At 39.4% G+C, this 112,691-nt stretch overlaps 4 protein-coding genes and 1 pseudogene across 6 annotated transcripts; 3 read left to right on the top strand and 2 right to left on the bottom strand.

Annotated features, from left to right (window-relative positions):
* Positions 1-7,366: 7,366 nt before the first annotated feature.
* On the bottom strand, positions 7,367-16,686 carry arfrp1 (ARF related protein 1). The gene is made up of 7 exons (XM_042502662.2): positions 16,288-16,686; positions 15,032-15,119; positions 13,195-13,277; positions 11,864-11,945; positions 11,609-11,679; positions 11,185-11,285; positions 7,367-10,088 (listed from the first exon to the last, which is right to left on the bottom strand). The coding sequence occupies exons 1-7, from the start codon at positions 16,378-16,380 to the stop codon at positions 10,001-10,003; spliced, it is 606 nt and encodes a 201-aa protein (XP_042358596.1). The 5' UTR covers positions 16,381-16,686; the 3' UTR covers positions 7,367-10,000.
* Positions 16,687-20,028: 3,342 nt separating this feature from the next.
* On the top strand, positions 20,029-43,643 carry LOC121950489 (stathmin-3). Of its 2 annotated transcripts, none has more exons than XM_088083042.1 (5): positions 20,029-20,184; positions 34,353-34,448; positions 35,957-36,135; positions 40,538-40,733; positions 43,342-43,643. In XM_088083042.1, the coding sequence occupies exons 1-5, from the start codon at positions 20,091-20,093 to the stop codon at positions 43,395-43,397; spliced, it is 621 nt and encodes a 206-aa protein (XP_087939168.1). In that variant the 5' UTR covers positions 20,029-20,090; the 3' UTR covers positions 43,398-43,643. The 2 variants fall into 2 exon arrangements, with proteins under 2 accessions (XP_087939168.1, XP_042352443.1); XM_042496509.2 differs by having other exon boundaries at positions 20,030-20,184; positions 40,538-40,729; positions 43,338-43,643.
* A 1,704-nt stretch (positions 43,644-45,347) lies between these two features.
* Positions 45,348-78,418, top strand: LOC121952028 (3'-5' exoribonuclease HELZ2-like). Its single transcript, XM_042498543.2, has 20 exons — positions 45,348-45,506; positions 47,975-49,539; positions 50,805-50,988; positions 52,397-52,504; positions 54,667-55,181; positions 55,283-55,921; positions 57,634-58,432; positions 58,561-58,636; positions 58,765-62,164; positions 62,287-62,372; positions 62,548-62,673; positions 62,759-62,914; positions 62,997-63,141; positions 63,227-63,358; positions 70,970-71,162; positions 73,705-73,851; positions 74,777-74,986; positions 75,143-75,299; positions 75,838-76,005; positions 77,504-78,418. The coding sequence occupies exons 2-20, from the start codon at positions 48,191-48,193 to the stop codon at positions 77,614-77,616; spliced, it is 8,703 nt and encodes a 2,900-aa protein (XP_042354477.2). The 5' UTR covers positions 45,348-45,506; positions 47,975-48,190; the 3' UTR covers positions 77,617-78,418.
* Positions 78,419-81,621: 3,203 nt separating this feature from the next.
* LOC121961082 (serine/threonine-protein kinase 35-like) lies at positions 81,622-110,630 on the top strand. 2 transcript variants are annotated; one of them, XM_088083031.1, is made up of 4 exons: positions 81,622-81,640; positions 83,431-83,990; positions 86,534-87,276; positions 106,683-110,630. In XM_088083031.1, the coding sequence occupies exons 2-3, from the start codon at positions 83,498-83,500 to the stop codon at positions 87,241-87,243; spliced, it is 1,203 nt and encodes a 400-aa protein (XP_087939157.1). In that variant the 5' UTR covers positions 81,622-81,640; positions 83,431-83,497; the 3' UTR covers positions 87,244-87,276; positions 106,683-110,630. The 2 variants fall into 2 exon arrangements, with proteins under 2 accessions (XP_087939157.1, XP_042366869.1); XM_042510935.2 differs by lacking the exon at positions 81,622-81,640 and having other exon boundaries at positions 83,351-83,990.
* Positions 98,086-99,065, bottom strand: LOC148190122 (E3 SUMO-protein ligase ZBED1-like; annotated as a pseudogene).
* Positions 110,631-112,691: the final 2,061 nt, after the last annotated feature.

Raw genomic sequence — 112,691 nt, 5'->3', positions numbered from 1 at the left:
CAAGCACATTTTAAAATGTTTTATGCAATGTTCAGTATGTTTTACAAAGGGTGAGCACTATAACAAAAACAGCTGGCATTGCACTGCAAAGAAATACAATAATGCTTCAACACAGAAAATATACTAAGATGTCGATTTTTGAGTGACATGCTATACAATGACGTTTTTGATTACTTTGTAGGGGCAGGCCATACTATGAAGATTTTGGTGATTTTTGAGCGACATTCTTTACTATGAAGATTTTGGTGATTTTTGAGCAACATACTACACTATGATGATTTTGCTGATTTTTTAGCAACATACTACACTACGATGTTTTTGATGCTTTGTGAATGACATGCTATGCTATGATGTTTTTGATGATTTTTTGAGCGACTTACTATACTATAATGACTTTTATGATTTTTGAGCAACATACTACAGTATGACGCTTCTGGTGATTTTTGAGCGACATACTATACTATAACATTTTGATGATTTTTTAGAGGCATACTATAGTATGATGTTTTTGAAGATTTTGAGCCACATAGTATACCTTGTTGTTTTTGATGATTTGGGGGCAACAAACTATACTGTCGTTTTGACGATTTTTGGGCGACACACTATACTACGTCATTTTGGACGCTTTTTGCATCAATTACCATACTATGTTAATTCTGATGATTTTTGGGTGACTCACTAGACTATGACCTTTCTGATTTTTTTGGGGCGACACACTACACTATGACCTTTCTGAACTAAATTAAGACTTTTTGGCCTTTTTTTTGATGATGCGTCTCTACAAGCTATGGTATGTCGTTTTCAGACATTTTTTTGACATGTCAGAATTGGACATTTTTCGACATACTATACTTTGGCGTTTTCTGACATTTTTTTGACATGCTAAATTATGACGTTTTCAGCTCTGAATGGTCAGGCTCCATCCTATCTCTCGCAGCTTATAGCTCCCAATCAACCCTAAAGAGCACTGTGCTCTGAAAACACAGGGTTACTTGTGGTTCCCAAAGTCTCCAAATGCAGGATAGGAGCCAGAGCCTTCAGTTACCATACTCTTCTTTTATGGAACCATCTTCCAGTTTCGGTCAGGGAGGCAGACACCGTCTCCACTTTTAAGGGTAGACTTAACACCTTCCTCTTTGATAAAGCTTATAATTGCCTGGTTGCTCAGGTTGCCTGGACCAGCCCCCCGTTAGGCTGACATAGGTTTAGTCTGCTAGGGGACTTTCTATAATACACTGAGCTCCTTTTCCCTTCTCTTGCTCTCTCCATCTGAAATGCTCCTGTCTTTTTACTGCATTACACTAACTCGGTTCCCTCTCCAGAGCATTCGTGCTCCCTTGTTTTGTAGTTTTCACGGATCTTGGCTGCAATTTTGGCTGCGCCTGGATCGTGGTGATGACTGTGCTGATGCTGTGACCCTGCCTTTGGCTGTGCTCATGCTGTAGCTGCACCTCTGGCTCGCCTTAATCGTGGTCTTGGTTGTGCTGTTGCTGTGGTCCTGTCTGAGGCTGCACCTGTGCCGTGGGTCTTGGTTGTGCAGATGGCTTGATCCTGCTCGACACGATTAATATACACATGGGATTCTTATCAATACCTACAAATTTTTCACGTAGCATCACATGCTAACATAGAGTGCATTTAGTAGTTTTACATTTATCACTATTGTTATATGATATGCTGTTGTTACCATTATTGCTGTGCTTCTCTCCCCCTCTCTCTTTCTCTCTCTCTTTCTCTTTCCTCTTAGTCATTATTATAATTTAATTGTTATTTACGACATCTATTGCACGTCTGTCCGTCCTGAAAGAGGGAGCCCTCCTCAGTCGCTCTTCCTGAGGTTTCTACCATTTTTTTCCGCCGTTACAGTTTTTGTGCACGGAGTTTTTCCATAGATGATGTGAGGGTCTAAGGGCAGAGGGAGTCATATGCTGTAAAGTCCTCTGAGGCAAACTGTGTTATTGTGATAATGGGCTTTATTGAATTGAATTGAACTGAATTGAACTGAATCAATAATTGGGCCATGGCTTGAATCGTTGTCATGCAGCAAGACTCACAATGACTGAATCACTTTCACCCTTTTGTGTTCTGTTTGTCCAAAAAGATCCATTTTCCATCCCAAGATGTCCTGTCAGCCTCATGGCTAAAATGTGAGGTTGGATAATCACAAAAGCTGAAGAAAAATCAATAAATACAGATCAAGATGAAACACCTTTCACAAGCATTTTAATCTCTCTGACCTGAAAAATATACATCTTTTTCTTTTTTAATGTGACAAGAAAATGTCATTCTATATGTACATATGTCACTACTAGCTTATACTGCGTTTAAAATTTGTAAATTCTTTTCCAGTCTTTCAATTACATGTCTTCCTCATCTTTTTTTGTCTGATTGATTTTTGTTTTGTTTTGTTTTCTTCTTCTTTCTCTTGCTGAAGACCTTTAAACTGTATGCCCTGTTTCTTTGTTCTTTTGCTTTGCTGGTTTTAGGAAGCCTTGTGTAACGCCTCAGCCAAAGGACTACAGATGAAAAATAGCCTTGTGGCTAATTCTGGCATTTTTATACCTTGTGTATTTATTAATTTGCACTGTCCTAAACCTAAACCTGAAAACTTGAGATTATTAGATAGTATCAAAAAAAATGTCCAGAAAAAACATATTTGTAATTCTTGGAATTACATTTAAAATTATGCTACAAAAATAAAATTATCTTTGCACCTCTTGTCTGCACTTTTGCTATGTTTAATGGCTTTCATTTGACAAAAAATAGTAATTAATTCTACCTTTTATATTTTATCTCTTTACTCTTTTAATGTAAATCTACATCTTTTGTTATTTTTTTTATTTTATTGCTCTGTAAGCATTTTGAGTTGCCCTGTTGTGTGAAATGTGTTATACAAATAAAGCTGCCTTGCCTTGTCCAACTTTTTTTTTTAACCGTTCTCTCTCTTAAAGGTCAGTTTTAGATTGTATACCTTTATAGAGGTAATGTTTACATATTTACTTTTTTGCAAATGAACTCACAGACAGTTAGTTCACGCGTAGGAGTACAAATGAAAATGAAATGAAAAAAAATAAAATGAATAAAAGGCAGATGGTGATGGAGGGTGAGGATGTTGTTTTCCCTCCTGGTCAGAGGCTGAATCAGTTCCACCTGCTGTAAGAGACACAACATGAAAAAAGGGTTTTGAGAGTCACAGGTTCACAGAGTGTAACACCTCCGCCCTAAAAAGCTCACCCATGGGTGTCATAAAATGGTATGTAGAAAGAAATCAGCTACCATACTGTCTATTTAACCCTTTGAAACCTGAGCAAAATGAATTAATTTCTCTCATAAACACATGAAGAAAGAAATAAGCAACTAAAAAAGAAATGACCCAAAAATAGCAAAAATAAATAAAAAACTAAAAACTACAAGAAAATCACCTAAAATATTAGTCAAAAAAGAAAGGGAATAAAAGTGAAAACAAACCAAAAAAAGGAAAATGACCTGAAAAATGCTTAAAAAATAATCAAGCCAGTTCACTCAGGTTTTTGAGGTTGACGGCGCTCCCTTAACTGAAAATTGCTCCAGCAGGAGGCCAGCAGAAAGGCTTTAGTGACCTCTTGTGGTAAAAACATGACATGACATTCATCCAGCTCCATCAGTCTGCCTTTCAAGGGGCCTTCTGTGAATCTCAGCATGAATAGTGTAAGTGAGGATGTACGTCCTATGGAGAACACCATGAGGCAGGAAAAAGAAGAGTGTGCAGAAAGAGCGAACTAAGGTGACGTACCTGAGGAGCTGAATTTTGATGGTTCGTCTGAGGACTGCAGCAAACCTGGTGGGGAGGGGAGGCAGGACGGACACCTCGACAGCAGGAAGATTCTCAGAGGGAACCCACAGAGAGGAAAGTCACAAAATATGAATATCTCATTATTATTAATATCGCATTTTTTATGTTAAAGGGATAGTCCCGATTTTTTGAAATGGGGTTATATAAAGTACATATCCAGAGTCAGTGTATTATATACAGTAGATGTCACTGGGTACATCCCCAGTTTGGAGAAGCTGGATGGAGTCCAACATAGAAGCTGACCAATCTGTTGATGTGGATGGGGGCCAGCAACAAAATTAATTTTAGCCTCCTAAAATAAGTCCCACTTAGAAAAATCAGTTTAAGTGTTGAGAGTTTTTTCACTGCTTTACCTTAATGTCAGAAAGTGATTTTTAGCGGGAAAATTCTGTTATCCCACTATCTTCAGAGCCAGACTCCATTGAGAAAAAACGTGATTTAACATTGTTGAACACAGGAGCTGCTGCTCTACTGCTGCCTCAGTTGATTAGCTTGTATGTGTAATTGTGTGGCTTTGGTGTTTAAAAGGATTTGTTTGGATTCACCAAAGTCACAAAATAACACAAACTAGCAAACTGATCAAGGCAGCAGTAGACCAGCAGGTGCTCTGTTCACTGAGCTAAACTCACATCCCATTAACAGTGGGACGGGGAAGTACATGTTAACTGATTTAGTACAAGCTGGGAAGCTTAATTATGCAAATCAACTTAACAGAAAAGATACATTTTCATTTTAAAATAAAAGTTTGTGCATACCAGCTCCATTTTGACTTTCTTGCCGGGTGTCTCAGGCTGAGGAGTGCTGGGTCTCTTGGTGTTTGGTGAGCTCACACTCTGACCAAGTGAGACACCTGTAGAGGACTCAGAGCAAGAGCCTTTGGTTGAGTTAAATGAGGAGACAGATGCCATTTTCTTTTTTTACCATCACGCATCCATGCTGGAAACAGGACTACAGCTAGCCTGGTTTTGCCTGAAGATAATTTATACAAAATGTTTAACCCATTCAAAGAACACAAGTGTAAAAGTGTCTTGTTGGGGTTTGTTTGGAGTTTATGTGCTGGACCATAGACTGTATACAGATGGACAACTTAACAGTTCCCTAAAAGTGAAGCCAAAAGATTTTGATCGCCCTCTGGTGTCTGGCTGCAGTATGGGTCATAAACGCCCCCTCCAAGGTCCAAACGAAAAACTCTACGTACACGCCAAATATTTTTTTCCCAAAGATGGTTTCTGTCATTTAACTAATTATTACCCTGTTTTTTTAAAGTGAACGTTTTTCTGATAAGTTTGGTTTTAATGATTTATTTGATGCTATAAAAAGGGGATTTTACAATGTGATTGACAGCTGTGTCACTCAATCCTTGTGCTTGCATTGCAAGTGGCACGGCTCATGACTGGTCAGATGGGTGTATGGGCGGGAAACTTGATAACATGGAGATCGCTACTGCACAGACTCTTGCTCCAACCAAACCTCCAGGAAGTGCACCAGGCTCTGATGCAAACTTGGTGGCCAAAAGTGGAATTACACTGTACAGGTCCGTCACGTGATGCTGCGTGATGCTTTATATTTACTGTACTGTATGTGTTTACCTTCTTGTCTAACTCTGTGGAAGAATTCCTTTAACCCTTTGAAACATAAGCAAAATGGCTAAGAAATGACCCCCAAATTTAGCTTGTATGTGGCTGATAGGGTCATCCCCCTCTGATATACCTGACAGTTCTCCGCCAGAGTGTACACTGCAACAGCACGATACGCAAATATGATTTAGAATTTCACTCAGCATTGCTCCATATCTACTTTATTATTTTATTCTTGATTTCTACTTTATTAAGTAAAAATGGCATACTGGAATCAGTGAAGGAAAGGAGGTCAGAGGTCAGGTCTGCTTTAAGGTTTGTAGACCTGTCCATGTTAAAGACAACTCCAATCAAGCAAGGTTGTGCATACATACAGGACAATGAGCTGACAAGGTCAACACGTCTAACTACCTCAAAAACAAGACAGATTTCATACTTTGTTCCTGGAAAATGGGAGAAAATATACAGTGTTAGAAATAAAACAGACTTTATTGAACTTAGAAAATAATAATTTCTTAAAGGGACAGTTGATCCACAAATTATAAATGTTTTTTTTTTGTGATGTAAGTTGCAGAGTGTTGGAGATATGGGATGTCAGCCCTCTCTCCAATATAATGATAAATAAAGAGTGGTGAAGTAATGAGTCCTAAAATGTGGAAGTCCGTCAGCATTTTTGCACTTCCGGTTCACTTGTCTTCACTTGAACCCCTGGGAGGGCCTTCAGATGTTTATTAAGTGCTATGACAACAAAATTATGTACTCTACCAATGTATTTCGCCCAACAGTTTGTTTGTTTATCCCCCTATCCTCCGTCATATTGAACATGGCTAAAATCATATCCAATTACGCCTACACTAAGTTATATCAAGAAACATCAGTTTGAAGGATAAAAATGTGACAGAGACTTGCAGGTATCTGTACTGGCACTAATATATTTTTGAAATAGCCTGGCAAGAAGAAAAATCAGGACGAAATTACCTACCGAGACATTGTAGAAACAACAACGCACTTGTTTGTCTCTATCAAGTTAGAAATACTGTCTTTACTCTCAGTAAAACACAGCAAAATTAGTGTAGGATTGACACTGTTCATGGCTGTTCATGTACACTGACGCAATTCTAGAAGGAACGCACACTGTGGCAACAAACTCTTAAACTGAATCGGAAACATAACAGGTGACCTCAAACTGTGTAAATTTAGTGATGCGTTCAATGTGTTTCTGTATTTTCTTAAAAGAAAATGCAGAAATGTTTTTTTAAAAATAAGTTAAATATAAATTATTTTGATTCTAATAATGCTTGTTGTAGGGGATCTTACTAAAAAAAACCTAGTCCATTAGATGTGTAGGCTTTATTTTATCATATATATATATACACACACACATATGTATAGTGTGTGTGTGTGTGTGTGTGTGTGTGTGTGTGTGTAAGTGTGTAATTTGTGTGTGTGTTAATATATGTCTCTATATTTCTAAATATATACATATACATATATATATATATATATATATATATATATATATATATATATCTCACACACACACAGACTTTTTTCCTCTCTCAAGGGTCTTAAAGGGACATGCACTAAAACAGTATCTGAGTGTCTCAGACAGTGTTCAAGCACAGACAGTTTAAAGAAAATATGGGGTTTTAGCATTAAAGCATGTAAACCCAAAACTAAAGCCAATCAGTATCACTGAAATTGGCAAAAAAAAATGTTCCTTTTTAAAAAAAAAAGTACAAATAGTCAAAGACTGAATAGTGCAAGAGGACACTAGAATATATTTGTGCCCAATATAATGACATTTTGCATTTGAACTCAACAAATTGCAGTTCAATTCCTGCAGTGATTAAAGAAGAAACTAGTCAATAATAATATAATTAGCTGCCATAGCCTGGTGAATACAGTTGAGATGGTCAGTGTGAGTACAATATATGTCAAATTGAAACATGACACATTTTGTTCCTTTAAAATCATATTTTTTTATTATCATCTACTATATATGTGACTGACAGAGGATATCACCTTCAGTTTTTCCCCAAACTTCATAAATCCAAGATGAAACTGCTGGTACAGAGTGATTCAGCAGAGGTCAGAAAGATTTCTCAGTGTGTTCAGTTAACTTGTGCATTTAGTTTTTTACAGATATCCTGTCCAGTTAATCAGCTGTAGTGTCTCTTCCAATTATAACCATGAACATTTCCAAAGTCAATCAAATAAAAACTGAAACTATGAATGTTAATGTCAACTTAATAACAACAGTTTGGTGGCCGCTGGATCATATGTGTACCATTTACAGTGTGTAGAGACTCTGGTGCTGTTTGGGTGCTGCACAGGTCTGTGTGGAGTTCCAATGAGTTTACAACACCATTAATAGACTAGTTAGTCTCCTTTTCCATTGAGAGTTAGACTCATTAAATGGTTTTAGCTCACATTATTTCGATCGTCGCCATTTCGGTGGCTCTTTGGAGCCAAAGGTGACTGTTTCGAGATGAGAGGGTGGAGCTGACTGTGAAGCCGAGGACCCTATCATCAGACAGCCTGTCACAGCCCGCCTTTAATTATGCACAACTTTAAGCCTTTATACAATGTAAACAGCTGAGTTATAGAAAAATACACCTTTGGTACAGTTGTCATGAGCAGGGATGGGGACCGAAACCCAGTTCTATTAAGGACTGTTCTGCTTTTTTCAAAACCCCCAAATCTATAACGTTTGAGCTTATCAATACCGTTGTTCAGTCTTGTGGATCTTATAACGTAACCTTACATCTTGAGTCGAGCCACATCATTTAAATCCAATCACTGGTTACACATCCAATTAAACCTAAATGCAGTACCTTCGACTTTCTTTGGGTTGAAATAACTCCGTCAGCTGCTGCTGCAAAGCTGGCACAAGTAGCAAGTCCCTTTAATTAAAAATAGTGATCTAATGTTGAAATTTGAGTTGGAATTAGCAGGATAAGAGCTAGTTAGCTACATATATGAGGTTCCATAACGTTTCATTATGATGTCTTCAATGTCCGCTCAGAAAAATGACTATTAGGCAAAGGTAAATAAAATGTTATCACGATGTGATCAAATATAACATAAAAAAACTTTGTTTTTGGTGAGAAACTTGAATAATACAGTTGTTTGGGTGGGGAATTTGTTTTTCCAGTAAAAGAAACAGTCACTTGTTCAGCAGTAAAAGCAAAACCAGTTCTGTTAAAACACATATATTTGCCTCGTCTTTCTACTAAATAATAGAAAAGTATCAATAGTGGTATCGATAAAGCCTGAATTGTTAAGGAGTCTCAATAATGGCATCAATATCAATAAATGTTAACGTTCCCCATCCTTAATTATGAATGTTGGATTAAGCTACAGAAACCAAAACAGTTTTTTGAACCAGGCTTTACTATCAAAACAGACAAAAAAAGAAAAAGTTCCATCTTGCCTGACATCAGATAGAATTGTCAGCTTGTAGCTCCTTTTGGTTTTCATTCCGACATTGCGCCCATTCTGACTGATTTGAGCGAGGAAGGGGGATTGTATTTTCCCTAACCAATCAGAATCCCCGGGGGGGAATTTTGATCAATCACTGCAGTCCATCCACCAGAATCTAGTGTTATTTAAAGTCCACACTAATGCGTAGCCATGCCAAAATATATCTGTTTTGCCAAGGTTGGAAGAGTGGAGCTGAGCAAAGAAACAGAAACTACACTGTCTGTTGATATTGAGAAGACGTGGATTTAAAACCGCCTCAATAGCAGCGTCTATCTTGTGTATAGCACTCCCTATTATTGTTATTATTCCTAACTGATTTGGCCGCACCACTTGACGATGCTTGACAACAGCTTGACAACGATGTTAGTCCCGTCCGTGGCACCAGTTGGTTAATGGTTAGTACCCCTGCAGTGCTAATTTGTTGGTTTTTATTCTAAACCAGAAACTGCTGTTTCATGTCTCAATGCCAAACGATTTCTTAAACTCAAACTCAGTGGAGAGGGCATATTCAAAAGGTCTAGACCCAGACAACATTCTAACCTCTTTCGAAAAATGTCAGTAAACTATAGCTGCAGTATCACTGATTAATATTCCTATTGACAAAAAAGGGGAGCATTCAAATTTCAGTTCAACTTCAAAAATGTGAGCTTAACATTGTTTCTTTTCTCCAATACTGTGAACAAACATGAGAGCCACCCGGTTATAGTTTAGTACTTTGAGAGAGGATGTGTCAACTTGATCACAGTGTGTGCTCTTATGATCAAAGTGCGGGCTGACAGTCAGTGGAGCTCCAAGCAGACACAGCCAGCAGCAGACACTGGCACTGCTGCTCACACACGAAGCAGAAGAAATTATAACGCGATCCAAAAGTGTAAATAAATGAAGCAGACAGGCGTCCATTCAAAGCACATCTGAAATGATGCTTGGTGATCAAAAATAGTGTCACACTCTGTCTGTAATGAACTCCTAAAAGCAGAAATCCAAACCATTCAAAGTCACAGCAAACACGAGGAGAGAGGAGAGCTACCGACTCCAGGGTTCACATGGAATGTCCTCAAGGAGAAACTCACAGTCCAAAATTAGTGTGGAGAGTTTGAACAACTTCTTACGTGATGTCCTTCTGTCTGGGCGGCCTGTGAATGTTTCTGACCACGCACTTCACCATCCACTCGATGCCTTCGTTCACTCCGTCCCTGCAGCAAAACAAATCAGTCATTTAGCGATCATACTTTCTCCTGACCAGGTAGGTAAATCAGCCCTTAGGTTAAGCTGGTAGAAATGTTTTAACATAGAGGCCTCAGTGGTGCGTGCAGGTGAAAAAGAAGAAGCTTTGGTGGTGTGTGCAAAGCTGGCAGCAGCAAACTGAAAAGGTGCAGCTGATAAAGAATAATGAGCTCTCTATGAGCCCCCTTACGCCTTGAACACACTGCCTGCGTGAGCAGCGTGTGAGCGTCATGGAACCAGTTGTTTTTTATTCCAATCCTCGTGAACAAGTCAGAGCAGCCACTGTGCCTGCGTGAGCAGGGCTCCACAGGGCGTCTCAGCTGACTGTCAGCCGCGGCACATCTAGAGAAATGGTGTCTCGCCAATATTTTATGAGTGCAATTGTCAGCAGAAGTAGACAGTAAAAATGGTGTTTTGATAAATTCATTGACTTTATGCAAACTTTTATTACAGTTTCAATGCCTTTATCTGTCACAGAGTTAAAGAAATACAAATATATCCGTTTGAAGGATATAATGGAAAATCGCTTCTTATAATCAGTCAATTCTTTTAACAAGTCTGCCCTTTCTGTCATGGAAAAATAAAAAAAAAAATACAACATAAATAATTATTGTTGCAAGTTCAAGTTCAAGATTCAAAATCATACTTAAGTGAAAGTACAAAAGTATTAGGTTCAAAATATAAGTACCAAAAAAATGTTTTTTATATATATATATATTTTACTGAACGGCAGGATTGTAATTAGTGATGCACTAAAGTGTTTCAATGTAGCAGCTGGAAAAAAGGGAGCTCAATTTAAATACACTGTATGGTGCTGAGGAGTTTGATCTACCATAATACATCTTAATTTATTCGTTCATTGTATTGTGAATCCAATTTTAGTATGGGCATGTGGCAGAGGAGCACCGACGCTATTAGTCTTTCACTGCAGTTAAGAGTGCATTTCACCCTGTGTGGGTGCTTTAAGAATGACAAAGTTTCTAATTTACAAAAAAGCTTTAAAAGCTTTACAGCTTTTTTGTAAATTATTTTGGAATTATTATAAATACTGTAACATGGTTTTACCCTGTCAGAGCGGTACAAGGCTGCACTAAACAATCCCTTTTGCCGATCTTCGGGGCAGAGTCACTGAAGGCTGTTTTAATGTCCGGCACTGACAAGCAATTCTGAGGACAGAGCAGAAACAACACATCACTGAGGGCCGCAACAGCAAAGACAGAGCTGTCAAAACCACAAGACTAAGCCAACTATTACCTTTAATATTTTTGTTATTGTTGTTCAAAACTTAAAAACCTAAGGATTGTAAATTTACAATGAAATAAAACAGCAAAAAGCGGCTTCCATTTGAGAAGCTGCAGTTAGAGAATGTTTTCCATTTCTTTTGATATATGACTCAAACAAGTTAACCATAAAACGCTGTCTCAAACCCAAGAGAACAATCTGCATTAACCTAAACAGGTCTCAGTAAGATTAAAAAATCATACAGTACCGGTACATCCTGCTTGTTGGCCAGCACGAGAAGAGGGACTCCTTCTAACACCTCACTGCTGATCATTTTCTCTGAAGGAGACATCAGTAGTTACATTATGGATTCATCAATTAGCAGACAACACACGTTGAGTGTGTTGATTTTAATACTGCACTGAATAACAGTTTTCTTGACTGTTAACCACACTGTCATTACTTCAGTGGAATACAGTCCCAGGCCATTTGCTTCAGAAAACGACAGATGAACGTTACTCACCGAAGGCCTCCTTTGACTCTGACAGACGCTCTTCATCAGTTGAATCGATCACATAGATGACTCCATGGGACTCGGCGTAGTACTAAATATGAACATGAAGCATACAAACGGGAGATCAGAGCAGGCTCTGAAATACACAACATGTAAGCAAAACATCAAATGTACCCTAGAAGTAATTTTGGGTGCGCCTGCAGGAAAATACAACTTAGTGCTGTTAGGGCCACAGTCAGGACATAGAGTCAAGATTTTGTCTATAATGTTAGTCACCTCAGAGGCCACTGATAGACAGCTGCTTCTGAGGAAAGAGACCGCCAAACGGAGGTCGGAGGTTGTGTGGATTGAATGGACAGGAGTTATTACGAATCGCTTACGCCTCACTTTCAAGGCCCACAGAGCTTTATTCTAATGCTGTGAACCCACACCCGGTGGCTCAGCAGTCTGGAGATAAACCAAGTCCTCACTATGCTCCACTAACTGCTTTAAAACACGTCCGCTACGGCTGGGCAATATGGCTTTAAAATAATATTGTGATATTTTAAGGCTATATCGCAATACATGATATATATCACAATATTTTTTTATGTAATTTAAACTAATGTTAACTACTAAAATAAAAAAATATTGAATAGACTGCAGTTACCAATAAAGTGAAATAAAGCACAAGAAAGTTTAATTAGCTACTGTCAAATAATAATTAATACACTAGTGTTATAATAACCTTTAATTAATATGGTTATAAGGAAGTAATTTTATAATTAATATACCAGGTTTATTTGATATATCGCCCACCCATAACAGCTGCTTACGTAATTCATATCTTGTAGCTGCCTTCATTTAATGTCCTGAAGTCTATGATGATGCAGTGTTGACTGTTGAAACTGAGAGAGACTGTGTTACATCCATCCCTTGTCCCCCCTTCTTTTTGTCCCTCAAAACAGCACAGCGGAGCAGAGCTCACTTGTGTCAGCCAGGAGCGGATCTGGATGACCCGTCTACGATGAAAGTTGGCATTTCCTGCTCCTCCTTGGCATATCTTCAGTAACATTTTTCAATGAGGCTGAAACGTTCACAAGCGCTCGCAAAGTTTTACTTTTGACAGAGATCGTGACAGTTGCCAAGCAACCAAGATGTACCAAGATAGGTAAAAATGATCACATTTTCTTTTCCTTTTATGCAATTTATATAAACATTTTTTTAATGAAAATACAGATGTTTTAAGGAAAAGTCAGGGACCAGCAGCACTGTAATTTTTTAATTAGTTATATGACATATAAATGTGAAAATGGCCAAAATAACTATCATGGCCGTTATAGTGTTAAATTAAAACTTACTTTGTCCCACAGGGACTGGAGCTCCTCCTGTCCTCCAAGATCCCAGAACATCAGACGAGCCTTGCCCACATCGATTGTACCAACTATGAAGGAAAGTCAGACATTTAGAGGAGATGTTAAACTGCTGTAAATAATAACGAATACAGTATCAGGTGATCACAGAGTGGGGTGGAGAGAAAAAGCTCTGGCTTGTATTTGTCTTTCAGAGCTGTTGTTTGCGGCCACAAAGCGTTTAATTTCTCCACGGATCAAACAACTGTTAAGTTCATTACACATTCACTCCGTTCAGCATTTTGCTGCTCCTTCAACCCAGAGTGCGCTCTGACAATCCCAGAGTGCACTGCTGTGGATAACCGAACAGTACATTCCAACAGTGCTTTGACAGATTCTCAAAATAAAACATTTAACTCTGCCACTGAATGAGTTAAAAACTGCTTTGTTATGATATTGCTTCAGCATACAGTTAGCATTACGTAGCAAGTACAACTCAAGCTGAGATGCACCCGTTGGTTATCAAAACTGTGAATGAAATTATAAATGATGGCACTGTAGGGTTAGCTAATGCTAGTGCCATATTAATAATCTATTCCCATTATTTAATTGCTTTCCTATTTGCCACATACTCACTGGTGACCATCTGTGTAATGTTGGTAAAAGCCAGGTAACACACACAAACACTGCACGCTGCACTTAAAACATTACATTAGTTGAAGACTTAACAAGATGACATTGCCTCGTCTTCGATTTTGTATAAACTGACACCTGACTTTTGATTGGCTTTACCCATATTACGTGATATGGATCAGGAAAGTTGGGTTGAGGCTAATGTCTGATTATTTTTTATGCTTTTTAACACGCCTTTAAGACCCTAAATTTTATATTAAGAAAGATTTTGGTGATATGGGCTCCCAGACGCTTTAAGATGGACTGTCACACTTTAAGGGTTGGATCGGACTTATGTATGTCCAGACTTCATCAATTTATCTAAATGGGTTGCTGTTGTAAGCTAGGGGTTATTGGGTGTGTTTCCATCTGATTGTTTGATTGTTTTTCATGCATATTTTCAATTTGTGCATAACAAAAACTCAGTGGCAACAACAAAACTTGAAAAATATTTTAAAATATCGTAAAAACAGCTTCTACATGTGGGGGAGGTGCAATAGTTGGTGTATCAATAAAAGGCAATACAGGACTGTTCACAGAACTCTTCCAACAACTCGTGTTCTGTGTTATAATACATACATGCACTAGGCTAATTTTTTATCAATATATACAAGCAGTGAGCCAGCTCTCCCACAATTCAATGTGACGTTGCTACCATACAGTGCTGATTGCTACCAGGAGGTTCTCTTGAACTGTAGAACTTTATTGTCCAGCTGCTGCCAGAAAATCAACAAGTAATGTTATGTGACTATAACAGATTATGTGCAGTCACTGCATTGACGCAGAATTTACCACATCTGCATTGCGATGTTCTGTTTCTGAAGAAGCATGAAACAAATATTACCGAGACCACTCTCTTTTTTTCGGACAATTTTTCACTTGTCTTCTCCATACTCTTACCAACTTGCAGAATCTAAAATGGCAACTGATGTTATCACAATCTGCTCTTAAGGTCAGGGAAAACCTGACATTTTTCTGTTCCAGCTAAGAAACAACTTTTCTGGTTTTGAACCAATTTATTTTTGGTCAAAATGTTCAGAGCGGTTCAAAATGAGCTGTGGGAACCAGAACAGAACCAGTTTCAGTTGGTGGAATAGGGGTATCAGCACTGTTTAGAGTAACACACCCGTTACATTTCATGTCAAATTGAAGACATTCAGGGACATCAACTTACTGTTCAGGCCAACCGTGGTTGTGATTTTTGATAAATTCATCCCCTTGTAGTTCTTACTGAACTTTGTTTTGGTTTGTTCCAGGAAGGTCTGCAAAGAGAGACAACAGAGAAATTAACAGACAATTAGACACAATGATATTCAATAATTCACATGACATGGCAAAGGTTAACAGGCATTTTTACATCCAGAGAAGGTGACTCTTCTAAACGCTTGTTAGTTTGCATTACAAATGTATAACCTGTTCGAAAACCAGTGACAAGTCTTTCCTGACTCTCGATGCTTCACTCAGAGGTGTGATATTTATTCAGTTCATATACAAAATGTTTTTTAAAGTATCAGTACTTTACCTGGATATTTCCATTTTTCAAGACTCTTCACTTTTCTTCCACTACATTTAAGAGGCTAATATTAGACTTTTAAGTCCACTACATTTATCTAAGGAAGGTAGTTAGTTACTTTGTAGATTATTATTCTTATTTTATTCTATTTTATTCCGTTCATAGAAGCAGACAGAATATCTTATTTTGCCAGCCCCTTTCTCAACGATAAATCAACATATTAAGAGAGATGGTCGGTCCATCAGTTACTTGGCAGTCAATCCTTATAAAAAAATGAGAGAGAGAAAAAGAACCAAGTGCCATACAAAGTAAGCCAATAAGAAAACATTACCTGTCAACTTCATATTGTCTAATTATTTTCTCCTTACACATATTTTTGAACTGGAAGATATTGGTACTACCCTTTAACTCATTCTCTAAAGAATTCCACAATTTGAAACCACATACTGAAATAAACATTTGTTTTAGAGCAGTTGTGCAAACTGATGTTTAAAATTAACTTTCCCCTATGACCCTCATCCACTTAACTAACTACAAACATTTTTTGTATATTTTTTGGTAATCCTCTGCATTTTGCCTCAAACATAACTAACAAAGTCTGCGGAAAGCCTGTGATGCAAATCATTAAATAAGCGAATACATAATGATGTATTGTTGAATGTGCACTTGGAAACTAAGACATTAGCACACTGCCTCTATGTTCCTCCATCAACAATGTCATGCCCTAGAAAAGGTACACACAAAGGAATAACACTCCCTGCGTCCTCGTAAATAACAAACGGCCCTGTAGAAAAAAATGGGACTGACAGACGACTAACCCACATAATTGAAAATAACACAACTAACATTACGGTCAGTATCACGAACGAGTTAACGCTAACTCTGCTGAAGTAAATTCAAATTATAAAATATCTTACCGTTTTTCCAGCATTGTCCAGTCCCAGGATCAAAATACAGTATTCGTCCTTTTGGAACATGTACTTATACAACCCAGATAATAAAGTATACATCTCGGAAAAATATGTAAACAAAACAAGTACTTGCTAACTAGTCTTACCAATGTTAGCTTGATAACACAGTTTAGCCCTCATATGAGGCAAAATTCTGAGACACGCTCCACTCCAGCTCCATTTTTACCAAAGCTAATAAACACGTCGGTACAAGCGAGTGACCGACAACCGTATTTGCAAAAAAGAAGTCAGTAAAAGTCGTCGTTTGTGGTATTTTTTCTCCTCTGGAGCTACAAAACAGCAGTGACGCTACGTGTAACCTGAACAGGAAGTACGGCTAAAGGAATTCTGGGAAATGAAGTAAATGGTGCTTCTCTACACCTTCCTTATGAGTGGTTGTACGTTCAAATGAAACGTCAATGCCCACAAGGCATCTCGGCGTTTCTGTGCCTTTCATGGAGCGTAACCCAAGCCCCAGAGCGTAACCACATTAAAGGAAAAGTCCACCCCAAATTAAAATGGACTTTCTCTCTTCATCATCATTATTTGTTTATAGGCCTACAGCTTGTAAATTTTGTAATTTTTTTATGTACAGCAATATGCTGTTAAGATTTTACTTTATGTACATTAAGTCCTTATGAATTTAGTGTATATTAATATTCACTGTAAAAAGGTTGACTAAGAGTATGGATAATGTTAATAAATAATATTTATGAAAACAAAAAATTGTAAATTGTACGTTTCTGATTTCGGTATCATTTTTTTGTTTTGTCTGTATGTGTCTAATAAAGTGTTATCGTGTCTTTTATGTTTTGTGTGGACCTCAAGAGGAGTAGCTGATGTTATGCATCAGCTAATGGGGGTACTAATAAAATCATAAATAACAGCTTGTACGTTCCATTGCTTTTCTTACTGATCATGCAGGTTTAGTAGGTAATGGCAAAGTAATATAGTCAGCCAAGTGGAACATTCCAAAAAAGCATCAAAAACCACCAAAAATAACAAATTTAACCCTTTGAAACTTGAGCAAATCGGCTTGATTTCTTTCAAAACATGAAATGTTGTGCGACAAAAGACAACAACAAGAAATTACCCCAAAATTAGTAAGAAATTTGAAAACAAAGAAAAAAGGAAACACAACAAAATGACCTGACAATTAATAAAAAAAAAAAGAAAAATTAAAATATGACCGGATGAGACTAGACTTCAAAGATGATATCTTTCACAAAATATGGGAACCCTTTCTAATGTACATTGGTTTGAATGTTTCCACTATCCTCACAAGATGCTTTGTATTGTACGGAGCCCCTCTGGTGACATTAGATGAAAAACAAATAATGCGTGGCCACGCGTTACTATCTCGTGGCCACGAGATAGTAATACGCATTATTTTTTTTGCATCCAATGTCACCAGAGGGGCTCCGTTGTATTGTAGATTTGAGAACTAACTTTTTTCTCCCTTCTATTATTATTATTATTATTATTATTGTTGTTTTTTGTTTTTATTAATATTTTATTTTTATCATTATTTTTTATATTAATTTTTTTCACTTATTTATTTATTTTTGCGTTGTCTACTTATCGTTTCCTTTTTTTCCTTCTCCACTTCCTTCTCCACAAATAAAAGACTCAATAAATGAATAATTGTAATAATGAAGAAGAAATTTAAAAATAAAAGTTTAAATTATCTAAAAAAATATGCAGGTATATATTGAAATTAAATATGCACAAAAATAGAAAAATAAATTAACAAAATGTATTTATTAATTTGACAAATTATTTTTTTCTGCATTAATTTATTTTTGTATTCAAATAATTCCAAATTAATTATTTTCTCTTGACATTTATTTCTAATTATATTCATTTCCCTATTTGTTTTTTTTTATTAATTATGTATTTCATTGAATGTATGTTAATAAGGGTGTGTGTCATAATGTGTCACTTAACAGCTATTGGTTAATCAAGATGAGAGTTCACAGATCAGTTGTACTTGTCTCGCCCCTCACTACGATCCATTGCACAGCCTTTTTTTTCTCATTCCTGAAAATCAATGAAAAAATGAACACAGGAATAATGTATTTGTCCATTTCTACATTTCTATTTATGTGCATTTGGTTTATTATTTAACATAAACCTACATGTGAATTCGATAACTGATTTATAACTGATTTATAACTTATATCTTTATATCTTATAACTTCGATAACTGAACTTTATTTCAAAATTTGTTCCTAATTATTTAGTGATTGAATCATTCTTTTTTTATTACGGCAGATTTGGTCCTACATACATTATCACCATGCTGCATTAAACCCCAAAAATATTGCACTGAGGAGTCTACAAATCTGATCTATTATGCTCTTCCTCTGTGGTTTGCTTTAAAGCCCACCCTGTATTATTCCAGCCAGCAGGAATCCATGGAATATTTGAATTGCTAATGTTTTTCAGTCACACACACACACGCATGCACCTGTCCTTGTTTACTCAGAGTGGTGTTAAATCAATGCACTGCCTGGTGCTGTGATGTATGATTAATTAACATTATAGCTTCCATAATTCATCCTGTATGATATGATCAACAAGAGAGGAAACAACTCTTACAAACTATACCGGATAGAATCACATGAATTTTTAAAGAGTGTTGTAAAAATTTCCACTCACCCTGTGGGAGTGGACTACATCACTGAAATACACTGGATCCATAAACCACAAAATGTAATCTTAGCCTGTCTTCAGAGTGATGGTGCATCATTCCAGTCTATAGCATTGATTCACTTACAAGAAGTGACCTATCCCTGAGTAATACTCCTCACGACCTCTGACCCCTGAGCCCCTCCCTGCAAACCCTCTTCACTGTCACCATCACTGTGAGAGCTTTCCTACACGACCCTCCTACAACTCCTCCATCTTGCCATCTCTCAAACCACGAAGCGCATCACCATCCTTTGGTTTTCTGTTCTGGCTGTATGATCTGCAGCTTTAGAGGCTCTGATAATATATTTATAGTAATGACAATTGCTAATACTCTGTATTTGTCTTACTGCCAACACATCCCATGTGCAGACTTAAACGAAGAAAGAATTATCACCCATCACGTCATCCACTGAGCATGTTTGGGATGCTCTGGATCGACATATACGATAGCATGTTCCAGTTCCTGCCAATATCCAGCAACTTCGCACTGCCATTGAAGAGGAGTGGACCAACATTTCACAGGCCACAATCAACAACCTGATCAACTCTACACGAAGGAGATGTGTTGCACTGCGTGAGGCAAATGGTGGTCATACCAGATACTGACTGGTTTTCTGACCCCCCCAGACCTCCACAATTAAACAAAACTGCACATTTCAGGGTGGCCTTTTATTGTGGCCAGCCTGAGGCACACCTGTGCAATATTCATGCTGTCTAATCAGCATCTTGATATGCCACACCTGTGAGTTGGGATGGATTATTTCGGCAAAGCAGAAGTGCTCACTAACACAGATTTATACAGATTTGTGAACAATATTTGCAAGAAATGTATGTTTTGTGTATATAGAAAATATTTTAGAGCTTTGAGTTCAGCTCATGAAAAATGGGAGCAAAACAAAAGTGTTGCGTTTATATTTTTGTTCAGTGTACATCCATCCATGTCAGGCACATAGACTTGTGTGCTGCACCATCATGGGTACAGACACTCAAGCCCAGCCCATGTTCTCTCTCTCTCTCTCTCTCTCTCTTCCTCCTCCTCCTCCTCCTCCTCCTCCTCCTGGATCCTGTCTCTCTGAATGCTTCACATTCTCTTCTCTCCTCCATCCAGCAGCATCCTCCAGCTCTCTCCTCTTCCTCCACTGTCAGCAACAATGACCAGCACACTATCAGGTAAGATGACACGTTCCACACCAGCTCGGTCCTTAATTGAAATGTTTTGGATATTTTGTGTGTGTGTGTGTGTGTGTGTGTGTGTGTGTGTGTGTGTGTGTGACGGGGGAGGGGAGGGCTGTATTGTTTTAAGTCAATATGATTATTCAGAGGGTGGGGTGTATCTGCCATTGTCATGGCAACTGGGGTTTTCTTCTCTGGTTGCACAGGGGCTCTGATGTAGAGAGGAGAACCTCCCGTAGTCCCATACAGACATGTACGCGCAGCTAGATTCTTCTAGAAACAGCAGGTGCTGATCTTTTATTTGCAGTGTCCACAGCTGACCAACAGCCAGCTCACTGATGCAGATCAAAAACACAAGAAGAAACTACGCACAGGTTAACACTGAAGCTGGAAATGCAGCATGCATCTAACATCAAAATCATTATGGTGACTTTATACTGCAAATAAGTGAAGACAAAATGAACACTGGGTTAATTCTCACAGTATTATCCCAACATTGATTGTGCTACAATATTTATTGAGGTTCTCTAGATCACATGGTAAAAAGTTCATCTTATGTTTAGGTCATTAGGTCAGATGTTTTAACCCCATGAAAGCTGAGCAACTTGGCTTTATTTCTGTCAAAAACATGAGCAACGAAAGAAGACATGACCCAGAAATTAGCGAGAAACTGGTAAAAAGATATGAGAAAAAAAGAAAATTACCTGAAAATTATATTTTAAAAAAAGCAAAAGAAAAAAAAAGACAAAAAATGCTTAAAATTGTAATAATTCTGTAACGTAATTTTAAATACGTAAATATGATCATTATAAATATAGTTTTTCCCTGTTTTTTTTTTCTTTTTCCTTAGATATTTTTCCTTCGCTGTTTAAAAATAATTTTCTATATCTACTAATTTCTTACCAAGTTGCTCACTGCCCCTTTTCCCTTGTTTTTTTTTTAAAAAATTACACACATTTGCACAGGGTTTAAAGGGGTCATGTTGTTGCCGAATTTAAGTATAATTATAATCGTCAGTGTAAAGTAAAGCATATAATCTTAAGTGACATCTTTTAGTCATTGTGTTAATCTTGTGCAAAGACATGACGCTCTGTCATATGGCATTTCACACAAAATGCCAAATTTAAGGGATAGTTTGGCGATTTTGAAATGGGTTTCTATGAGGTAGTTATCCATTGTCAGTGTGTTACCTACAGTAGATGGTAGTCGGCACACCCTCAGTCAGGGGCGTTGTTAGGCCTGGGCATCCAAGGCTTCAGCCCCGATTGTTTATATATATATGTATGTATAGATAGATAGATAGATAGATAGATAGATAGATAGATGTTTTAAAACTATGTTTAGGCTTAATAATACTTGAACTTGAATAAATTATGGTATAATGAGTCAGAGGATCACTGAAGTTATTAGGATACATAGGAAACCTGGATGTCAGTACATATTTTATATTACTGAAGTATTGAATCCTTAAAGCTGCAACAACTGATTTCACTTCATCAACAAAATGATCATTGACATATCTACTACTCACTGCTTTACCTTGAATTTATGAAGATGACTATTTTTCACGCATGCCTCCACAGTGAACACAGAATCCAAAACAGGCGATTATTTTTTCATGAATAGAAGTAAACAAGGACTGTGGTAACCAACAGCCAGAAAATATCAAAACATCCGTTAACAAACTCTCACACAACTCATGCAGCACGAATGTGCAGAAATCTCATTATTCCAGTCATATACTCAGTAATTCCCAAACATGTGCATTTTTGCTAAAATGTAATGGTTTAAATCATGCCATCACAAATGCTGCTCCTACAACAAAAATGCACAACTAGGCATGCTGGTGCATTTGAACTTTGCTTAAATAGAGCACTAACACATGCACTGATTGGTGTTTTATATGGTAACGCTTAAGCAGAAATGCATGTGTTTGTAAAGTACTGAGTCTTGATAAGTTAGACGTGGATTATGCTGTGTGTGTGTGTGTGTGTGTGTGTGTGTGTGTGTGTGTGTGTGTGTGTTTTATAAGAGTTTGTATATAGATGTTGTGATATTATTTTTCTGTTGTCTAATGCGGACCATGATTATAATGTAATTTATGTTTGCCTTAATTTGGATTCTTAGTTAACTGTGAAGGAATGAAAAACAAAGGTTTCTTCACAAACTCAAGTTAACACGCTGAGTGATTCATATACAAATGATTGTTTTACGGGTAAAGTATTCCTTTAACGTCCTCCTAAAAAGATGCTCAAATCGAACATCAATCTTACAATATACAATACAATAGTAATAATATGATACAATAATAAAGCACAATGCACTAAGGATACAGGATAGGAGGGCAAGAAGGTTCATGATGAGTATGTAAGGTTCACTGTAAGGCAGGGTAGTGCATCAACGTTTTTAACCTTAAGAGTTTAGTTTTTACATTGCATTACATTTTACATTTTTATTATCTATTTTTGTTATACTACCAATATAATGTACCATATACAACATTTAGGTATTTGCTAGATTGATTTAAATGTATATAAATGCAAGAAATAGCAGGTATATTTCAGTCTGGACCAAAGTGGTGGGTCTACTGACTGACACTCATTCTCATAGGACAGTATTTCTATCAATTCATCATGTCATCTATATGTGCTGTATCTCCAGGGTTTCCCACACATTCATTTATTCCACAACTAAAACATCTGTCTCCACAAAAAGATTTTCTAGCGTGACTGAAATGTACGTTCTGTGCTGTTATCCTTTGCACCACACTCGGGACGCAGAGCATACTGTTGTCATTGAAGGAGCTGTAGAACACCAGGTGCAGTAGAAGTGAAACTTAACGGTTGATTATGCTGCGTTTAAAAGTTTGCTTTCACTCACTCAGCACTCTGCTTCTCCTCTGACTGGATCAACTGATCTGTTATCCACACCATGACTCAAACTGCTGCTGAGTTAAAAATAATTCATGATAAGTTTCACCTGCAGTGCATTCATGGGCCTCACAAAAAAATCTGAGTTTAGAGACAGGTTACAGAATGATTTAAAGAAAAGGGGACATGCACACAGGATTAAAAAATAAAAACTGGAAGCTTGCTGGCAAACAGTGATCTATGTGCTCCACATGCTTCCTTGTTTTTGATGTGAGGTCCATGCGATGCTTGGGCCAGAGGATCCAGCTGAATACTATTTTCAATCACTTTTTTCACGCACCATCCTCCATCCTCCAAACTCACCCATCTTCCCTCTCCCACAGCTGCTCTCTTTCATCTTTTTTAGCCCTCTTATGATCTGAGTGAACTGACATTAGCCCAAAGAATTTTTTCTTTCTATTCCTTATATTCTCCATATATTGCCTGTCATATTGGAGTCATTTAGAAAATGTCTCTGCTGCACCAGGCATGATATTGTTTCTTTTGAATATTGAGTCTTTCCTTTTGCACCAAACTCATGAATAATGTATCAAACCCTGCACGCTGTCTGGCTGTGTAAGCCACTCTTCAACCTGTTCCTTGTCGCACGCATGTACTCCTATTGTGTACACACCTCTGTGATGCACACACACACACACACACACACACACACACACACACACACACAAAGCTCATTACCTACAATAACCTCCACAGTAGAGCACAGTGGGAAGCTATAGTGGCTTGAAAGCACACAGAGAAAACAAAGTCAGGAATTCACAGCTGATGTCATGTTCTGCAGGCAGCTCACAGCGAGGAGTCTGAACATGAATAATGAACACATTTCCCCCTTTTGAAATAAGATTTGATTACATCCATTATGCTACTGTGTGGTGCACAAGTCAGCCATTTTGAGGATTCGGAAGAGTAACAGAGCTGACTGTGCTGGTGGATCTCCAGTGGAGCTTAGCAAACACTTACCTTGCCCTAGTTTAAACTGATGAAGTGATGTGTAATGCTGCAAAGATCCAAACACTCCTCTGAGCTGTCTACTCACTGTGTGACTCACTATGCACTACACAGTGGAGGAGTGTGAACACACACCATTAGCCATATATTGTATAGCTGTCATTACTCCCTCAAGAAGAACATTGTGAAAAAATGGATTCATCATGTTTGTTTCCCAGGTGCTTTCAGGGCTGAGCAGGATTGAACCATGCCACCATTATTTTTACAACATTGTTGGTTCATCACTGTCGCTATTATTGTGTGATATTTTTTTACATGTTCAGAAGTTTGAATGACCACATTTATATGACTTCTTACAAAAAAATGAAATTTGCACAAGGGTCAAATTATTATTATTTTTTAATTAAAAATGTGCTCTACCAAACAGTCAATTTGGCTTTCTATGAGCAGAATGTTTTCATTTTCTTCATGAGATGAAGAAGGCAATGAGCAACTCAGCAAAAAATGGGGGAAAAAAATAGCGAAACATTTACAAAAAGGTATAAAAATTACCTTAAAATAGGCAACAATGCTAAATGCTAAAAAAAATAAAAAATAAAAGAAAAACGTTATATTATAAAACGTTTATATCAGAACAACGTTTTATTTTTGTAGAATAACTCCAGTGATTACATTTATAAATTTCCATTATAAATGTAATCATTGGAGTTATTCTGGGCATTTTCCCTAGTTTTTTTTAATAATTATATATATATATATATATATATATATATATATATATATATATATATATATATATATATATATATATATATATATATATATATATATTTCCAAGTTGCTCATTGCAGTTTTTCAAAAGTTTTTCAAAAATAATTCAAAGCAATTTTCTCAGGTTTCAGAGGTTTATACACTTGTGAAAGGTGTCTGAACGCACCACAACAAAACTGATGACAGTCCCGGTGTTAAAGGGCTAAAATTGACTAATTGCTAAAGCACAAAATTACCTTCTGATCATTCATTGTTATCAAATGGACACATTTAATGTTATCCATAATATATATTGTGAAATCTTTCTGGGATTATGTTTTTTTACTGTCTGAAGTCATGAGCAAGCAAAGAGTTGAATTGGCCTTTTTATGGCAAGAGTAGTGATGCTAATGTAATTAATCAAAAATATTTATAAAATTTAAAAAAAAAATAAAAATATTTACTGTTGTTGATACCATATATTTAATTTTCTTACATTATATATTTGATGAAAGAAATAATTTCAGTATGATTTTTCACCATTTCTGAGATGTTTTCAAATTACTGTAATATCTAGAATACATACTTGGAAATAATACTAGTAGAGCCCTTTTATATAAAAAGTAATTTGGTGTGTTAAAAAAAAAATACCTATGTGTGTGTGTGTGTGTGTTTTTATTTCCTAGTTACAGCTCCTAGGAAATAAAAAAATGCAAAGGGTAAAAATACCATTACTTTTTTCTTAGTGATGATTTTAAAGCGTTAAGGAGGAGATTCATACCCTGCTGACTTTATCACCCTTAAACATCTGTCCAGTCACTGCATGTGGTGGGTGAAGTATTTTTCTCAAGGTTAACTTTATTACCTTTGCAATATGCAGAACAACAATTCAAACAAATAATACCCCTCGAGATCATACACCCCTTTGGTTATAATAAAGCAGACTCATAAAATACAGTATGTTGATGTATAATATCTCTCAGCTGGGATCATATAGATCCTCTCACTCTTTCCTCTTGCTTGATCATCTTCTTTTAATTGGCTATAAAAATGTGAAGCCACTAAGAGCCTCTGGGTGCATGTGTGTGTGTTTGTTTGAGTGTATGACTTCAGTCGGATTTTAATGGTGCAGATGAGCATGACGATATGTGGCTTGTTAGTTTTTAGTGGTGTGGTGTGGCATTTTCACCCACACTCAGTGCAATAACTCTGTAGGCAGAAACCAACAGCCGCTGACGGCAGCAGATTTGGAGACTTAAGTTTTTTGTGAAGAGGAAGAAGAGTCTTCTTCTGCATGGCAGGGGCAGAGAGACAGCATGGCATGCTGAGTGGGTCTAATGCATCCGTCCTGATGAGCATCTCAATAATAAATGACCTCGTGGTGAATGCACAAATCCCACTCTTCCTCTTCCTGCCATTCAGTCACATCCTGGACATTGAAGTAACGTCCTGTTTTTCTCTCTTCACAACATCACACCATGACTTACTTCTGTACAGAAGGTTTTCTGAATTCAGTGGCGTCTCCAGACTTTTTTTTTCGGGAGTGGCCCAAGTGGGGCACTGACTCATGCAGGAGTGGCATGAAATATGGGTGCTGCTGTGGGCACGCCTGTCAGCATTTCCTCTACCCATACCTACTTTAATTACGAACATTGTAGTGTCTTACATTCCTGTTTATGGTTGAGTTCAAATGATAAATAGACCTACCAATCAGAATGACACCACACAAAAAAATAACACTTCCTTACTTTATTGCAGGAATTGTTCCTCCTAAAGTAAATAGTACAATAGCAAGTTTAAAGTGCCAACACAATTTAAGTACCAAAAAATTAAAATGAATAAGCCTGTGTAAACAAACTTTTCAACAGTTTGATCATTTTTTTTGCTGAACAGATAGCCAGTCATAATGGGGTGGCACCTGCGGTGGCCAATCAGATTTCAGGGGTGGCCTGTGCCACCCCAGGCCACTCCCTGGATATGCCCCTGTCTGAATTTGGCCTGCAGCTGGAAAACCTCAACAAAAACCTCAGTGAGAAAAACTTCAGTCACAGCTCATCACTTAGTCAGCCCTCAGGACTTGTTACTGAGGAACACTTAGCACTGTGAATCACACCAACTACACTGTGGAGGCTACTATGACACATATAGTGTTGTACTGTTAACATTAGCCTAATTGTTGTATCAGATCTACAACTTTTTAACAACAATGTATTAAAAGCTTAAAACATGCTATAATCCTAGAAATGTCCTAAAATCCTAAATATGTCATAAAATCCTAGAAAACGGTCCAAAAACTCCTAAAAACGTCCAAGAAAATGTTGTAAAATCCTTGTCCTGAAACCTGAAACCCCAAAAATGTGCTAAAAATCCAGAAATGTCCCAATGTCCCAAAACTGTCTTTAAATCTTAGAATCCCAAAATTCTAGAAACCTAAAAGTCTCATAGTGTCCTAAAGTCTCAGAAACATCTTAACCTCCTAGAAACATCCTAAAATCTAAGAAATGTCCTAAAATCCTGAAATCTCCTAAAATCCTAGAAACATCCTAAAATCCTAGAAACATCCTAAAATCTAAGAAACATCCTAAAATCCTGAAATTTCTTAAAATCCTATAACATCCTTAAATCTAAGAATTGTCCTAAAACCTGAGAAATGTCCTAAAATCCTAGAAATTTCCTCAAAACCTAGAAACATCCTAAAATCCGAGAAATGTCTTAATACCAGAGAAATGTCCCAAAACCCTGTTAATGTCCCAAACTTCTAGAAACATGTATGTGACTGCTGTGACCGGCCTGTGGCCGCCGGTCATTTTAAAGAAGTGGCCCCCAAGGAGAGCAAGTTAAGGATCCCTGAGCTAATGAAATCAGCTGTTTCAACAAACTGGTATCTGCATTTCTGAACAGCAGAGGGCGTGTTTCGGTGTCAGATGTGGTGCAAATAAAGTTATGGCCTGGATCTATGTTTATATGAATACACTCCTGCCAGTTTATCAGGGACACCTAGCTGAGACTAAGCCAGCAGTGATGCAATAAATCCTCAGAGAGGTGCTGATTCAGCTGCATGATCACTGTGGAGGCTGGAGTTTCTGTTGAACTGTACTGCAGTACACACAGAGGTCTATGGAAAGCTAATTGTCCAACCATCTTCACTCTGAAGATCTGTATGTGATGAAGATAATAACTGTCATATATTTCATTTTTGCCATTGTCATTTTGTTATCATTTCAATTTTATTGAATTAAAATGCAATTAAACTCTTTTATTGGAGACGTGTGGCATCCTCTCCATGACCTGCAGGGTTAGACCTGCACCATATATTGAGAAACACTATACTGCAGGTGTTTTGCTCATGGTTGGGAGGCTGCCTACTCGCTTACACTTCCATGATGTCACCTTGGCAGCACCCATTGGTACTGTGACTGGTTTAAACACACACACACACACACACACACACACACACACACACACACACACACACAGAGAGAGAGAGAGAGAGAGAGAGAGAGAGAGAGAGAGAGAGGAAGAAGCCTTCATGAGGGACTGGTTTGTTTTGCAGCTATGGTGTAGAGAGGGTCGAGGACAAATTACTTGCTGGGTTACTTGAGGACAAGCATCTGTGGGATGTATTTACTCCTTTTTTATCAAAAAATAGATTCATTTCCAACTAGGCCCACAACAGGAGGGGAATGTGAGCAGCATAAAAGGTGAATGCATTACTGAGCTCTGTTTTTGTGTGTAATCTGTGAGGAATAAGTAAAACCTATTTCACATTCGTTTTTAAAAAAATTTCGTTATTAGGAACACAACCAGATAAGGTAAAGATCTCATAAATCTGACCTAGGGGAGGATTTTTATCCCACACATCCCCTCTAACAGATCAGAATTTACACTTGCACTTTATGAAGTGTTTGTAATTTAGTCATTCATGTCTAAGGCCCTGAAAACCTATTTCTCAATTAGCCTCTTTGGAAGAGAGATGAGATCTTATATACATACATAATTATGTTACTGCTGGTATTGCAATACATAATCTAATACACTGACAATTAACAAATGTAATATATTCACTATATAAATTCAGTATATAATCTCATTCAGTATGCCAGGAATACTCAACTTGCTTTGCATTTTCTACAGTTTAAAGACATTCAAGGATCCTCCTTTTTTGATAAACACCCTTGAATGTGATGCTTTTTCTACACACTCTGCTTCTTTATTTACATTCAAAGTTGAAAAAATCCCATGAATCACTTTACTTTCATTGTGAATGAGAAAATGGACACAGGGCCACCCAGCACCCTAACAAAGGCCAGATTTGCCCCTCCATCCATCCAACTATTCATCCATTTTCATCAAAGTACTCCAGATGTCCCTCTTGTGAGCAATGCTTTCCAGCTCCTCCTGGGGGATCCCGTGGTGTTTCCAGGCCAGTGTGTTCTGGGTGTGCCCCGGGGCCTCCTACCAGTTGGACATGCCCGGAACACCTCCAACAGGGGGCATCCTCGATCTTACCCTACCTCTAAGCTGAGTCCAGCCACCCTCCAGGTGAAACTCATTTCAGCCGCTTGCATCATGGATCTGTTATAAATCTGAATGTAGCCGTGGGGGCGGGGCCTCATTCATTCCTATGAGAGCTGCTCAGTGGTGCATGAAGCAGAGAAAACTATTTTTCTGGGTTTGGAAAAGTGTAAAATGCCTGGATCTACTGGCCCATAGAGCATGCGTAGTAGTGATTAACGATAGCCAAACGCGGCAGAGTGCAGCCGAGTGTACCCGAGCACTGACTCCCACTCACTGGCTTGCTCACACAAATGACCCGAGTGTTCGAAGCAAACGGCGCTCGTTCACGAGCATTCCTCTCCTAGTAGCAACAGCCGCTAATCGATGGTATAACGACAGCAGTGCTGTCGGTTTTAATATTTACGTGATAATCAGATAATGGTATATCTATCTCTCTAAACACACAGATACACAAATATACATACAACTTATCCGGGAATCATATCATAATCACGACCGGAGAAATTAAATTAACAGAATCAAAATGTGTTGTGCCGACAAAAATATCATAAAAGGCGGTGCCTTGTAATATTGCCCCGTGTATTATTACACAGCTCAACTTTAAGTAAATACTACGTTCAGTACCGTTTAGTAACTGTCACTAGTGCTCCACGCTGCTCACTGATAACCGGTAGTTTGAATACAGACCGCAGACTGTATATATGGTCTCTGATACAGACACGGTGAGACGTCCATATTACAGGCTTTACAGCCAACAGTGTATGGATGTGTTGTAAAATGGTCAAAATGATGAATTATGATTCAAAAATATCCATTACTACGGCTGGCACGAAGCCTGTGTTGTGTAAGGGACTCCAAGAGTTAGATGCGTGTGCACGTGGTGGAGTCCCGCAGGTCCAATGCGCGTTCATTTTATGTCTGGAGAAATATCTCTGTATTCAGAAAATGGCGCATTTTATTACTTTAGGACTTAACGTTTTAAATAATGGCTATTTAAAAATGCGTTCTGAATGGTCAACATGTCTCAAAAAAATTATCCAGTGAATTAAGGATTTGGTTCCTGCAAGTTGACCATAGATACCTGAGATGGACCAGTGCCAGCAAATTTAGTAACACACACACATTCCTCACTTCTCAGAAGAACCTTAGTCCCTGATATGTTAGAATTTGATCCCAACCATCTACGTCATGATAACTGCATAAATACCCCAGTCTTTTCTCTGTTCGTCGTCGATCCACCACTTGCATGTTTCCCTCGTTCCTGTATCGACCCAAGTGCTCGTAATAAACGTTTCCTAATTGAAACTTCAACTGGTGTCTCTGCTCATCAATTGCACAACAGAATATCATCCTATCACCAATATTAAGCAAATGGGGAAAAGCCTTTCTGGGCCAGTGTGCATCACGTGACAATGTAATTCCAATGTCGGCCACTATGTAAGTTTTGCATCAGAGCATGGCACACTTCCTGGGGGCTTGACTTGCATACCTAATTTCATCCTATCGGTTATTACCCAAAGCTCATGACCATAGGTGAGGGTGCAATATAGATGGGCAAGTAGACCGAAAACTTTGCCTTCGGCTCAACTTTACCACTGCAATCTGGTGCAGCGCTTGCACCACTGCTGACACTGTACCAAACCACTTCTTGCTCGATTTTACCCTTGCTTGTGAACAAGACCCCGGGATACTTGTATTCCTTCACTTGATGCAGTAATTCTTTCCCTCTTTCCCTACTATCTACTGTTTAATGGCCCAGAACCATGGCCTCAGTCTACGAGACTCTCCACCCCAGTGCATGCTGAAGGTCATAATGTGATGAAGCCAACAAACCCACATCATCTGCATAGAGCAGAGATGCAATTCTTAGGTCCCCAAACCAGACCCCTTCCTCCCTTTGGCTGCACCTTGAGATCCTGCCCACGAATAGAAAATTGGTCACAAGGGCCAACCTTGCCAATTTTTATTTGCAGGCCATAAAATGACTTCTGTATACTCCCCTGCTCATTTCCTGAGTGACTTTTGTTCCTTTGAAGTTGTTTATTGGTTCAATAATGTGCCTGAGAAGTTTGTTGTTGTGCTTTCATACCAAACAGGATAATTCCCGTGTGAACTGTCTCTGAGGATATGAGTTTAATCCCACAGCTGATGGTTCGTGCTGTGTGCTTCCTTCTCGGTTACTAAGAATAAACAGGTTGGACCAGATGCCATGATTGTGGATGTTACCTCTAATGATACCTTCCTCCTTTTAAATGATGGTGAGATTGATGCCATGTGCCACAGCCCTGGAACACACATGAACTTGCTGCACTTTTAAATAATGAATGCACTGAGTTCCTCAGAGGGCATGCATTTGCTGAGCGGTATTATGTCAGGCGGCTGACATATGGCTGGCAAAGGTTTTACTTTAGAAGAACTTTAGTGTCTTGGAAGGTGAAGGTAGTGAACAAGTTTGGCGATAATTTTTTCTTGGATCACTATCATGACACGTTTGCCTTCATGAAATAGTTCATGGTGAAGATTAAGAACAGAACAAAACACTATCCTGCCCCAAGGTTTGCTATATGTCTGAATATTTGTGGTCATTTAAAACGAATTACAATGATTTATTTGGTTTTATTATTTTCTCATGATCCCAATTTGAATCCTGGTGCTTTAAAAAGTTGGCGACATGGAAGGGAAGCTTGGTGGGCACAATCACTCATCCAAATACAGCAGCAAGCACCGCAGTGTTATATTAGAGGGTTGTGGAGTCAGAGAGTGTTTTTGAAGTGTTTGTTAATAATTCAGAAACTTCCTAAAAATAACAACTTTTCCTGAAAGGCACTGTAGTGTGCCTCAGCTTCAGTCACGCAATGTAAGCTTTCAGACATCAAAAGTGATGGTTCAAGCGCTATTTTAATACCCAAAGTCATGTGAGATGATGTCACATTTATGACTTACAGTCTCACTCTCCACTTTGAACAGAACAAACTGTCTTTACTCAGACAGACGAATCAGTACATGTTTGATCAAGATTGGGATGTTGATTTTGGCTAATTTTGCTTTTGATAGGCTGACAGCCATTAACCTGAAATCAAGCCATTTTATCAGGTTTCAAAGGGTTAATGTACACACATATGTAGATATATACACACAATTTCTCGATGATGAACATAAGATGTGAGATTTTTGATATAACCATAACATCCAGGGTCCTGAATTAACTTGCTCAACAGCAGTTTTTGGTCTTTTTTTTTAAGAATAAAAAGATGAGAAATACAAGTTGCCTTTCCTTTTTAATCTGGACTGCATTTCAAAGAGCCATTCATTTCAAGGTAGATCAATTTTAATGTTTTGTGAGAATATGTCTTAGATTTTATTCTATTTCTGTTGGCCTTGCTGAAAGACAGTCAGCTAGCTGCATTAACATGTTCAAAGATGCAAATATATATATCATGGGCTCGACACGGTGTTGCTTTTCACCGGCAGATCATTCCATTTCCCTGCATACCTTTATCTTCTGCCCTTGAGTACTCCTCACTATGCTTGCAGATAAATTTCTCTTTTACCAGTTGTCTTACACACATATGCCTGTGCTTGTTTTCGCCGCAATACTGACATCAGCTTAAAAAACAAAGAAAAAAACAAGAAAAAAAACGCCACTGGTGTGTCACATACCAGTGCTAAAGGGTCCCTCTATGTGTCGTCCAGGGCCACGGACCAAGCGTAATTTTTTGACAAGTTGGAATGAGACAAGGTTGTTATAATGGAGAAACAAAGCCGTTGTCATTTCCAGGTCATCAAATACCAACACTTTGTCACACCCCTCAGCATCTGACAGTGATGCGCAGGCCACCTTTTAGGGTATCTATAGGTGTAGGTCCATTACATGGAACCCACTCTATTCTGCTCTTCTTGTCTTTGGTATCGGGTACTTTTCTGGGGGTCATTTTCTATTAGAAGATAGTACTGCCTCAGTGTAGCTAGTCTTCATAGCAACACCATGCAAAACTGCTGTGACATCATCTTCAACACGACACACACATACGCACATACTCACACTCGCTGGATACACTGATACACTGCCCAACAAAGTGAGGAACGTTTGCACCACCTTGAGCGACCACGGCATAATCTTTCTGGTTGTCATTTTGGGAAAGAAAAAAAATGATACAAAACTGCGGCCGCTACAGTAGCTTGGCTGTTTAAAATTGGCTGGCATGGCTGCGTATTGATAATGCAATGACACAGTGACGATTCATTCCGACCAATCAGTGGTCTGCAGTGTTTCACGTCACCTCTTAGTACCTCTTAGTCCCCAATTGGCTTTTTTTGGAACCCCAGGAGAGCAGGTACCAAAAACAGTGGTACCAGGTACCTGTGTCTGTTACGTAACGTAATGTGAGGTAAAAACGTTACCAGACGGTTATCAGTGACATCCGTACCTGAATTACCTAACATTATGTTAAAATTACTTTGGTAATGACTGGTTTCAAACACAATACTGCCATCTCCTGGATGAAAAACCCATACGCCTCCACTACTTGTAATATGTGGGCTTTTTTCTATGTCAGTTGCTCTCAGTGTCAAGTGTGGCTGTGGATGGGTTTACATTCGAAGGGTGTGAATGCTTTTTCATGTCGTTGGAGCCCCCTACAGAAGGCAATTTTCTGTCACTATGTGATAAAGTTGACAAAGTTTTTTTAAATCTTGATTCTTGAAGTAGTTGAAGCTGCAACTCATAAAAAAGCCAAAGGGTGCCTTCAGCACTGAAATAACAAACTGATGGGCATGACAAAGCGTTTGTATTTGACACCTGGGGAGAGAGAACAGACAGACCTGAGATTTGTTTTTATCTGACAAAAATAGTTTTTCGTGCCCTTTGAAGGCCTATTTCAATCATCCTGCTTTTTTGCTGTTGTATTACTTCCAAATTCCCTATAGAGGAAACTCAAGTTTAATTCAGCCCAAGAAATTAAAAGGGTTTTCAGGTTATGGTTTCAGATGTAACATTTGTTTTTTATCTCTCTGTAACAGCCTACACAGACAAGATCAAGGAGATGTCCATGCTGTCTCTGCTCTGCTCCTGCTTCTACACACAGCCACATCCCAACAGCCTCTATCAGTATGGAGGTCAGTCTGACTGTGTGTGTGTGTGTGTGTGTGTGTGTGCGCGCGCACACGTGTGTGCATGCCTGTCTGTCTGTCTACCTCACAAACAGTTGATTTATTGTCTCTTCTATCCATCCAGATGTCCTGATGTCTCTAAAAAATAATTTTATGAGCTTTCATTTGTCGTGCTGAAAATAGTCCACTCTCTCCACTCCTGTTTTTGCTTTTCTTTATGTTTCTATGGTGTGTGCTTTGATTTGGTCGGAAGTAACATGAAATTTAGCACAGAGGGACAGTTCAAACAGCGGAATCATTGCCAAGACAACAGCAGATAAGCCCTCCAGCATGAATTAGTCCCTGCCAAGGTCAGAAACAAATAACACTTTGTTCTTATCTGAAGGATAGTATTTTGAATCGGCCTGTAGTTGTTGGAAGTCGTTAATGCTACAACACAGTAAAAAAAAAAAAGACATGACTTGTTAACTAGGCCGTACAGAGTGCAGCAAAGAACACAGGGATATGATGATAATCTGTGGTGCTTTTAGGCCTTGAAGTCTGAGGCTTCAGCCCCAAACATTTTATGAATGCCTAAAATCTAAACTTGCTATATTCATTTTTTTAAATTAATTTTTAAAAATAAAACAGGCCAATATATATATTTTAAAAAGTCCAAGCTGTGTATTTTCGTTCATTTCATTTGTGTGGCCACGTGGCCTGAGTCTCTCAGTTATCCAAGACAAATTTCTCCTAAGGGAGACAATCAAGGCTAATCTTATGTTATCTTATCATGTATTGAAGCTTTGAAAAATATGATAGCATTGATCAAAAACACAGGTTTTGGGTCCTCAGTGTCACTCAAGCAGCACATTTTGTTAGATCTCATGCAAGAAAGAGTCCTTAAATGTGATAAATATACTGTAGGGTGGTTTCATCTACAATTATTCATCATCATTGAATTGTTGGTTGTATTATTAATCTAAGTTTTCAGAATAACTTTGCAGATAAATAAAAGTTATAGAGTAAAACCAACAATGTTTGTCAGAGAGATGTAGAGGAATAGAAATGTGACAGAAAATGGAAATACTCAAGTACTAGTACTTCAAAATTTTCTTAAGTGTAATGATTGCAGTCGCAATTCTGTTTCTATTTACTACTAATCACTGCTAATATTTTTGCTGTCAGAATTCATAATTAATCTGGGAAATAAATTTAAAAAAAAAAAAAAAAAAAGATGAAGATGCCATAGTACTTTTTTTGTTGTTTTTTTAAAAAAGCATCAAAATAGATCTTTTTCCTAAAAAAAAAAACTTCCTGGGGGGCAGGAACCCCCCTTCTCATGGTCACCGCCTTAACCCTTAAACCCTTAGGGCAGCCCTTAGTATTTTTAACAACAATGTCGAGACACAGTCAGATATTTCACCCACCTCCCTCCGCTGTATGAAAAATCAGGCAGAAAGAAAGAAATAAGTTCCACCTGATAGAGAGCTCATTAACTTGTGTTTCATCCACCTGGATCCTGGCTGTGTCAGACCTGGAGGTGAAGGGCTTGAACAAACGAGCATCGGGCCAATCGTTTGAGGTTATCCTGAAGGATCTCGATCATTCTGGAGACAAAAGCCAGCATCAGCCCCTACCCTCCCCCCCGAGGAGGGAGGTGTCCCTGGAGGAAGTCCAGAAGAGGCTGGAGGCTGCTGAGGAGAGGAGGAAGGTAAGCAGATCTGCCATCACATCATACTCCTTCTTAGTTAAGATTTTTTTTTTTTACATTTTTCACCCTAATGATTCTGTTAACATGTTTAATCCTTTCTTTGCAGTAACTTTGTGGTATTCTTTTTGGTTTTTTTACATTGTTTCTTTTGGTGTTGCATTTTTTGATTTGGTATTTTTTTTGTCCTATGTTGTCTTTTTGTAACTTATGTTGCTTCCTGTCTCTGCTAGGAAACTCTTGAAAAAGAGATTTTTAATCTCAAGAGTTTTTTTTCTGGTTATATTAAGGTTAAATGAAAATAAATAAATCAACTCTCTGAGCCCCTGATGGGGTGGTGGATGCTGCCCCAACCAAAAAGCGACTTCAAAAGATGGCCCGAAAACTAGCAGGAAATTAGTAAAATAATAATAATAAAAATAATAACAATAATAAATAATAAAGAATTATATGATAATACCTGGAAATAAGCACAAAATAGAAAAGGAAAAGGGAAAAGAAAAAAAAGTCCCAAGAAAGTGCTGAAATTAAAAATAATAAGAAAAGTCTGTGAGTTTATTGAAAATGATCATAAATATACTTTTCTTGTAATTTTCCCCTTTTTTAAGGTCATTTTCTTGTCACATACTACTATCTTTTGCAGTGTGTGACAATTCTTGTCAAGTTGCTCACTGTCTTTTTTCCCTATGTTTAAAAACAAATAAATGCAATTTGTCTGAAAGGGTCAGATAGCTTATTAGGCATTGAAATGCTGCACAAAAAACTGATGACAATCCAGTCTTCAAAGGGTTAACTGTCCACTCTCAGTGACCATTATGTGAACACACATAAGGGCTGACACATGTTATTCCACCACACAGTAAAACTGTGTTACTCAGAACATCATCAACAGAGTTCACACTGTGAGGAATGCCAGGTTAGCGTTCATGTTTTATTCCTCATGGGTTTCCTTGCATTAACTTTCAGAGCCCATTTTGCAGTTTCATAACCATGAAATTGTCTGTCGCAGACAATACATTTTTATTGTGAATACCAAAGCCTCACTCGAAGTATTAAAGGAATTTCATTCCAGTGGTTGTTATTGTTTTAAGGTTATATTGCAATATTTTGGCTGCACACCTAGACGAAAGTAAAGAAAAGTCTTTAGCACTGTAATCACAGATCTTTCTCCATGTATTAGTAAGCTGGTTGTAAAGCAGCATTGAACTCGTGGTGCAATTCCCTGCAATGCTCCATCAGACAATGAAGTTCAACAGGTTTGCTGATTGTACAGAAGTTGATGTTCTAATCAACACCAGCAAAACCGATAAACACCTACATCATCTCTCCACACCTGCTTACCTCAAAATATGTTTATGAAACAAGTCTAATCCTGCTCTACAAGAATGAACGCAGAGTCTTCTTCCGTCCAGCTCGTCTTTCTAGATCTGCTTTCCCAGTTTTCTTTTGCAATAACCCCTCAAAACATTACTAGATGTCAGCAGAAAACAAGATTCCAGTTAATAAAAGTCTGCACCGGAAAATATAAATACAAGAAACAGGGAAGAAAAGAAAAAGAAAGTTTTAGAAAATAAAGGAAATGACCTGGAAAAAAACTTTTCAACATGTAATTATGATAAGTAGAAATATAGTTTTCCCTATTTTTTCTTTTTTCTCTAGACATTTGTCCCTACATCTTTTTAAATAATTTTCTAAATCTACTTTTTTTTACTTGCAATTTGTGAAACATTTCTTACTATTTTAAATTGTACTACTAAGGCTCTACTAAGATAAGATGGTCAACAGTATTGAAAGCTTTGGGCAGGTCAATAAATATAGCTACCAAAGCTTTTGATACTGCTGACCATGTTATTTCGATACAGAGGTTGACTAGTATTGGTATATTTGAGCAGGCAGTGGGCTGGTTTGTTAATTACCTCTCAGAAAGGTTTCATTGTGTCCAGTTTTATAAGCTCACCTCTAACTGGCACTTTTAATGTTGTACCCCAGGGCTCTGTTTAAGGCCCACTGTTATTTCCAGTTTACATTAATAGTTTAGGTCTAAATAAGGATGGAACCAACTTTCATCTGTATGTGCATGACACAGTGATATATTGTGCTGGTTCATGCATAATAACAGCTCTCATCCAAGTTCATGTCAACATCGTTCTCCTCATCACTGTCCACTAGCTCATCCTCACTCTGCTCTGGCGGAAGAGCTTAAAGTGAACTACCCCAAAGAGTATTTCATTTTTTTTCTTAAAGGGATTTTACCTAAATATAAAGGGATTAGTCAAAATTAGAAGCCTTCAGGTCAGTACCACATGTCCATGGAAAAAGAGGATGTGAACAGGATTTCCTGGTCATGTGATAGAATGTGTATTTGTCCTATCAAATTAGCAGACCCCCTTTTGACAAACTAAACAGTAAAACATGAATTCTATATTACTGCCTTTTAATAAAATGAGATAAAGTAATTGTTGCCATATGGCAACGCCATGCAATAGAGAGCTAGTAAGTGATTTTGAGGGGTACTAATAAAGCACAAATGATACATACAACCACCACCAAAGGTTCAATTCACACTAGGCAGGTTTACATTACAAATTTGTGCAAAACTGAAGTGATATTTTTAAAATGTTGATAAAACACAATTGTAAGATGACTGTGTTTCCACTGACTGATATTATGCGACTTCTTTCTCTCACAACATTATGTGATTTCTCTGGAAATAACATTCCGAGAGGCATGGCAATGGATGTTCAAAACATTAACAGCCACCACTTTAGCCATCCCTATTTCCAACTGAAGGCAATTTAGGCATCTTATGCAAGCAAAAATGTAATGGCAAGCTCCTTATACATGATAGTGACCACATATGAGGAATTTCTAGGTGATAGCTCACGATTACACAGAGAAATTGTGGATTCAAAACTTCTGTATGATCCGCATTATTTCCAATCAAAGGCAACATAGGCGTGTTATGTGAGCGATAATGAAAAGACAAGCGCCTTAGTTCCGCTCATCTTTCAAAGAGTTATGTGAGGCAGTAATACCTCTTGTAGCGTCTGCTGCATCATGCCCGAGGGAGCCATTTCCTACTGACAAGCACATAGCTACAGCATCATATGACCTATAAAAGCCAAAGAAGTGTTTCCGTTGCAGTTTTGCGAAATATGGCTTTTACAAATTGCCTGAAATACCACCTCATGCGAATGTAAAAACCTTTTCACGATAAATGGAAGTTCTTTGAAATTGATGTGTTTCCATTAGGTGTATTTTATATATGCAATTTTAATTTCCGCAATTTGAGTGTTTGTGGGTTAATGGAAAGGTGCCCATTGACAAGCATAAAACAACAAGAATACTAATTCAGTGTTAGCTTACACTTTATCATTCATCACTGCCCATGAATGGTAACAGTGTTCCCTTTGAAGTGATAAATTAGGGGTATGTATGAAAATACTTGCCATAATTAGTAAGGCCTGTGGAGGGTCCTGACATAATATTACAAAAGCACTGACCCTCCCACCCCCCTTTAGAACTGCCATAGACACTGAGGTGCCATTTACATGGTGTCAACATTTCTTGCAAGAAACATTGTTGCGGCTTGGCCTTTTGATCACATGACAACTGTGTTTTGCCTGAAAAACTAAAACTTTTGAAATCTGCTTTTAGAGTGTAATTTTTTTGAAAATGCCACCCCTTTTGTTGATATGTAAACTGGCAATGCACAGATCCTGTGAGAGCAGTGACGTCACGGTTACACTTCATCCTGGCCCATGGTGTTCTTCTGTGGTGCACAATTAAAAAGTAACACTGCCAACTACTTGCCCAGCGTGTATAACACAACATTTTCATTTGTTTTGCAGAGCTGTGTACACTAGGATTGTTTTCACAATGTTAACATATGAACACAGAGTTTAAAAAAAACATTAAGGAAACACTTCTCCTTTTTTAGTGGGGCCTTTCTCTTCTAAATATGATATGAATGGCATGGAACAAACCATGCCCTAAACATGCAGAACAAGTGGAACCTGTAAGTGTTTCTCTAATCCAAAGATAATAAAATGACTCACTGGAGCTGATAATAGAGATAGAGATTTACTGTTGAGATGTCACAAAAACAACATGAGCAATAGTGTGACTTGTGCAACATAAAAGTCATCAAGTCAACCCCTGTAGATTAGTCATGGTTGTTTTGTGTGACAGGGAAGTAAATGTCTTATTGATTGCTCCTGTAAAACTAAACATTCAGCAAGTCTCGGAACACACTTTCTGTTTCATGACTATGGTTTGTGTTTTTCTTGAATCCCTGCCGACCCCAATCTTCATTGCCATATTCACCATCATCATTACGACAACTCCACCCTGTTGTCAACCCCCAAAAAATCTGTACTCTCTCCTCTCCCCACCCTGCTTGCAGTCCCAGGAGGCCCTGGTGCTGAAGCAGCTGGCCGAGAAGCGTGAGCATGAGCAGGAGGTTCTTCACAAGGTGCGTGAGGAAAACAACATCTTTAGTAAGAAGACAGAGGAGAAGCTCATCCAAAAGATGGAGGCCAAAAAGGAGAACCGGGAGGCTCATCTCAATGCTCTCAAACAGCGGCTGCGTGAGAAAGCAAGTCTTTTCATTCTGTGATACATTTGTGACATCAATTTTATTTTATTAATCCAAGGAGGGCACTATGCTCTTTTCCAGCAAGGTTTGCTTTATTTGACACTGTCTCACAACCAACACAAACCTACATGATTTGATTGTAGGTGCAAAGTGGTAATAACAAAGGCGTAATTCTCCCTATTTCAAGTCAGCATCCCATACATGCCTAAGGAAGTGCTCCGAGCTTTGAAGCCAATTTTATAGTGGACAAACAGTGTAATTACACTGTCATGAGATGCCCTGTGGCCCAAAAAAACTTTTTTCTATTGACTTACAGTACATGGTGCAAGAGACATCTGCTAATCAGTGGATACATTTGTTTGAGTGTCACAACGCCCATGAAATGACTCGTTTTTAGGATTTAATCTAATTGCTACGATAACATTTTGAAAGTCTAGGACAGCTGCATGATTAAATCATTTTATCCCCACTGAAGTTAGCAGAGCGCCAAACCAAGTCTACATTCATAACCAAGTTATCCAAGTTAGCCTCACTCTATGGGCAGCACAGTGCAGAAGTAGTGTAGAAGTAGTGCCAATCAATGGCTCTCAAACCATTTTGGCTTTGTGCTAAAAGAAAAAAAAGTAACTTTGAACAGGCCCCTAAGTTCAGTGCTGATGTAACTCAAGACATTGTCACATGGTATTGAACACAAAAAAATAATAGAACAGTAGGCGGGTTTCCATTGAAAATGCTGTTTCCATTACACAATTGCTGAAATATCAGCTCATGCAAGCGTAAAAACTTTTTTGTGATAAATGGGTGTTTCCATTGACGTGTTTCCATTACATAGTGTTTTAACTGCAACATTCTGAGGTTTTGGTGATGTAGAGAGGTGACAGACCATAGAATGTTCTTTTTATAAAACCTTCCCACAATTTTTTATGAAAACAAAGGAAGAATGTTTTCAAAGCAACATTTAGAACATGTTTTCAGGTTGTTATTGAGGTCTGAGATTACACATTTTTATGAAACGTTTCTGTAATGTGAAAAAAAAAAACCAACATTTTTATTGTTTTGATGATGTTTACAGACAATCTTACCCAAACCTTCAGAAGAACATTCTGGAAACTAAAAGAAAACTTGCCATTGAAAACATTACTACAACCCAGAATTGTAACATCTTCAGAACATTTTTAGAAACAAAGTTTATCACTAAAAACTGTGACTGCCAACCTTCAAATTCTATTTATAGAGAAATACAAAAATACACAAAATATGAAAGTTTGGTATGAGCATGTTCAGCCAGCTGCTGGCTGTCACTTCATAGTCAGCATACAGCATGGTATCAGTTATCTCATCTAACTGTCCAACTCCAAAAGAGCAAATAAACGTCTATGTCCCGACAAAAGGACATAAACTGGGTTTGATATGATGAAACTCTTAAGGGTTGGATGTAATTTTAATGTAGGGTTACATCAGACAGTTAAATTTGAGGTTAGCTTAAAGTTATTCACACAGAATTAGTCTTTCATTCAACCGTCCCAATGCACCTTTATAATGCATTGGACAATATGATGTCAGAATCAGACCAGTCAGACCTGGTTCCCCGACTCCGACTACAGTGGCAGCTTCTGTTTCACTTCTCATGAAATGCAGCAGAGCTTGTATTTTGTGGCACTCCCCTCAGATCACAAGTTTCAGGAAGCAATGCAAAGTGGTGTTTGCAATGCAAACACCACTTTGTTCTGTGGGTGGCAGCAGACCAACGGTGCCAAGTCTTCTTCTCAAGATAAGACATGTCATGTGACTCAGTGTCTCACAAAGCACAATCTAATCTCAAAAAATGTAAACACATGTAGATGAAACCTCTGCTACAAATCTTATCTTTGCATATTCAGTGTACATATTGTTGGGGTGATGTTATACTACAATTATACTACAGTGTTATGCATTCTTATGCATTATGCATAGCAGGGAAGTGAAGAAAAGTCACAATAAATATAAAATCTTTGGAAAAGTAGCTGGCAAATGATTGGTTTTCTATGAAGATGACCAGATCAGCTTCTTAGCTCAGATCTTCAATTGTTCTGTTTTAACAGCACACAATAAGACAAAATGGAACTGACAAATGAAAAATAATGTTTGAATAAATTAACTCTTTGAAACGTGAAAAAAACTGGCTTGATTTCTCCAAAACCCTGTGAAGAAAGAAAATGAACAACGTAACAAGAAATTGCATCACAAAAAACAACAACAACATGAAATTGGCAAAAAGTTATCAGAAATTTACCTGAAAATTACAAACAAAATAAAACAAAAAAATAAATAAAACTGAAAAGAAAGTAAAAAAACAAACAAACAAACAAATGACCTAGGAAAGGTACTTTAATATGATTGAAAAACAGGTTTAAGAGAGTATTAAGGCTTTCTAACACATTGATTTTGCATGCATTAACTCTCCGGAAAGTTTCAACAGTCGACAGTGTTTCCAACCTTCAGAGATTAAAAAAAATAAATAAAAAAAGTGTCTCTAAGTTTCATGTTCCGCAATAGCCCCTCCTTCTAGCATTCTTTAAGTTTCATTTTGTATCACGCTTGTGTGACAGTTTTTTACTTTACTTCACAGGAAGTCCATGCTGCTGAGGTTCGCAGGAACAAGGAGCTTATGACCGACATGTCGGGCTGAACAGGTTTTATACTGTCTGGCAGTGGATGTTACTTTTAAGACTCATCTGCGTGTCAAAACCTTTCCTGTTGTTCAGTATTCACCACTATCGTCCTACAGTGCACCTTTCAGGACTCAGTCTAGTTGTTAATCAGCACCAAATATTGATCCTCATCTGTTTTGGTAAACCACACACATTTGGAAGTGCAGATACTCTGATATTCTCTACTTGAAGTCTGAAATAAAGTCCAATCCTGAGCCAAACAAGGTCTGTGTGCAGTTTGTCTTGTAAGTGAGAAGAAAGCGCTGGTCAGCAGTCTGTAATTAAAAAGAAATCTAGCTAAAACCAGAGTGGGACCAAGTCATTGTTTTGCAAGTCACAAGTCTCAGGTTTTTGCACTCAAGTCCCAAATCAAGTCACAAGTCATAAAAACAATCATTAATGCTTTTTAAGGTTTGTATTATTTGTAAAAAAAAAAAAAAAAAAGTCATTGAAAAAATGACTTTGCAGTTAAGCTAACGTTAGCTAAGCATTAGCTGGCTTACTATGTTAATATTATCCTCGACTTGCTGTTTTTTTTTTTTTTTTGCAATTTATAAATGTCAAACATAATTGTAACTTATTACGTCTTCATAGCTAATTTTTGACCGGCACATTTTGCATACTCCAGTTTGTTTTTTGTCAACCAGTTTTTGTACACAGCACTGCATATGGTTATGTTCAGGCAACAACAGCACATGGCAGCCAGCGCTGGGACAACAACAACAAACACACATGCTGGCTCAGATGATTAGGATAAGGGGAAGGAGGCACATGGTAAGGTGTAGAAAAAAAACATCACATTCAGACAGGACGTGAACACTGGACTCCCACATGAAAGTCCAGGGTTAGTTGGACTCGCCCACCCTAAAGAAGGTCATGAATGGTTAGGTTTAGGTAAAAGAGACACATGGTAAGGTTTAGGAAAAAAATCTAATATCCACATGGTAAGCACACTCCAGACTCCCACATGAAAGTTGGTTGTCTGTGGGACCCATCCACCCTATAAGCACACTCATGCACCTTATATTACAATTTCACTTGCAGTGTTTTTACCTGACTTTATCTTTTAGCTTTTCATGTTCCGTCCGTCTGCGTTCTCAAGTGACATTGCCCATGCACATTGTATGTGGACGCGCCCGGCACCGTCCAGTCGTCCTGACGTATAATAACAATGCCACCAGTTCTGTTGGAGCGCGTTCTCATCTGATGCCGTCCAACTGCGTTTCAGTTGGACACAAAAGGTGGCGTTTGGCATCACGCTTGTACGCTGAAAGCACTGACAGAGTGGTGCAATTTGGCGAGTTCAGAGTGAGAACAGGTTGGCATATGCTGATAAGAACACAAATTTAGGCTACTTTAACCTCCTGAACCCTGATGTGCCTCTAAAATTCACTCCACCCTAAAGAAAGAAAACTCATTTCTCACACTGTAGGATGAATCTGGATCTGTTTGGCCCAGCGCTTTATCAAAGCTACAACATGTTTGCAGAGTGAACTATTCAAAGCCAGAATCTGCTGTTATTTTGACGTGTCCAGTAGAAACTGGTATTGGGCTGCATATAATGAAATTGTCTTGTTTTGAATGAACTTTAATTTCTAAGAAATAAGGCAGAAAACTGCACTAATATCAAGAAAATGAAACAAGCTGAAACCAGTGGATCTACATTATTAAACAAGTTCAATCTTAACCCCAAGGTAGATTGTTTTATTTTCTCTGAAAAGGAATATTTTCTATAATAAAGACTGGGGATAAAATGAGTCAATACTAAATGACTCGTGCACAAGAACATTATCGAGGTTTTGCATAAAGGGATGGATGCAACCTCACAATACAGCTGTTGTGAAAATGAGGAAGTGAGATGGGGTTCAGAGCGCATGCCTATCAGCTGAACCTGATGCTGACGCATAATTAGGAAAACGAAACTTAAGTCACGGGCTGCCCGGTTATCTTTAAAAAGAGCTGAGCGCTTCAAACACAGAGGGAGAGTGAAAAGTATGCTGCTGCTGTTCATCAGCTCTCACGTTACCTTCCGGGAACACTTCAGCTCTTCTCCGCGAGATTACAACCGAGGATCAGCCGGTTGGACGGTAATTATTATTATGCGTATTACTGTTGTTGTTATCATGTTATTATTATCATTGTAAGCACATTATTATAATAATAGCGGTAGGATTTTTTTTATTTGTTGCAGCAAAACTGACAAAGTAATTAGTAAACTTGACAGACATGAACATGAATGTAGACTTTTTTTTTTAATAGGAAAATAAATCGATGAATTTTATTGTTGTTGCTGAATTGTAGGACACCTATGATAGTTTTTTATGTTGTTTTTTTTAATATTATTCCGTTAAAACCCAGTTTGAATATCACTCCGAGGTAATATGAGCAATTTACGTCATTCTCTGTGTGTGTGTGTGTGTGTGTGTGTGTGTGTGTGTGTGTGTGTGTTGCTGCTGTTGTTGTGTTAAGAAAATGGCGAACTGCGCCATCCAGTGCGTCTAAAATGTAAGCTCAAGGCAGCAAGTGGTTGTTTTGGGTTTTCCTGTCAAAAAACTGAGTTGCGTTTCATTAGAAATTCCACTAAATCCCTGGGATTACGCAACAGCACGGGTCACACGGAGGCCACTTGGAGAGCAGAGGGAATGCGCGTCGGGGAAGGAGGGGGATTGAAATGGAGTGCATCTCCTCAGTGATGGGAAGGTTACTTTTGAAATGTAATTGGGTACAGATTAGAAGTTACCCTGTTAAAATAGTAATGAGCTAAGTAGCTATTTTAATTACTTCATCAAAGTAATGTAACTAATTACATTTGATTACTTTGTACTTACTTTCCTAACGAATATTGTAACTCTTTGAAATCTAAGCAAACTGGTTGGATTTCTTTCAAAAACATGGGGAGAAGGATATGAGCAGGAAATGATCCAAAATGCGAATTTTGGATCATTTCTTTACAAAACAAAAAAACAAACAAACATACCAAAACAGAAAATTACCTGAAAACTAGCAACAAAGAAATTTTTTGGAAAGTGCTTAAAAATAACAATAACTGTGCAGCATTATTTTAATGTCTAATTATGATTATTATAAATAAAGTATCATGGACAATTTTTACATACCTTTAAAAAAATTATTATAAAATAATTTTCTACATGTGAAGATTGCAGAACATTGTTAGTTGTCTTTTTTCCCTTGTTTTTTTTTGTTGTTTTTTTTTTTTGCTCAGGGGTCAACGGTTTAAATACTTGTGAAATGTGTCTGAATAAAAGAAAAGTACAAAAAATGTGATGTCGATTCAGGTTTCAAAGGGTAAAATAGGGCAATAAAGCTGAAAAGACCTAAAAACAAAAATGAATAGATGTTGCAACCTAGGTGACTGCAAAGGCCTCAGCACATGGGGCGCACACTCTAGCAGTTGAACTCTCAACTGCTTTGCTGACCCATGTTGTCCAAAAACATGCCAAAAGCAGGTATTCCTGCATGGCAGCAAGATGTAAAGCAACAGAATGATTCTGTTATTCAACATATAAACTCTTAACTGATATTTTTTGTTCATATGTAACCCCTTTGTAATCACCAACACTTTCATTAATAACTGTAATTTATTAATATATTCCCTTCTCGGTAACTGTAGCTGATTATATTTATTATGTAATTTAATTATTGTAATTAGTTACATGTACCATTTGACGTATTTTATATTTTCAATTTCAATTTTTGCAATTTGAGGGTTAATGGAAACCCACCTAATGTTGATTAATTGAAGTAAATGTGGACCACAATTAACAACAGCATAACTATATCAAAACATCTGTTTACGAATTCTCACAACTCATGCAGTGTTTCTCAAATATGATGCATCGCCTTGCCATTGAAAAGTTTTGGGATTTTTCGTTCACCAAAGGCTTGCGAGAAAAGAATTGGTTTCTTTGTGAATTTAAGGTAACACAGCATGACTGATTGGTATTTAAAGTCATTTTGTTTTGAGTTTATTACTTTTAAATATATATTATGTATTAACCTTTTATAACCAGGTTGGTCCCATTGAGATTAAGAATCTCTTTTTCAGCGGAGACTGAGCCAAGACAGTCAGCAGTGAAAACACAAAATTGCAGACAGAGAAACAAAGGAAGGCAAAATCCAATCCACAAACACTGAACTTTGCATTAAAAGAGAACTATCTTTGAGTAAAAAGACAACTTTCTGGAAGTAAACTGGACACTCAGGAAGGCTACAAACATGCAAACCCTATAGAATCTGCTTCTAAGTTTTTTATTTTAGATGTAAAACAATTAAATGACACCAGTTCCTTGACTTTTAAGTCATTCTGCAACAAACTCCAGGCTGAGGGTGCAGAATACCCAAAAGCCCTTTTCCCAATTTCTGTCCAAGCGTTTGGGAAAGAGAGCATAAAGAGGTCCTGAGAATCCAATGAATACAGTCCGATATTTTGACTTACTGTGATAAAACACACAGGTAGTGTGGGAGCAGAAGAAATGTATTTATATATTGAGCATACTTCTCATCATGCTGTTTTCTCGACTGTTTTCTTTTTCAGATACATTCAAGCAAAGTTGGACACTTCAAAGACTTTCATTTTCAGTTTGCTGAAAATAATGACAAGTTAATCCAACCTAATTCTGTCAGAGGTCCCTTAGTACCTAATGAGTCAGAGTTGTGACTAAATATGAGTCTATTGTGACCAACCGCCACCTGTAAACACAACAGAAATTGCTACATCAAGGTGCTGACTTGAAACTATGAAAGCATCACAATGTCAGCTAGTGAATCCAAACTAGCCCCTCTTATCAGAACACATGACCTCAAGCTTGCATGCGCCAAATGCTCTGTCCATGAGAGAGAAATTACGTATACATTAAAATCCGTCAACCACCAGTGTGCGCGCAGTCTCCTGCTCTGCAGAGGCAAAGGCGGCAGCAAGTGGAGGCCTGTTTCCAGGCGGCCTCAGTTTCCAAACCCGAGTCAATATGTGGTCTGTTACTACTTTAAAGAGGGCTTTGGTTGCACTCAGCACAGGAACCGATGCACCTTTGCCAGAAGTGAGGAGGAAGCTGCCGTTTGGACGTTTGAAAAGCATCACAGATTAGAGCATGTGCTTCTCTGTAAGCTTGTAGCTCAGTCTGAGAGAAGGTCAGATCCACCTGATAGCTCTGAACCTCTGGGTGACCTCTTGCTGACTCTAGATTTGAAGGCTGCGTGTGATCTGTGTGCTATCAAAGAGAAGGAAATAACATACACAGTCCAGTCAGTGAGTCACAAGTGCAGGAGGAATCTGCTTTTAGCCAAAGACAAAGCGTCCCACCAGTGGAGGCCGGTCTCTGAGCGGCCCAATGGTGGATTCTTTGGTCGAAATGTTATTTACCAAGTGTGCCACTACTTTGTTGAGGGCTCTGGATGCACACAACACAGACAGGGGTGCACTTATGCTAGAAGCTACGAAGAAGCCGAGGTATGGAACTATGTTAAAGACAAAAAAATTGATAGATCTGAGTTAATCAGACTTGTAACTGAGTCTGAGCCAATTTTGACAGCAGAAAGTGCAGCCGAAAGCATACTCCTTCAGTTTTCAGGTGAATTTATCGAGTTCTGCAAGGACTGCTTTCATGATCGTCCCCAAAAACTAACAACCAAACGGTGGAATTCCACTTGCTCAGCAGATGTGGCGCACACCTGGGACCCAGTCTTAGTTTATCACCTGTCCGAGAATAGTCGAAAGCACGTTTACAGTCAGGTGCGCCCTCTTCGCCAGAACTGTCAGTTCAAGTACTGCAGTCATGTCAGGCAGGGCAAACCATGCTGGCACGAGGCCGGACACTGCCAGTCTGCGCAGAGTGAGGTGGAGATGGCTGTGTGGAAAGTGGAGCACAGTGGGCTCAACATTCGGCCTCATCTCCTCCAGCTGAGCCAGCGGGGGCAGGCGAAGCCTCGACAGGTCACCATGTACTGCAAAGTTTGCCTGCTGGTCCTTAACTCCCCAGAGAGCTTCTATAAGCACTGCACCTCTTTGGAGCATGCGCAGCTACTCTCAGAGGACACCACCACCAAGTGGAGAGGACGACAGCCTCCGCACAACCAGCGCTTGGACTTTCAGCTTTGTGAGAGGTAAACCATTCAGCAAATTGCGAGAAACAACTAGAGTTGGATTTTTTTTCTTTTTTCAAAGCTAAGGAAATTTTTTTTGCTAAATACATTTATTATTTGTATAATTATGTTTTAAAAATTATTTTTTATAGAATTATTATTATTATTATTATTTAAAAAATTTTAAGTCATTTCTTTGTTTTAACTTTTTTCTTTTTTAAATAATTTTTAGGTAATTTTCTTGTACGTTTTACTTTTTTTTGTTATTTTGGGGGTCATTTAATCCTAAGTAGCCCAGTAGCCCTTTTCCCAATTTTCTCAGGTTTCAAATGGTTAAATTACCCCAAACTTAACCTCTTTGTTTTATCAAAAACACATTGCATTCCCAAAACTGCATATATAACTCTTTGAATCCTGAGCAAATTGACTTGGTTTATTTCAGAAACATCTGAAGGAGGCCAATGAATAACAACATAAGAAATTACCCAAAAATTAACAAGAAATTTGTACAAGAACATTACGTAAAAATCAGTAGAATAAATAATTTAATTTAAAGACGTTTTTAAATAAAATTAAATAACCTGGAAAAAAAGAATACTAGCAATAAATAGTTTTTCGCTTGCTTTTTTTGTCTTTTTTTCCCCCTAGTTTCTACATAACTAAAAACATTCTTTGTGTAATTTTTCAATGATTATATGATTACATGAGATATGTATGAAATTTGGGGCATACTTTTCATCAAAAAAAACTTATGAGCAGTTCATAAAAACAGCCTGACTACTATCTATTTCCACTTAAATATGAAGTGACACATGAAAATGAAAATGAAAATGAAAATGAAAATGAAAAAGTCACAATGAAAAACTATTGTGCGTGCAGTTTGCCTTGGTTTTCTCCAGGGTCTCCAGCTCTTTGTTAACCCCCTACCCCTTCAATGAATGAGCGAATGAATATATGATTTATTCAGTTATCAAAGCCAAATAATTGTCTTTTTAACATATGTTTTTCCATTTAACTGACAAAGTAAATACATACACAAAAAGGGAATTAATATAACAATATTTATAGAACGATTTACATAACAATTGATTTGTTTTAAGTGTTTTGAATCTTCCACAATATGAGCTTCAGGAACACTTCCAAAAACAATGGTAGTAAAAAAAAAAAAGTAGAAATAATGTTCTGAGAAACATTTAGATGTGTTTTTATATTTTTTCTGTCCTGGCTTTGAAGTCTGATTGGTATATTCTTTGTACTGTGATGTTAAAACTGTCTTTTCATTCTAGACCACAGACCTGTGAGTATGGAGACAAGTGCCCAAAAGCTCATTCTGAGGAAGAATGGCAGGAGTGGATGATGCGTGCTAAAGAGGAGAGGGAGATCAGACACAACATTGGAGCCCAAGGTCTCATGTGCTACAATGAAAGGCTCTTGGAGGAATACAAAAACAGCAGTAATGAAGTACACATTGTGAGTACGAGGTCCTCATATTTTGTCTCATTATTATCTGTTAAAAGTTGTGTGTTTAGCAGGATGTGTGCTGAGCGGCATCACATGTTCTCAAAAAGTCTTTGCATCCAGTCTATATCACAAACGGTCTTTCAAGGTTGTAGAGAACTTTCTCACCGTCCTAGAGAAGAAGCAAGTGCTGTCAGGCCTGAAAAGATACACAGAAGAATAAACTTTTGCACGACATAGAAATAAAAGGGGAAATGATGAAGAACGTGTTTCCATCATGTGCCGAGTGGTCGACCACGACAGGCTGTGAGTGACCTGAGCACTTGATTTTTTTATTGTTTTACGCCATTTGATAACCTACCAACATGTTCTAATGCCAACTCGTCATATGGTGCTTCTCTGTCAGTGGCCTTCTGCGTGAACTTATGACATTGTAGGTATCCTCCCGTGTCAGCTGTTTATGGGATGGCGTGGATGCTGTTACCGTGCTGTAAACAAATGCACATGGTGGAATGATGCTGCATGGTCCTTATGTTTACACAACAGCACGGACTGTGACGATGGTTAGGATTAGGCAACAAAGTCACAGATGGTTAGATTCAGGCAAAAGAGGCACATGGTAAGGTGTAGAAAAAACACATACACATCTACACAGGAAGCAACTCTGGATTCCCACACAAAAGTCAGTTGTTTGTGGGATCCATCCACCTCCCCACCCAACCTGTAAGCGCAGTCATGCTCCTCTTATTACATGGTTACTGGCAGTGTTATTACCTGACGCTGTCTTTCAGCGATTCATATGCACATAACCAGTTCTGTCCGGCTGTGTTCTCAACTGACATCACCTGTGTGCGTTACATGTGAACGCGCCTGGTGCCATCCAGCATATGATAACAGAAAATCTGTCCGAGCGCGTTCTCATCTGGTGCCTTCTAACAGCGTTCCGGTTGGAAGCAGAAGGTAGCTTTTGGTGCACTAGCAGAGCGTGGTATTTGACAAGTTCAGAGTGAGAACAGGCTGAAACTACAGTAGAGATAAAGATGTCTGACTGAATTTGGACCTGGTGCATTGTGGGTACACAAATTAGTCTACCAGAGACACTGGTCTCTAGGAAGTATATGTAGTAAGTGTAGTGATTTCTGATTCCCTAGCAACACTAGAATCTCTCTACATCGCAGTTAAAAAAAGGACAACATTGTAAGTCCACACTGGCTCTTCATGCTGTACAGGGATGTCATAAACTGCATATCATTCAGATACAACAAATAATTCTAGGTTGTGACTTCTAACAAAGGCGGCTAGTTAGGTGAGTCAATAGGCGATATATTTTTATATTACTAATAGACAGCTGAATCAGTTATTCTTCAGTTCCTCACTGTCCTAAATCACACTATTTTAATTCACTGTTTCATATGAACAGATTTCAGAGCAAGTTGACGACGTCAGCATCTCCTGTGATGAAGATTTAACTGTGGAGTGTGAGCAGGGCAATACAACACTGAAATGGAACTTCCAAGTTGAAACAGAGGTAAGATTTTTACCATAAGGCATGGAGGTTGGTTATTTTTTTCCTGTGTCAAATGCCAAAAGGTCCAGCAGCTCACCACAAAAAAAGTGATGGAAGTGCCATTAGCTCTGTTATACACTGGAAACTTTTAACCCATGTTTAGTCAATAACTCAGCAAATTGGAGTCTAAGCCTGCTCTAGGCCAGCAAGCTTAACGCTGAAGTCAGGGTTAGTCCCCGCTCAGTGTGTTTACATGCACAGTTTGGTCAAGCTACTGTTATAGCTCGGTTAGGCTGTTTAATTGGACTACTGCATCATTGTGTCCCAGTATGTGGCAGTATGTCCAACGCCTTCACAGCAGGTGGAGATATGCCCTCTTTCAGCTACTTTCAATTGAACTGTATGATTTGTCCAGTCTATATGATGTAGACCCAATCACAATAATAACTGTTAATTTACATATAATCAAACTGCAATGAGCACTGAATATATTGGGCCAGGATTGTGCCAGGTGAAAGCTTTCTTAGCCCCAGGCCAATAGCTCACTAAACCTTTGGCTAAGTACACTCTGTAAAGGGTGTTATAAACCTAACCTAACCTTTTTGGTCTAATTTGACACAAAGCACTGCTCATTCTATGTCTTTATTAGTGTAATGGTGGCATCTGTTGAATGTTTCCTTTTTTTCTGTCTTTCTTTAATCTCAGTGAATATCCAAGGTTCATCTCATAAATTCACCCCCCTCCACCTGGCTCTGTTTCTTTTTTAGTTTTTTTTTCTAATCACTATTCAGTTACTGCTGTGATTGTATGTAATGTCTATTTATTTATTTGTTTTAACTTTACTGCTAATCAGTTTTTTCCTTGAGGGGAAATAAAGATCTAAACTGAACTGAACTGAACACTAGCCCTAATACACTGTCGTGGATTTTAAAGTCAAGTCAATTTTATGTATCAAACCCATTATCACAAATCACAAATTGCCTCAGCGGGCTTTACAGCATACAACATCCTTCTGTCCTTAGACCTTCACGTAGACTAAGGAAAAACTCTCCAAAAAAACGGGGAAAAAATGGTAGACACCTCATGAAGGGCGGCTGAGCAGGGATCCTTCTTCCTGGACGGACAGACGTGCAATAGATGTTGTAAGGAAAATAATTAAATTACAGTAGATGACAAAATGATATATAGAAAAGAGAGAGAAAGAGAGATAAATGACTGAATATAATTTTTGATATTTTTTCTTGTGTTTATTTATATCATCATTTAATTGTATCTGAGGTGTAGAGGTTAGTGTCACTCTATCTGTGGTGTCACTCTAATATCCAACACTTTTGCGGGTCTGTGAATGCAGCGCCACAGGTTCTTTTTATCTCCTTTGCAGCCGAATGTCACTCCTGAGGTGGATAATTGATTTGTTGATACGTTCACAGCTGATCAGGTCGATAGCGGAGAGGAGGTATTTGCAGATTTAAAAGACGAAGTAAAAGACCGTTTTAGGCCCAGCAGAATGAACAGTTCAGTTTCACTTTTAATGCGTCTGACATTCTGGTGTGCGTCTCTGCCACTACTGCACTTCAGATAACTCAACAGTGTTTTAATACGACTCTTAATTAACAGTCCAGTTCCACTGAGACTATGGAAATGGACTATAGAAATCGGTGAATCGGTGCAACCAGGACCCACAGACAGGACCACAGCACCAGCACAGCCATGACCACGATCGAAGTTGAACATAGTATCAGTGCAACCACAAGGCAGGATCATAGCAACAGCACAACCATGACCACAATCCAGGCGTAGCCAAAATCCAGAAAATCTACAAAAGAAGGGATCTCTGGAGAAGAAGCCGAGTTAGTGTTATGCAGTAATAGACATGGGTGTTTGCAGATGAGGAGAGAGAGAGAAGGAGTGTACGAATGTTTCCAAGCACTATACAATTATTGTTGATGCGCTGTCACAAAGACAACGGGACCACTTTCTGTCTTCCTCAGAGCCTAGCAACAACCAACAACACAACACACACTGCATTTTGTTTTCCACAGTTACTAGCTGCCTGGACTTTTGTGCCTGTGGCCATTTCACATACAGTATATAAAATGCCCTTAAGTTAAAGGCTTTTTCTGTCAGGTCCCAATGGTGTTTTGCCATAGTATGCTTATGTGCCACTTTTTCTGTATGTGCAGAGACAGCTTGTGCACGTGGCGCTGCTGAAGCAAGAACCAGGAGCATCATTCACCCTTGGTGACATCATTTCTGAACCCTGCATCTACTCCGCAGGGGAAAACTTCCGCGGTGAAGACATGACCTATGACATCACTGTGTCTTTCACATCTATCAACCCAGGAGTTTATGACCAGTGGCTAGTGCTAGATTTTGATATGAGACCAGTGCTTTTGAAGAAACTCAAAGTGAGAGTAGGCCAGCTGTCACTGGATGACACTGAACAACCAAATGTGAGCCGCAGAGTCACTTTCCAAAGCGCTAAGCGTTGGCATCGAGGGAACAGAGTTATCATCCCGTGTTCATCCAGGACAGAGGAACAGGAGGAGCTGTTAAAGGAGTACAAGCCTCCTCAGATTAACTTTCAGTATAAATCCTCCTACAACATCCAAACACCTCTGAACAATGAGAACTATAAAGAAAGAATGCACCACTTCTTGTACAATGAGGAACATGCAGAGGACCAGGTTGTTTCAAGGTAATATGCCTATCTACAGCCTCTTCCTTTAAAGACGTTTGGAATTTCCTCATTTTTATCAAACCTAACCTTTTTATTCTTTCTTTCTTTCTTTACTTTAGACTAAATGTTTGTGGAGACATTACAACACTGGACATGTTGAACAATCCAAAGTTTGGCCTGATTAATGCTCCTCGAGGGGAACTGTTCTGTGCTGTCTCCATTCCTTGCAGTCTCACACCAGACACCCCAGAAGGGCTGGCACTAAAACGGAGCATCCAATCTGCCCTGATCGGCCCTTTGTCTTCAAGTAGTCAAAACTCCAAGGTCTATGAAGCCACCATTCTGCATGACACAACAAGTGACAACAAAATGTATTTGCAACTGACTAAAAAATGTTGCTCAGATCTTCACCTCAATCGTAATGAATCTTATCAAATGGAGGTGCAGTTTCAGCTGAATCGCCACAGCTTCTGCAACATGCACAAGGCCATAGACCTCCTTCCTGATACAAGAAGAGTGCTTCCAGACCTTAAAAACTGTGGAGTTCCTGTGAATAACATCCGCTATGAGAAGCTGAATACAAAGCAGCAGTCAGCCATTGACTTTATCACGGGGAATTCCAATCTCAAGAAATTTGTGGCACCGCTTCTCATCTATGGACCATTTGGAACTGGGAAAACATTCACCCTTGCTACAGCAGCCAGAGAGCTTTGTAAGCAGCCTCACAACAAAGTGCTCATTTGCACCCACACCAACAGGTAATATATATTTTTGAAATGTGTTCAATGGCATATTGATTGATTGATTCATGTGGACATGCACTCCCTATATGAAAGTGTTAATCTAGACCAGAGGTTCCCAAACTTTTCAGACCATCTACTATATATCAAACCCATTTCCACAAATACCACTTCCCACTACAGATACCAACAATGCAACAACGAAAGAGCCCCCTTAGCCCATGATAGTAATAATAGTGTGAGGCTTACCAGCTTTTGCAATACGCAAGTTTGCATGATTGAGCCCTTGACATGGGGGTGGCACAGCTCTTAATGTCATTTGTTTTTGTAATTTGTTTAATTTTCTCACTCTTTAGGTTAGCATATCTAGTGAGCAAATAGCATCACAAATGAAACAGCTTCATCCAGTCATTGCTTAGAGCTTCACCATACATAAAACAATGGGATCCTTGCTGCTTCTCTGTCCCTGTGACTGTAAATCCCAGATTGGGATAGCTAGCATCGTAACATTTTGTTATTTTCTTACTGCAATTGGTGCTGGAAGTGGTGCTGAGAGTGTCTCCGTTGATCGACTCCGTCAGTGCAAGCACTGTCACTCGCCGCTGTTTTTTAGACCTTGTAGTAATGTCAAAATTTCACTAATTTCCCTGATTAGGCTACAAGCTGAGAAATTCAAATCTGACTACATTAAACTTATGTGACTAGTTAATGTTGTGTCAGATAGCACAGCACTTCACCTCATGTCCCGTCACATCACATCGACCCTACATAGCCGTACTCAGCCTTTATTTCTAAAATAAAGTAATGTGTATTATTTGATCAATATTGTCTAATAAAATTAATTTAAATTACATTATTATTTTGGTTTATTTGACCTTGAGTTTTACCCTGACTTGGGCAACTTAGGTCTTTTAGTAAGGCTCTCGCTTACCCACCATGTGGCACTTAAACACAGTTTGAGAATTAACGATCTAGACTAAACTATTTGCTCTAAGGGCTCTGACACACCAAGAGAGAGGTCGGCCATTGATGAGCATTCCTCGCCCTAGATAATTGCCGTGTGTCTTGTACCGTTGGCGCTAGTCAACCCTTGTCGACTCTTGTCGGCTTTTTCAGCTGGTTCAGCATGTTGAATCTGTGTGTAGACAGCCAAGCCCAACAATGAGTAAATTCACTCTGATTGGCAGTCTAGCTCAGTGCAGGAGAAGAAAAACAAAAGTGAGGAAAACAAACAGAGATAAAGTTGAAAGGGCTTGATATCAGTACAGCTTGTTATATGTCATTGAGTTCTTTGACAGAAAAAGTTAATTATTTATGTTATTGTTTTCTGCTGCAATGCAAATATCATTTGTTCATTTGACATCAGTGTGTTGTTAATGTGCTTCTGGCTAATTAGCATATAGAATCCTTCCTGTAAGTCTTTAGGTTTCCCTTTTTTTTAAATGGCAATTACAGACTGCCACAGCCTGCTACTATGGAGACTTATTTCCTGTCATGCACATGCAGAACATACATGCAAGCTGGCAGTTGTTAAGCCTTGACAGTGTGTATAATTCAAACATTTGTGTCAAGACACAAGCAATGTGAGGCAACACAGCAGTCCGCCTTCGTTGCCGCTAGCTCAATGATGTCGGTTTGGTGTGTTTGGGCCTTATGCTGTACTATTGGAAATAAGTTTTAATACAACATCAACATGTGCTTTTGTCCTTGACATTTTTGTTTCCTTTCAGTTCTGCAGATCTGTACATCAGAGATCACTTGCATCCATTCATCGACAAGAAAAATAATGGAATGAGGCCCATTAGAATAAAAGCAAACAAACAAGGGAGTGCTTTGTCTGCCACAGATGAGATTACGCTGAAGTACTGTTTACTTTCAGAAGATGGACAGTATTTTCTACCACCTACAAAAGCTGCCCTAGATCGCCACAAAATAGTCATAACCACCACAACAATGGCAAGACATTTTCATGACCTAAAGCTCCCAGAGGGATACTTCACCCACATACTGATCGATGAAGCCTCCCAGATGCTAGAATGTGAAGCCTTGATGTCTCTTGCGCTTGCTGGGCCAAACACCAGAGTTGTTTTGGCTGGAGATCACATGCAAATGGGACCCAAGCTTTTCTCGGTGGATGATCATCATCGATCAAATCATACACTCCTTAATCGCCTGTTCCACTACTATCAAGGCCAAAAGTGTGATGCTGCCCAAAACAGTAGAATCATTTTCAGTGAAAACTACCGCTCAACCAAAGAAATCGTGGAGTTTGTGTCCACCCATTTTTATGTTGGTAAGAATGATGTCATCAAAGCCACTGCAAATATTCCGGCTCCTGCAAAAGGCCATGCCCTGAAGTTTTACCATGTGAGAGGAGAGTGTGTCTTGGACACTGTGTCTATGTCTTGGTATAACTCAAAAGAGGTTGCCAAAGTGGTTGAAGCAGCGAGAGAGATTCTCGAACACTGGCCATTGACCTGGGGGACCAAGGACCAAAGTTCAATATGTGTTCTATCAGAGGGATCTCAGGTAAATGAAAAGATTGAAATTAATTACATCAATGATAGATTGGAGATTTTTTCACAAATGTATTTGCATTCTTACCATTGTATATTTTCAGAGTTGCAACAGTTTAATCTTGTTTCTTATGATTGTAGGTACGGCAAATTAGGGCAGCCCTTTCAAGAAGAGGCCTCGCTGAAGTCCACGTTGAGAATCTTGCAAATGTGCAAGGTAATTTTAATTTGGCTTAGGAACTCCTGCATGACAATCCTATTATGTTACACATAAAGGATTGCTAAACTGCTTACCTTTTTTAATTGCTATTTTACATAATAAACAAAGTCTTCCTATGTTTACAGGCAAACAGTTCAGGGCAGTGATAATGACAGCTGTACAAACCCGTGACAGCCTGAAAACATCTCACTTGCCTGGTCTGGAGCTGTTCAATGATGCCCGTGTGTTAAACACTGCAATGACTAGGGCTCAGTCCCTTGTGGTTGTGGTTGGAGATGCTGCTGCACTTGCTTGCTTTGGAAAATGCTCAGCAGTCTGGAAGAGCTACATAGACCATTGCATCAGCAACAGCAGTGCTGAACCACAGCATTTCACCAAAGATTTCTTTGAAAAAGATGTTACGGAAACAGCAAGGTTTCTAAAGCCTGAACATGTGGATGAGAACAACACCTTCAGTGATAAAATTCTTCAAGAGTTGAAAGATGAATATGAACAGCTGAAGACAGAATATAGTTCAGATGAAGACAGATTGAAATTTGCAGATTTCGACCACCAAAAGTCAAGATCAGTGTACAATATCCATGATGATGATGCTGACATTGTGGGGTTGTGTAAAAAGCAACCAGAGATGTACAAGCAAGGAAAGCTGGTCAGGGAAGTGCATAACAGAGGTTATGTCATACCATTTTGTAATCCCGCCATACGTATCAACATCAAGGGAAAGGCAAACCTGGGTAGGGTTTTCACTGGAGATGAAGTGGTCTTACAAACGGCAAGGGTAGTCAGCATCACCAAAGAAGCTGAATCAGCTCGTGTACAGGTGTGCTTGCTTGAGGATGAGGATTACAGCAAACCAAGACATAATTCTGATAGCAAATTTGTCAGAAGAACGATGATGCCCATTACAAAATCTGCACCGAAAATATGCATACATATCAGCAAGAACAGACGTAACTTCATTCCAATATGGGAGCAAATTAATGGAAGCTGGACGATTGCAGCATATGAACGGCTTGATGAAAACCTCAAACAAAACAATGTATTTGTGGTGCAAGTGATTGGCTGGAAAGAAAATTGTAATATTCCCTTGGGGAATGTCATAGATATTGTTCCAATCGGACATTCTTTGATTGATGGACTAAAGATCCTGAATGAAGAATTCAAAATTGCACTCAACACATGTAAATTAGACGAGGGTCTCTCCCACAAAGATGAAGACTTGACACACAGGAAGGACATAACTGACATTATGAGTTTCACTGTTGATCCAAAAGACGCAAAAGACTTGGATGATGCCATCAGTGTCAGGGAAATAGGAGACCAGTATGAGTTGGGAGTCCATATTGCAGATGTGGCAAGCTTTGTGAGTCCAGGTGGTACCTTGGATGAGGCTGCAAAACAACGTGGTGCTACGTATTACTGCAGTAAGGAAAACCCCATGCATATGTTCCCTGACAACTTGATCACCAGACACTTCAGTCTTCTGTCAGGTGAAGTTCGCAGGGTGGTTTCATTGATGTTCACAGTGGACAAGAAAATGCATGAGATCATTGGAAAGCCAAAATTCCAGCTGTCATTGATCAAGTCGAAGCAGCAGTTGTCTTATGAAGAAGCAGAGGACATGATCTCTACAAGATATAAAGAGACACCTAAATTTCACTCTGTGGAAGACTGTGTCACAGTGGCTTATTGCTTTGCAAAAGCTCAAAGGAAAATTAGACTTGCGGATTGGGCTTATTCTCAACCTGATGACCACAGATTGCCTGGAAAGCGCAAAGCCAATCTGATGATTGAAGAGCTGAGTGTCTTATTCAATACACTTGCATCTGAGACTTTGATTGGTTCAGAGAAAACCAGGTGTTGCACACCCCTTCGCTGTCAAGCAAAGCCAGATCCTGAAAAGATAAAGGAATTCAAGGAGAACTGCGGAGAGTTAATACCACTGTCCTTTCATGTGCGGCACAGAATTGACCATGATGAACAAGCCCCAAACTGTGAAAACTTCCGCATACTCACAGAAGTATGGGAAGACATACAATCAGCTGCCAGAGAAAATGACATAGACAAAATGGTGGACCTGATTGCTGCCGATGACATCCACCCTCTGCTCAAACCAGTTGTTGATCAGTTCAGAAGGTGCTCTAGTAAAGCTGAAGTGATCTGTTCCAAGTATTACTCCAAAGCACAGGTTGGGCATTATTCTCTGAATGTAAGATCTTACACACAAGCGTCCTCGCCAATACGGCGGTACATGGACATCATCTTGCAGAGACTTTTGCATTCATTCATATGTGACAGGGATGTCCAATACACAACACGAGAGATAACGACCTTGTGCAATGAATTTGAAGACAAACTCAAGAATGCCAAGGAGTATGAACAAAAAGCTGAGCAGATCTCCTATGCAGTGAGCATGAGAAATCAAAGTGCTTCAAAGCTAGCCTTTGTAGTCTGTCCCAAAGGAGATAGTTTTGCAGTGGCATTTCCTTTTAACAAGAACATATTTACAGAGAGTGTATCAATCATGTACAAAGATTTACAATTGTTTGACCAACCGAGTTATGATGAGGCAAATGACTGCATCATTCTTACATGGAAAAGGCGGATCTATGCTGTTGACAACATGCAAATCCATCAAGAACTGAAAATGCCAGACTGTGGTGCCTGGGTTGAGCTCCCGATGGCAAAATGGAAAGCCACTATTGAAGCAATTGACAATGACAACTGGGATCATGCAAAGTTTCTCACAATGGATGCTGATACAAATCCACTTGAAAGACAAAATGTCCTGTCACAATCACCTGAGATGCCTCATTCCAAGACTAACGCATGTACCCTCGGAGAGCAAAAGGAACAAAGGGAGCATGAGGTTGACATCAAACTTTATTTGCAGAGAGGTGACACCCTTCAGATCCAAATGACAACAGAGGTGAAAAGAGGTTATCACATGCCTGCTGTTCAGTTGGTGCGCATTAAACCAAAGTTTGAGATTTGCGTGCACCATGTACACAGCCCTATCACATGCTTCTCCAGATCTGCAGATGATCCATCAAGGATTTTTTATAGCAACACCAAGGAGTATGTACGGATCTGGAAGCCGTTGTGTGAGATGGAATCTGCTTCCACTGCAGTGGATGAAAGTGACAGCATAGTCATTGAGAACCTGGTGGTAAACTTCAAACAAGAGCAGGAAGGCATACTAACAGGAAGCTTCTTCTTACCTCTGGCATGGATCAATGAATGGGCCATTGAATGTAACCTTTCAAAGTGTTTACTGTGCATACGGAAAAGAGGTTTGAAGTTGAGTTCAACCCCAGAACATTCTGCACTGGTGGACCCAAGAGAGTTCACATGGGTGGCCCATGGTGTCACGCGAAAAGTAGACCAACAGAAAAACCCTTCAAATGAAGGTAGTAAAGTGGAGTTCTATGTCAATCACCTGGCAATGGAGACCATTCCTGATTGTGTCTTTCAGAAAAACACCTGTTTCACAGTTGAAATAATCCCAAAGCTTCTGCCTGACATGTAAGTTCAAGTGTAGCTCTCATTTTCCTTAAATTGACATTAACGTTCAGTGTTAATAGACAATGTCTTTTTCAGTCGTCAAATCAGCTGTTGACATACAGTTTCATCTTTTATATTTGTAGCCGGAAAGAAAATGCTGTTGTCAGCATTACATCTGCATCTGATCTTGTCAAGTCTATAGCACTTGGAACACACATTCCAAGAGAGGGTATGTTAAACCATCATCTGTTCATGCATAGACTTTAACTATTTGTATCAATGTGAGTCACACATAAAACTGAGTTCACGGAAGACGGGTTGCTAATTTCTTAAATGTTTTTGAAATAGGATGTTTTTTTTTCTTTTTGCCTGCAAAAAAATACCTTGTCATATTGTCCTTACAGTAAGACCAATGTGGCACAACATGAGAAGAGAGCTGCCAAATGAACTACCAGCGTTTAACCTGAGTCAGCACCTTGCTGTGGAGAAAGCGCTAAATAATACCTTCACACTTATACAGGGACCACCTGGTAAGAGCTGGAACTTATGATGCTTAATGCCTGATGCTTCATATTTCTGCAAAGACTTAGGCCAGTTTTCCCTTTTGTCTCTTAGGAACTGGAAAGACAGTAGTGGGTGTGTACATAGTGTACTGTTTCTTTGAGCTGAACTCTAAGAACCAAAGGAAATTTGTTGACCCAATGGATGCGAACAAGAAACAAGTTATTCTCTATTGCGGTCCGTCCAACAAGTCTGTTGATGTTGTTGCAGGCAAGTTATTTTGTTTTTCTGCAGAAGTTTAAGCTGAATTTCTTTCTGTTATTATAACCCATGGTTTACTATTGTAACACAGAGTACTTGTTGAGGTTTGGGGACAGACTAAGGCCCCTAAGGGTCTACAGCCAACAAGTGGAGATGCTTGATTATCCCTATCCAGACTGCACTCTTCAGTTTTCCCAGAGGTCACTCCGCCAAGAATGTGCCAAACAAGAGCTCAGGTATTGTTACCACACCAGTTGATGACAGTCTTGAAAAATGTCTTAAACTATACCTAACACTGGCATATTTATGTTAATGGTTTAGGAGCATCACTCTGCATCACCGCATGCGACAGGACACCAACCCATATTCAAGTCAAATAAAAGATTTTGATCAACGCATTAAACTTGCCCTCAACAAAGAAGGAGAGGAGCTGACTGCTGAAGAAGTGAAAGTGTAAGTTCACATTTACTATTAGTTTAACAAACTTCAAAGCTGCATGAAAGTGTCACCAATGAGACACTTAAATGAAGGGAATTCCTGAATGATAATTTTTACTCATTTCTTCTAAATCTTCAGCCTGTTCTCATTTCCATATCGTTGAATATTTATGCTTTATCTCACCCTTCATGTGATATTGACGCCAAAGACACCCTTTTGCGTCTTTATGAGATGATCTGTGTCATGATTCCTGCATTCTCCTCCTCTCCTTCACTGCCAGTACTTTTCCACTCACCTCACTCTGCTCTGCTCCACCTGCTAGCCACGCCCACTGCTGCAGCCTGCTCTCCCCTCAGCTGCAGCTCATCTCCAATCAGTGCAGTATTTAAGACTCTCCAGTTCACTCACTCTTTGCCAGATTGTTCCTCTGCCATGCATGACTTTCCAGCGTTCCTTTGCCAGATTACCTGTTGCCGACTCAGCCTGTTCCCGACCAACCCTCCGTGCCTGCTACCCGGTGTACCTACCTGCCTTCTGTCCCTGACCACGTGCTTCGCTTCGGCGTTCTGCAATCCTGACGGCTCCACTGGCAAAGACCTCCCCGCTCGACCACGACGATCCTTCAGCCTGCTCCTCGACGGTACCGTTGCATTCTCGGACTGTTTCCTCGGCTACGGATCCTCTGCCTGTCCCCGACCACGACCCAGCGTTATCCCCGACAACGCTGCCCCACGTGTTGTCGGCTTCCCGAGCTACGGGGTTTCCTGCTCTCCAGCCACGGTTGGTTCCAGCTCCGTGTCTTCATCTCGTTGGATTCCCAGAGACATTGTTGGGGTAATTCACCCGAAGAACGGACTGAACATTTGTGAGCTGAACTTTATTCGTGTTGGTTATAATAAAAGTTATTACCAACTGACTTTGAGTGTTAGCGTACTGCATCTGGGTTCATACACACCTCGTTTCAGTACAATCTGGCCAACAATGGACCCAGCAGACCCTAGCACTCTGCAGTCTCATTAGCCCGTGTTGAAGGAATGCTCCAGCAACACGAGGCTCAGCTTTCCTCCAACGCGGCTGAGGCTCGCCATTCCGCCTCGGCGTTGGAGCGAGCTCTGACTCTGCTGGCTAACCAGGTTCAACAGATGGCCACCACGTTGACTCAACACGCTGTTCCTGGTTCGAGTCCTGCTGCGACGGCTCCCAACTCGGCGCCACCTCCCTGTTCCGCACCCGAACCCCGGGTGGGGACACCTGAACGCTACGCTGGAGATCCAGAGGGCTGCAATCCGTTTTTGACGAACTGCTCCATCCTGTTCGCTCTTCAGCCACGCACATTCGCCACTGAGGGAGCCAAAGTAGCCTTTGCTATCAACCATCTCACTGGCCGAGCACGATTATGGGGAACAGCGGAATGGGAGAGAGGTACACCAGCCTGCGTTTCATTTCAAGCCTTCGCTGATGAACTACGGAAAGTGTTTGGTCCCGTGTCCTTGGGTCCTGACGCCTCCGGGAGTCTACTGAGTCAACGCCAAGGAAGTCGGACGGATGCGCCCGACTTCGCCATCGATTTCAGGACTCAGGCCCGGCAGAGTAACTGGAACTCGGCCGCCCAGTGCGATGCCTTCCTCAACGGGCTAGCACCATACATCAAAGACGAACTGGTCTCTTTTGAGCTCCCTCATTCCCTCGATGGTCTCATCGAATTGACCACAAGATTGGACAGGCGGATTCAGGCGAGGAGGAAGGAGCAGCGTCTGGAGGGAGGTTCTCACCGGTTCCCAGGTCACCAGCGGGCATCACCACCCCCGGCAACGCTCCAAGCGGACTCGAGTCTGAGTGGGACGGAGCCAATGCAGGTTAGTCGCACCAGATTATCTGCTGAGGAGCGTGAGAGACGGCGTCGGGGGAGACTCTGCCTGTACTGTGGACAGGCTGGACATTTCGTTTCCGGTTGTCCAGTAAAAGGGGGGGCTCAGCAGTAGAGAGGGGCATACTGCTGAGCCGATCACAGAACTCTGCTTCCAGTCTCCGCCCCTTGTTACTGCGTGCAGCTTCCGGTTGGGTAAAAAGACTCACACCCTGGCCACGTTTATTGACTCTGGTGCAGCGGTGAACCTGATCGACGAGGAACTGGCTCGGTCAGCTGGGACTAACCTGGTCTCCCTGTCACGTCCTGTTCCGGCTAACGCCCTGGATGGTCATCTTCTGGGTACCGTGACCCATCAGACTACTCCCGTCTCCATGCTCCTGTCCGGTACACATCACGAGACCATTCAATTCCACGTCCTGAGGTCCCCAGATCTGCCGTTGATCCTCGGATACCCCTGGCTGCGTCGTCACAATCCCCACATTGACTGGTCCACCGGTTCGATTGTGGCATGGAGTCCGTCATGTCAGCAAACCTGTCTTCAGTGGAGGGAGTCTTCTAAGGGGATTTCCCGTTCCTGCACCGCTCCAGATCTCTCAGGGGTACCCACGGAGTACCACGACTACGGAGAGGTGTTTGACAAGGCCAGGGCCACCTCCCTGCCGCCCCACCGCTCCTACGATTGTGCCATCGACCTTCTTCCTGGAGCGGCCCCTCCGAAGGGTCGGCTCTACTCTCTCTCCGCACCAGAGAGAGAGGCCATGGACACCTACATCAGAGACTCCTTGGCTAGCGGTCTCATCCGACCCCGTCTCATCTCTCCTGCCGGGGCCGGGTTCTTCTTTGTGGGGAAGAACGGTTCACTGCTGACCCTGCATTGACTATAGGGGGTTGAGCAGAGATCACTGTTAAGAATCGTTACCCTCTCCCTCTCATAGCTTCAGCATTGAGAGTTACTGCAAGGCGACCATCTTCACGAAACTTGATCTCATGCGCCTACCACTTGGTTCGCATCCGTGAGGGGGATGAGTGGAAGACGGCCTTCAATACCCCCACTGGACACTATGAGTATTTGGTGATGCCTTTCGGGCTCACCAATGCTCCGGCAGTCTTCCAGGCCCTGATTAATGACGTCCTCAGAGACTATCTTAACAAGTTTGTGTTTGTCTATCTGGACGACATTCTGATATTTTCCCGTTCCAGACAAGAACACGTCCATCATGTGCAGACTGTTTTGCAGCGCCTCCTCAAGAACTCCCTGTATGTAAAGGCGGAGAAATGTGACTTCCATGCATCCTCTGTCTCCTTCCTCGGCTATATCATCAGTCACAACAGTATGGAGATGGATCCTGCTAAGGTCTCCGCCGTTACCTCATGGCCTGTTCCCGATTCCCGTAAGCAGCTGCAACGCTTCCTCGGATTCGCCAATTTCTACAGAAGATTCATCCGGGGTACAGCAGTGTGCAGCCCCCTCACGCGCCTTACCTCTTCCAAGGTTCGGTTCCGCTGGTCTTCAGCTGACAACGCCTTGACCACCTCAAGGCGCTTCAGCTCTGCTCCCATTCTCCTCATCCCCGATCCTGATGGACAGTTCGTGGTGGAGGTCGGCGCCTCGGATGTGGGGGTGGAGCAGTTCTTTCTAGCCTTCGAGGAAGGATGGGAAGCTGCATCCTTAGCTTTCTTCTCCCGGCGCCTGTCTCGGCGGAGCGCAACTATGACATCGGTAACCGTGAGCTCCTGGCGGTTAAGTTGGCGCTGGAGGAGTGGCGACACTGGCTGGAGGGTGCCAGGGTTCCATTCCTCGTGTGGACTGATCATAAGAATCTGGAGTACATCCGAACTGCAAAGAGACTCAATTCTCGCCAGGCCCGCTGGGCCCTCTTCTTCGCCCGCTTCTCGTTCACCCTCTCATACCGCCCAGGGTCCCGTAACATCAAGCCTGACGCCCTGTCCCGCCAGTTCCTGGAGGAGGAGGAGGAGTCTTCTCTCCCTGACCGCATCCTTCCTGCCTCCCAACTCCTGGGATCCCTCACATGGGAGATCGAGAGCGTATCCTGTCGGCCCTGGAACAACAGCGGGTCCCAGTTCATGTCCCCAGAACCGCCTGTCTGTTAGGTCCCTGAGGGGTTCAGATCAGAGGTGCTACAGTGGCTCATTCTTCTCGCCTCACCTGTCATCCTGGGATCACCGCACTAGAGAGGTCCTGCAACGCACGGTTCTGGTGGCCCACATTGGTTACTGACACCAAAGACTTTGTGAACTCCTGTCCGGTCTGTAATCAATGTAAGACCTCTAAATCAGGCTCCAGCCGGTCATCTGCATCCACTTCCTGTTCCTCATACGTATGGTCCCACATCGCTCTGGATTTCGTCACCGGTCTGCCACTGTCAGGAGGCAACACCACAATCCTGACAGTGGTGGATCGGTTCAGCAAGATGGCGCATCTGGTGCCCTTGCCCAAGCTCCCCTCTGCCAAGGAGACTGCGGGGTTGCTCCTCCAGCATGTGATCAGACTGCACGGCATCCCTTCTGATGTGGTCTCCGATCGGGGGCCCCAGTTCGCCTCAGCTTTCTGGAAGGAGTTCTGCCGACTTTTGGGGGCGTCCGCCAGCCTGTCCTCCGGGTACCATCCCCAATCCAATGGACAGACAGAACGGATGAACCAGGAGATGGAGACGGCGCTTCGCTGCATGGCCTCATCTCACCCCGCCTCCTGGTCTTCGCAGCTCTTGTGGGTGGAATTTGCCCACAACACCCTTCAGAGCTCTGCCACTGGCCTCTCCCCCTTCCAGTGTGCGTATGGGTACCAGCCTCCTCTGTTTCCTGCCCAAGAGGGGGAGACGGCCTACCCCTCGGTGGAGGACTTTGATTCGTCGTTGCCGCCAGACCTGGAACCCGAGCCCGGACCACGTTATTTGCGGGCAGCGGTCGCCCCACCTTGACTAATCGGCCTTCGATCCCAAACTCCCCTACCAGGTGGGTCAACGGGTTTAGTTGGCTACCAGGACCTTCCGCTGAGGGTGGACTCCGCAAAGCTGGCTCCTAAGTTCATCGGTCCGTTCCCTATTGAAAGGTCATCAACCCAGTGGCTGTCCGTCTGGCGCCTACCTCCGATGCCATGAGAATTCATCCCGTTCCACGTCTCAGGATCAAACCGGTCCGGGAGAGTCCTCTGCAAGCCTGCAGCTCAGCCGCCTCCTCCACCTAGGATCATTGGCGGGGCACCGGCTTACGATCCGTCGCCTCCTTGGTCCAGGCGCCGCGGCAAGGTCTCCAGTACCTCGTCGACTGGGGAATGCAGTCCGGAGGAACGGTCCTGGAGTTCCGGCTCGTCAGGTCCTGGACGCCGCCTCATCGAGGACTTCCATAGCGTCATCCGGATGAGCCGTCCCGTGCTGCTGCTGCTGGTCGTGGGTCGTCCGTTTCCTGCCGTCCTCCGTTTCGCTTCCCCTGGCCCTTCTGGTTTGAGGACCTGTTCCAGGGTTCTGTGCACGCCGCCAGGGGGATCCTCCTTCTGGCCGGCGGCAGCGGTGACAGTGACGACGGCAACGACGACGGTGGCGTTAGCGACAACGATGGCGATGTCGATGGCGTCGATGGACGGGCTTCGGCCATGTCCGAGGAGTTTTGACCCTCCTTCCGGGCCCCCGCCGCCCGCCCGGCTTCTGTGACTTTGGGTTTGGGACGTCGTGGGCCGTCCCTTGGGGGGGGGGTTCTGTCATGATTCCTGCATTCTCCTCCTCTCCTTCACTGCCAGTACTTTTCCACTCACCTCACTCTGCTCTGCTCCACCTGCTAGCCACGCCCACTGCTGCAGCCTGCTCTCCCCTCAGCTGCAGCTCATCTCCAATCAGTGCAGTATTTAAGACTCTCCAGTTCACTCACTCTTTGCCAGATTGTTCCTCTGCCATGCATGACTTTCCAGCGTTCCTTTGCCAGATTACCTGTTGCCGACTCAGCCTGTTCCCGACCAACCCTCCGTGCCTGCTACCCGGTGTACCTACCTGCCTTCTGTCCCCGACCACGTGCTTCGCTTCGGCGTTCTGCAATCCTGACGGCTCCACTGGCAAAGACCTCCCGCTTCGACCACGGCGATCCTTCAGCCTGCTCCTCGACGGTACCGTTGCATTCTCGGACTGTTTCCTCGGCTACGGATCCTCTGCCTGTCCCCGACCACGACCCAGCGTTATCCCCGACAACGCTGCCCCACGTGTTGTCGGCTTCCCGAGCTACGGGGTTTCCTGCTCTCCAGCCACGGTTGGTTCCAGCTCCGTGTCTTCATCTCGTTGGATTCCCAGAGACATTGTTGGGGTAATTCACCCGAAGAACGGACTGAACATTTGTGAGCTGAACTTTATTCGTGTTGGTTATAATAAAAGTTATTACCAACTGACTTTGAGTGTTAGCGTACTGCATCTGGGTTCATACACACCTCGTTTCAATCTGGGCTTTCAACTAACTAAACTAGGGCAGAAGGAAGTGGAGGTGCATGGGTGAAAAACTGCACTTTCACCCAGGACATAGCAGTATGTGAAATCAAAATCAAAAGTCATGTTTTTTTGTTTTTTTTTTGGTTTGGTTTTTATGTAACATTGCCTAAATTATGTAGTTACAGCTTATGTGAAACCAAACATAATTTTTAATGTAACATTACGTAACTTACGTAAGCTACATCTTCTGTGAAATTAAAGGTCTTTTTTATAATGAAACATTAAATAACTTCCATACCTATGTTTTCTGAGAAGCCAAAAGTAATGTTTTGTAATGTAACATTACATGCCTTACGTAGCATCTCCTATTGTGGTCCCCGTCGTTTTATGTAGGCCTAACGTGAAGTTATGTAAAAGTTATATTAACCCATGATTTTTTTTTAACCTCAGCAAGTACTTTTGTGGCTTAAACCTGACCGCAAATGCATCAGACAGAAAACACGTGTTATAATGTGTTTTAGACGCATGTCATGTAGATATGATAAAGGGTATGCATTGTTATGTGACCCTGAGGGGCATGACAAAGTGTCGGTATTTTAAGATCTGGGAGTCAGAGCAGGTTGAAATCTCACCTTTGTGTTGATTGTAGAAGTTTGTTTTCGAGTATTAAATGAGGCATGTTTTTGGTTTTACAAGAGACTACAATGTGGAGGCTCATGTATACCTTCAAAAACTTGCAGACAGGTAATAAGGAGGACATTTTCCATAGGCAAAAAGAAAAGAATTCACCCACATTGTCCTGTTCCTTCCAATATACTATTTAAATACACAACATTTTGATCTTCAGACCTTCGTCAGGTAATTGGTGGAATTATTTTCTCTTTTGGTTGCACATGAAAGACTTATGGGATGAAGACAATTTGGTTTTGCAAATACATGGTTGGGTATTAAACCCCATCACCATTAAAGAGCTGCTTTCTAGAGCTTTTTAATGAAAGTGTCTTCAACTCAGTGATAAGACACTCTGAAATCGGGCTAGGTTGGACACCACTTTGTGTCGACCCTGATTATTATTAAAAAACTTGTTCCTTATTTTAGAGGGAACTCATAGTCTCTTAGACTCAGTGTGATGAGAAAGTCCCAAATGGGGCTATATCAAACCTAATGTCTTAAATTTGTTAGCATCATTTTAGTTTTCTGTATATGTCTGTAATATAAGTGCTTTAAAATCCTGTTTAAAAAAATATATAGAAAGAATAGAAAAGGGTAAGTAATTAATTTTAAGATTTTATTTTCAACTCTAACAATATGGATTGTTTTCTCTTCTAGATACAAAAAACTTCTCAGAGATGCTCGGAAACATGAGCTTGAACGGCATGATATCATACTGTGCACATGTACACAGTCTTCTACTCCAAGTTTGACCAAGACAGTCAGTGCACGTCAGATCCTTATCGATGAATGCGGAATGGCCACTGAACCCCAGGCCTTGATCCCATTAGTCTGCAACAAACCAGAAAAGGTGAACTTTTAATTTAACAATCAGTATCCTGCTTTTGCTTTCTTTTATCACTGCCCTGGATGTGTCTGTGATGAAAGTTGTTCTCTTTGTGCCTTGATTCATAAAAACATTGCTTTAAAACCCTAATCCTTATCAAACAATCAGTATGTTTACATGCAAAGTCAAGTGCAGCTAAAGGTAGGCCATTTTATTCAATTCAATTCCATTTTATTTATAAAGCCCAGTATCACAAAACACAGTTTGCCTGAGAGGGCTTTACAGCATACGACATCCCTCTTCCCTTAGACCCTCACATCGACTAAGGAAAAACTCCCCCCAAAAAAACCTGTAACGGGAGGAAACATAGTAGAAACCTCAGGAAGAGTGACTGAGGAGAGATGCCTCTTCCAGAACAGACAAACATGCAATAGATGTCATAAATAACAATTAAATTACAATAATGACAAAGAGGAAAGAGAGAGACAGAGAATGAGAGAGGGGGAGAGGGGGAGAGAAGCACAGCGATAATGGTAACAATCAAGGCGAGCCAGAGGTGCAGCCACAGCATGAGCACAGCCAAAGGGTCGCAGCATCACTACAGCCATCACCACGATCCAGGCACAGCCAAGATTGCAGCCAAGATCTGTGAAAACTACGAAACAAGCGAGCACAAATGCTCCAGAGAGGCAACCAAGTTAGTGTAATGCAGTAAAAAGACAAGAGCGTTTGCAGATGAACTACTGTCCCAGTATTCAAGCACCACTGTAGAATCAGTTTAATTAATGAAAGTATGTCTGACTCCACCACGGTAGGTTGTGAGGTCCCCGCTTCCAGCTAGTTGTCACTGGACCTTCTTACAGTTGACCTATTATGTCACATACCAAACAAGTTAGCAAGTGGCAAACGGGTTGCATGTCGAATGTTGGTGACAACACGGATAACTTTTCAGCATTGTACATTTCATAAATACTCTACAATTTGCTTGGTTACTCCATTTCTTTTTGTTTCTTTCCCTTCCCTTCTTCTTCTTCTTCTTCTTCTTCTTCTTTTGTTTTTCCCTGCTTTCTTCCATGAATTTATGCTGGGATGATAGAGCAGCCAGGACCTAAGCCAATTCAGGTCCAGTTGAGGCATATACATGAATGAGGAAATAAACCCCCAGCTGCATTATCTGGGTGTATCAGTCCGACTTTGAGAAATTTAGTATGATTTCAGTTGGATTAACATGTTCACATGTATTTTAAAAGTCCAGTTTAAGTTGAACTGATACTATAATTTGACTTTTTCTATCGTCATGTAAACTGAACTGAATTATATTATTTCACATTATGTATTGGAATACTAGGGTCTAAGTATCGCAGGTGTAACAATAGCATCATGCCAACTATTAGCAGGGTTGTCCTGCATGAAACTGAAAAACATGAATTTCATAGGACTCTTCCCAGTGATAACAATAACGCCATCCAAGTCAGGTCAAAATCTTTCCTTGACCAACAGTTTGGTCCATAGCAATGAATCTCAAAACATACTGGCCAAATGTCAATGACATTTTTGGAAAATTTTGTCCATGAAGTATGAATTCTTATGTTTACTAGTCTGTCTACACCATGTATTAACATGTATTTCAGTGATCCAAACACAAGTGGACAGCAGATACACATCATTGTTAATGCCTGTGACTATCATGAGTCTCTAGCTAACCACTTGTGTTTTGATTTTGTTTAAGTGCAGGTAACTTTCACGAGAAGGTCAGAGGTCACAGTCTTGCTCACTGCTCACTAGTCATGTTAGCAGCTTTGTTGATACAGCTAAAGACATTGCTGTCAGCAGAATTCAACACATCCCCTTCCTTTGGGCAAAACAATGAACGTTCACACAAGACTTTGTCCAACTCAACCTAAAATTGGCAAGTTATAGAGCAGTGGTTTTCCATGTACTAAATCACAAAATATTAGGCTTTTACTATCCCAGTTTAGCTTGTAACTAAAAACATATTGTAGGCATTTGTGCTTGCTATTTTCATAAACATTACTACGTAGCAGGCTGATATTGGATAAAAAATATTATGGGAAAGGTAAAACTCAATTACATTTTAGGGATGACATATTTTAATAGCTTTATGTTTCTTTCATTTAATTTATTAAATGTTTCTATATTTCTATAATTTTAGCTCTGTTACCAAAATGACCACCACATTCTGCACTGATGACGTTTTTTCCTGCTATATGGTTGTCAAGGAAAACATCACATTAACATTTACATTAAAAAAGACTGGAAGTCAATCCCAGACCACCTTGGCAAGTGGTTTGAAGGATTAGATTATAATGAGTCCTGTTGGTCGTTAACACTTGTATTTAGCGCTGTCCACTTGTGATTACTTCAGCCAAGACAGACGTTAATACCAGGTCTAAATAGGCTCAGTGGTGACCTCATGATCTGCTCTCCACCAGATATTTAATTTTTTAAAATACAATGAGTAGATTTATCAGGTGCTGTTATGACCCAAGTATTCTCAAGCCTCTCAACAGGTGTTCACTCTTATTTTGTACAATATCACTTCCAGATCGTTTTGATTGGTGACCACAAACAGTTACGACCCATTGTGAAGAATGAGCGTGTGAGGAAGATGGGAATGGCCAAGTCTCTGTTTGAACGCTACTACACAATACACAAGAAAAGGGCAGTGATGCTGGACACCCAGTACAGAATGGTGAGAATATTTAAAGTACATTGTTGAGGAAGATTCTTAGTCATCCAAGTCATGTTAATTCTAAGTGCTGGTATAGCAGCTGGACCTGCTTGAGTTTCTTGAGATGTTTTCCTTTCTCATCAGAAAGGCCTCTTCAGTTCTGACTCTGAACTGAAGAACTCTTTTGGATGAGAGTGAGTCAAGTTGCCCACACTCAGAATTATATGTGCATTAAATCAACACATTCTCATCCCAACTCATCAAATACCACCGCTTTATCAGTGGACCGTCATGTCAAAATATGATATGCTAGGTACCCTTCTGAATCAGTTTTGGACGTTAGGAGACAGGTAGTCAATTTACAGTCAGTGCATGCATTGTGTCTTTTCAAAGTACTCCTCCATTTTCATTGAAAATATACAATTTCTGCTCATTACTTCCATGCAGTCTTTTCAAAATATACTAACAAAGTTGGTGAAACACATTACATTTCCATTTATTTCCTTGTGGTTAAGTTATAAAAAAAAACACATCATGGTTTGACTTAACATTCACAAGGGAAGCAAACAATGCGCTCCCAGGTGAAAGTCTGGGATTGTTTGACCTGTCCACTCACCTTCGGCCAACCCTACAGGGACTTTCTGGCTCTTGATGTTATGGTACTGATGCTGTCCAACCAGCAGTATTACAAACTGGCACCCCCCAGTGTGTATCATACTGCCGCAAAAGGTGCTTCTTTGCGTCAGTGTCTGACACTGACATCACTGACAAAGCAGCTGTATTTGACAAGTTGGGAATGAAAATGGGCTGACTATATATTGTGTATTATTAGACAGTAGGCTATATTTTGCACACATGTACTTACTGTAGCACTATTGTATTACCAGTTGTCTGAGTTAGGTATCTGAAATTGTAACCACTGGTTATCACTGATGTGCCTTTATAGCATAAGAACATATGCGAGTTCCCATCAAAAGAATACTATGAGGGAAAACTGAACACTGGGGTGGAGCAGCCAAGCAGCGTCCTGCATGTTGCCAACAAGACAATGCCAATCGTTTTTGGGGACATCATCGGAAAAACCATCAGTTTGGTTGTCAGCACAGCCAAGGGCAACGAGAATTCTAAAGCAAACCAAGAGGAGAGAGACAAAGTGGTACTGTACTGGGCACCCTTGGTTTTCTTGTTGATTTTAAAAATGAATATTAAAATGAAAGGAAAAAAGTTACTATAAAGTCATTAACATGCTAGCACTCATTGGTATTATTTACTATTGCATTCAATCACTGGTCTTGATTTGGTTCTTTTGCAGGTTGACATTGCTGAAAAGCTGGTGAAGGATGCCAAAGTTGAACAGCAAAGTATCGCCATTCTGTCGCCGTATAATGCACAAGTTTCAGAAATCAAGAAAAAGCTGAGGGAGAAGGGAATGGATGAAATCACCATTACCACAATCACTAAAAGCCAAGGTGATTATGTACCTAACAACAAATCCTTTACTGAAATTAAAGTAACTGCTTTCTGTACTGCAGGTAATCAGTTTGTCACGTTATGATCAGATTTTAAATGAAATAACATTATCTGTATAGAAGTAAATGTAGATACATTTAGTGAAATATAAAGATTATTTCCATTGAGTCTCACAAAATGGAAATACTTGAGTAACATTTCAAGTGCACTTATTCAGTTGACAGCCAGATTTTTGTATCTCCACACACACATGCATGTATGGGGCTGCTGAGACTGGCCCCTGGCTTCCTGTCATTTTGCAAAAGCGGCCCCCAAGAAAAGCAAGTTGAGTATCCCTAATGGAAACTGTAACTGCAACTTGACTGGTTTACAGAGACATTCAATTGTGAAATGGCAAATATAATTTCATAAAACAGTTTTTCTGTAAATGACAATCTCATGACTCAGTTTGGTATTTCAGGAGACACCAAAAAATAACCTCCACTCTGTTGTTTAACAATTGCTCATCATGTGGCGCGCAACCATTTTGTCTTACAGGAAGTGAATGGCGTTACGTCATCATTTCTACAGTGTGCTCTCTGCCGAGTGAAGAGATTGAGCGTGAACCAGATGGATCTTGGCTGTCCAGAAATCTGGGCTTTGTGGGCGATCCCAACCAGATAAATGTGGGCATCACCAGGGCCAAGGAGGGACTGTGCATCATTGGTAAGATACTGCAGCTCATCTCTTATTTCTGCTCTATGGTTCTATGGGGTACTTAACCATAGTCAGTGTATTACACACAGATGACAGTCAGCATGCCTCTAGTTTGGAGAAGCAGCTGGACTCTGACACAGAAGTAAGCAATGCACACAGTAAAATCTGACATGTTAATATTACTTAAAATAATCTTAATTGATTGCCTTTAAAAGGAAAATAAATATAACTGTTACTCCTTATTTATGTTTACTTATGTCTAATTGTTATGTTTACTCAGAATTCAGCAATATTTACTTAATTTGATGAAGTTGTTGCAACTTAGAAATATCAAGTGGAATTACGTTGTTCTTTGGAAGTGTTAACAACATAAGTAAAACAAGTTCGTCTGACTTAGCATGGTCATTACAAAGAGGATTTTGCCAATGATGAAGTTAGGAGAGCTACACATTCTGTTTTTTAACATGTTTAAGAAAATACAAATATAATTGAGGTTGCAACTAGCAGAATACATATATAGCACAGGAAACTTGGTTTACTGAAGTTGCTGAAACGCAGAAGGATTGATTTAATTGAACTTGTCATTTTAAAGGTGCAAAAACTTCATAAAAGTAATTAAATATTACAAAATTTTAAGTAAACTCAACAAAAGATATAAAGTTATCAAAATTTAAGACTAATAGTTATATTTTAAGGCAATCAGTTTCTTTTTCAAGTAAAATCAACCTTTCACAATTTACAGTGTACTGCTACAGATGAAGATCAGCAACAAAACATATTTTAACCACCTAAAAAAAGTCCAACGTAAAATAAAAATAATACCTTTCCGTTAGACAGCCCATTTCAACAGGGAAGCAATTAACAGCTTCAGTTTCCCATCTATGTTCTCGTCAAAGCCACCAGACTCCATAGATAAAAATAGTCATTTTAGCTCGCTGAACTCAGGAGTTGCTGTTCAACTGTCTCCATTTGTTGGTTACTTTGTTTATTGTGTGACTTTGCTAAATCCAAACCAACCCTTTTACATGCCAAAGTCACACAACATCACAAACAAACCAACTGATTGAGGCAGCGGTAGAGCAGCGGCTGTTGTGTTCATCAATGTTCAGTGACGGTTTTTATCAATGGAGTCTGGCTCTGCAGTACAAGTGCAGTACAATGGCTTGATTTTACCACTGGAAAGAAATGTCTGACATTAAGGTAAAGCAGTGAAAATACTCTCAATATGGCATACAGGTAAACTGCTGTTGAGTTGGGACTTATTTTAGGAGGCTTAAATATGTTTTATTGCTAACCCCAATCTACAGCAGTACATTGTTTAGCTACTGTGTCAGACTCCAGCCTTCTTTTCCAAAGCGGGGGCATGCTGACTGACATCTATTGTATGTAATACTCTGACTGTGGATACGTAGCTCATACAGCCCCAATTCAAAAAATCTGAACTATCCCTTTAAAGCTCAACGCTGTTATGTGGCTTCATAGCTCAAATGTGTGTGTCCTCTCCAAGGGAACCAAATGCTGCTGAACTGCAGTAGATCTTGGAGACAGCTTCTGAACCATTACAAGCTTCACAATGCAGTGACCAACGCAGACAAGATTTCAGTGTATTCCACCACATAGCTGATGACATCCGTTCTCCTGAAGAAACAAGATTTCTGCAAGCAGCGATACAGAGCTCCTACACTGAGGACAACTTCATGAAATATGTGTAGACATTTTGTTTTTTTCTATGATGCTGCAATGACTTTTTGTAGTCTTTTTTTTTACAGTATTAAAGCACGTTTTGGAGTTTTTGATATGATTTTTTAAAGGTTTTTTTAACACCTTTCTCTTTAATGTGTATGCATTTGTAAGTAGGAAATCCATCAACTTGTATTGTATGATGTGCTAATTAAATTTTTTAGGTTTAAAGACAGAAGTCTGGATTTTCTAAATTGTTTTCTTATTTTATATTTGTTACTATTGTATTTAAGAAAGGATGCAGGCCATAATAAAGTCTTAATCATGCAACGTTAACTTTAATTATAGACAGAAGACAGAGTTCAGCTGTTGTTGTTTGGATGTGTTTTTCTATCCATTTTTTTTATTATTCAGTTGAAATGCATTCCATTGTATTTATTGCTGGATGAAAATCACCTCCAGTGAGACATCGTTCCTCTTAATTGATAACTGAGTCAGCATTTGTTTTCTTTGCAGGACAGCTGACCTTAACACTTGAACTTCCTCGCTATTCAGTGAACATACACTGTAGTTTTTTTTTTAATGTTTGACTTTTCACGTAATTGCTTTTAATGGATTTTAATGTTATATGTTCAGGGATTAGCTTCAGCTACAGAAATGTTAAGAGATTCATGTTGTCTTTTTTTACACTCAATGATTTTTGAAAATGTGTGTTTAAATATATAAAATCATTCCAACAGTTTTTTTTCTGGTTCATGCTTTTGTCTTGACCTTAATGGAATTTTTTTGCATTTTGTTTCGGAAAAAGGAGACTTGGTGTAGGTATGGGATTAAAGCCGTGTTACTTCTTGTTCTCAGATACACATCTACTCAAAGAGCCCAGGAGGCGACATGGATGCTTTATTTTTTTTTATATACTTAAAGCATGCATGTTTTTGTTGTGGTTCTTTCTTTGTTTATTTTTAGAATTATTATTTTTCGTTTTATTTTTTGGCTTTTTACATTTATTAGACACAACAGTTTTATTTAGAGTCAGAATTGGGTTTTATTGCCAAGTTCATTTACACAAACAAGGAATTTGACTTAGTGTTATGGTGCAAAACAATTAACATGAAGGAAGAATAAAAATAGTAAATTTAAATAGAATAAGACATACATGTAAGATTAAAATATAGAGGCAATACAAAAATATAAAATGAAAAATAGAATTTAAAGAACACAGAATCTGAGAGTGAAAGTGGGGGGAAGAGAGGCGATGCAGCAAAGGGCCATGGCTTGAAATTGGACCAGCAGTAGCCTCAGCAAGGACATAGCCTTTATATACGGTGCATGTGCTCCAGCAGGTGAGCTACTAGGCGCCATCATTCATGTGTTTTACTAAGTTGCACACGCTTTGGCGTTGGTGCTGAGAGGTGCAATGGATTTCTGCTCAACGTGTTCCTGACTATGACCATAAATAGTTTTATATTAAATTACAGTACAGGGAAAAACAGATCAATTTCATTGTAACACATTCATATTATCTCATAATAAACTTTCATTTAAAAAAAACATTTCAGAGGTTTTCATAAACTTTGAGAGGAGTCTTTCTGAATAAGCCTGACATGACAACATTTAAAAATTTACTGTACAGTTTTTGTGAAAAGTAAAGGGAACACGCTATTTTGGCAGAGTGACAATTTCTACATATTTGAACACTCATAGAGAGATCATCTCTTTCTGTGGGGTTCTCCGTTATACATACGTGTGCATGTTATGGTGAAATCTCATCAGTTTTGATGTTCATGCTTGAATTCTCTAAAAGCTACACCCATCAACTCATCCATACACTGTAAAGCATTATCTGCAATATAAATGCATGTGCATTTATTAACAGGGATGCAACCAATATATCAGTTTGCTGTGAATGTACATAAATATGTTTTTACCCGCTGTCCACCCCGCTGTCTGCTCTGGAGTCTAAAATTATTTCAGAGGGTCACCTCTTGAGTTGCACAATGGGAAATGTAGGATTCAGTGTTTCTTAGCTTGACACTTACAGGGATAAAAAGTCAGGATATTTCAGCCTGTGCTGCACGAGTTTTGATTATTCTTTTTTAATCAATCTCTCATAGGAAGCACAATAATGAATCACATAAGTAGTCCTTTATTTGTCAATGTGAGTAACATTCTTTTGGATGTTTTTTTTTAATCTTTTAAAAATATCAAATGAATAGTATCTCCATTTCCAGGTAACCCCACAAGATCTTCTTTCTATGCTAAATATAGAGTAATTTGGTGTGCTGCATAGATGATGTAGTTCTGCTAATGTGCACCAGGGGGTCTGTGGTGCCTGTGAGAGAAAGAGCAGCACAGCAGGTGAACCACTCATTCCAGAGCGATATAAATGTTTTTATTATTAAAGTGGGCCCTAACTGTTAGAAGATAAGTCCTGACCAGAGTAAACTAAAAAGACACATTATATTTGGTGCTGTCTGTCACACTAAAAACTGTTGATGCTTCAGCAGAAATGAGACTCATCTGGGAACAGAGGGGTAAACACTACATCCCAGACATTCTCTCACCAGAGACACAACAGACAGATGAGGTCATCTGTGGCCGCCATTAATTTTGTTTCAGGGATGATGTCAGCACAGGACAAAGAAAAGACCTCCCTGTTGTTCAAAGTAATGCGAACGAACACTGGACTCTGACGTTCAGCTGACTAAACCTGCAACAGCACTGAATGAGGAAAGGCCTTGGACTTTTTGGCTTTTTCCTTTGTATATATTTCCTTTAATGTTTGATGCAAAATAATATGAAATTGGAAGCTATCATCTATTTCCAAAGGGTTTAGTATAAAACTCTCTCTCTCTCTCTCTCTCTCTCTCTCTACATATATATATATATATATATATATATGTATATGTATATATATAAATCCAATTTCATAATACTTTGTAACAAAAATAAAGAAAATATATATACAAAAGACAAAGCCAAAACATACTGTCTATAGATAACATTTAAATAACTCAGTTTCCTTACATACATTTTCTAGGAGTCATAGTTGTCTAAAAACTCACATGGAAATACCATATGCTTGGGCTTCCACATGTCCCACTTAATATGATTTTTCTAATTCAAAGGTTTTTTAAGTGATGAGCTTTGCTAAAAAAATATCAACTTCTGCAATTTTATGTGAGCATATACCATACCTGTGTAATTATGTATAGCCTCAATATGTGCCCCTAACTCATGACTTGCGGAGTGATTTCTTTTCTTCTTTAAGTGTTCTTCAGACATTCATTCGTATCCAAAAATGACTTTCATATTTAGTATTGTCAGACTTCACTTAATCAATTTCTATTAAAATAATAAGGACAATCTCATTGGAACAACCCACTTCCATCACTACAATTAATATTGACATTATTGTTATTTAAAAATCATCTGAAGGGACTCTTATTTGCAGAGATTCTATGGCAAATCATTGATTACTTTAAAGTGCATTTTCACTTTGTTGTCATTTCTACAATTTTATAAAATTTGTTTTAGTCTTGAAATGTTGATCAATTATGAAATCTTTGTTTTTATTTTAAGGGTATTTAATAGGGGAAATATCTATCTCCATAACCAATTTTTGGTTTTTCCTTCACATTTTTTGTCTTTTTTATTGGCTTACATTATGTGCAAATAAACAAAATGAAAAACAAAGAAAAATCAAGAAAAAACGTGTGTGTGTGTGTGTGTGTGTGTGTGTGTGTGTGTGTGTGTGTGTGTGTGTGTGTGTGTGTGTGTGTGTGTGATATTTCTTTTTTCAAGACACAAAAGAAAAAAGGCTCCAACTAACACGTGCTGTCCCAATCATAGCACAGTAGGGCGGGACTAGAGAAAAACTGGGCACGTGAACTACCATGCTACATAACAGCAGGAAGGACGGAACCATCAGTGGAGAACTGGCGGGAGGGAATTTATATATAAGGTACCGTAAAATAACCCCAAACCACGAATGCATTCACACGTCCATTGATAATTTCGCACATTATGTCAAAACAGTTTGATACATTGACTCTAATGTTTCTTAGTTTCGCTTCTAAGCTGCCAGGCCGTTTTTAACGATACATCGGGCGAACTTGAAACAAAATTTTTGAAATGTTACAAATATCCATTTATTTGATGGAGCCCAGTTGAACACAAAGTAGCTGTCGTGTGCTTACAGACACAGGTATTGATATGTTTTGTGTCAAATGTATTTTTTATTGACTATACTATCGTTGGAGGGCTACTTTGGTACCCCGTGTTCCTTTGCAATGGTACATCTGAACTCTACAACCCCGCTCCCATGACTGGCGTCAAGCACGCACGCGAAGGTAGCAAAGAGGCCGGAAGTGTCGACATTTTCACGTGTAGAAATAAAAGTACCACATTTCAATAATGGAAAAAATGCGTGTTGATATTGACAAGATGGGAAAAAATAATTGATATTATTCAAATAGGTTATTATAGTGCATGGCAATGTATCCAATCAGCAGCCTAGTTTTTTTAAAATAGGTGAGTATTCCCATATACGCCCACAAATGAGTCAGTCAAATAGTCTGACTTGTGTTTGTCAGTCATCACAATTACATAGGCTAGCTAGGGTATATAACATTTTAAAATACAAGTAAGTACAAATTATTATTTCAGTATAATGGCAATGCAAACGTACAAAATCAGACTGACTAATAAAGAAATAAATTTTAAAAATAGATACAAGTATGAACAAACACAGAGATTTACTAAATTAACTATAAAGTTATAAGATTGTTTACATTAAAAGTTTTGGTTAGTTTTTATTACACATCTTTAAGTTTGATATTTTAGATCTGGATAAGATTTTTTTGAAAGTGGCATATGAGGGTAGTTTCTTGAAAGATTTTATTTTCCGGATCTAAAAATTAAGCTAAAATAATGAGCAAATTAATTATTAGGTTACTTTTGTTTTCCAATTTTATATGGCACATATGCAGTTTACAATGATAATGGTGACAGATTTACCATGCAGGCCTACATTTTTTAGTAGTTTTGAAACAATTGTCAAAAGTCACTTAAAAACAATACTACTTGACCTCAGTCAGAGCTTCTCATTTCAAGCCATAGTAATCAGTTAGTCAGCTAAAAAGACAACAGCCACAACCACAATTCAACAGCTTTAACTACATTAAGCATACCTTGTCGGAGTGACTTGTTTTACAGTTATATGTAACATTTTCACATGAAAAGTCTTTAAAGGCCTAGATTTATGTTATATGTTTTTTTGAGTTATGTAGCATTGTGAGGGTTTTGCTTGAATTTCGCAAAATAATTTTGTATAAAAATGGTCCAGGCCAGGGTGTCAAACTCATCGAATCAAAGCTGTTAGGCTACATTAGATCTCAGGCAAACCAGACTAGCAAAATTATTCCATGATAACCTATACATAACAAAACCTCTAATTTCCCCCTTTCTTTCAGTATAAAGTTTATTATTTAAATTTGGATTTTTGAATATTATTAACAAATCCGTTTCTTTGAAAAGAAAGGTTTTTGCCAAAATATCTTATGATATCCAACTAAAAATCAGTCCTCTAATGTACTTCATCTTACAGAAACACATTCATCATTACAGGTTTTACTTTGAAAGTCTTGAGCGGAAATTCTGGTATACATTGTATCGATCTTTCCCTCCGTTGACCCTCCTCCCTCTTTAGCCTTCGTTGCTGCTGAAATTTCATGTATTTTTGTGTGACCACAGGTGTTGTTTACAACATGTGGACATTACACTTTTTAATTTCTGAATCGTGACGGATTCGCGTGGACTTATGGATACGGTCGGCGGTAACCACTGGCGGGGACGTACGAGGAGCGCGCGAGCCGACTGCAAACAACAAACCGGAGCGCGAGCTGACGAGTCCAATGTACTGCGGTGTCTGAGCGTGGGAAACACGGAAGAAGACCATGACATGGAGGAGGACACCGGCCTCTTCAAGCAGGACAACCTGGAGCGCAGGGTCATGGCGCCCCGCTACAGCCTGCTGCGGGAGGTGGGCCGGGGCACATACGGCGTGGTGTACGAAGCGGTGGCCCGGAGGTCCGGGGCGAAAGTAGCCGTGAAGAAACTGCGATGCGACGCGCCGGAAAACGTGGAGCTCGCGTTGCAAGAGTTCTGGGCGCTGGCGAGCCTGGAGAAACGGCATGAAAATGTGGTGCAGCTAGAGGAGTGTGTGCTGCAGAGGAACGGGATGGCTCAGAAAATGAGTCACGGCAACAAACGGTCCAAACAGTACCTGCGGCTGGTGGAGACATCACTGAAGGGTAAGGCTAGCTCCCGGGCGTTAGCTGTGTGAACTCTGTTAAGTAAGTGGTACTTTTTGATTTGAATTAATGCCGAATCAGATACAGTCCATAATACTTAAGAGATTAGCTGTTATCTGTTAGCAATGTATTTGTGTCCGAACGACATAGCCAACGTAATGTTAAATTGCTAGATATTTGTACAGGCCTACCGTTTTCAGGTGGAGACTTCACTAAAAGGTGAGGGTAGCCTCCTAGCGTTAGCTGTGCTAACTGTGTTATGTAAGTGCTGCCTTTGGTTTGAATTAATGCAAGAGAAAACACAGACCCCAATAATTCAGAAAATGGTTTTAGCATTGACTTGTTGGCCAGTCGGCATATCCAATATAAAGTGAAATTGCATATTTGTATTCACGGGGAGTTCACTAGAAGGTGAGGCTAGATCCCTAGCGTTAGCTGTGTGAACTGTTTTAGATAATCTTTTTGGTTTTAAATCAATGCCAAATCAAACACAGCCCCTAACACAGCAGAAACCAGCTGCTATGTTGTAGCAGCGAGTCGTGGTCGATATATTGAACGTACTGTTAATTTGAGAGATTGTTATGAGTCGTTTTGACCTCCTATCCTATGCGTTATTGTTTTTGTCGCCATGATGATAGAAACTAGCTGGGGGATGGGTAGACTTTGTGAGGAAGCTCCCCAGGCTCACTCACTAAAATGGAGTCTGCTGTAGTCACAGAAGGAATTTAGCACATTCATTTGACAGTCATTGTACTTAATCGAAATCCATCTCATCGAAAAAAGTTTGTCATTCATTTTATAAAGGCTGTCTTTGTGTGCTGTGCAGGTTCCCTTTTTGCACATCTTGTGCAGGTTTTGTGGTATCCACAATAAATCACATTATGGTATCACGAAAGACTGATTTATCTCAGCTATCTCTCAAACCTCTAATGAGTGTCTGGCTTCATGCAGTAAGACTTACTTTACACACTGTAAAAACCTGGCAAGTTGATCTAACTTAAAATAATCTAGGGATTGCAATGCATTGAAAAGTAATGTAAAAATAACCATAATTCTTAATTTATGTTTGCCCTGAATGGGTTTACTTTAAGTTTACTCAAAATTTAGCTGTATTTTCCTAATTTTGTGAAGTTGTTGCAACTTAAAAATGACAAGTGAAATGAACTTGGTCTTTCTAAGTGTTAGCAACTTAAATAAACAAAGTTATTCTGACTTAATTTGTAACATGTTTAAGAAAATACAAATATCACTGACTAGTGTGCAGCTGGCAGAATACAGATGTATAGCTTGGTATACTTGGGTTACTGATGTAGTTAGAACTGAAAGATTGATTTAATTAAACTTGCTGATTTTAAGTTGCAAAAACTTCACATTTTATTTTTTTTAGGTAAAATCTACTTTAGATTCAGATTTTACAGTGCAGCAGTGGTACTTCATTTGTTTACAGTTATTTGAAATATGCATCTGGATCAATGACCTGTATGGAGTAGTTTTAGCATCAGAAGCATAAAGTCTATAAATAATGGATGCAGTTTACACTCTAAACAGTGATTCAGATAAATATCACCTACACAACCTGCTCAAGAAACACCCTGAAAAAAGATCGAAGTGTCACCTAATTAGAGTGCACACCCACTAGTTGTTGGGAAATTGTTATTGTTTCAGTCCTGTATCAACTAAGTTTTTCACATATTACTGCTTGAAATAACTACCAAAATAAATCAGTGGATCATCTCAAAAGCTAGTAACCGAGTGAATTGTCCCAGTAAAACTCAAAGATTATTATTGGTTTTAGAAAATTGATCTTTTTTTTCCTCTGCATACGTAGATGTTTGGGCTAGTGTACAGGGCTCAAAAACAGGAAAAGTCATGAAATTTGCATATAGCTATTTCCAGGCCTGGAAGAGTTTTGGTAAACTAAGTATACCTTGAAAAATAAGACCTGTTGTGTCTAGGAACTGTCAAACAATGTAACGATCTAACGAATTTATTTGATTTTACAGTGTCTAACTATTAAATGCTAAAAAACTAAATGGTGTCATTTTAAGTATTTTAAAATATGCCTGCAAATTTTACAGAAAAAGTCAAAATCTGTTCTTCAAAAACTGCCAGAAATTAACTAAAAAATGCCAAAATGTTTTCTTTAAAAATTGCTTTTTTGTTTTTTATGGGAAAAAATGGCCTAAATGTTCTAAGTCCTTCCCTAGTGCTGAAGAAATATTTGACATGTCTCCCCCTTTATGTACCCCCACCCCACTCACCCACCAGCTCACAAATAACACACAGTCCCTGAGTTATAGTTAAATATTCAGTTCTAATCCTGTGTTGAATCCAATATTTTTTTGAAAAATATATATTTTAAAAGGACTTTATATACTAATGAAAAGGACTGATAATGACTGAGTTTTGTTGGTAGTTAAAGAGAATGTCTTGTCTTGAAAGTTTGCCTCAGAGTCATGGAAATGTATTGATAAAAATGTGTATGAACCCTGAGTGTATATCATTGCATCACTGTGTGAATGACTGATGTCCATCTGTTGCAGGTGAGAGAGTGCTTGGTCCTCCAGAGGAGCCTTGTTACCTCTGGTTCGTCATGGAGTTCTGTGAAAGCGGCGATCTCAACCACTTCATCCTGTCTCGACGGCCCAACCCGCAAACCAACAACAGCTTCATGCTCCAGCTGACCAGCGCCGTCGCTTTCCTGCATGAGAACAACATTGTCCACAGAGACCTCAAACCTGACAACATCCTCATCTCAGAGAAGTCAGGGACTCCAGTTCTCAAGGTGGCCGACTTCGGCTTGAGTAAAGTTTGCGCTGGTTTGGGAAACACCAGCGAAAGCAAAGAACGTGAGGACAAGAACAAAAACATTAATGTAAACAAGTTTTGGTTATCATCGGCCTGCGGCTCAGACTTTTTTATGGCTCCTGAGGTGTGGGAGGGCCATTACACAGCCAAGGCTGACATATTTGCCCTCGGCATCATCATCTGGGCCATGTTGGAGAGAATAACTTTCATTGACGCTGAGTCTAAGCGGGAGTTGCTTGGTACATATGTGAGACAAGGAGTGGACATTGTGCCAGTGGGTGAGGCACTGCTAGAGAATCCAAAGATGGTACTGAACATCCCACAGAAACGCAGGTCATGCATGTCCGATGGTGTGAGGAAGCTGCTGCAGGACATGCTCGCCGTCAACCCTCAGGACCGGCCGGATGCTTTTGAGCTGCAGGCCAGAATGGACCAGATTATGTGAGATGCACGAGCCCTCAGCCAGAATGTTTTACAGGTACGTATGCTTTTATTATTGGCATCTTTTTTATCAACCCTTTGAGACCTGAGCAAATTGGCTTGATGTCTTTCAAAAAGACAAGGAAAAAGCAATAACTTAAGAAGTCAACTTAAGAAGAAATGACCCAAAATTCACAAACATCACCTGAAAATCAGACGAAAAAATGAATCAAAGTTAATGAAAAAATACAAACAAAACAATTATCTTAATTGGAAGAAGTAAAAAACAAAATACAAAGAACAAAATAACGTTAAAAAAAGTGCTTAAAAATCAAAATAATTCTGAAAGACAATTTTTAAATATATACAGTAATTATGGCAATCATAATATAGTGTTTTGGACATTTTGCTTCTTTGTTTCTTTTAAAATATTTTAACAAATCTACAAATTTCTGGCAGTTTGCAGGATAGTTCTTTCACGCTGCTCATTGTTTTTCCCTCCATGTTGTCAAAATAAAGCAAACCTATCTGCTCAGATTACTTGTGAAGGTGTCTGAACACAACACAAGAAATGTGATGTTGATCTAAGATTCAAAGGTTAATGTGCTGTTCGTTCTGCTTTCTGCCTTTTATACGAGTTATTGCACTTCTAATGTAATGTGGATATACTATTTATATATGGATCACAGTACCTATTGAGCAAAAAAGACATATGACATACCTTTGAATATGCTTTTAGGCTGTTGAATTCCAGGTGATGTATCAGCATAAACATGTGAATATACCCATTGCTGAAGGTCATTGTCCTGCTGCCTCCAGGTTCATAGTTCCCTTCTGGAGTTATTACTTCAACAGACTTAATGTGCTCAATGCGAAGTGTTTCCCGCAGTGTGGTTGTGGGCAGTGAAATTTCAGCCGGAGCCCCGTTTGCAAAGCTTGTCCAAAGCAAGAATATGACACCTTTATGCTGCCTTGCTGTTCAGTATAAAAGTTGCGATCGTGGAATGGGGGGACAGTCAGGCCGGGATCAGAGGTAAAGGGACAGCTGGCAGGATGGAATCTTGGGTGGGACAGGTGGGACGTTTTACCCACCAGATTTAGAGAGATGCAGCTTGCAGTAAGTCTGGCACACACTAAACGACTTTTAAAAATCGTAAGTGATTTAAAGTAGAAATGTGAGAGACCACACACAATGACAAATAATGACAGATTCAACAGTTTTGTTCCTGTGTTATGTGGTATGCAATGCCCTAAATCGTCACGATTATCTTGTAGTGTGTACCCCGCTGCACATAACAGCAAACTCAAAAGCCTCATTCCCACAGCACAGAAAACCCATTAACATCTTGGTTTCAATGCAATGGGAATGGGTATGATCAGCATTCACACCCGGGTCAAATGACTCTGCAGTAGACATGGGTTTTTATCCCCATCCGTCTCCGATTGGCACCGATGGGAACACAACACCCAGGTCAACACAGTAATTTCAGCTCCTTAACCGACGAGACACAATGTATCAAAAATTATACCAAGGCGGACACATTACATGGTCAAACTCACTCTCAATCAAATGAAACAAACATCCATAAATCTGTTTAATTATAGTTCACTCAATTTTTTACATCACTGAGGCTTAATGTCGTTTAAACACGGTTCTCGCATCCAGTGTGAGGTTAGTCATGGCTGTGATGGGTTTAAATGCTCCACATTCATATCAGTATCTTTGGTGGCTGTCAGTCAGTAGCAGAACATGACATTTGCAGTGTGAGGTGTTGAGACATGACACATTCTTGAGTTAATTTATATGTGCAAGTGAATGGTAAAGAGCAAGGGTGGGGTTGATGTTAGTGCCCTGCCCAGAACACATGTTAAGTAACTTAAGAGAATGCCCTCAGTGTATGTGCTCTCCTGCTGTCTTATGTAAGCAGCCCCGGCCACCTCCTGGCCTGAGGGCTGCACATCCATCAGCACACAGATGGGTGTGTTTTTTCAAGAGGCTGACTTAGCATTACTGGCTCCTCCTGTTGTTTTGTACACAGTACATGTTAAGTACATATGATGGTGAGTTGCCTGCTCTATAACTGGGGTACCAGAATCACTGTCTTTTGTGTGTGTGTGTGTGTGTGTGTGTGTGTGTGTGTGTGTGTGTGTGTGTGTGTGTGAGTGAAAGACGCTGTCTCATACCTTTTGCCTTTGTTTGCTCTTGCATCATGTGCCTTGCTCTTGTAGGGGGATGGGTAGGAGTGCATTTTTTGTAAGCAGGGTGGGGGCAGGAGCTGCAAACATCCCAGCTGACCTACTCTGCCTCCTGCCTGTCAGTCTGCTGACCGTTACTAAGGCAAGATGAAATGACAAACATTGCTGGCAGAAAATGATTCAGTTTATTAAAGGTTTTCTGTGCAGGGATTGTCAGTTACTGCTTGTAAATGCATCATTTGAACTTGGCCGCCCCTCCCCACACTGCTTGTATGTGCACTGCAAACTACTGCTCTGTTGTAGGAATGTGTAATGGAAAAGTGGATACTTAAGCAAGCTAACTAAAACTGCATTCCCACCAAAACCAGTCCGAAAAGCGTTGGTGTCAGGTGTTGTCCAGGATCAATAAAAATAATACGTCTGATAATATTGCTGTTCAACCTCAAGAGACGGGAGGGGCCGAGAGGAGCAGCCAGAGTGCAGGAGAGACGAGGAGGAGTCCAGCAGATTAGATGATATTTATACAAATTGCACAAACGGTAAAGAAAATGTGATCCTTTTTATGTGTTTGGGCCACAGATCTTCATGATAATCATACAGATTTGCCATGGTTTAGTTTTGAAGTGGAAGCCTAAATTTTCGCGTGGTGGCAGCTGCATCCTGATTGCTTAGCAACTATCACTGTCTATGTCAAAAGTAAAACTTCGATAGCGGACACAGAAGTTTAATGTTTATTGGAAAGTGATTCTTAAGGTATGATATGATATGCCAGGGATGAAGAAAAAACACCAACTGTCATCGGAGATAGATCATCGAGATCTGCTGCGCTGCGTCAGACATGAGTTGCGCTGTGAGGGACATACAGTAGGGGAGACTGGGGCTCTCAAATTTTGACTCCCAAGTGCTTTGATGGAGGCTTCAACAAATAGCAACGTTTGCATTTTTTTTTTTGGCAAAATAATAATAAAAATAAATAAAATCACAAGAATGAAGGAGACATGCAGTGCAGAGGGACAGAAAACCCACTTGGCTTATTTGGAGCCTCTACCTAAATAATCTAGAAATTTTTGTAGGTATGGAAGTCTGGCCCTTCTAGTGTTAACATCACTTTTTATTCATCTTCCCAGATCAAATAAACACAATAAACACAGAGCTTGTGGTTTTGACACACAAGCTATGGATTATTCTGGCAAGTAATCAAATAAGAAATATTGCGTGCTCTGATTTTTTTTCATTAAAATTTAAATTCACTTTTGCTTTATTCAAGAGCAATAGTCATATACAAAAGAGAAAATAACACTTCTTAAATGAACAAGTTATTGTTTCCTTTTTGAAAAAAATGTCTGTTGCTTAAATTGCAATATATATATATACAAGCTACAGTAAACAGTTATTATTTTTTTAAAGAAGTAAACATTTTCTGAAGTGCAAAAACAAAGAAAGAAAGAAAGAAAAATAATTTAAATCCCTTTTCAAAAAAGGTACACATACAACTTAAAACGTAGGCATAATAACAAACACTGCCTTTCAAATTGTGCAACTTAACTTTTGACAACTAAAAATGTGAGTGAGGATGCGGCTGTGTATTTATTTTTCTTTTATTTACAATTTTTATTCCATACAAGGTACAGTACACATTTGAAACATCCAGTACACTTGTTAAAGGAAGTAAATGTTTGTCAAAAGAATAAAGTCAAACAATGGAGTACAGAGTATTGTCAGAACCTCACAGATCAATTTATCACTTTCAAAAGTGGATTTTACTGCTCCACATAAACCGCAGCCTCACTGTTTCCTTTTCCCCCTTTTCCTCTTTTTAAGTTTACCCCCTAAAAAATAGAATATTTAGTTATGACATGGCACAATACCAGCAGTGGAAAATTAGTAATAGGTTGTTGGGTTTTTTTTCCTTTTTTTTTTCCCTCTCTTCCTCTCCCTCCCTTCCAGAAGGGGGAAGGGGTGGGTAATAATAAACTTCAATAGAACAGAAGAAACATAAGAACTGGGATGTATATTAGAAAAACACAAGTTAATTAGAGAGTATCAACACATATGGGAGTTTGAACTAGCAGTAGTAGGCCTGTATTCTATTTGTGTATTCAGAGATTGTTGTTTAATAAGGATTAGTCTGTTGTGTCCCTTCAGTTAGGTTGTCTTTTTTTCAACAAAGGAGACCCACTTTGACCATATTTTATTAAATCTGTCCATTTGTAGGTTAAGTGAGTGTGTGATTTTTTTCCATTCAGTATATGTCGTCAACCGTGTCCATCCATTCACTCACTGTAGGAGGTTCGGGGTGCAGCCAGTGTCTGGTGATATTTTTCTTAGCTGCAGTTACCATAATTATCAAAAGATATCTATTGGTGTTTTCGGTAATAAAATCTGATTTGCCTAAGATAAAGGTTTCAAATTGGTTGGGTATCTTTATATGAAATATCTCCTCCATTGTTTTATGGACCCCTGACCAAAAATTCTGCAACCCTGGGCATTTCCAGAACACATGCCAATGATTTGCATCTCGACCTCCACATCCTCTCCAGCATATGGGGTCTTCCCCTGTGTAGTGAATTTTCATCTTTGGAGTAGTGAAAAATCTTATCAAACATTTCCACGCAAATTCCCTCCATGTGTGTGCACTTGTGCATCTCCATAGAATTTCACAGTAGTTAAGCCATTCTTCTTTGGTTATGTCAAGTTGTCCTTCTATTTCCCATTTATTTTTGATATATTCTGTGGTGTATGGTTTTTTTGTTAGGAGGCCTTTGTACAACCTTGAGATGGCACCTTTAATTGATTCATTTGAATATGACCTCAAGAATTCTTTTAATATTGCATCTTCCAGGTCTACAGGAAGTGTTTTATTGCATTTATCAAAAATAATTACGAAGTTGCAAAAATCTATAAAAGTCCTGCTGTTCTAAGGAGAATTCTCTTCTTAGTGTTTGGAAGTCTTTTAGTATTCCTTTATTTGTAAGTGAGTAGAATGTTGAGATCCCTTTGCTTGTCCAGGTTTTAAATCTGAGGTCTAATTGGTTTGGTTTGAAGTCAGGATCATATGCAATCCATCTGATGAACCATAGTTTATCCAGTAATTTATAATCTGTTTTGATTGTGTTCCAGATTTTAAGTTGGAAGTTCAGCCATGGGTTTTTTAATTTACTTACTGTTTGTTTTATTTCCTTATTACCTGCTTGAATTGGGGGATCCTTAATTAGGGTCTTTTCTATATCCTTCCATCTTGCGTTATATTCCTGATTACATAAATGTAATAATGGCTTGATCTGAGTTGAGTAAAAGTAATTTCTTAAATGTGGGACTGCCATTCCGCCCTCTTTTTTGGGGAGTTGCAACGTTTTAAATCTTACTCTCGGTTTTTTCCCTTGCCAGATGAATCTTGAATTTTGTCCCACTCATTAAACTGTTGGGATTTAATTTCGACCGGGAGAGCCTGAAACAGGTACAAAATCCTAGGAAGGATGTTCATTTTAATTGATTCTATTCTTTGTGTTAAACTCATGAATGGATTTGAGTTCCATCTTGCAATATCTGCTTTTATTTTATTTATAAGTGGATCATAGTTCATTTTTTTAGTTGTGGTTATATCTTTTGGTAATAATATTCCAAGATATTTTATTGCTTCTTGGTTCCATTTCATGTGGAATCTCTTTTGGAGCTCTATTGGTGGGTTATAATTGAGTTTTAAAATTTGTGTCTTTTGGATATTTAGCTTATATCCTGCATATTTACCATACTGTTATAGTAATTTAAATAATTCGGGGAGAGATTTAGATGGTTTAGTTAGGTACACCAAGATATCATCTGCGTACAGCGCCACCTTGTGGTTGTCATTATTTATGTTAAATCCTTTGATGTTATCTATCTGCCTGATCCATTGGGCTAGCGGCTCTATGAAGAGAGCAAAAAGAAGCGGTGATATCCCACAACCTTGTCTTGTACCTCTTTCTAGTTTAATGGTTTTTGATAGATGCCCATTTATTTTAACTCTGGCAGTAGGGTTGTTATATAACAAATTAATTGCGTTAACAAAACTCTTGTGAAAACCGAATTTCTCAAGGACCAGGTATAGGAACCCCCAGCTCACTGAGTCGAAGGCCTTCTCTGCGTCCAAACTGACCAATAGAGCCTGTAATTTTTATTCTTTAATATGGCTTAATACATGTAGTGATCGTCTTATATTATCGTGTGTTTGTCGCAGTGGAACAAATCCAGTCTGATCTGTATGGATGAGCTGGGGGAGAACTCTTTCAACTCGTCTTGCGAGAATCAATGTGTATAGTTTGTAATTAATATTAAGAATTGAGATTGGTCTGAACGAGCCGCATTCTAATTTATCTTTTCCCTCTTTGGGTATGACTGTTATGGTGGCCTCCTTCCATGTTGGTGGGATTTTTCCTTCTTTTAAAGCTTTATTGAATATATGAAGGAGATATGGTTTTAGTTCGGTCCTAAAGGCTTTATACCATTCGGATGAAAATCCGTCTGGTCCGGGTGACTTGTTGGTTTTTAGCCTTGATATGGCTTTGTCTAATTCTTCTTCTGTTATTTCTGCCGTTAATTCATTATTTTGCTCCTCGTTTAGGATAGGTAGGCTAAGAGAGTTTAAAAAAATTCTAATATTTTGTTCTTCCTCTAATTGTGATTGGGAATATAGTTCTTCGTAATATTTTTGAAAGGCTGATTGTATTTCTTCTCTTTTATATACCAGATTCTTTGTAATTGGGTTCCTGATTTTGTGAATAGTGCTGTCTGCTTTCTGTTTTTGTAGTTTCCTTGCTAACAGCTTTGCGAACTTTGAGCCCGTCTCATAGTATTTTTGTTTTGTGAAGAACATTTTTTTTTGTGTTTCCTGGGTGTACCAAGTGTTTATTGCCTTCCTGGTTTCTTTTAGTTGTAACACAGTATTCTGATTTGAGTCCTTTTTGTGTTTTGTTTCAAGCTCTTCCAGTTCTCTAGTTAATTTTGCTAAACTTTCTTGTCTTTCTTTCTTTTTTTTTGCACATACTATTTCTGAGGTAACTTCGTTATTGTTGTTTTCTTGTAAAAACTGTTCTATTTCTCTTTTTATTTGTGTTTTAAATTGCTGATCATTAAGGATACTGGAGTTTAGTTTCCATAATGTATTTCTTGGGCTATTGTTTATTTGGATTGTTAACAGGATAGGAGCATGATCTGATAAGTCAATATTTCCATGCTCACACTGCTGTACTCTATGGCGGTCCCTCTTATAAATGAAAAAGTAATCAATTCTCGAGTACACGTCGTGTGGGTTAGAATAATGAGTGTAGTCTTGTTCTGATGGGTGAAGATCTCGCCATAGGTCAATCACCCCAAGTTCTGACATGAGAATCTCAATTTTTTTATGGGTTGGGGTTTGTGTAAACATTTTGGAAGAGTCTAGCCTTGGGTTAATTCGAATGTTCCAATCCCCTCCACAGATAAGAATGCCTGTTGCTTCTGACATTAAGTCAAATATTTTTCTATAGATTGCTATATTACTGCCGGGGGGGATATAAGCGTTCAGTATCGAAACTTCAGTGCCCTCTATTTTCCCTGAGATCAGTGAATATCTCCCTTCTTTATCTTTAATCTCCAGGGTTTTCTCAAAGGGGAGTCTTTGAGATATTAGGGTGGCTACACCTCTTCTATGACCAGATTTGTATGATGAGTAGAACACTTTTGAAAAACCCAGCCTCCTCAATTTCTCATGTTCAGTTGAGCTCAGGTGCGTTTCCTGTAACAATGCAATGTGTGCTTTTTCTTTTTTCAGTTTACTCAGAATCTTACTTCTTTTCACTGGATTCAGGATTCCATTTATATTATATGAAATAATCTTAATATCTTGATTGTCTGTCATTTATTTTGCAGGTTATTTGTGTCGTCTTTCTCCCTGTGTTGTGCTGTGTTTTTTAAGACCTTAAACATCCCGTAAATATTCATGAACTTAGTGAACAGAACTTTGTACAAATGTAAAAATAACTTACATCTAAATGAGTCTTCTTTATTTACTTTAGTGTTTGTTGCCTCCATCGATGAGGCTCAATCGAGTCAAGCCTTTCGGGTGCTTCTGGTGTTTAAGCACTCCTTGAGGGGAAGTCCTCTCCTCCCCGAGAGAGGATCCCTGGAAGATGGGCTCATGTCTTTGACATGCCCTTTGCGTTTCAGTGTCCCGACATTGTTGTATAAATAGCTATAGGAGACCTTGATTAGTAACTGTAAGTGTGTGTTTTTTCCTGGTAAATCCCTTAAATCGAAGAGGCTTCACTCGTGACCCCATTTCTCAGTTTATGTAGTTTCTGAGTCTTACATCAAGGATTGATCCTTCAGAGTTGAAAATCCAAATAATTAACTAAACTTAGAAGAGATTGGTCTCATTTAGTCCCATCTTATGTATCAATTTTTTTTCTTTTAAGTGTCTCAGATCCAGGTTGAGTCCTTTGGAGATCAGGATCAAGTCAAAATAACAGAGGGGGAGGGAGAGTAAGAAAAGATAAAAATAAACAAAAAAATAATTAAAAAGAAATTAAAAAGAAAGGGGGGAGGTATGGGGGGGCAAAAACAAACAAAAAAAGGAACTCAAAAATAAAATTCAAGGTGAGTTGGACCCTTGCAGTCTTTATAACCTAAATCATATAAAATAACGTTTTCTTTTTCCCTCTTTTCCTTCTAGGTTGGGTCTCTGAGTCCAAAATCAAAATAAATGAGATATGTCCTCCTTCACTTAAAACTAACTGGTCTCTTGCCGTCTCTTTCTTCCCCTTTCTCTGTCTCCTCCCTCCATCTCTCCCCCTCTTAGCTTAAGTTATGATTTAAGAATCTTAATTCCTGGTAAGCTCTTTCTGAGACCAAAATAAAATAATCTGCTGTATGAAATTAAATAAACACAAGTTACTTATCTGGGATCATATGAGTACAGGTCACCGTTGGAGCTCACTTTGTTAAGTGTGTGTGTTTAAACTGCTGTAGCCTCTCTTTGTAAGATCTGTGGGAGAGTTTCTCCTGTCGTTGTGCTCCTGCATCCGCGTCTGATGTTCCCCTCAGGTCTCCGGCCATCTGCCATGATGAAAGTAGTTGTAACTCCCGATGATCCGTGTCGATTGGGGCCGTGATGATGGTGACGGGGAGTCCTCGTTTCGCCATGTCTGCTGTGGCATCCGCTGCATTCTGATATGTCTCTGTGCCGTCGTCGTAGTGGACCCTTAGCTTGGCCGGATAGGGGGTTTGAAATATAATTTTTCTCTCCCTCAAGATCTTTTTCGCTTCAGTGTACTCATAACGTTTCTTAAGCACCGCGGTCGGGTAGTCGTGATCCACGAAGAAGCGGGTGTTTTTGTAATACACTGCCTTTTTCTGCCAAGCTCTGCGGATAACTTCTTCCTTGACTCTGTAACTCGTAAACTTTGCTATTATGGACCGGGGTCTCGCCTGTGGTTCCTCAGGTGCAGGTGCTTGGCTCCGGTGTGCTCGTCCGGGGATATCCAACGTATCACTCAGTAGTTTCTCCAGAAAGGCGCACATGTTGTCTCCCTCCTCCTTCTCAGGTATGCCATGTATCCGGAGATTATCCCGGCGGGCTCGCCCCTCCTGATCCGTTAGCTTAGCCTCCATGCTAGCCTGGCGTTTCATTAGCTTTTTCATTAACATAGCCATGGCCTGCAGTGCTGTCTCGGTTTCTTCGATCCTCCCCTCAGCCTCCTCCAGTCTGTTGTTGGTGCTGTGCAATTCCTGCTTAATCTCAGCGAGTTGTTGGTTGTTGTCCCGTCTGAAATCCTTTATCTCGCTTAGGATGGAGTGCAGGGTTGCGTCTTCTGCTTCATTTTCCTCGTGTAGCGTTGGGGAGCTACTTCGGCTAGGCTGAGTTAGCGGAGGCCATTCCTCCTCATCTCCTACCGCTGCGGTGCTTCTGGTCTTCCTATATGTTCCCTTATTAGCCCTATTGTCCGTCATATTTGCTTCAACTCGTTGTTCAGGATATTTTCAACTTTTTTAGGGCTGTTTTCTGTGTCGGTCAAGGAGCACTAAAACTAGGCTGCCATCTTGTAGCTACGCGACCCCGGAAGTCCGAGGATGCGGCTGTGTATGTGAGTTTGTGCATGCCTAAGTCTTTAAAAGGAGCCTGTGGTTGACATGAAGAAAAGTAAGCAAAATATGCTCAGAACTCAGACTTGCCCTGCTTTGAGAAAACAGATGCTCTGATGGTGTAGATGTTGCTGGGATACATAAGAACAACTTTGCCAGTTTTAACAGCATTGGATAACGTGCCGCATTTGTTTTCCACCAAGAAAGCAGATTATCCTTCCTGGACAGGGGATGTTCTCCAAAATACAGTCGCTGTACAGTTCGGTTTAACTTCTGCTCCTCATCCTCTTCATCACTGGTGCTGGTGTCTGATTATCCCAGTAGGTTTTTGATGAATGATGAACCACCCCTGGGATGTTTTTCTGAGTTGTCTTGTGCTGTGCTTGGGGCTCAATTTTTTTTAACTTGAATTGATCTGCACCGCTTCCTTCTTGGCAGCCAGTGCCATGATTTGAACTGTGCTTTGGACCTTGAATACTTCTTCAGAAAGCAAGAACTTAAGTTTCCTAAATCTGGGATCCAAAGCAGCAGCAAGTAGAACTGGAGATTCAGGTTGAAACACATATAGTCCCTGTCATCTTGTTGTGATTTGTTCTGTCACACAAGTCTGGTATGACTTCACTGGTGCAGTCTCAAAAGCTGAACCCTGCATGGACCTCTTGAGGCTTTGCACTAGCTGTGGAAGTGCAGAGAGGGTAACATATTCTTGACCACTCAGAAACAGTGTACCTTCTTAAAGTGGCTCAAGGGCCTGGCTCAGCTCCTCAGTCATATTCCATTGCTCAGGCTTGAGATTGAGGTAGTGTTTTCCTCTTGGTGTTATGGCTGGGTCAGAAAGTGCAGCAGTCACTGGCCATTTCTGTTCCAACATCCTGGACAGCATGTGGTAAGTATTATTCCAGCGAGTACTTGCATCTTGCACGAGCATGTGTTGCGGTGTGCCCATTTGCTGCAGCTTATCCCTTAACTTGGTGCATGCCAGTTCGCTCTTCTTAAAGTGTTCGACAAGGGATCTTGTAGCAGCCACACACTAAGAGATAGCTTGGTCGTTCTTTAGAGCACTTTGCACCACCAAGTTCAACGTGTGACCTGCACATTGCACCATCCATGCTTTTCTGCCGAAATCTTCACTGCTGCTACAACATTAGCACCGTTTTCGTGGACAATGGCTTTGATTTTCTGTGGTGGAATCTCAAATTTAGCGATGACATCTTCAAGTCACTCTGCAATATTTGCAGCCGTGTGTCTCTCTTCAAGAGGCATTGTTGTCAGACTGCGAGACTTCATTTTCCAATCCTCCCCAAGAAAGTGGCACACAACACCAAGATAGGCCTCAGTTGCAATACTGGTCCAAATGTCTGTTGTGAGGACAAAGCTGTCAGCCGCCTTAAGGGTGTTCCTCAACTTCACTGTGGTGTCTTCATATTTTTTTTCCATCATTTTTGTGAGGTAGGTTCTGGAGGGAAGGGTGTACTTTGGATTAAAAGTAGAAATCATCCTCTGAAACCCCTCATCCTCCACCATGGACAGCGGGCGCATATCTGTGATGATCATGTTTAAAAATGCTGTCTGCATATTCAGCTGCTTGCTCAGCTGAAGGGCTCTCTGCACAAAGCTGTCTATAGTCCCACTCTGCGATCTACTGAAAAATAGTATAATTGTTATTGATATTTAGTCATCTGCAATGGTGTAAACATTCTTGAACTGCTTAGTTTCTTATTTCTATTGTTCCAATTTTCTCTTGCTCATATCTTGCTTTTTGAAACATTAAAAAAACTTTATCTATAAATTAATTTAGAAATTATTAATAATTTATTATTACTGAGGTTTTAAATTAATTCTGATCTCTGTTTTTGCTGTAGTTTTTTCTTTTACTGCTCTAACAATGCAAATTTCTCCATTGTGGGACTCATAAAGGATTATCTTGTCTTATTACTAGGCTAGGTGGGTATGTGTATAAGAGGTGTATGTGTGTAAGAGAGTGTGAGGGGTGTGTGTATATGTGTGTCTGAGTGTGTTTGAGAGACTACTCTAATAATAACATGAAGTTCATGCCCTGACACTCATTGACTACATCAGTTTACTTTCTGTAGGTTCTTTTCTTGAACAAAACGTAGCTAATGTAGGTCCACATAATACCTGCAAGGTAGCCACCATAGTGTTTTAGGTTCCCTACCAGCCATTAAATAATGTTCTTTACTAGCCTTAATCTCAACTATAAAACACATTATTTTATGTTAATCGCTCCTGCCAAAGTATTGTTAATGTTACCTTGTGCATAGACTGGATGTTTTCGGCTGAGGTGCTGCAGCATTTACGATGTGCTATTGTGTGCTATTGTGTGCTATTGTGGTAAGCTAATTCAGTTTTACAGTAGATACACTGCACTGTGTTTTCTTTTCGTTTCAACCTGTAGTGGTCCCAGAACTTTGGACATTTTTTGTCTTTTCCTCTGGGCTGTCTGTTCTTTTTGCCCCTGACTATTTTCTTCGCCATCTTCCTCCATGTTTTGCAGTCCGAAATAACCATCTGTGCCAAACACAGTGCACTGCATGGTTGTCTGGATTTAAACGGCGCCTTGAGGCAAATAATTTGCTTCAAGGCTTTTTAGTGATAGAGTTACTCGAATTATTTGAGGAATCGTTTAAGCCCTAGTTTCCACTGAGTGATGTTCTGCAACTTACATTCCATATAACATTCCAAGAAGCATGGTGATAGATATCACATCAAAACATCAGCAGCTTTATTTCTATTGCAGCCATCATTATTTCCAATCCAAGGCCACGTAGGCGTGTTATGTGAGCAATAACGGAAAGGTAAGCCCCACATATGAGGGATTTCTGGGAGCTCATAGTCCACGATTTCACAGAGGAATTGTGGATTCAAAACTTCCGAACAATCTGCTCAACTTTTGTAGAGTTATGTGATGTAATAACAGCTCTTGTAGCTCCTGCTGCATCATGAGGGAGCCAGTTCCTACAGACAAGCACATAGCCATCGCATCATGTGACCTAGAAAAGCCAAAAAGTGATTACATTGCAGTTTTCACCAGAAATACCACCTCATGCGAGCATAAAAACTTTTTGTGATATAATGTGTGATTTAATTGATGTGTTTCCATTAGGTGTAAATGCACTATTTGAGAGATAATGAAAACACACCTAGTGAAAGCCAACCCCAGAATCACTGTCATTATGGACTGAAGCCCAGATAAAGCACCCACAATACTTGAAATGCTACTTTGTGGGCACTTTTTGTCTTTGCAACTATTTTTTCTTATCTGTGAAAAAAGTAGATAAAAGCCTTGTTTCCACTGAGGGAAAAGGTTTTCAGTATACAAAAATGAAATGGGATGTCTTGTCGCCAGGACTTGTTACATTTCTGGGGAGGTGTACATCAGGCGACCATGTACAAAATGTCTTTGCAGAGCCTACGCTGCAGCAAGTCAGCATTTCAGTATAAGTGTGAATTCAGACTCTGAATCAGTCAGCCACATCTCCCGCTACATAAAACTGCATGTCGGCAATGGTCTGTTAATGTGTTGTCTCTGTTGGCTGCAGGATTAGATTCTCAGTCCCTGCCTGAACCTTTTTAAGCCAGTTATGTAACAGACTGCATGAGGAAAATCTACGACAGCATCGCCGGGCACAATGTGTGAGTGACAAGCCAAGCGGCTGCACATCTCTCAACACAGCAGCCCCCTTACACGATGATGCAGCGCTGATTTTACAAAGGACTGTTTGTGCTGCAGGATTCAGCAGAGGCTGCAGCTCCTCACTGCTGCACAATGGCTGATGATCATCCTTAACACAGTGGTTCACACACTTACATGCTACAAAACATATTTACTGTTTTAAATGATGTGAGATGGAGCACAGAACCTCCCAGGCTGTTTGAAAGTGTCTGTGGCCCTGCAGTCAGCTGCCCTGTCAGTGTGATAGACAGCAGGCCCGTGACCTCGGTGAAAACCTCCTGAGTGTCTGTCCCCAGGGTCCAAAATTAACTCTGTAGTCTATCTGCCAATGACTGGTAAACACAAGAAATTTACAGACATATTGGTTAACCAGCCATGAAAAAGGAACACAAACAAAAGAGCAGGTCTTACCTGTGAGTAGCCTACCTTCAGCTCGCTTTGTTGGTGTTTCTGTCAAAAATAATGTGCTCTTAATTTTTCATTAAAGGTCGAGGAACTCCAACAATGTGTAGCCACATACTTGCAGACTCTTTGCTGTGAGCACGAAATTCTCCGTAGCACCCGGCTCAATAAAGTAAACATAACCGTAGCAATGGCAATATAGTAATAACAATCATACTTTGCATGCTGCCCCCAGTTAGCAGTCAGTGAAAAAAAAATTAGCCAATTCATGTGTTGTGGTGATGACACTTTGTAGTGAAGTTTTCCAAAATCAGAACCCTGTTACAAGCAAATGGCGACTGACCTCATTTATTTTATCTACCAACTAGGGATGTTAATGGTTAACTATAAATCGTTAAACCGCCGAGAACATCTTGGACCAGTTATACATGTTAGTCTATAGGTTGATTTTACTACTCTTCAGTTTACAGCAGTGTGCACCACTGGTGTAAACTGAAGCTCTGGTAGCAGCTAGCTAGTGGAGACGCTCATTTGATGATAACCATTCCTAACGATCTCAACCCAACATCAGTGTATCCCACAGTCCTGTTAGCAGTGTCAGCACAGACCGGAGAGTGGGCATAATGTTCCCGCAGCAGGGAGTTCTGCCACAGTGTTACCAGCCGATCGCCGAATAAGCGTAGCTGCTAGCTAGCAGACGTGAGCCACCCAACATCAGCTCCACCCTGACCTGGGGGGTGTGCAGTGCAGAGAGGCCAAAGTGTTGGGCATTGGTCATGTTTCCACATGTTAATGCTGCTGACTAAACTGTCTGTTAGTAACCAATGAAAAATAAAAAGAAAGTCAAGACATTTACATCCTATAATGGATAGCACTTTGAAATTCAGCGCTAAAGCTCACTGAGGCAGTGTAGCTTCAGATTAAAAAGAAATGATGATCTGTAGTTGACAACCATTTTTTCTCTCCCACCAAAAGCTAAATTAACTGAAACTGACATCCGTACCGCCAACATAGATATTTATTCGGATTTAGTGATTGGCGGGGCTAATTTTGGACTGTCTGTCCCACCTCATCCCATATCCTCAAAAAACACCTTTACTGTTTTTTATCATGTCAGCTTTACTCACTGTTGCTACAGCATGTTTGTGTGTGTGTGTGTGTGTGTGTGTGTGTGTGTGTGTGTGTGTGTGTGTGTGTGTGTGTGTGTGTGTGTGTGTGTGTGTGTGGCAGGGCACTGGCAGTGCAGTGTACATTGCTGTAAAAGAGTCACAGACAATATGCTGCAGCAGCGTGGCATTGCTGCAGTGACTCAGCAGATCTCTTTGTTAATAGGCTGCTGCGAGCTTCACGCCCTCACTGCTGCACAGTCAGACTCGATGTTTCAGATAAGGTCGTTAGAATGTTCAGAAGGTCTTTCGAGCTGTCTTGATGCCACACACACAAGACGTTAGATCAATGAGTGACAAAGAGAGGTGTAAATTACCTTGTGGCCGCATATTCTTTAGAAGCCATCTCATCGAGGTCACTTTGTGAAGTTAGTGATGTGATCACTGTTGGACTGTTCCTTTGTCCTACAGCAGATTAGAGGTGTGTTCTTATCTGTCAAATCTTAAGAAGTCTTGTGGGTTACATCTTGTGAAGACCCCCCCCCCCCCTTTACTCTTTGTATTAACATGACTTTTGGGTGATTGGATTGCAGTCAGTTTTTGACCACATGAAAGCAATGAAAGTTCAGATGTAAACGCATCAAGACTTTTTTAGGGGCAAGTTTTTAGGGGCCATGATTGTAAATGCAATTGTGTTTTTTTTATCCACATGCAACAAATTCGTGGACAGAAATGTGTAATGATGCCTGACTGTTCCAAGTAAGCGAGGCAGCAGACATTAGCCAGTTAGCAAGTTCAGCTACTAGCAAGAAAGCTTAAAGATATTCAAGGTACTCATTGTTGGAATCAATAAGTGTCCACTTTCAGTTTGATCTGATGAAAGTATTCAGGCCAAACTTAGCAATTCAACAAGAGGAGTCACGTCCGGTTCTTTGAGCACGACAGAGCATTTGCTTTTCAACTGGTTCTCAGTGTGGACACTGAAGACATACTGATACCAGGTGTAAATGTATTCAGGTTGAATCATAAGAAGATATAAGAAGATATAATGTGACAACATTTTAAACCAAAGTGTAAAGAAATGTCCAAAATTGAATAATAATAATAATAATAATAATAATAACAATTCAATCTTCCAAAGGGACTTGAATGTATTTTAGGGCTAAGGTTTGTTTTCATTATCAATAAACCTTGATTAGTTGAATATTGGGTTGTTTTGAAAGTAATGATAAAAGCACATCTAATTTTTCCAAAAGCCCAAAAGCGATGTCATCAGATTTCTGATTTGTCACCTTATTGAACCTTTGAAACCTGAACCAGTTGGCTTGTTTTCCCAAAAGCATGGTCAGGAGGCAATGGGCAAGTGAACAAGAAATGAACCAAAAAATGAGTAAGAAGTAACTGTAAAAAGTGCTAAGAAATTGTTTTGGTTTTTTTTGGGTTTTTTGGGTTTTTTTTGGTGATAATTTTCTAATAATTTTCTCTCTATTTTGAAACTGATTTCAGATCACTATCTTGTCATATTTTCCTTTTTTTTTTGCAGTTTTCAAGGCATTTCTTGTCAAATTTGTCACAGCCTCCATTCCTTTGTTTAAAAACCAAAAAAAAATCAAACTAATTTGCTTAGGTTTCAAAGGTTTTTAAATGCTTGTGAAAGGCATCTTAACACACAACAAAACTGGTGTTGATCCAGGTTTCAAAGGGTCAAAAGCAATTTAGTTGAATTTGATGTAAAATGGAGAAACATTGCAATTCTTAAAACAGAAGCTAGAACAAGGGAATATTTTAGGAACATGACTTGAGAGTATTCCATTCATTTCATGACAATCCTCACAGTTGATAAAATATTTCTGTTGCACTTGTGGATGTTTTGGCCTGTTGTTGATGCTTGAAAAAAGGTGCAGAGAAACTTGAATCTGCTGGTGGCCATTCATGCCAATCAAGCCAGTGAATGTGTTCATGTGTCAGTTTGAAACCCAATGCTGCCCAGCACAACCAGCTTGTTTCTTATTGACATGAAGTGTTTGCACAACAATCAGAATGTGTACATGGACCCAGAAAACAGGTTACTCAGAGAAATCATGTTACACAGGCAGTCAGACTGTTGTAACCTGTTTTACATGCGACAGGTCTGTAATCAGATTTCTGCCCCGAACTAACTACACATACACACACACGCATATTGAAATCTCTGTTTTTGCCTGTTGCTGTTGATACACTTCAGTGTGTTTTATTCTGTTTTGGAGTATGTACATCCTATTTGTGTGAACAATATCTCAAAAATACTTTGATGGATTTTCTTTAAATTTGGCACAAACGTCCACTTTGACTCAACAATGATTTTGGTAGTCAGAGGTCACTGTTCTGTCAGATTTCTCTTTCAAAATTTCAAGAACACCTTGAGTAAATTTTCTTCTGATTTGGCACAAAGATGCTCTTGGATTCAAGGATCAACTGATAAGAATTTGGTGGTCAATGTGCTGTAATGTAATTTTATTTAGACATGGACAGTGCACAATAAAACATTATCCTTATATAATAAGGAGAGATGCATTGTACCAGGTTCTAGCAACAACATGTCTAACAACATTATTATCCCCATATCCCACCCCACTCTATCTAATCGAGACAAATCTGAAATTTGTGCTAAAATTATGAAAATATGAGGGCACCGCATCCTAAAACCAGTTTACGCCCCTCCCACCCCCCAACATTCACAAATACGCACAAGATAAAAAATAAAATTCAAATAAATCAATAAAATTTAGATATGCATAATGCTGTACAATCCCGAATCCTGAGCCTCCCACACATTGAATCACAAATGTGTGCAGGTTTGCTGTGACACTATCCAACGTTTAGTTAAACATGAAAAGCTTTGAAAGTTGGTAAATGTTAGCTCTGTGGGAAGAGTTTTCCACTTACTTATGGCTACAAAAGAAAAGATGATTTTCCTCAGGAAGTCTTGCATTTTGGAATACTGCACTCTCCCCTGGTGGCTGACAAAGTGGCTCTTGTTTTTTTCTGAGCTGAGCGTAACAAATTTTTTTAAAGGAGGAGCAGCAGTATTATGAATAATTTTATGCATTCCTTTTGTTAATTTCATAGCAACCTCTGTTGCATTTTTCCGAAGGGCAAACAGCATAGATTATGAAATCAGCATCATTACATACACATGGGAGGTAAAGGGCACTCTGACCTTGTGTACATCTTATTTTTGTGAATGTGTTTTCTGAAGATGGCCTTGAAGATTTTTTTCAAATTTGGCACAAAAGTCACTTGGACTCTAGGATGAGATTTTAGGGGTCCAAGGTCAAGGCCACTGTGACCTGGTCTATCAGATGTTTTGTGAACACAATATTTCAAGATCATCTTAAAGGAAGTTTCTCAAATTTGGCAAAAGCATCCACTTTGACTCAAAGATGAGCTGATTAGAATTCAATGGTCAGGGTCACCGTGACCTTGTGTCCATCTCATTCTCGAGAATGCTTTATCTCAAAATGACCTTTAGGGAATTTTATCAAATATGGCACAAATTTTTGCTATTACTCAAAAATGAACTGATGAAAAACTGGTGGTCAAAGGTCACTGTGACCTCACAAAACATGTTTTTTTACACAAGTCAGGAATTCTAATGCAAATTATGACAAAATTTCAATTAAATTGCGACGTGATGGAATTTTAGATCAAATCAAAGGTCAACTACACCGAAGTTGTCAGATACTGAATTGCTGATCTTGAAACTGTGCTGATTGTAAAGATCCTCTGTGCTGCCAGGTTGAAGATGTGTGTGAAGCATCCATGTATAAGAATTTGTAGCTTCTTTCAGTTATTCAATAATTATTATTATTGTCATGGCTACATATGAATCTAGACAGACATCAAGAAACGTGAACAAGTGTGAACATTTGAAATGTTATTGTTTATATAAATATATAAAAATGTTCTTTTTCTTGTGTTTCTCTGCAGACTGGTGTTTGTACCGGGAGCTGCTACATCAGTGAGGGTCTCGCTGTTTCAATCAGAAGACTGTGAAGATAAAGGAGAAGCAAAGAAAGCACGTTACTCCTGAAGTCTGGATGCTGAAATGGGATTTTTGTTTTGTTTTTTGTTTTTTTGTTGTTATATTGTTTACAGTGAGGTCGTCTACCAATTCCATTAGTGTTTGTCTTGCTCAACAAACCAAGAAACAATATGTCTCAGCGGTAAGCTTGATTAAAAAATAGAGATCTGGAGAAACTGCCATTAGAAAAACATGATAGTGACACTTCTGAACCATTGATTGACTCAAGATTTAAGCTTAAGTGCAGCAGTAGTTTCTGTATTTATTGACAGCAGCCTCCGTGTGTCAGGCATTTTGATAATATTTATTAGAAACACTGGCATCAGAAACACACGGCTACTGGAAACCTTTCTGTTCGTGTGATAGAGTTTCTGTTATTTTGTCTAAAACTTCAGTGAAGTCTGGTCGTATGTCAAATGTTTGACTTTGCTGACAGTTAAGATTGTATTCCCGATGCCTGTCTCGCGGTGGTCCATGTTGATTACAACTTATTGCCATGTGTTGCCCCAGTGAGATTTGAAGAAAACCTCCCTTTTTCTGTTGTTTATTTTTGGTCTTCCAGATCTGTTGGTTTACATGAAAGTACACTGCATAGGAGTCATGGTAAGTTTTTAGAAGTGGGTTGTATGATAAGTCTTCAGTCATGGCATGTGTCATTTCATATCGGGATATCCATATAAAAGGTTTTGGCTAATCCGACGAATTAAGTACTTAAAAAAGTCCTGTGAATTTAGCACTGTAATAAAGTAGCCATTATTCACAGCAGTTGCTCACTATGTCCAGATGTATCCAAAGCTTTTAAAGTGATAGTTGCCTAACCATAATGGAGATTGAGTACCACATTTCAATAGCCTCACAGTAAAAATCATAGTGTCACCAAACCCTGTTAGCTTGTTCTTGATATTTTACACCAGTTTTGTTTTCCTCATCGTATTCATATTTTGATCTGTTTTTAACTCTACCACCTTTCCAAGGTTCACATCGATGTTGCAAACAGTACATCCATTTAATACTCAAATATGCATCTTCAGTGAAATGTAGTCAGTAGGCTGGTTTGCACTTAAGATGCAGTGGCTGAATATTCTCACTTGCTTGTTTCTAATGGACATGCTGGACAGACTATTTGTTGGCATGATGTAAAAGCTAGTTAGTAAATTGTAGAGTTGATATGTTTTCTGCCCCCTTTAGTCATAAAAGCCTGTGTTTGATTTTAAAAATGTGAAAATAAAACAATACATTTACATACATGCATAATACATTTGCAAAAGCTTAACTGTGTTGAAAAGAAAAGCAGAAACAAGCCTCAACTTGAACAAGTACACATGGAATGGATTGAATATTTTTTTAATAAGGGGTAGGCTTGGTTGGTATGTAATGTTTGATACCCTCCTAAAATGTCAATTTGGTTAATGGCCATAAGAGGGTATAAGAGCACAGCATTAACCTGTTGCTGGCCGCCATCTGTTTTCAGTCCTGTAACTTATCCCTTCACTTATCCTTTCATGTAATCTTCCCTGTAGAGACTGGAGACTGGGCTCTGGTGGTGCATGCTGTGCACTACATACAAAGAGTCTATACAATAGAGAGAGGAGCACCTGTATTTATGACAATATTGGAAAACATGCCTTTGGAATTTCTAAATATCCTGGTATACCATGATACTGTGATACCACCCAAGCTTAATAAGGAGTGTTATCAGAAAAGATGTTAACATTTTCACATGCTCAACTTTATTTTACCCCCCTTCTCTGCCTTTGACGAGAAACCCAGTGCTGAGAAAGTTATTTGACAGCTTGTCATTTAAATTTGATTCCCACTGTAATCTCATTGTTTATACCTATGGTGCCTTGAATTTGCTAGTCAGGTAAAATTTGGCTCAAGATCAGCTGCTTTGTTTTTCTTTGATTTGGCACTCCAAACGTATTATTCATGGTATATGGTCTTGATAATTGAGTGTCTGCAGTATTTTGGGCGTAGCTATGGATGAGGTATGACCCCCCACCCCCACCCCAACACACACACAAATATGAATTTCCATGTGATTTATTTGGAATAGGATATATTTATACTCTGTTTTTTTTTTTTTGTTGTTGTTTTTTTTACGGATCACTTATTTGTTGAGTAGAATCATGTTTTTAAAGGGAACTGGGGATTGAATGTTTGAGCTTGTGATGTTCATATTAAAGCCTTATAACTGCAGTTATTTCATAAGCTCAAACCCTTTAAAACCTGAGCAAATTGGTTTGATTTCTTTATAAAAAGACCCCAAAATCAGCAAAAAATGTATTCTTAAAAAAAGTCAAAGAAAATTACCTTGAAATTTGGAAAAACAAAGCAAGGAAGGAAAAAACAAAAGCAAGGAAATGATCTGAAAAAAAATGCTTAAAATGTATAGAAATTCTGTAACTTAACTTTAAATATGTATTACAATGCTAATGTATATAGTATTTCCAAGGACATTTTTCCTTAGCTTTAAAAAAAAATCTAAAATATACTCATTTTTTTACAGTTTGTGGCACATTTCTTACCATGTTGCTCATTGCCTTTTTCCCATGTTTTTCTTTAATTTTTTAATAACACCAATTAGCTCAGGTTTCAAAGGTTTATATACTGTGATGGGCATCTCAAAGCAGCACAAGAAAAGTGATGTGGCTCCAGGTTTCAAAAGGGTTAAGGTGCATTACAGGTTTTAAACTGTGATGAACAGGATTTGTTTCCTGTTGAGAGATAATCACACTTGATGTGAGTGTTGCCGGAGCAGGCCCATGTGAGGTTTAGTTGTGTCTGGGAACAAAAGTGGAATGTGAAAAATAACGAATTTAGAATAATTTTGGAACATTTGTACAGTGAGGCTCAGTGGATATTTTTACCCTGAAACCAAAGTCGTGAAGTCTGTCACAACTAGTCTAGTCTGTCTGAACTAAACTGGGACCCTGGAAGATGAAAAAGAATCCTGTTTCTTTCTTAATGTACTACCTCATGTTTCTGCACCTTTTTCTTTCGTCACTGAGCCATAAGTTTGATTTTTTTCCAGCAAAGACATTCCTCAGTTTGAGAAAACCTGGCAGATTTCAAGGCTTTTTATTCAAAGTCACCACAGTGACTTGCAGTTTTCCTCAGACTGTGAATGCATCACATTGGTTTTGTCAGTTGCGTGACTGTATGTTTTTGCTGATGCATTGTAAAGAAATGGGTTTACATTACACATGTTTACACACCTTTAGCTCAACACAAGCCATGATGTACTTTGGTTCATTTCTTTTGTGAAAACCCCGTCTCAGTTTCTCACAATGATAATCTTGAATTTAAGATGAGCTAATGGTAGCACGAAGCTAGAGATACCAGCTCACATACAGTTCATTGTTCGGATTTCTGAGGGATTGCTTATATTTAATTTGTAACGAATGTACTTCAAATATAATAAGATTTAAGAAAAACCCTCCAAATGTACCCCTCAGTGTCTGTGGAGCTGCCTCTGGAGGGTTTCTTTGGTGTTGGTTGGAATAATGTCATTGTGTGCAGGAAAACCCTTTTTCACTAAACTCTAATGACTAGTAGGTCACTCCTTTAACATGCAACTGTCTTCTATGCAACTGTGCCTCCCTGGACACACTGTGGGACAGTCCAGGACCGGCTGAGTTTGGTTTTAGTCCTCTGCTTCTCATCCTGACAGGAACTGTACCCCAACTGGTACTTGTTGTGTTCAGATGACTTGACCCTTTATTTTCACCGAATTTACAGACCTTGGTTGAACATGATACTAAAGACATTTGCTTGAATGAAAACATGTTTTTTATTGCTGACTTTGTACATATCAGGGCTCTGTTTCAATAAAGGTTGGAAATACCTCGAAACGATGTGGATTCTTAACATCACAATGACTTCTATGTGTCGGAGACATGGGAACTAAGCAGGTTCTATTATCCTCTTGTAATTATACACAGTACTGTGCAAAAAGTCTTAGGCTACTTTAAACTGTTATTTTAGCAAGGTTGTAATGACCATACACATTTATTTCTCAGTAGTCTCTTTACTAAAACACAACCACTACACAGTAGTGTTACACATATTTCAGAATAAAACAACCCCATCAGGCTTAAGTTGTAAATATTTATAGTGACCTCCCTTTCCACTTAGCATGTCTTGAACTCTCTTAGGCAGGCAATATGAAATTTACAATACTCATCTTCTGGTGTATTTACACCAGGTAGCATACAAGACTTGTCCAAAGCTCAATATTGATTATTTGAGCTACCTTTTGTTGTAGTTGTATGATTCCATATTTCACACTAAATATTGACTTCAGTCAGAAAAAACAGAATACAATGATTTGCCAATCCTTTTCAACAAGTGCAAGTTAAAACTCTACCATGCGAAGCGAAAGCCATATATCAACAACACCTGGAAACGCCGCCACCTTCTCTGGGCCCGAGCTCATCTGAGGTGGACTGACGCAAAGTGGAAAAGTGTGCTGTGGTCTGACGAGTCCACATTTCAAATTATCTTTGGAAATCATGGACGTCATGTCCTCTGGGCCAAAGAGGAAAAGGACCATCCAGACTGTTATCAGCGCAAAGTTCAAAAGCCAGCATCTGTGATGGTATGGCGGTGTGTTAGTGCCCATGGCATGGGTAACTTGCACATCTGTGAAGGCACCATTAATGCTGAAAGGTACATACAGGTTTTGGAGCAACATATGCTGCCATCCTAGCAACGTCTTTTTCAGGGATGTCCCTGAGTGCGGGTACTAGACTGGCCTGCCTGCAGTCCAGACCTGTCTCTCATTGAAAATGTGTGGCGCATTATAAAGTGCAAAATACGACAACAGAGACCCCGGACTGTTGAGCAACTGAAGTCGTACATCAAGCAAGAATGGAAACGAATTCTACCTACAAAGCTTCAACAATTAGTGTCTTCAGTTCCCAAATGCTTACTGAGTGTTATTAAAAGGAAAGGTGATGTAACACAGCGGTAAACATGCCCCTGTCAGAGCTTTTTTGGAACGTGTTGCAGGCATCAAATTCAAAATGAGTGAATATTTGCAAAAAACAATAAAGTTTATCAATTTGAACATTAAATATCTTGTCTTTGTAGTGTATTCAATTGAATATAGATTGAAAAGGATTTGCAAATCATTGTATTCTGTTTTTAGTTACATTTTACACAATGCCCAAACTTCATTGGAATTGGGGTTTGTATTAGAAAAAAAATGAATCCACATTGATGTCTTTAAGTTAGGCACCATTTTAATAGTGCAATTGTAACAGTGTTACAATTGCCCCCAATGGTACCACCCATGACACAAACCACCTTACAGGCTAGAAATAATGAAGTATGAATGAAATAATGAATATCTTATGAATGAAATAATGAATATTTGACAAATACATCAAATGTTAAACAACAAAATAGTCATCAAAACTATACAGAGTTCAATCAAGACCATTAAAGGTACAGACAGTATGAAGAAAATACTGTCGTTGAAAAAAATTATTTTTGTACCTCAGAAATGAGTCTTGGCAGGAAAACTCGTTGTTGACTCAATGGTTCGATGGTACAATTGCCCCCGGTCTCCCTGCATTGACCTGTCTTTGTTTATGGCCAAGTTTGGCCATAAAATAGCTTAAAATTACAGTAATTTTGTAACAAATTTCAATAATAATAATAATAATAATAATAATAATACAAATAATCATAATTGACTCAATAATAATTAAAAATATTATTTTCTGGACACGTTCCTCAGGTCATTTTTTAAATCTACAAATTTCTTTTAGTTTGCAAGTTGCTCATTGTCTTTTTTATCATGTTTTTTTTTTAAAAAAAGCCAAACAAAAAACATTTTCTTTGAGTTTAAAGGTTTTTAGTATTGTGAAAGGCATCTGAGAGTAGCAAAAGAAGTGATGTCAACCCAG

The sequence above is a fragment of the Plectropomus leopardus genome, chromosome 2, assembly GCF_026936395.1.
Source record: "Plectropomus leopardus strain MGB_pleo_1.0 chromosome 2, ASM2693639v1, whole genome shotgun sequence".
NCBI lineage: Eukaryota > Metazoa > Chordata > Actinopteri > Perciformes > Serranidae > Plectropomus > Plectropomus leopardus.
The sequence above is the reverse complement of the archived record's forward strand: the minus strand, read 5'-3'. Positions and strand labels throughout refer to the sequence as shown.

Bases quoted from the DNA above. Each gene is read 5' to 3' on its own strand.
- arfrp1 (XM_042502662.2), bottom strand. From the start codon at position 16,380: ATGTATACTTTATTATCTGGGTTGTATAAGTACATGTTCCAAAAGGAC. The intron at 15,120-16,287 runs GTAAGATATTTT...CTCTCTTTGCAG, and splicing joins TGGACAATGCTGGAAAAACG to ACCTTCCTGGAACAAACCAA. The intron at 11,680-11,863 runs GTGAGTAACGTT...TGTCTCCTTCAG, and splicing joins AGAGTCAAAGGAGGCCTTCG to AGAAAATGATCAGCAGTGAG.
- LOC121950489 (XM_088083042.1), top strand. From the start codon at position 20,091: ATGCTTCACATTCTCTTCTCTCCTCCATCCAGCAGCATCCTCCAGCTC. The intron at 20,185-34,352 runs GTAAGATGACAC...TCTCTGTAACAG, and splicing joins AATGACCAGCACACTATCAG to CCTACACAGACAAGATCAAG. The intron at 36,136-40,537 runs GTAAGCAGATCT...CCCTGCTTGCAG, and splicing joins CTGCTGAGGAGAGGAGGAAG to TCCCAGGAGGCCCTGGTGCT.
- LOC121952028 (XM_042498543.2), top strand. From the start codon at position 48,191: ATGTCAGCTAGTGAATCCAAACTAGCCCCTCTTATCAGAACACATGAC. The intron at 63,359-70,969 runs GTAAGTTCACAT...TTTCTCTTCTAG, and splicing joins ACTGCTGAAGAAGTGAAAGT to ATACAAAAAACTTCTCAGAG. The intron at 73,852-74,776 runs GTGAGAATATTT...GTGCCTTTATAG, and splicing joins TGGACACCCAGTACAGAATG to CATAAGAACATATGCGAGTT.
- LOC121961082 (XM_088083031.1), top strand. From the start codon at position 83,498: ATGGATACGGTCGGCGGTAACCACTGGCGGGGACGTACGAGGAGCGCG. The intron at 83,991-86,533 runs GTAAGGCTAGCT...CATCTGTTGCAG, and splicing joins GGTGGAGACATCACTGAAGG to GTGAGAGAGTGCTTGGTCCT.